General features: G+C 40.0%; 2 protein-coding genes and 1 pseudogene across 2 annotated transcripts; 1 reads left to right on the forward strand and 2 right to left on the reverse strand.

Annotated features, from left to right (window-relative positions):
- The first annotated feature begins 21,128 nt into the window (after window positions 1-21,128).
- LOC116247497 (DEAD-box ATP-dependent RNA helicase 41-like) lies at window positions 21,129-22,439 on the forward strand (annotated as a pseudogene).
- Window positions 22,440-24,189: 1,750 nt separating this feature from the next.
- Window positions 24,190-86,667, reverse strand: LOC116249262 (uncharacterized). The gene is made up of 12 exons (XM_031622483.2): window positions 86,435-86,667; window positions 85,705-85,833; window positions 85,370-85,597; window positions 85,196-85,278; window positions 84,910-85,010; window positions 48,680-48,803; window positions 48,448-48,602; window positions 27,127-27,263; window positions 26,851-27,021; window positions 25,321-25,545; window positions 24,962-25,195; window positions 24,190-24,602 (listed from the first exon to the last, which is right to left on the reverse strand). The coding sequence occupies exons 1-12, from the start codon at window positions 86,579-86,581 to the stop codon at window positions 24,498-24,500; spliced, it is 1,839 nt and encodes a 612-aa protein (XP_031478343.1). The 5' UTR covers window positions 86,582-86,667; the 3' UTR covers window positions 24,190-24,497.
- A 30,896-nt stretch (window positions 86,668-117,563) lies between these two features.
- LOC116247094 (uncharacterized) lies at window positions 117,564-120,180 on the reverse strand. Its single transcript, XM_031619054.2, is given in 3 exon segments — window positions 117,564-118,167; window positions 119,598-119,691; window positions 119,694-120,180. Coding segments are annotated over 3 exon segments (810 nt in total). The 5' UTR covers window positions 119,917-120,180; the 3' UTR covers window positions 117,564-117,674.
- Window positions 120,181-144,179: the final 23,999 nt, after the last annotated feature.

A 144,179-nucleotide genomic window follows, 5' to 3' on the forward strand; every position in this document is an offset into this window, starting at 1 on the left:
TTTCATTACAACATGTAAGTACAAGGATCTCCCTATTCTATCAATGGACTGTCTAGAAAATCAAAGTTTAACATTAAGACAATGATTGCCTACCAGGATGTGTTCCACAGATGCATTTGCTGAAGCAACCAAGAAGAAACCTGCCACTGAAGCAAGATAATAGAGAAAGCTAAGCCTCAAATGATTCAAATGCTTCTCAAGGATTTATGATGAACAATAAAACAAACTAAGAACTATTGAAGCATAGAGAATTCGCCAACAATCACCAATAGAAAACTGTTCTTTGTTAAAAATGAAGAACCTGCCAGAACAGTTGGATCATGATTACTTTACAAAGCTACACGAGACAACCAATATAGCCATTTTAGTTCTATATTTGTAAAAGAGTATGGTTCTATTTGTTTTGAAAAATGAGTTTTGTATTTGAAAAAGAGTATGGTTTTGTTTGTCAGTGTGACTCAAATATAAAAATGGATTATTTGGATCTAGAGTTCACACCTTGTGTCATAATATAGAACAAGAGCATCAAAAGGTTGTGCTGAAACAGTTTCTCCTCTACATTCATCAACGTAATCCTTAAGGTCTAAACAATTATATATCAACCACCAAATATAATGCCCTTACCTTTTTACCAAAACCAACTTTTGAGTAGTTTCGGCTAGTTGCTAATCTATATTTCCTTTCGGCTGCTACTCTATCCCTTACCCTTGTAACTCCTTTTTTTGCTGTCAGTATGATATCTCCACTGGTTTTCGTTGTGGGTTTGACTATGTTAAAGGAAGCATTGGAAGACTGGCAACGGTTTATGCAGGACATGAAGGTTAACAACAGGAAGGTAAGTGTTCATACAGGGGAAGGGAGGTTTAGTGACAAGAACTGGCAAAACCTTCTAGTTGGAGATGTTGTGAAGGTGGAGAAGGATTAATTTTTCCAACTGATCTTGTCACACCCCAACACTTTGACCCCCAAATGACTTTTTTTTTGTTAAAAAGTATAACATTGAGGTGTGACGACACAATGATCCAAAAGGAGCTACGCACATCAAAAGACAATGGGCGAACATTTCATTATGTAGTAATTTCATTTCATACAAAATCACTTCATATTTCCCAATGATACACATGACAAAATGCTCCAAAACTACAACATTTATGTCTAACAAAAACAAGACACCATGGAGACCCAAACATGATGCACTAGCACTACAATAGACCTAAAATCTCTCCAATAGGATGTGAGTTGAGCCACTGATCAATCTGTTGCCCCTGGGTCTACCAAAACCTGAAAAAGTAAACAACAGAAGGCTTAGCCTTCACAGTATGGCAACAAATCAGACAAATCCCTAACCCTCTAAGGTAAGGGCTCAAATCTGAGATGTAACATATACGAAAAACATACACTGTATCACATCATGATAGTAGCCTCAAGTCACATAACTTGTCATGCGGCCCCACACATATTCCACAAAATGTAGGCACCACTCAATGACCACAATTAATGCACTCAATTGTCACATTCACTTCATGCATATTTACATCATTCACATTCTTTTCATTTATAATCATTTCATTTACATTAGCTTTAGTGAATTAACAGTTCCTCTTGGTGCAAACATAAACACATGCACATCACGGATGACCTACAGTCGGGAAACAATCCCCGTGGTGGCCTGAAACGATATGGATCCATTCACGCTGAAGTGGTAGAGCACTTGTCCATGGATGTGTGAATTCCAAGGAGAGTTGCTCAGCCTTCCCTAGGACACCCAGGTTGGGAAGGCGGGAGCTCAACACTCCAAGCACATCACACAACAATATCCTGGGTCTTGCACTGCCTGCGCTCCGAGCAGGCGAGACCAGTGGCGAGAGTTAATGCAAACAAGATTAAGATTGAATGAATCTTAATCCATTGCATTCACTACTAAACTAAAACTATACTTAACACTAATTATAACTTAAGAAAATAAAGAACATGAGAGAAAAACAACAAACTACTTCTTTAAGCAAATGACTAAAGTTGTTGGAAGAACAGAGAAGACCAAGAAAACAACTTGCATTTCATTTCTTTCAACTGATTGATCCCCCACAAAATAAACCAACTCCCTTTATATAGAGAAAGGGATGGATTATGGATCCGGATCCGTTTACATGTGCTAAAAATCTAACTAGATCCAGTTACAAGATTTGGTTATGCTTTCATCTTGCATCAAACTCCTCTAGTTGGAAAAGAGTCATCCTCGACGAGTTCAAATCTTTCATTCTGTCAAAATGATTCTTCACCTTAGAAAGTTTGGACAAGGTTCGGATCTGCTGAACAAAAGGTTCCACCGCTCGCCTGCATATGTTAAAGTGGTGGTCTGCTCACTATCTTCTGATAATGATCAAGGTGGCGGCTTCGGTGGCAACTTTAGAGAAGGAACCTGAGCTTGGATATGATCTATGGGCATCCCCAAATCAGATCCAGTCTTAAATGATGGAACGAACCCGTTTGGATCCAGATTCAAACCCTTATACTAGTGAATTGGGTGATATGGGCCCGAATCAGATCCAAAACCTGGTTCAGCTTGACCCGGTCCCAAAAGGAACCAGCCCAAACCCTTGAAACACCGCTCAAGATTAATGAGTGTCTCGAGCGGTAGCTCGAGGCGCCACTCAAGGGGGAAACTTGAGGGCGGGAGTGGGGCACCACCGCCTCCCACCCATCTATTCTAACGGGGGAAGGAGGCAAACAACGGCTGCCTGTTGTATCCAGTCCGCCGGCGGGCAGCAAATATATGTGCAGAGCCCATTCATGAGGCGACAACTTCAGATGTTGCCCACATGTAGCTGATAGAGCAGGGCGACCCTTCCACCACAGTTGATTACAAGTCTGGCAACTCCTACAATCGGAAATGGGGGTTGCCGATGAGCGCGTGACCTCCGACACCTACCCATGGTGCTGGGAGAAGAAAATCTAGCAGGTGGATGCTGGTCGGACGGTGGAATTGTGGGTTCCTTCCCACGAACAATGGGCGGGACTCCAGTGGTTCTACTGCAAGTGGTTGTGCACCCGGTGGCTCCGCCGGTCAGAAACGGTGATGTCAGGGAGCGTCATGCCTCCGGCCACCTACCTAGGGAGACAGGAAGGTCAGACATAGGCGGTGTCATCCCTTGAGTTGAAAAAGACGTCATTACCTGGACACTAGCGGGTGGTACTCCCAGACACAAATCTGGCAGCTTTCGACCCCACTCAACCCCACCCTTGCAGTGGTTCACCGCCTCTCCCATTTGCTATTTCGATGACTCGTCATCCCATTGGTCAGAAGAATGGTGGCTGGAATCCTTCCCTCCTCCAATCTGCCCACAACCACGGCGTTTGTCAGTTCACAAGAAGAAAGAGAAGAAACGGCCGGTTCCCAATCCTGTCCAGACAACGGTAGCAGAGCCACCTGCTCATGAGTTGAAAAAGAGGATGATCAAACCACCGTCAAAGGAAGGAAGTCCATGAAGATTTTGTGTGCTTTACAAATCAGAGCAAAACATTTCTCTGAATTTGGGGAGCCCTTGTGCGATGAGATCTAACTTCTTGTTCATAGCAGCAATATCTTGTCTCACACAAGTCAAAACAGGCACATGCCTTGCTAAGATCTATTGTACTCGTTTCTCCATTAACGATAGAATTTTGCTTCTCTTCAAACCTCGCTCTGATACCAATTAATGAAAACAAGATTAATATTGAACGAATCTTCATCCACTGCATTCACTTCTAAACTAAAACTATACTTAACACTAATTATAACTTAGGGAAAGGAAGAACAGGAGAGAAAAATAGCAAACTACTTCTTTAAGCAAATGACTAAACTAATTGGAAGAACAGAGAAGACCAAGAAAACTACTTGCATTTCATTTCTTTCAACTGATTGATCCCCCACAAAATAAACCAGCGTCCCTTTATATAGAGAAAGGGATGGATTATGGATCTGGATCCGTTTACAAGTACTAAAAATCTAACTAGATCAAATTACAAGATTTGGTTATGCTTTCATCTTGCATCAGTGGGACATATCCCAAACACATTGTCAAAACCCACTAGCCTCTCATCTATTATTCTTTCTTAACTTATCATTCTAAAAATATATTCACAAAATGACCGGCTATAATACGAGGTTGGTTCACTTAATGAGTGCACCCACACCTCAAGTCACCTCCCTGCGAGGGCTACACAGACAGTCAATACTCTTAGCTAGCTCTCATAACTTTACAGGTACATCTACCCTTTAAATTCATTCGATTGCAATACGCCCATGGCAATGCACACGAAAGATATTGTAATATTTTACACCAATCAAATATATCAATCACATCTTACAAAACTTAGTCAAACCACAGAGAGTAGTTTCCATCTATGATTGGCTCGTAGTTGTCCTCTGCAAATATCATTTTATAATTGCTAGCATGCATATGCCATCAAGTAATAATTTAAGGATAGTACACCAATCACATAATTATTCAAACACATACATACATTCATGCAGCAATAAGCACTTATAACACACACATCCATCACAAACACAACATAGGATCCTACGATCTTGAAAAGCTTGCGCTCTAAATTTGGCCCCCAAGCAGGAATTTGCCTAGAATGCTGTCATATCTGTCGTGCATCGCCAAAATACCCAAAATGCCTCCAGCTTCGAATCTTGTTGTTCAAGGTCTGCTCAACGTGCCCAGTGTACCTGAAAAAATAATAATGTGATAAGATTTCTACTTGTTTCACTTTACAATCTATACAAATAAGAAATAAGATCATTGAGACATGGGTGATCGCCTCAAGAGGATGCCAACAGGCAGTTTTAGCCCATAATGCTCTCCAATAGGCCTCTTCCCAACTCTTTGAGGTCGAGACTAAACAATTAAAATTCAAAACTTTGATTCAACCTATCACCTGAATATTTCTCGCTTCCATTCTTAGTTGAGGCATTTTCCCAACATACATACTCTTTCTCAATAAGCAACGCTATACGCACATCAACGATAGCATACATCACACGTTTGCTAAAATGATTCTAAGTCTTTTCAACAACATCAAAATCTCTACCATGCTTTCTAACCGCTTCAATTATTAGTTTCACCATGCTAAAAAGATAATCATATGCATAGATCCTCGTCCTTCCATAACAGTCCTAGACCTTCCCCCAAAATAGCGAAGTCTCTAATGTGCATTCTAAATCATCCAATCTTGAGTCTAGCTTGCTCAAATAATAATTATACATGCACTAACAGAAAATATTAGACAATTTAGGCTCGATTAGGCCTTGCTCACCCCACTCTTAAAGTCCTAACTATTGTAGTGCTCCCAACAGCCACACCAACCGCTCGACTAAGCACCAATGCCAATGATTGCTTGCTGCCACCTCCTCCAACGCTTTCAATTCACTGACATGAGGGGAAAGATGCAACCCCAAGCTGCAATTCCAACCCAGCAGTCACAAAAAGAGTGAGAATGAGCAAAAGAGAATTAAAGAGAAGGGTCTGTTGTTAGAAGAGAGCCTACAATATAGTTGTGAGGGAGGTGGTTCGGTTGAGGGAGACTGAAGATGAGAGAGAGAGAGGACACGAGAGGTGTGAGTGAGAGAGGCAGCACACGGGAGGGGGAGACGACAATGGATAGACGAAGAGAGAGATAGAGGGTGACAATGCAAAAGTAAGGAAGAAAAAAAAATGATAGGGAAGGCATGCATGAGGGAGTGAGAAACGGTGAGGGTGAGAGACACTGCGAGTGAGAGGAGGTAGGCGGTAGGGAGAGAGAGAACGAATAGAGAGAAGTCGAAACAGAGGGGGAGACAAACAGAAAATGGCGAGAGGGAGACAGACTGAATAGTGAACACTCGAGATAGAGGGGGAGGACGATAGAGAACATCGAGGGAGAGAAGGACATCGATAGAGGGTGAGAAAGAAGAGGAAAACAAAAGAGAGAAATCGGGAGAGCTTACCTCAACATTGCCGCACCTCCGCCGCTGCTCCTTCTTGCACCTCCTTCTTGTCTCACGAACGCACTAGCAAGAAGCAAAGACGTAGAGGAAGAGCCAGCGTCGAGTACTTCATGCGGGTGGGGTTCAGGTCCGGGTCTAGCCCCACACCAACCTGACCTGCCAAGATGAAAAACGTTACAGATCTGCTGTTACTCTCATCCAGTTACCATTTGCATCTTTCAAAGAGTGAGTCTGAGGTCTGATAATATTACCTTAAGGCGCAACTTGGAACAAGTTGCAACAGGTGAATCAGACCATAGTTATGCTTAAACAAGAAAAAAACAAGAAAAGTGCTCACATAGAAAAATAGAATACAAAACAATGTGCACATTGATTTGGATGTAAAACGAGAGAAAGGTGGATGTGGACAAACCTTAGCACCCACACCATCTATGAATCCCTGGAGATGCTTGGAAGTTTTTGGCTACCGTTCAGGTTTCAGCAGTTCTCTTTCTTCTCTTTGAGCAGGCCAGTCGCACAATTTTTCTCCAAAGAAACCTAAGCAACAGTTCGTGTTGGTTTGGGTGGTGTAGGAAAGACATGTTTGAGAGAGAGAGAGAGAGAGAGAGAGAGAGAGCCAATAATCTCCACTAACATACATGAAACCACCAATAGAAAGAACTTTTTTTTTAGAAGCAAAGGGGAACGGGCAAGAAGCTTCTTTATCTCCATTTGTTAATTTTTTTAATATATGCTTGATTTCTTAATACTTTTCAAATTTTATTTTTTATAATCAAAAATATATTTTTTTAGCATTCTGATCCACAGATGATTTCAATTAAGTGCGCTTGGGCCCATTTCAAATTTAGTGAAAAAAATTAAATATTTATATTATATATATATATATGCATTTTATTGGGTTGAGATTTTTTGTGATGGTTTCAACGAGTCAAGTTTTTTATGTTTCCTTCTGTTAGCTTAGGAAAATTTCAGTTCATGATGGTTTCTTTTACTCAAATTTGTGAATTATGTGTTATATATCAAATACCTAAGACTTTTAGATAAATTATATGATTATACAAAATAATTTATTTGATTGATTAAATAAGTAATTGATAATTTGATAAATAAAACTTTTTTTATGAATTCAATAGTTTTTTCATATTAAATATATTTATTTAAGATTATGCATAGTGAAGATGCTTTCAACTTAAAACGAATATCATAATGCGTTCAATAGTTTTTTCATATTAAATATATTTATTTAAGATTATGCATAGTGAAGATGCTTTCAACTTAAAATGAATATCATAATGCGTTTAAGATTTTCTATTTACTATCAAACATATTTTTTTTTTAAGTTGGTTTAAAAAAAATATATTTTTTGCTGTCAATTTTTTTTTTTAATTTTCATAAGAAACATTAATTAACAGATTACAGTTACAAGGTCAAATTGCACAAACATAATTATACTAATTTAAGTACATTGTTTGGTGGTTTTGTCTAAGAAGTAACTTGTTTGGTTTCTATCAAATTCTGACTTTACGAGTCTTGAAAATTTGAAATTAGCTTGCTTTTGGATAACTACAAAGAACACCATAAGCCTTTGCTAGAGTCATGATAAACCATGGCTATGTGATCATTGTTGCTAATGCTTGGTTGCAAGGTGCTTTTAGGGTTGATTTTTAAACAAATTTGTCATCCGACAATATTTGGCTGAAAGTGGCATTTTCATATTTTTAAAAATGTCCATTTTGTTGAATTTCTTGATTGAAGTTTTCTTTATTATTTTCAATTAAATAAATATATTATTTAAGATATCCAGCTTAGTTGATGCCATAACCATAATAATTTGTTTGATTACACAAAAACATATAATTAAACACAATATTAATGAATTAATTAGTTTCATATGATATGGTTTTAAATATTTTATGTTAAATGGTGTATATGGTAACAATAGGGCTATTATTATATGCAACTCCATTGAAGTCATTAGCTCTTAGTCAGATTATACCTTCATATAAAATTTATATACTTCTTGTACCATGATGTTAAGTTAGTGCATTTGGCTAGATCTTCTGCCCAAACATCTTACCATTGTCCTAGGTTGCAACTTCAAAACCTATTGCCACCAACCCAAGCTCTCACGGTTCAAATTCAGATATTAGGCTACAGGATTCGGATATCAGCTCTCGCAGTTCAGGTTCGGATTCGGATATCAGATATACTTGTTAAGATAGTATAAAATCAGATATTTATTTAAAACTGAATCCGATCTGATTTTCTTATTTGGATGCTAAATTGCTTACAATACCCAATTTTTTAAAAGCAATTCAGATGGATATCCAATCTGAATCTGATCCGTTGACATACCTAAATGGGACCGACAACATCTGCCACTCCTCCCGTCGCTTACCCAATGCAATGGCGGGGCTCCATGCTGCCCATTCGTGAAAAGGTAGATCTGCCTTCTCATTTCCAAGCAAACCCTCAGTCAGAGTCCGTTCAGGTGGCAACACTGCTTGTTGCAAACCACCACCAATGGCCGAAGGGCCACCACAGCAACCGGCTTGGTGGGAGCTCCTTCGTGTGCAGCAACTGGCTCACAAACCAGTCGCTCATCTCCTGGTTCACATCGGCCTCTGGCATACCTTCGACATTCCAGGCTCAGGACTCTAGCACTTCGAGCAATGGATCCCATGAAAATCTTTGTGTGCTCTGCAAAACGGAGTGAAACATCTTTCTAAATTCCTCCATATAGGGCTGAACACAAGTCGAGTTGAGCCTGAGTTTGACCACCTTGAGCTTGGCTCGACTCTTGTTTTGGTCAGCTTGAGCTTGGCTCGAACTCGAGTCAAGCTTTACAATGGTAGCTCGAGCTTGACTCGATCAGTTGTGTTCGAGCTCAAGCTTGACTCGACCGACTCGTTTAACTCGATTAATTGCTTGTTCGAGATGCTTCCGCTATTGAAGGCGACATTGCTTTATGTATGGAATAAGGAAGAAGATGGCAGTAGCAGAAGGTAGTTCTGCACAAGAGAAAGAACAATCATATGTTACAAAATCTAAAAGAAAAAAAAAACAATGATCTTCAGATCAAGCTGAAAGCCTGAAAACCTAGAATGAGTTTCAGTTTCCAAAACACTTGCTCTAGCCAGGTTTGAGGAAGAACAAACCCTCAGTCGAGCAAGGGTTTGAGACAGAACAGACCTTTGCTCGAGCGAGGGTTTAAGAGAGAACAGATCTCACTCGAACTAGGTCAGAGAGAAAGCAGGCATTCGCTCAAGCAAGGGTCTATGCTCAAACAAAACCCTCACTCGAGTGAAACCCCTGCTCAAGCAGAAGTCATTAGGTTTGTGAGACCCTCTCTCGTTTGAGGGAGAGGGTTTTCAGAAATCTTGTTTTCCTTGATTTAGAGAGAGAGGGAGAGAGAGAGAGAAGTAGAGTTGTTGCAGGATGGTTGCAATCAGTAGTTCCACCGATCGTGGGATGTCGATGCTGATCAAAAGAGTTTGTTGGCATCAGAGGATGAAAGAGGAAGAGAGTGAAGAGAGAGAGAAAAGATAAAAAATGAAGAAAACAATAAATAGGTTCAATGTTTATTAGTGTTACTATTCACCCATAGTTTTTTCCCGAGTGAGAGAAGGGGAGAGTAGAGGGATAGGAGAGGCCGAGAGCAAGAGGGTGTACATTGGCCTGCAGTTTGGAGGAGTTGGTGGGGGTTCACGAGAACGAAGGAGAAAGCAAGTGAGGAAAGAGAAAAAGAATGGGAAAATGAAGCATCGATGGAAAAAGAATATCCGTTACTCCAGCTAATGAGCCCAGTTGGTTTAAGCGAGCTTCATTAAACGAATTCAAACTTGACTCGATAAAATAAATGAGCTAAACAATCAACTCAAGCTCGGCTCATTGAGTGGAAAAGCTGGCTCAAACTCGAGTTTGAGCGGAGCTTTAATGAGCTGAGTTCGAGTTGCTTGGCTCGTTGTTCACCCTACTCCATTCTCTGTGCCGATGGATGCTTCAATCTCATCCAACTTTCTTCGCAGAATAAGGGCTTTAATCTCATCCAATTTTCTTCCTATAACAGTAAATCCTTGTTTGATATGAGATAAATCAGATTCATGCCTTGCTAAGGTCAACAGAGTTTGCTGCACTTGGTCTTTCATTAATGATGAAACTTCCATGCCCTAAAAGCATTGCTCTAGACGGATTAAGATTAACAACTCTTAATCGGTCTGCACTCACAACTAAGCTGAAACTATGCTTAAAGCTAACTAAAGTTAAGCAAACGGCAAGAGAACAAAAGGAAACTAAGAAAGAGCTTGCATTTCCTTTCTTCAACTGTTTTACAAACTGAACACATGCCCCCTATGCTGCTCCAGGGCGGCTAACAAAGCTGGTTACAAGAGGAAGGCACCCTGATAAAACCCCTAAACTCACCCACTCAAACCCTAATCCCCGACTAAGGTTCTCCCTCACCAGAGGGCCAGATGCTCAAAACTCGTGATGCCGCTCAACTAGGCCCACGACCTATTTATAAGCATTATTTGGGTCCATAGTTGGCAAACTTATTCGATTTGGGAATTGCCTTAGTTGTCAAGGCGACTAGGCACTGCGTAGGTGCGACTAGCCTAAAATGGTGTCCAAAAGTTGTTGCAATTTTGCTTAGTTAATTTTAATTCTAAAATGTTAGCTTTATGTTTTATGTGTTGAAGTTAGCATGTTACCAAGTTAGGATTAGTCAAAATCAACTTATAAAACAGCAAAGTAAAATGTTTAATGCATTGACAAATAGTGAAATGCTATAGTTGGTTCTGGTCAAATGCATTGACAAATAGCTTTAGGTTTTTCAAGTTGTGTTTGGCAAACAGTGAAATGCCAGGCTATAGTTGGCTCTGGTCAAATGCCCGATTTTTAACAATTTTCTATGTACGGAGAATAGTTCCTCATAACAATTAACAATAGAGATAGGATTGCGTTCAATGTATAAAATCAGTTGCCAAAATTGATAGGATTGCATTCAAAGTATGGAGTTAGAAGAAGCAACCAGCTATCATAAAAGGTTTCACTGATGTAACAATTTATCATGTATACACAAACAAAAATAGAACTCATAGATAAATACTGCAGAAAAACAATTTGAAATACATAATACACACAGGAAACACTTTGAAAACACACAACAAACACTTTGAACAGGAAACATTTTGAAGGTGAAAAGTCACCTTCCATGGACTAGTTGTGCTGGCTCCAAGTCCAGCCTAGGTGCACACCTAGGCCAACACCAAACCCCTCACCTAAGTCTGGGGACTCACGCCTAGTCCATGACTAAGCGTCGCCTAGGTGATGCCTTAACAACTAAGGGAATCGCCAAAGTTGGATCGGGATTTTTCTCTTACTAGGTCATGGGTTAGGACCCAAGCGATCCACACCAAGACTCGGCCAAGACATGGCTGACTCGGCCGCAAAACGGCTGACTCGGCCAAGACTCAGCTGGCTCGGCCGTGTCAAACACAATATGAGCTTTGGCAATGTAAAGCTAAACTAATCATAAAAATTGGTTTTGATTCAGTTTTTTTTTTTCTTGAATCGGTATGGAAAGGCCAAAAAAAAGGCAAGAGGAGGCTGAATTGGCTGGTTTATATATATATATATATATATATATATATATATATATATATACATTTATGATGGGGGTTGGACCATTCGTTGAGGGTTTTCGCCTTTCCAGCAATCCCCAAGCAAGCCCAAAACCCCAAACCTGCCTTGTCCTTGATCTCTCCCTCTTTTTGATGTCTTGCATGTGGTCGATCAGGCCATTGGTAACCTCCCAAAACCAGAGGGAACATACTTTTTTTTACATTTTAATGATTTTACCAAGTCTTTAAGCATTGAGTAGTTAATTAGATCATTTGGGGAAAAAATAGAAAGAAAGAGAGAGCTTAGTCCGATTTTTAGTACTTGAACCAGCTGGGTCACCGAGTCAACTCATTGACCCGTTGACCCGGTTGGCTGCCGATCCGAGTCTAATTCCTGAGCTTGCCAACTATGTTTGGGTCAGAGCTAATAAGATCCGAACCATATCGTAGATCCGATTACTAACACACTGCTTCACGCACATATGTCTAAGACACATTCTCAGGTTAAGTTTGTCCTCTTGTATACACGAAAGCAACATTATTAGTGGTTAGATTATTCCTCAAGTATATCTAGCTTCCTTTTGCTTGCTTTGTAGAAACTTAAAAGAAAGCAGCATTCAAGAACCCCAAGGAATTTTACTTTAAGATGATCAACACAGAGACCATTGATGAGATACACATGCCTGAGCAATAAGAAAAATATTATATTTTTGTTTGTGGTGATCCTTCTAGCGAGGTGTTTAGTTCAATTTTTCAGAACTATGTATCTCAGAAATCAAGCCATCAAATATAGTGCTGAAGAATTCTTGATTATCAAGGCTAGATCTTCTTTTGTAATGATTTTCCTTATTTTTACCTCACAATCTGTGGGTTTATTTTGGCAATGTTTTGATTTTCGAACCCTTACACTTTTGTCGATGAGGTTTTTTTTTTTCTCTTTCATTAAAACGTTTATTTCACATATTTTACTACATGTCCAATACGCAAATAAAAAATATCATGGTGGAAATTTTGTTTGTTGGATTGTTATATAAATCCATGGATTTTTGTTGTGGCCATCTAACGGGGGAGGAAGCCATCTATCCAATTGATTATCTGTTCACCTACGTGTGTATCTTTGTTTTTTATTGTTATTACCAAATATCCTTATTGAAAAAGACAAACAGAATTCCACGGTCACCCATGTCTTACTCTGCTTCATTATCCACAACTTTCTTTGGCACCATCATGATGCTCACCAGCATGGGGAAGCGCAAAGGGTTCATTAGAGGACACCAGTGGTCATAAGCACCATTGCAAGGTCTCTCTCTCTCTCTCTCTCTCTTAGTCGTGTTTAGAGGCGGCCGTGGCTCATTTCAGCTTGGTGGTGCATTTGGAAGGAGCGCAACAATAGGGTCTTCAGGGGCACCTTCTCTTCGCCAGATTCTGTGGCTCGTCTTGTGCAGGGGGATGTCCAGTTTGCCATTCGATTAAGGCGCCGCTGTCCATCTGTGGTTGGGTGACTATTCCGCTTCGTCTTTCCTCACCCTCCCCGCATCTCTTCTTTTACTGTGCATTGTATTGTATATTTCGTCCTCTTGTTTCTGTTTTTGTGGTTTGTTTTTGTATTTAGGGGACCTCTTATCCCCAAATTTTGTTATATATATTTCCATTTTATCGGCTCTCTCTCTCTCTCTCTAGGCTGTGTTGCAGGAGTTCTGGGTTTAGATTGAATGTTTTTCCATTGAGGGGTTTTGGCTATTTTAGTACCACCTCTCCTTTTATAATCATTATCTACACCCATGCATGCAAAGGAAATGAAGTATACCTAAAATTTCAAGTTTCCGCTGTGAAGGGCAGAATAAAGGATTCTGGGAGCCATATGGAATGTTAGGAAGGACTTTAGAACTAAACTTGCTTTGTACATCCTGTAACAAAGTTGGCTTTCCATTTTGTTTTTGGCTGAATTTGGAGGTTGTTTTGTATCTTTCAATCATCATCTTGCACACGATTTTCTAAAGCACAAATCACTTCTCTTTTCAGAAGGAAGTATATCTTCAGATTTTTTTCATTTTCTCTTTTTGTTTGGCTGATAATTTTGAGGAAGAGGGCCTTATGTGGTGCTAGATAGTTGCTGAATTCTGTTTTGCAATCTGATCTTCCCCAACCCATGTTGCTGTTTTTGTTAGGCTTTCAAGCTGTTCACTAGGCACTGGAATTCAAACCTTCGATGGGAGTGAGAAACGACAATGCACAGTCCTAACAAACTATCGAAGCTCTTTCAGGTGAGAATTTGCAATTCTTTGTCATTCTCCCTTGGGCGTTAATACAAGTAAAGATTCATTAGGTATCTTTTTTCGAACCACAAATTTTTTGTTTTTTTTGGTGCCTTGGTTGTCGTTAAGAAACACTTACATGGGGATGACAAATGTCTTAATGGTTGAAAACTGCATTTTGTTACTATATTTGGAGTAGTTTCTTTCAATTAGATGATCGTTCGTGGAAATAATTTAAAACTTTAAATACCAAACTTAAGCTGATCCATCTTGAAGTTAGGAGATGTAAACCTTTTTGTTGAAATGGTTTTATTATTGTACACCTAAGGAACTTTGGAAACATTGAGCAAATTGTATGTGCCTCTTAACAAATGGAGCAATTAAACACCAATTTGCGCCATTTATAATTTGTTCATGTGGCTGCAGCTTAGTAGATTTTGAAAGAAAACGTCAAAGGAACTTGTGGAGATTATTAATAATGTGATGGCTGGTTTTAGTTGGCATTAAATAGCAGGTCACTTGTCAAATTTGTGTGCATGATGCAGCAAGGTCTGTGAAAACAAGGTGCCAGGATCAGAGGGAAGCATTGCCAGAAGAGCCATGTTGTATTGTTTGTGGCCGTTATGGTGAATAATACATTTGTGATGCAACAGAAGATGATAGTTTCAGCCTCGAGCGTAAACAAGTTGTTCTTGCCAGGCATCATTCCAATTCTATCAAACCAATCAAACTTAGCGCTTTCCCTATAAAAGTTCCTGCACTTGATGAGTGCTTTTATATAAAAGATACTGGACCAAATAGTACATGTTTTAAGAGTATCCAGATTGAATCCCTGAGGTACAGGATTGACATGTTGGGATTTCCCCATCTGGATAGTCCTGCGTCGATACGGGTCCATATCCGTTTCGGACCCTTAAGTATAAATACTTGTGTCTTGTGATGGTGTGAGATACATCAAGTTTTTCCCGTCTGGGTAATCGGTCCCCTTAGCCATACGTGAATTTCTTGTCCCCATCACTGGCTGCTATGGCTCAGGAGAGAAACCCATTGCTGCCGTTGCCGCTGCCGCTACCTCCGCAGGCGAACGACTCTATGGGGACTGTAGCCGTTCTACCAACAGCCATCGACATTCAGTCGGCGGTCGCCTCTACAGGTTCTACTTTCGCCCTATGAAACACATGGATCTATGAATGGTTTTTGATTTCTGCATTTTATTTTGGTCGCTATCTTGATTCATCGCAAAGCTCCAACAATGGGTTATGGGCCCACAAACATGTTTCCGCTGCGTGTTTCTCTTTGCATATTGTTTTCACGCAAAGAGAAGAGGGCAGAAACGCTGGTTCAGACGTTTTGGGTTCAATCGGATTGAATGCCGTCGGGCATTTGTTTCTGGCTGTTATCGTCCGACGTAATCCAGCCCCACGGTCAAGCATGGCTATCTTCCCTTTCTCTTTTGTTTTTAGTTTCACATAAATGGGAAGAGGGACGGGCAACATGCTAACCGTAGGCGAGGTCGTTCCGATCCATGCCTTGGGTAGCTTTTGGCGACATCGCTCGGAACCCTGCGTCATCCGGCCGCCATTTACAGGCGGCGGGAGGCGCCAAGCAACGGCCGGAAACGTCCCACGGCCGGTGGGAGGGCCGACTGAAACGCATCCAGCCGCCCCATCGCCTCTGCCGTTTGGCTAGGGCAGCGGCGGTGGGAGGTGTTTTGGCCTTCCCCGAAACCGCTCATGCGGTCGAGCGGGTGGGTCAGACCCGGGTCGGGTCATGCTGACCTGACCCGGATCCATAAAGATTATAAAAAAAAAGGATTTCTCGTTCCCGCCCGTGTTTTGATTTTTTGGATCGGGTCGGGTCCTATCGGTCCCGACCCGTATCCATACGGACTTATTTTTAAAACAGAATCGATTCAGACCGATTTGGGACCGGTTCTGGCATTTTGGGGTTGATTTGAATCTTTTCTGGACCGGTTCAGTTGATTTTCAGACCAGTTCATTCAGTTTCAGAACCGATTCGGGCTTTTCAAACTGATTCAGAGTTGTTTGAGACCGGTTCTTTCCCTTTTCAGACCGGTTCATCTAGTTTTCCACCAGTTCGGTCCATTTAAGACTGATACGGGACCGGTTCTAAACTAGAGGATGCTGGTTTATGTAGTTGCATGTCCATTTACGGTGTTTAATGGATTGGTTCGATCATTTTAGATCGATACATGACCGATTCATTATGTTTTATGGACCTTTAATAAACAATCTAAATAGCATTAAGTTGATTATGTAGAAATGATCCGTGTGTTCTATTTTATATGTGTTATTATGACATATTATACTCTTGTATCATGTTTTATTTGGGATCATGCTAAAGTTAATTTTGTTGCATGATCATAAAGTTGTACGATAACGCTAATGTAAAGAGCCTATGATTAGTTAAATCATGTTATAACTCACCAAAGTGACTACGCATGTTTTAAAGGCACATTAGTGTTTCATGTTGTACTTACTCTCATTTGAAATAACATAATTACCCAAAGGTAGTGTGTTATCTTCAAGAGAATAAGTAGAGTAAAATAGGAAAATAGATTCTTACATAGTTTTGTCAAATTACACCCAAATGTGTTATGCTTAACTATAGTTTGGATTTTCATTTCCTAGTTTTACTAGATAAAGTTAAGACGGAATATATGTGCGTATTAGGTATATTACCAAAGTAGTATCCTAATGACCCTTGGTATTTGTCTTGAAAATAGTAAACATAAAGAGCCTTTTATTAAGTTTACTGTTTCATATGGTTTGTCTCATATAATGCATGTCAACTTATTGATATTTTTTGTCATCTGCAGTGCCTGGTTCTATTTATTTTAATGGCTCAAATTCTATCCCTTTACTTGATGACTCAAATTATGCTGAATGGAAAGAAAATGTTGTGTTTACATTGGGGTATGTGGATTTGGATATGGCTTTGACAAGTGAGAGCGTTCTAACCGACTAAGTTTGTTGCTTTTGCAATCAAGGGTCGCTAAGAACATACGTGGTGCTATCCCACCTTGTAGAACGGTGAGAGTTCTTGGATGCAGTTGAGGCTCAGTTTGTCAGCTCTCATAAAGCCAGAGCCAGTACCCTAATGTCAAAGTTAATATCTATGAAATATCAAGAAGGGGGTAACATTTGCCAGCATATGTTAGAAATGAGGAACATTGCTTCTCAATTGAATGACATGAAGTTGACTATTTCTGAATCTTTCTTGGTATTCTTTACTTTGATCTCTTTACCAGCTGAATATACTCCTTTTAAGATCAGTTACAACACACATAATACTGAATGGACATTCAATGAATTGATGTCTAAGTATGTTGAAGATGAGGAAAGAAAGAAGGGTGAGAAGTTGCAAAGCGCACATATGGTTTCTCACTCTGGGGCTGGTAAAGTTGGCGTAAAGAAAAGTTTAATGAAAAGGAGTGCCAAGAAGAAGTCAATAAGTCAAACTGCTTCTCAAACTGTGCAGACTAACTTGGCTCCTATAAAGTGTTTCTTTTGTAAGAAAAAGGGGTATAAGAAGTCAGACTGCATCAAGTATAAGAATTGGTTAGAGAAGAAAGGTAACATGTCATTTATTTCACTTGAAAGTAATATATTACATGTTCCTATTTATAGCTGGTGGATTGACTCAGGTGCTACTGTGCATATTGCCAATTCTTTACAGGACTTTATGAGCAAAAGGAAACCAACACTACATGAGAGAAGCATTTTCTCAGGAAACAAAATGCGCTCACATGTGAAGGCTGTAGGAGAATGTCAGATTAGGCTTCATACTGGCTTTGTTTTAGATCTTCATGATGTTTTCTTTGTTCCATCATATAGTAGAAACTTAATTTCTGCAAGATTTGACAAATTTGAGTTTCTGCTTAAAGTTTGAGAATTCAAAGATGTTCATTTATAAAGATCTTGTTGAAATTGGTTCTACTATTTTGTGTGATGGTTTATACAAATTGAATGTGAAGATCCAATCTCTTGAATTGTTGGTTTATAGTCATTGTATAAGTGGCAATAAGCGTAGTACCATAAAGGATGATTCGTACATGCTATGGCACTGCCGTTTGGGTCATATCTCTGAAAAGAGAATAAAGAGACTCTTAAATAAAGGGATCTTACGATCTCTTGATTTTACAAATAAAGGTATATGTGTAGATTGCATAAAGGCAAAGCAAACTAACATATATAAAGAAGGTGCCGAGCGATGTACTAAAAGATTAGGAATTGTTCACACAAATGTTTGTGGATCTTTCCCTCCTTGTTACACAGACGAAAAGTATTTTGTCACCTTTATAGATGACTATTCTCGGTATTTGTATCTCTACTTAATCTTTGAAAAATCCGATGTGTGTCAAGTTTTTAAAGACTGTAAGAAAGAAGTAGAGAAACAAACCGGTGAAGTTATCAAGATAGTTAGATCAGATAGAGGTGGTGAATATTATGGTAGGTTTACTGAGATGGGACAAAAGGAGGGACCATTAGCACGATTTCTAAAGGAAGAAGGCATTGTGCCTCAATACACTATGTCTGGCAGCGCCTACAAAAATGGTGTTGCTGAAAGAAGAAATCGTACGCTTAAAGAAATGGTTCGAACTATGTTAAATTATTCAACTCTCCCTCTAACCTTGTGGGGTGAAGCTCTTAGGACAGAAGTGCATATACAAAATAGGGTTCCTACTAATGTTGTTCCCACAACTCCTTATGAATTGTGGACAGGTAGGAAACCTTCTCTCTCATATATGCAAATATGGGGATGTCTTGCTGAAGCTAAGTTGTACAACCCTTACATAAAAGCCTTTGATCTTAGAACAACCAGTGGTTTCTTTATTGTTTATCCAAAAAGATCGAAAGACTATAGGTTTTATTGTCCATCTCATACACCACATATTGTGGAAACAGATAAGGCTAAATTCCTGGAAGATGGCTCATTTGGACTAGATGCATTACAAAACCTCATTTTTTAGGAAATACAGGATACTGAAAGTAGACCTGCTAAAGAAAATGCAAGTGTGTATGATTATGTTGTCTCTCATGATGGCATGAATGCAAATTATACAGGTAATGCATCAGATCCAGATGAATTAAATGTAGATCATACTAATGAACACGAACAGGATGTAGACATACAAATTGAAAATGATCAATTACCTGTTCGTAGATCTGCAAGAGCTAGGAGATCTGCCATATCATCAGACCATATGGTATACCTACAAGAGCCTAGTGATTTCATAGATGTTGATGATGACCCTTTCACATTTATTGAAGCTGTTGAAAAGCAAACAATACAGGCACTTGATTAATGCCATGAAAGAAGAGCTTAACTCTATGGCTAAAAACCAGACATGGAGCCTTGTGTCGTTACCTGAAGGAGTTAAACCCGTATAGTGTAAATGAGTCTATAAGACCAAGAGGGACTCTAAAGACAACATAGAGAGATACAAGGCAAGATTGGTTGCTAAAGGATTCACACAAATGGAGGGCATTAACTATAATGAGACATATTCACCTGTCTCTGCTAAAGAGTCAATGAGGATTGTCCTTGCACTTGTAGCTCATTTTGACTTAGAGCTACATCAGATGAATGTGAAAACGACTTTCTTAAATGGTGATTTGAAAGAAGTAGTATATATGGATCAACCTCAAGGGTTTTCTGAAAGTGGTAAAGATCATTTGCTTTGCAAGCTTAATAAAGCGATTTATGGACTTAAACAGGTCTCACGTCAATGTTACATTAAGTTTTCGAAGTCATTACGACTTTTGAGTTTACAGAAAACATCATTGATTGATGTGTGTATCTTAAGACATGTGGGAGTAAGTTCATAATTTTGACTTTATATGTGGATGACATTTTACTTGCTTCAAATGATCTTCAATTGCTAACAGAAACCAAACATTTTTTCACATCTCATTTGGAGATGAAGGACATGAGTGAGGCTTCATTTGTTCTTGGCATTGAGATTCGTCGAGACAAATCTAAAGGTGTTTTAAGTCTCCCAATCAGCATACATCAATAAAGTTCTTAAAAGATATGAGATGGAGAATTGTTCTCCTATTCCGGCACCCATAGCTAAAGGTGATAAATTGAGCCTAAATGATTGTCCAAATGACGAATTTGAAAAGACACAAATTATCAACATTTCATATGCATCAGCGGTTGGCAGCTTGCAGTATGCGCAGATTTGCACTAGGTTTGACATTTCCTTTGCTGTTGGCATGCTTGGTAGATTTCAGTTTAATCCAGGCATGGCACTTTGGAAGGCCATAAAGAGAGTCATGCGATACTTGCAAGGGACAAAAGATTACATGTTGACATATCGCAAGGTGGACCATTTAGAAGTGATTGGCTATTCTAACGCCGATCTTGGAGGATGTACCGATAATAGAAAGTCTACTACTGGTTTTGTTTTCCTACTATCAGGAGGTGTCATCTCATGGGGGAGCAAAAAGCAGATTGTGACTGTTGCTCATACCATGGAAACAGAATTCATTGCATTATATGAGACTATATCGCAGGCAATTTGGATAAAGAACTTCATTTCACAGCTCAAGATAGTGGAATCTATTGATAGACCACTTAAGGTTTACTGTGATAATAAAGCTGCAGTATCCTTTTCCAATAACAACAAAAGTATTACTTCTTGTAGGCATATGGAACTTAAGTATTTTGTTGTTAAGGAACGGACAGAGAATCAACTAGTGTGTATTCAACACATTGGGACTACAGATATGGTTGCAGATCCTCTTACTAAAGCACTAGCATCTGGTATGTTTTTTGAACATGTTAAGAGGATGGGTTTGTGTAGTTCAGTGTAAACACACTATTATATACATTTATGAATGTGATCACATACAGTTTGTTGATTCTCATTAAGTTTGTTGTCTATTTATTTTGCATTCTCATTTGTTTGTTGAGAAGTTTTGTAAGACAACAAAGGTGGGACCTTAGAATGGATTTTAAGGCTAATCCATTCATTTTGTTTACCCTTGATATCGACTTGGACTAGTAAGAGATTGTTGGGATTTCCCCATCTGGATAGTCTTGCGTCGATACGGGTCTATATCCGTTTCGGACCCTTAAGTATAAATACTTGTGTCTTGTGATGGTGAGAGATATATCAAGTTTTTCTCGTCTGGGTAATCGGTCCCCTTAGCCATACGTGAATTGTCTGTCCCCATCACTGGGCTGCTATGGCTGAGGAGAGAAACCCATTGCCGCCGCCGCCACCGCCGCTACCTGCAGGGGAACGAGTTTATGGGGATTGTAGCCGTTCTACCAACAGCCGCCGACATTCAGTCGGCGGCAATTTTGTCATTCTCCACTCATGAACTTCCACTGAAGCTGCAGAGCAACCTGGAAGCCGCAGGCTATTGCATACCAACACCAATTCAAATGCATGTTATCCCTGCTGCTTTCATGGGTAGAAATCTACTCGTTTCATCTGAAACTGGATCAGGGAAAACTGCCTCTTTTCTGGCACCTCTTATTTCCCGCTGTGTGAAATTTCTTCTTCAGCACCCTTCTCAAAAGAAGAAACCCCTAGCAATTGTTTTAGCGCCCACGAGGGAGTTATGTGCACAAGTTGAGGAACTAGCTAAGGTACTTGGAAAGGGTCTGCCATTCAAGACAGCACTGATTGTTGGTGGTGATCCCATTGCTGGACAAATCTATAGGATTCAGCAAGGTATAGAACTGATTATTGCTACTGCCGGTCGCCTGATAGATCTCCTAACCAAGCAGGATATTAAACTGGATGAACTAGGGATTCTGGTTTTGGATGAGGTGGACTGCATGCTTCACAGAGAGGGTTCCGTGATGAGGTAATGCAGGTGATTCATGCACTGTCGCAACCACAACTAATAATGTTCTCTTCTACAATACCACAAGATATAGAGAGGACATTAGTTACGACGCCTAAAGGTTTGCTCCGCATCTCTTCTGGGGAACCTGGAAAGCCAATGGAAACGGTGAAACAAATTGTGGTTTGGGTGGAAACCAAGCATAAGAAGCAAAAGTTATTCGATATATTAACAAGCAAGCAGCATTTTAACAAATTGTGGTTTGGGTGGAAACCAAGCATGAGAAGCAAAAGTTATTCGATATATTAACAAGCAAGCAGCATTTTAACCCACCAGCCGTGGTCTTTGTGGGCTCCAAAATGGGGGCTGACCTTCTATGTGAGGCCATCACTGTCATGAGTCATGAGTGGTTTGAGAGCCGTGGCAGTACATGGGGACAAGACAATGAGTGAGAGGAGAGAAAACCTAAAACTGTTTCTGACGGGGAAGGTGTCTGTACTTGTCGCAACAGGGGTATTAGGACGCGGCATTGATACGCTAAAGGTAAGGCAAGTCGTAATCTTTGACATGCCCAACTCAATGCAGGAGTATGTGCATCAGATTGGGCATTAATGGAGTGGCCATTGTTTTCATCAATGAGGAGGACAAAAATTTATTTAAGGAACTAATCAATGTTCTGAAATCTTCTGGGTCTGCCCTCCCTACGGCTCTCTTAAATTCACCGCATGCTGCGCGCCATCAAAGGAAGAGGCAGAAACCCGCTTAGTGAATTGTCAGTTACAATCGTCTGAGATCATGGTTGCTGCTGCTTTGCTTGAAATGGAAGGCTAGCAAATCGTGCAATATAGAGTGTAAAGACATGCCTCTGTGGACTTTCTGTTGGCATAGAGGGTCTTCTTACATGCCATTTCCTTTCTAGATGAGAATTGGGTTGTGCGAGAACGTCCCATTCATATGAAAGCAATAAGCATGAAGCTTGACTTCATTGAATTGAATTAGGAGTTGCAGTGTCGACATTTCCAGATGAAATAAAAGAACTAAAGAAGGATCCCCTTAATTGGTGGGCTAAGAGGGGAAAATGCTTATAAATCGAATGGGGGCTTGTCTGTGTTCTCCACATCTTGATACGCTGGTTTGGTCCTCTAACAGAAAAGGACCATAAAGTTTGGGGCACTACTGCAACGTTAATTAAGGATTCTAATTAGCTTCGGTTTCCACTTTCCACATACAAACCTTCTCTTATGAAGGGAAGGGAAATGCAGTCCATTTTGAATTCCAGTATCAAAGGAGAGATGGTGGCTAATAAACGTAAGGAGAACAGCCAGCAGAAAGATAGAACTGCAATGCCTTGCACATAAAAGGTCAGAAATAACTTTGCGGGTTAATAGCGAGTAGACATTGTGATTCTCTCTCATCGTACTTTCTACGAGAAAGAAACAAGGTTGCGTCAGTACACTGAATCAAATATGATTTGACGTAAGGCTATTCTTTACACTAGAAACCACATTCAGGCGTATGCTACCTACTTTTTTATTCTAGTGTTGCAAACGCAAGTTGTCAAACAAAGAATCCATGTTTTTCGGTGCGTCTTTATTTGAAAATTGATATCAGCCACTGGTTCTGAAGTATGGTTGTTATGCAGCAAGCTATGCAGAGCGCCTACGGTAGAATTAGCATAATCTGATCACGTTGATAACTGTTACTTGTGTTGGAATGTTGGATACTGTTGAACACATGATTGCATATGCGAAAAGAATCACTTTATCCTAAATCTCTATCATAGTTGCAGATGTTTGTGCTTCTCTTTTGTTTAATCCAGACGAGAATTCATTTTCTTGCTTGTTCTCTTTCAACCATCTTTGCACCAAATTAACTTGGGAAAGGTACTTTTTTGTTGAGATATAGATTAACCTGACAGGGATCTGCCTAATTCCATTTGGTACTAAGAAAAAGGGATTTAATGCACTCTCTGACACAGTTAAACAGGGAAATACCTATTTAAATTTTTTATCTTTAGAATCTATTAAATATATTTTCTTACCAAGCTATAGAAAATGCAAATTTGCGTTTATGTCGAGCACAGCCTCGCCACCATTAGCTGAATCAAGTGCTACAGTGGAGCATTTTGGGTTACTCAAGTCTTATATGACATTGTATTCACCAATTGATTTTTTGCCATTTCTTTTAACGACGACCTGTTATACTCACTTTAGAAAACATTTGGTAACATGCCGCCTTTTTACAAAGCATCTGATAAGGAAAATATTTTCTAAGACTGGGAACATGTGTTTTAAAATAAAATGATTTTATCATCAAAGCAGATTCCTAGCAGATTTATGCCAAGGGAGAACCAGGACGCTCTATGGATTTGGTATCCCAAAGGTCGTTTTGCAAGAATGCAAATGTTTGGAAAAAAACATTGCGAAAGGTTCATCTTGAAGTAACAACTGGCCTGCTTGGCCATGACAAAAGCTTTCCATCCCTTTTGAAGAGAATTAATTGATCCAAGGATGATATGCAGAAAAGTAAAAAATTTTATTGAAATTCTTTTTACATGCCATTATACATTTGTTTTAATCGGGATACGCTCTCCATTCTTCTTCAGCGGATGCTTCAACAAGATAAGCACCTTGAACGAATGTAGCCTCTAAATCTCCGACAAACAAAAGGCAAGCACAAAACGAATCCACTGCCGGAGGGGAGATGGACCATTCCGACGGAGTCGTCGTCCCTAATAAACTACCGCATTTGCCCGCCAGAACCCATCACAGGACAAATAAGTAGATGGTTGCCTTCACCAACAACTACGATGATATAAATTAACCTACTGGTGGACTTCAAGCTGATCTCCTGGTCCAAGATCATCAATAGGTGGGCGTTGTTTGTGGTGGTCCGTGACCGACTGATAAGCCATTGCCAATGCTAAGGCCTGCAAGCCACAAAATAAAAAAAAATTAAAAAAAAAAGCATATTAAGCACAAGCGTTCAGAGTCAACATCAAGATGAAAAAACGGAAACACGCGTACAATTAAACAGGGTCGGTAGGGGCATGAAAGGAGGAAACAAGGAGTTCTGAGACATGAAAACAAGCTAACAGAATACATGATAGTTTTTCTCCTTTTTATAAGACAAAAATCTAGACATAGATCCAAGATCCGCAGAAAAGATGGTTACGGCGATCAGCTGGTGCTCGTTTCATCTATAACCAACCTTGTTTAAGGAATATGCCTAGCAAATACTGCAGAATGTGCTTTCAAACACAACCTAGTTTTTGGGCCGGAAGAATACCACAGAATCATGATTAGGTGGTGCATATATGCCAGTTGTGATGGTAGTTCGACGCCTTGTGCCACTTTTTGGTGGATCCGTGATATTCTTGAATCCAGTTGGGACAACCACTACTGGCATTCCCACCAGGTTGCCGAGACAAACTTTCTCCCAGTCAGTAGCATTTCCTATAAATGCATCGACTGTAAAGCTCTCCTGGATCTCCTTAATCAACCTACCTCGTGCCCGCTGTGCCTGAAAATGTGTAAAATTATTTAATTATCTTAAAATATTATAAAGTTAATATATAAGATTAAAAGAAGTAGCAGTCACGCTTTATTAAGAGAGCGAGATTCTAAATTGTATAAACTAACATGTACCTGCAAGTAGTCCACAGCAGGAATGAGACGTGCACGGCGCAGTTCCACAGGCCATTCATCTGGAGCTTCATACTTCTTATCATCTCTTGCACGTTGCCACTCATCAAAATGACTTAACATATCAACGTCCATAGTAATGTTCAGTATGGACTGAACAGACTCCACCGAGTAGTTTAGCTTAAATGGAACTACATTCACCCCTTTTGAAGCAAGGACATGAACTACCTAGACATGCAAATATAAGAGGTCATAAATGCAATAAGTGTAAAGGTGTCTATGTGGCTGAAGAATATGGAGGAGAGCAAGTTCTCTGTCAGGAAAAGATAACATAACCTAAGAGAAACATAATACATTCAAAGCTTAGTATTCCACTATTCATAGAGCAGCCAAAGACAAGAGCCGGACCTCAATAAGTCTCAAGTTGGAGCACAGCTGGTATGAAGCTTACACTAGAACCCCTAAGCTTTGACAGGTGTAACATAGATTGTGTGCGATACTATACAGATACAAAAGCTGTTGTACTGGTCGGACATTGACTCAGTTCATGCCACCAAAAAATTGCTTTAATGCTCAAGCCCAGGGATAAAAAATTATGAAAATTTATGCACGTGAACTGGAAGATTCAGATAGTACCAGAGGAACATGGCACCTAGGAAGAAAACGTATGGTACTCAGCTACAACGACATGGTACTCAGCTACAACAATGAGTGCGATGAGGATAACCAGATTGATTGGGCACAGCAGTTCCTGCGGTTCATGCAACGAGACTAACCAGGGTGTAACAAATGCCATATCATTCAGATTTACTTCTAGAAAAAGGAAATAGCTCGGTCATAATACATTGTGGCCACATAAGAGATGAAATATTAGACATTTGCATAACCCGAACTTTAACGGGTCTAATCTTTGCCCAGGCTGACATGAAGGTATACTATACATCCGTACTTGATCACAACACTCATTCTTTTTACTTTTTAGCTCTTGCAAGTTGCAACCATAGCCATAAATATCGTTCTCGGGTTTTTATCGGTGAGGTTTTTCTCGGGTATTTACTGGCAAAGTTGTTTTTTTCGAAAAAATCTCAAGAAAATCTTGGAGTTTTTTAAAAAAATAAAAAATCAAAATGTTAGGTAAAATTACAAGAAATGAAAAACTCATAAGTATTGTATTGCATTTAGGAGGTTATGTTAAAGGAAATAAAACAATGAAACAAAAGTTGAAAAAAAATAAAAACAGAAAATGAAATAAAAAAATAAATGAAAAAATTGCGATAAATTCATTGCGATATTTTTTCCGTTTTTATCGTTTTCTTTATTTTGCTCGTTAATATCGAGATATTTTCAAAAACATCACGATAGTTGTGGCTATGTTGCAACTGGATAGTGCCAGGAACAAGCTAATACAGCAAATTTCATGAAGAGCATCCATGTTCACAGGTATCCATCCCTTTGTGAAAGTGTAAGAATATGCAAGTTACTACCATGAAAAAAAAAACACAAGGAAAATTTAGAAGAAGACCATTAGCTTACCTCCATTTCAGCATCCTCAAGATACCCAACCGTAAGTTTTGAGATATCAATCGAAAAAGGATCCTCAAGATGTATAATTCTTGAAGAAAGATCCTCTGGATCCTTCCCCCGGATTATATCCAGAAGCACCGCACAGTCCAAGGCACTTCTGCAGAATGGACCAAGTTTGTCCTGTCAAAAATGCAATAGGAAAGTTCAACAAGTGTTCTCAAAAACTAACAAGTGCTCCCTCTCTCCCTCTCTCTCTCTCTCTCTCTCTCCCTCTCTCTCTCTTACCAAGCTTTCAGAAATGCTCATGACTCCAGTGCGACCAATCATTCCAAAGGTTGGTCGTATTGCTGTAACTCCACAACGAGCAGCTGGATATGTTATGGAACCAGCTGTCTCTGAACCTATTGCAAATGGCACTAGGCCTGCAACAAGCAAATAATAATTTGAAAAAAAATATGTTCTTCAGTGCCTCAATCAAACCTTGCAGTTGAAATGATCCTCACCGTAACATAAAAAATTGTTAACCTGAACGGTATTAAATTAGGACCAACTACCCTAATAAATATCAAGATCCACTTAATAGATGAAAGGTCCCAGGGAACCATAAAATCCCCAGGAAAAAGGCCAGCTTGTCCACGATGCACTAAGGAAATACGGGCTTCGGATGGCTAATATGTATTATTCTTACAGAGGATACACACTGTTACTTGTATCAAAGTCTAAACATGTGTTCTCCAGAGGTGGGTTACAGCTGATTGTACATTACACACACACACACACACACACACATATATATATATGCAGTGATTAGAGTTCTTCACTCTAATCCCCACTAGAAAAAGCAGTAGAAAACAAAGAACGAAGGGAAAAGCATGAAAATAGAGAATACACTTAATAACAAAGGAAAATTAGGGTTTTACCATCAATTATTTCTAAACAAAAGAAAATAGTAGGCCTTTTTAAGAGGCCTAAGCCCTAGTCTGAATTGGATATCAGATCTACTAAACAAAAAGGTCCAAACCCTGAAGAACATCAATGCCAAGTAAAACCAAATACAAAGCTTAACTAAATCTGAATATGGGATCCAACCTACCACTAAACCACACTACATCATTCTCCCCAGGTTGAAACATTTGGCTCTTGATGAATGAGATAGTGCTGCCGTGATACAGGTGAGCCGCGATGTAGAGATTGTCCTTTGGGCTACCGTGCGTAGGTGCACAGGTGTCCCCAACTTGCTAAGGTAGGATTGAAACAGAATCTACTACTAGAAGTGCATCATCTGCGTGAGTATTCAACAGTAGAACCAATGTTGACAAGGTTCTACCAGGGTATGTGGACGGTATGAGCACATTGTAAGTCTCATTTTTCATTTAAATCACAATAAGGTAATAACTAATAAACCAGCAAATAAATCGTCAGTCTCTATAAGATATGATAGAAATCTGGCACCAATATCTGCAACTAGACATCTGTATTCACGCAGGAAGGTAGAGAGAAAGAATGAAACAAGAAGAAGCCGTGACCAGGATGGTCTTCATGGCCCATATTTATAAGAGAGAACAGTTACAATTGCAGAATCCTAAGAGACTCTTCATTGTAGAATCCTATGAGACTTTACATATTACAAGGACATTGAATACTTCAACACAGTTTACAAGAACGTAGAATCCTAAGAGACTTCACATATTACAAGGGCATTGAATAACGTGAGACATCATTCAACGTGCTGGATTTTGGATCCGGATGGAGGATCCGAAAATCTTGTTGTTTAACACCCTCCCTCAAGCTGTGCATGGTTTTGAATCATGAACAACTTGCTCTTCAAAAACCAAAACCGATACTTTGTCAATCCTTTAGTAAATATGTCAGCAGCTTGTTCATTGGTTCCAACGAAGACTGGTTCTATCTCTTTATTCTCCACCTTCTGCCTAACAAAATGGTGGTCAATCTCAATGTGTTTTGTTCGGCCATGTTGTATTGGATTGAAAGTAATGTTGATGGCACTTTGGTTGTCACACATTAGTACTGAGCTTTTAATTTTTTCTCCTATATCTTCTAGCAAGTGTCAAAGCCAACTCACTTCTGCCGTCCCTGCAGCCATACATCTGTATTCAGCTTTTGTACTTGATCTTGCAACTGCTCTTTGTTTTCTACTAGTCCAAGATATCAAATTTTTGCCTATAAAGTTGCAAAAACCAGAGATAGATATTCTTTCGTCTGGATCTCCGGTCCAATCAGTATATGTGATCAATTCATGACCAGCAGCTTCATTTTCACCTTTACAATACACTAATCCATCTCCAATAGTTCCTTTGAGATACCTTAGTATCCTTTTAACTGCATTCATATGTGTGTCCCTCGGTGCATGCATAAATTGACACTTGATTTACCGCATAGGTAATATCAAGTCTGGTAATTGTTAAATATTGCAAAGCACCAACAATGCTGCGATATTTGGTGGGGCCTTCATATGTTTTCCCATCATTTATACTCATCCTTTGGTTCAGAACAGTCGGTGTTTCAACAGGCTTACAATCCATCATGCATGTTCTATCCAATAGGTCAAGAGTATATTTCTGTTGCATCAAGGTAAGATGATCTCATTGCCTATCAATTTCAACCCCAAGGAAATATCGCAGGCTTCCAAGGTCTTTCATCTTAAAGTTTCTCATTAACAAACCCTTTATCTCATCAAAATGTTTTTCCAAGTTCCCTGTAATGCTGATGTCGTCAACATATATAAGGAGGAGGGTAATAACATTTTCTTTCTTGAAAATAAAAAGGGAATGGTCGAGAGGACTTTTTTGAAATCCGTATTCCTTTATTTTGTTTGAAAAACTATCAAACCATGACTGTGATGCTTGCTTAAGTCCATACAGGGATTTTTTCAGTTTGCAAACTCATTCGATAGAGTCTTTTTCAACAAAACCAAGAGGTTGCTCCATGAAAAATTCTTCCTTCAAGTCATCATGAAGGAAAGTATTTTTAACGTCTAATTGATTTAGCTTCCACCCATATTTAACAGCAAGGAATATAATCACGCGAATGGTTCCCATTTTGATTACGAGACTGAACGTCTCATCAAAATCATGCCCAAATTGTTGAATAAATCCTTTTGCTACCAACCTTGCTTTGTGTCTTTTTATGCTGCCGTCAGGTTTGCATTTAATTTTGTATACCCACTTAGAGCCCACTATGTTCTTTCCATGTGGCCTTGGAACGATCTCCCATGTTCCACATTCATGCAAGGCTTCCATTTCTTCTCTCATAGCTTTTCTCCAATGATGTGATTTTGATGCTTGATCAAATGAAGTAGGTTCTTTCTCCTTGCCAACTTTTGCCATGAATAACTGAAAATCAAGTGATAAAGAATTATAGCTAACCCACCTGTGAATAGGATGGCGAATGCGTCGGGATCTTCTAAGGTGGGGCATGTTGTCTTCTTCACTGTGAGCATTTATGTCCCTTAGTCGTCGATTGCAGATAAGACCCGAATACCGATGTGAATTGTTGCTCTGTTCTTCATTATTACTTTCGTGATCACTTGATGACTGTATTGGACCCTCTTGATTTTCACTTTGGGGCACATCAGACGACTGTATTGATCTCTCTCGATCTTCACCCTGAGGCACATCATTTTCTGAAATAGGATCTACATTGAATAACTCTGTACTGGTCCAGAGATCATAAGATTCAATGGTCATAGGCATTTCATTAGTATCATCAAAATTATGCTCATCAAAAGTAACATTTCTTGAAGTCTTGATACGTTTAGTTGTTGGATCATAGCATCGAAAACCTTTATATTCATCAGCATATCCAACGAACCTACACTGAATAGCTTTGTGTTGAAACTTGTTCCTCAAGGCAGCATCAACATGAACAATGCATACACAGCCAAAAACCTTCAATTTCTTATAATCAAGTTGTTTGCCTAAGAGTGTGAAATATGGCTATTTAGACACCAAGAGTGTCATAGGCAAACAATTTATTATGTATACAGCTGTATGGAAGGCTTCAGTCCATAAGAAAATGGACACATTAGTATCATGCATTATGCTCATGGTGCTTTCAACTATATGTCGATGTTTGCACTCAACTACACCATTTTGTTGTGGTGTGTAAGGGCAAGAGATTTGTCTAGTTATCTCTTTTTCACGTAGAAATTCAATAAAATCAAGTGAGGAATATTCTCCCCCACCATCACATTGAAAACGCACCACATTGTATGAAAATTTGGTTTGAATCATGGCATAGAAGTTTCAAAATATGTGGAGTACTTCTGATTTGTGTTTCATGAAGTAAATCCAAGTGAATCGTGAGTAAGAGTCAATGAATAAGACATAATATCGTGAACCCGACATGGAATCAATAGCGGCTGGCCCCCAAACATCAGAAAAAATAATTTCAAAGGGTTTGGAAGCCCTTTGATTTATATTATGGAAAGGTAAAACATGACTCTTACAAAGTTCACAGCTTGCACATTTTTTGGCACTTGAAGTAAGAGGTAAGCTTGATCATGGGATGAGGCTATCTGTGACAAGTTTTTCAATAAAATGTCGACCACAGTGTCCCAACTGATTACGACACAGATCAGATTCCAAAAATTGGTTAGAGCACCTTACTTTTGATTGGAAATGGCAAGGACTTGGAACTGGTGACGCATTATGAGAAAGAGAAAATGTCTTCCATCCTATACCAAAGGTGGACGAATCTTTGGGTAGACATTCCTTGAGGACATACATATTTCCTTGACGCTCCCCTTTAGCGAACATTTTCTTCATTTGGAGGTCCTTGACATAGCCAGAAGAAGATGTGAATTCAACAGAAGAGTTTGTATCATCAATGAGGAGTTCAGTGACTCTTTTCATATTCATTTCGTGTTGGAGGAGTTTACCTTGTAATTTGTTGAAGGAGGGGAGAACAGGAAGGACCTCAAGAGCTGTAATAAAGGCATGATAATCATGCCCAAGTCCACTTAAAGTTTGCTGCACCTTCTTCTTATCAGAAATGTTATTCCCTGAGGCAGCAAGTTGGTCTCCGACAGCCTTAATACACCTCAAATAATCCATGATAGATGTTGAACCTTTGTTCAAATTCTGAAATTTTTTCTTTAAGTACATAATCTGAGCTTCTGATATTTGGGAAAAGGTATAAGCAAGAGTTCCCCATAATTCTTCCACAGTACAGTTATCAGAAACTGAGAGTAACACTTGTTGAGATAGAGTAGACAAAATATATGCAACCAAACTTTGGTCACGTCTCATCCACACAACATGTTCAAGGTTGCTATTTTCTTGAACAACAATGACCTCTCCTATCTCATTCTTCATCTCCTGCAGAATAGATATTGGTGGGGCATTTGTTGAACCATCGAGATGTCCAAAGAGGCCTTGACTTCTTCTAGAAGGCATGATCTGCCTTTTCCAGGTTAGATAATTCTCATGGTTGAGTTTTTCGGTAATAAGATGAGGAAGAAAATTTGAGGACATACCAAAATGCGAAAGGTTTTCCATGACAGCAGAAAGGAAGGGTATACAGGTAGAAGATGAAAGGGAAGGAAGATACAGATATAACAAGATGTGTCCAGATCAGACCTTTTTGGGCATTTCGTTAGGTAGAGATAACATAACCTTGCTCTGGTACCATGATAGAAATCTGGCACCAATATCTGCAACTAGAAGTCTGTATTCACGCAGGAAGGTAGAGAGAAAGAATGAAACAAGAAGAAGCTAAGAAAAAAAAGCCGTGACCAGGATGGTCTTCATGGCCCATATTTATAAGAGAGAACAGTTACAATTGCAGAATCCTAAGAGACTCTTCATCGTAGAATCTTAGAAGACTTCACATATTACAAGGACATTGAATACCTCAACACAGTTTACAAGAACGTAGAATCCTAAGAGACTTCACATATTACAAGGGCATTGAATAACATGAGACTTCGTTCAACGTGCTGGATTTTGGATCCAAATGGAGGACCCGAAAATTTTTTTGTTTAACAAGATAGACCGACAATGCTTGATAGCTTATCAGAATCCTTCCCTCTAATGGAACTAAACTCCCTACTAGGTAGCAGAACAATCTTTTTTCCCTTTAACTTTGAAAGTAGAAGTGTTTTCGTGACCATTGTGAATAGTTGTACAGTCATACTACCACAAATGCCCTAATAAAATATGACTAACAGTCATAGCGGCTATGTCACACCAAACCTTATCATTGTAGTATTCTCCCATGGAAACTTTAACTAAGCACAGATGGGTGATGGGTCTCGGGACCGGGTCTGGGTCCATACCCGATCCATTGTATAGCCCTTGTTGGGCCTTACTTAAATATTGTAACCCTAAGTTTGAGTGTTAATGAAATCTTAAGAGAGAGAGTCTGGCTGCTAGTGGGCACCAGTTCCTCCTCATCCGTGGTTTTTTCCCTCGTGTTTCTACAGTGACCATTATTTCTCTGCAAGAAGATTTACACTCCACAAAATTTTGGACAACCAGTTCCAAAAAGGTGGTCGAAAAAACCAGAAAAACGAACAAAACAACAACCTAAAAGAAAAAGCAAAAGGTATTTCCTAAGGAAATCAAAGAATAAAGCTCCTTATCTTAACAAAGAAAAACATGTAAGAAAATATGATAAAAAATGAAACTATTGTTAAATACTTAGAGCAGTCGGGTGGTTTTCTGAATTATTAGAAAGTTGGAATAGGTTCACTTAATTATTGTTGTAGAAACACGAACCACAAAGAGAGAGAGTGGAGAACGAACACACAATCTATGTGGAAAACCTCAGAAAGAGGTGAAAAACCACGGGGAGGCTCTGACCTAGGGGCACACCGCAACCCTAGGAGAGAGAAAATTATATTTCACTTAATTCAACACTAAACACAAGTGACAATATAAAGAGGGAGAGAGGAGAAGCCGCCTAGGGTACCGAGCCCGCCTCGGTACCCGCGCCCCATAGAACCGGGTCCAGGAATGGATCCGGTTCCCACAGCAACATATTCTAACACTCCCCCTCAAGCTTGGCATACATGTCAAACATGCCAAGCTTGCTAACATTCTTTTCGAATGAAGAAGTACAAAGCCCTTTAGTTAGGACGTCTGCAACTTGATCTTCAGACTTCATATATGGCAGAATCATCTCCTTTGAGTCAATGCGTTCCCGGATAAAATGACGGTCAATCTCCACATGTTTGGTCCTGTCATGTAGAACTGGATTATTGGCAAGATTAATCGCAGACTTGTTGTCACAGTACATCTTCATTTTATCTCCCAGTTCCACACCAATATCAGTCAAAAGAATCTTCAGCCACAGCATCTCTGTAACCCCCATTGCAACAACCCTGTACTCAGCCTCAGCACTAGACCTCGAACATACTTCTTGCCTCTTACTTCTCCAAACAACTAGGTTACCTCCAAGAAAGATACAATACCCTGTAGTAGACCTCCTTGTGTCAGTGCAACCTGCCCAATCTGCATCTGAGTAGCCCTCAATAGTAAGTTTGTCTTGTCGAGTATACAGCAGTCCTTTTCCTGGGTCATTCTTTAGATATCCCAACACTCTTTCTGCACTCTTCCAGTGACAATCCGTGGGAGCATGCATAAATTGACTTAGCACATTTACCGCATACGTGATATCAGGGCGAGTTAGAGTAAGATAGATAAGCTTACCTACTAGCCTCTGATATCGCCCTTTTCCTTCCTCATCCAGAATAGTGCCCGTCTTGATACTTATCTTAGTTCCCGACTCTATAGGAGTAAGATAGGGCCTACAACCAAGTTTGCCTGTCTCCTTTAGTAAGTCAAGAGTGTACTTCCTTTGATTCATAACCAGCCCTGTCTCTGATCGAGCAATCTCTATCCCCAGAAAGTATCTCAGCTTACCCAGATCCTTGAGGTCGAATTCTTTAGCTAATCTCTCCTTCATCTTTCTGTTTTCTTCTTCGTCACTGCCAGTGACAATCATATCATCAACGTAGACAAGGAGAAGACTCACCAGACCACCTCTCTGCTTTATGAATAGGGTATGATCTCCATTTCCTTGCTTGTACCCAGTAGACTTCATAACGATCCTTAGTCTCTCAAACCAAGCTCTAGGCGACTGCTTCAAGCCATACAAAGCTTTCTTGAGGTGACAACATTTTCCCTCTTGAACATACCCGGGAGGCATGCTCATATAGACTTCTTCCTCCAGATGGCCGTTCAAGAACGCATTTTTAACATCAAGCTGGTCCATGCGCCACTTCCTGTGCACAGCAAGAGCAAGAATAACCCTCACGGTCTTCAACTTTGCAACAGGGGCAAAGGTCTCAAGATAGTCGATCCCATACTTCTGGCTGAACCCCTTTGCAACCAAACGAGCTTTATATCGATCTACAGTGCCATCAGGTTTGTACTTCACGTTGTAAACCCACTTAGAGCCAACTAAGTGTGTCCCTTTAGGGATATCAACAACTTCCCATGTTTTGTTCTTAGCTAACGCACCCATCTCCTCTGTCATAGCATGTAACCACTTGGGATCATCCTTAGCATCATCCACCGACCTGGGAATAACAACTTTGGATAAGGTTGTGATAAAACATTTGTAATTTGTACTGAGCTTAGCATAAGAAACAAATCTCTGAATAGGGTGAGAAGTACATGACCTGGTGCCTTTGCGCACAGCAATGGGGAGCTCTTCATTCGATGGACTTGGGTCATCCGGGGAGATCACAGGATTGGGATTGGTTCTATCCTCATCACCAACATCTTCCACTGTAGCTTTCTCCTTTCTGACATAAACCTGGCCAAACAAGCGATCCCGGGCAACAATGGGCTGAGCATCCACCGTGACCCCTTCCATATGGCTGCCCTTCTCATTACTGACCGTGACCGTGTCAATCACACTGGGACTAACCTTGTAATCCAAAAACTCCATAAACTGAATTAGCTGATTAGAGGAATACTCTTCCCCTTTGTTCCCAAGACACTCCCCCTGAAGAGGATTCACCGAAAAATACGACTCATGTTCATGAAATGTGACATCCCTCGAAACATACACTTTGGAAGTAGTGGGATCCACACATTTATACCCCTTCTGAGTGGAAGAGTACCCCAAGAAAACTCCTTTAATAGACCGGGGATCAAGTTTTTTGAGAGTAAGACTATGATTATGCACAAAACAACTGCACCCAAAGACACGAGGAGTAAGAGGCCACGGATTCTGAGTGGGCCACAGGGTAGAATAAGGAGACTGACCATCCAACACCCTAGTAGGCAGACGGTTAATGAGATGTGCACTAGTGAGAAGTGCATCACCCCAATACCGCTTCGGGACATGACGTTGGAACATAATGGCCCGGGTAACATTCAATAGATGACGATTTTTACGTTCAGCTATACCATTTTGAGGAGGGGTATAACTACAAGAGGTTTCATGAACAATACCCTTGCCTTTCAAGAATTCATCAAGGGATTGGGAGACATATTCCCTTGCATTATCCGTACGGAAAGCTTGAACAGTAGTATGGAATTGAGTCTCAACAAAGGCAACAAAGTTTTTCACAACTGCTGGAACCTCACTACGTTCTCGCAACAAGTACACGAACGTACATCTAGAGTAATCATCAATAAGCGTCAAAAAATAGTGACAACCACCACACGTGGGTACTCCAGAAGGACCCCAAACATCGGAATGAACTAAGGCAAACGGATGAGTGGTTTTATTCAAAGAAATAGGGTACGAAGCCCTGACATGTTTAGCCAATTGACACACTTCACAAGCGAAGGAGTCAATGGAGACAGAAGCAAACAAATGAGGAAACAACTTCTTTATTAACTGGAAGGGTAGATGTCCAAGACGCTCGTGCCATCGTAGAACAGTAGATCTATCGTTCACACCAGACAAGTGACCACTCGTGGCAGAAATCAATGCTGAAGCAACTTGTACCGGCAGCCTGTAGAGCCCATCAGTAACCGAATCAATCCCAATCTTCTTCCCCGTCACCAAGTCCTGCAGGGAACAATGATCAGCAGAGAAAATCAGATTACAGTTTAATTCTTTAGTAATACTGCTGACAGAGAGTAAGTTCACAGGAATATTTGGAACATGCAGGGCATTGTGGAGACGGTATTTGTTCAACAGGGACAAGCTCCCTTTCCCAGCCACAGAGATAGAAGACCCATCTGCCATAGACACGCGTTGCTTGCCAGAGGAAAGTTGATATTCTTGAAAAAGTTTAGAGTCCCCTGTCATGTGGTGAGTGGCTCCACTATCAACAATCCAATCACCAAGAGAAGGGTTACCTTGATCAGTCGAGGCAACGAGAGCTTGGGCTAGCTGAGCCCCTTCAGACGTGGAGGACTCCTCAGGGGTAGTAGATAGACGGCTGATGTACGCCTGTAGCTCCTTGAGTTGAGCAGGGGACAACTTGGACTTTGCACCACTAGAAGAATTGCTCTGACTGGAATCAGACACAGAAGGGCTACGCTTGCCAGAGGGAGGACGACCTCTGACCAGTCTCTTCTCGGGATGAAGATCCCAACAGAAATCCACCGAATGCCCCAACTTGTGGCAATGAGTGCAATGTCGGGCAGGACGCTGCCCAGTCCCTGAGGCACGGCTGACAAAGGCAGAAGGGCCATGACCGGTGTCAAGATGCATCACCTGGCGACGTTGTTCTTCAGACTCAACACGAGCATATACTTCCTCTATCCCCGGAATCTCATCACCATTAAGAATCTGGCTACGAATAGACTCAAATTCATCCCGCAGGCCTCCCAGAAACAGAAACGTACGGTCCATCCATTCCTTTTCCCAGTAGAGGGAATGATCTGAACCGCACGTCCACTCATCAGTCACATGATAATCTAGCTCCTCCCACTTGGTCTTCAGGGCAGCATAGAAGGCAGCAACAGACAAATCACCCTGTGTCAGAGAGTAAATACTGCGTTTAATCTGATAAGTGCGCAAATGTCTCTTCTTGCGACCATACATCTTTGCAAGCACAGTCCACATATCAAAAGAGGTCGGCTTCCGCAGAATGAGGGGCTGGATATCGGATGACACGGAGCTGATAATCCACACCTTCACTTGGCTGTCCTCCAACGCCCACGTCGCCCATTGAGGATCAGATTTGATGGGCGCAGGTTTGTCGCCAGTGATGTAAGAGAGACGCCCACGGCTAGTAATCCCAATCTCGAGAGCGGCAGACCAAGATAGGTAATTGTCCTTGGTCAGACGGATGGAGGTGACCTGGATCGGCACGTTCTCAGTCTTGGAGGCGCTGCCCGTGTCAAGAACGGCATCTTTTTGAGTCCCCATCGCTTCTGCCATCACAAACAAGCACACAACAACAAGAGGCACAGCAGCGGGAATGAGGCAACGGCGACGGGAAGGAGGCAGCGGCGACGGGAATGAGCCAGCGGCAACGGAAAGCAGGCGACGGCGCAACACAGAGGCCACCCACGGTGGCAGAAACAAAGAACGGGGCGAACGGAGGACCGCGGAGGCGCAACAGAGGACGGCGGAACAGAGGACGGCAGCGGCGGAACAAAGGACGGCGGCGGCAGAGCAGGGCGACGTCACAAGGGCAGCAGCGACGCCGGAACAGTGGACGGCGGCGGCGGAACAAAGGACAGCGGCGGCAGAGCAGGGCGACGTCACACGGGCAGCAGCGGCGCCGGAACTTCAACGGCGTCGGGCGACGAAAAAACTTGACGATCCTCGAAAAAAACGCTGCTCCAACTCCGCTGGCTCTGATACCATGTAGAAACACGAACCACAAAGAGAGAGAGTGGAGAACGAACACACAATCTATGTGGAAAACCTCAGAAAGAGGTGAAAAACCACGGGGAGGCTCTGACCTAGGGGCACACCGCAACCCTAGGAGAGAGAAAATTATATTTCACTTAATTCAACACTAAACACAAGTGACAATATAAAGAGGGAGAGAGGAGAAGCCGCCTAGGGTACTGTAAGAATCTTCACAAAGTACTCGTCTCTCCGTATGCAAAACAGATATGTTGAGAAGAGAGGATGAAAGAAGACGATGGAGGAAAGGGAGCAGCCGGCTTAACTTAGCCCTGCGTTCCTTAATCTTTAATTAAAGAATAACCCTAATAGGGTACAACAGATTTGTACATAAAAGGATAAAAAATTACAAGAGAGCCACCGCCTAGTAGCTTTAGGCGTGTGGATATAAGGAGAATGGATCGGGTCTGTTCAGACCCGATCCCCATACGCTAACAGCTCCCCTCAAGTTGTGCATGAGATTTGATCATGCACAACTTGTTCTTCAAATCCCAAAAATGCTGCCCTGTGAGACCTTTGGTAAAAAGATCAGCTATCTGTTCATTGGTAGATATATAAGTAGGCAAGATCTCGGCTTCTTCAACCTTCTGTCGAATGAAATGTTGATCAATCTCTATATGTTTGGTGCGATTATGCAAAATGGGATTGAAAGCAATTTTTATCGCACTTTGATTGTCACATAGTAATGATGACCGAACAATAGGAAGATTGAGCTCTCCAAGTAAATGACGTAACCATGACGCTTCAGCCGTCCCTGCAGCCATTGCTCTATATTCTGCCTCAGTGCTAGATCGTGCAACAGCACGCTGCTTCTTACTGCTCCAACAAATGAGATTAGAATCAAGAAAGAGACAGAAACCTGAAACTGATCGTCGGTCATCGGGATCGCCTGCCCAGTCGGCATCAGTATATGTATATATGCTATGTCCAAGAGAAACATTGGAACATTTGGTGTAGACTAGTCCATCTCCAAGAGTAGCTTTGAGATACCGTAGGATCCGCTTAGCAGCATCCATATGTCCTTCAGTGGGTGCATGCATGAACTGAGAAATCTGATTTACAGCATATACTATGTCTGGGCGAGTAAAGGTAAGGTATTGTAACATACCAACAATGCTGCGATAGAATGTGGGATTGGAATATGCAGCAGTTCCATCAGATGCAGTCAATTTAGTATTCAGAACACTGGGGGTAGTGATGGGTTTGCAATTAGTCATACCTGCCCTATCCAAAACATCAAGGGTATACTTGTGCTGTGTAAGAGTCAAACTATCATTTGTCCTGTCAAGTTCGACACCCAAAAAATATCGTAATTCTCCCAGATCCTTCATCTTGAACTCTTGCTTCAACATACCTTTAACATAAGATATATGTGAAGAAGAATTCCCAGTTATAACAATATCATCAACATAGATAAGTAACCAGGTGGTAGCTTCTCCAGTGCGATAGATAAACAAAGAGTGATCGAGAGAGCTTCGGAGAAAACCAATTTGTTGTATGTGATGAGAAAAACGATCAAACCATGACCTAGAAGCTTGCTTCAACCCATATAGAGACTTGTGTAATTTGCAAACCCATTTTTGAGAATCATGAGTAGTGTAGCCGGGAGGTTGCTCCATGTATACCTCTTCCTTAAGAATTCCATGAAGAAAAGCATTTTTGACATCTAACTGATAGAGAGGCCATCCATACGAGACTGCAAGAGAAATAATGACACGGATTGTTCCCATCTTGATGACTGGACTGAATGTCTCATCATAATCTTCCCCATATTGCTGAGTGAAACCGCGCGCCACAAGTCGTGCTTTATACCGATCAATGCTACCATCTGGTTTATATTTCAGTTTATAAACCCATTTGGATCCCACAACATTCTTATCAGCTGGACGAGGGACAATCTGCCAAGTCTGACATTCATGCAAGGCTGCCATTTCCTCATTCATAGCTTCAACCCAACATTTTTCCTTACTCGCATTGTGATAAGATGTTGGTTCCACCTTTTTGCTGACTGCTGTCATAAACAGCTGAAAATCCAAAGAAAAACTGTTATAGCTCACCCATCTATCAATAGGATGTCGCACGCGTTGTGATTGGCGTGGAACTGCAGTAGGAACTGATCGCCTAGAATACACCAGGCCTGAGAACCGATTATGCATAGGTGGCTCACTGGGCTGAGAAGATGAAGGCATGCTGTCCAAGGAAGTAGTGCTGCTCAAGGAACTACTTACAGATGTCTCGGGCTCATTAACAACTTGCTCATTGTGCTCAGTCAACATTGCTGCCCCTTGTCTTAAGATTTCAGCATGAAGCCAAGTATCATAAACTTCATTTTTGTCCTTGAGTGTCACAGAAGTAGCCTTGGGATCCTGTAACCTGTTCTCATCAAATACAACATGCCGTGAAATATGTACACGTCCAGTTTTAGGATTGTAACACCTATAACCCTTGTAATTTTCTGCATACCCTATAAATCTACATAAAACAGCACGATCTTGAAATTTGTTTCGCAAGGAAACATCAACATGCACATAGCACACACATCCAAAAACGCGCAACTCCTCATAACGTGGCTGCTCTTGGTGTAAAAGAAAAAATGGTGATTTTCCATCAAGCAAAGCCAATGGCAATCGATTTATAACATGTACAGCCGTATGGAAAGCCTCGGTCCACAATGTCATAGGTAAGTCTGTTTCATGCATCATGCTAAGTGCACTTTCAACAATATGCCTATGTTTCCTTTCAGCAATTCCGTTTTGCTGAGGTGTATGCGGACATGAAATTTGTCTAGTGATCTCATTATCTAGTAAGTACTCAGTAAATTCATTAGAAATAAATTCACCACCACCATCACATTGAAAATGCACAATATTACTGGAATATTTATTTTGAACTAAGGCATGAAATTGAGTGAATAGGCGAAAAACTTCTGATTTGTGTTTCATGAAATGGATCCAAGTATATCGGGAATATGAGTCAACAAAAATGACATAGTATCTACTCCCAGAAGAAGAAGGAACTGGAGCAGGCCCCCAAACATCAGAATATATGGTGTCAAAAACCTTTGGAGCTCTTTTATTTATTAATTGAAAAGGAAGGGCATGGCTCTTACAGATATGACAACTCGAGCACATGCTGGACTCACTGACAGAACTCAGACTGGACTTATCTAAGAGCCCGTCTGCAACAAGACTTCGAACAAAAGATTGACTACAATGAGCTAACCGACCATGCCAAATGGATGGTTTATTATACTCTGTGACATTGACTTCACTATGACTTGGAGAACATGAATCGGAAGGGTGAGATTTTGACATCTGTGGAGCTCCTTCAAGGACATACATATCTCCTTTGCGAGTGCCCTCAGCGAATGTCTTCTTGGTTCGAGCATCCTTGACATAAACAGAAGAGGGTGTGAATTCAACAGAGGATTGAGTATCATCAATAAGCTTGGACACTGAAATAATATTTTTCTGGACACTTGGAACAACAAGAACATTCTTTAATGGAATCGAAGAAGAGCCCATAGAAATTTGTACATTTCCAATGTGTGATATTGTGTGATGGGAACCATCTCCCGTGACAACTGAGCCTTTATCTAAATAAGGGAGAGCACTAGAGAGATTACCTGCGTCACCAGTAACATGGGCTGCTGCTCCAGAGTCCACATACCATTCTCCTTGCTCGTTTTGTTTCAAATGAAGCTTAGACAGGGCTGTCATGAGGAGTTGTTGTACGTCTGCTGAAACATTAGATCCAGATGATGATGAAGCTGACCCTGCTGCTGCCTTGTTCTCACGTCTAATCTGATTATTTTTGTTCTGTGGGTTGTGCCAACATTCTGACTTTACATGCCCCCTCTTGTTGCAATAGAAACAAGTCGGAACCCTTCTAGATGTGGCAGATGTAGTATTCATGCCCTGTGGTGTTGGGAGAATCCCTCTTCCCATTCCTGCCTGAGGAATCCAAGTACGAGTGCGATTCCCTTGCAATGCATGTGTCCCTGTGATCAGTACATTGTGACTGTTGGAAGGAATCAAATTCTGTCGCTGAACACGACTAGCTTCGTGTTGGAATAACTTAGCCTTGAGATCTTCGAAAGATGGAAGAATAGGTAGGACTTCCAAGGCTGTGCAAAAAATATCAAAATCTGTTCCCAGTCCACTCAAGGCTTGTTGCACTTTGTCCTTGTCGCTGACGGGATGTCCAATGGCAGCAAGTTGATCACTTACACTTTTAATTTCATTCAAATATTCCAAAACAGTACGCATCCCACGCTTGATGTCCTGAAATTGCCTTCTTAACTGCAGAAAACGTGCTTCGGATACTTGAGAATACGTGGTGGCAAGGGTAGACCACAACTCTAGGGCTGTTAAATCATCATCAATACCTCCTAATACTTCCTCTGACAAAGTAGAAGTAATATAGGCAACAAGAGACTGGTCGTGAGCCAGCCAAGCTTCATACTCAGGATTATTTTCAGTAATGGTTTCATATTCAAATCTGATTTCACTCATAGCCGCAGCCCCAGCAGCTTGATCTCCCACTACGGTTTTCTTCACTTCACGGTCAATATACATAGGAGGTGCTGGAGTGGTCCCATCGATATGCCCGTAGAGTCTATGACTTTTAATAAAAGGGACTATTTGACGTTTCCAAGTCAAATAGTTACTATGATTCAGCTTTTGTGAAATAAGTTGGGAGAGAAAGCTGGAAGATAGAAGAGAGGGGGTCGGCTGATCCATAATTGATTTAGGGCAACGACAGAAATTAGGGCAAAACGATGAGAAGATTAGGGCACAACGATTAGGGCAAATCAATTAGGGCAAATCACGCAAGATTTAGGGCAGAAACTGAAAAGAGGGATGATCACGCCAGAAAAGAAAGAATTTAGGGCAGATTAGGGCTAATCACATCAAACTGAAATCACTCACCGGAGGACGATGCAACCTGTCTCTGATACCATGTAAGAATCTTCACAAAGTACTCGTCTCTCCGTATGCAAAACAGATATGTTGAGAAGAGAGGATGAAAGAAGACGATGGAGGAAAGGGAGCAGCCGGCTTAACTTAGCCCTGCGTTCCTTAATCTTTAATTAAAGAATAACCCTAATAGGGTACAACAGATTTGTACATAAAAGGATAAAAAATTACAAGAGAGCCACCGCCTAGTAGCTTTAGGCGTGTGGATATAAGGAGAATGGATCGGGTCTGTTCAGACCCGATCCCCATACGCTAACAGGTACCGAGCCCGCCTCGGTACCCGCGCCCCATAGAACCGGGTCCAGGAATGGATCCGGTTCCCACAGCAACATATTCTAACAATTGTCTTATGTTTAGTGGACTATTTTTGTAAAATTGGTAACACTCCCTAGTCTCATATTAATAGGAGATTAGGGTTACGTGCTGGAATAAGAAATCTCTCACTTTCTCCCTCTATCTCTCTCGCCCCTTCTTCTTCCAATAATCAACATGGTATCAGAGCCGTGAACCTAGGGCTGTACAATCTAGGGTTTCACGTCCAGGGTTCCTCCCTCCTCTCACCTCTCTTCTCTTCCTCCCAACTAGGGTTTCACGCCTAGGGTTTCTGCTGATTACAAAGTAAGCAAGTTAATTTGTTGGTGGAAAGGGGCTAATCATGTTTAACATGTAGAAACGTGATTAGCTTCCTTGTTTTGTCGTTGGAGTCGTTAAAAAAAAAAAATGAAGATAAAGCAGATCTGAAATCGTCGTTCAGATCCAAATAATGATGGTGTTTGGCCAGATGATGTGGCTGCATGGTGAATCAGATCAGAATGGTTCAGATCTGACCTATTGCTGTCGTGGAAGAAGATGAGATGTTTCAGACCTGAACTCTCTGATGCCGTGAAAAAAGGTCAGACCAGTGATTGTCTGATCAGTTAGGATAATCAGATCTGCTTGGTACCTAGTGGATCATAACAGGCAAAGGTATGACACATCCCAACAAAATGGTGTTGCTGAACGCAAACATCGACAACTTCTAAACGTGGCCCGCACCCTCATGTTGCATACTCATATGCCTGCATATTTTTCGGGTGATGCTATTCACACTGCCTGCTACCTCATCAACCGATTACCTTCGTCTGCCATCCAAGAACGCATTCTCATTCAAATACTATATCCAGATCGACCATTATTTCATATCCCTCCCAAAGTGTTTGGATGCACTTGTTTTGTACACATCTTGGGCCCAAACAAAAACAAACTTGCTGCCCAAGCTGTTAAATGTGTGTTCATTGGATATCCTGCCAATCAAAAAGGCTACTGATGTTTTGATCCCCAGAACATGAAAGAGATTATCAGTGCGGATGTTACATTCTTTGAGTCGCGTCCTTACTTCACATCACATACCACTTTGAATGAACTCCCCGTATTTGTCCCTCTTCCTATTCCCCCAGTTTCTCTTGAGTCTATCCCTTCCTCTCAACCACGGTCCTGTGATCGTTTTCATAAACCTCCAATAGTCTATACTCGGCGTCAAGATCCCTCTCCCACCCGTCCACCAGAATCTTCTCAAGAGGTAAGTTCTAATGATAAGACTGACTCGGGAAGAAATGATGATTATTCTGCAGATGATCTACCCATTGCTATTCGCAAGGGCCAGCAACAGTGCACAAGACATCCTATCTCTAACTCGGTTTCTATGGACCATTTGAGCACGAGTTTAGTACAGTTTGACCGAGCTATGGATAGTCATACTATTCCGACCTCTCACCACCAAGCCTTGCTAGATTCACGATGGAAGCAAGCCATGCAGGAGGAAATGGATGCTCTTCTTTCTCGAGAAACTTGGGACTTAGTGGACCCACCGATGACTTGTGACGTTGTCGGCTCTAAATGGGTTTTCACAATCAAATATCATTCTGATGGGTCTGTAGAGCGTCTTGTTGCTAAAGGTTATACACAAACTTATGGTGTGGACTTCTTCGAGACGTTTTCGCCTGTGGCACGGTTAGGTACTATTCGCTTTGTTATATCTCTCGCAGTTCAGCAGGATTGGCCCCTTTTTCAGCTTGATGTGAAAAATGCATTTCTGTATGGTGATCTCTTTGAAACAGTCTATATGCAACAACCCCCTGGTTTTGAACGACAGGGGGAGTGTTCCAAGGTATGCAAACTCAAAAAGGCTATCTATGGGCTTAAACAAAGCCCTCGTGCATGGTTTCATAAGCTCAGTGAGGTTGTTTCTAAGTGTGGATTTCAAAGGTCCCAGTGTGATCACTCGTTGTTTATCAAAAAAGGGACTTCTGGTATAGTGATATTGATTGTATATGTTGATGATATTGTCCTCACTGGAGAAAGTATTCACGAGTTAGCTCAGGCAAAGGAGTTTCTACAGAAACACTTTGTCACAAAAGATCTTGGTCCACTTCGTTATTTTCTTGGCATTGAAGTGGCTCGCAGTAATAAAGGACTTGTGATGTTTCAGAGGAAATATGTTCTTGATCTTTTGCAGGAAACAGGATTATTGGGAGCCAAACCGGCTACACTTCCTATGAATCCTCGAATTCATATTCATGATGATGACTCAGAAACTTTTGACTCCCGTTCTTACAGATCGTTGATAGGGAAACTTTTATACTTGACTATCACTCGACCTGATATCAGCTTTGCTGTGAACAAGTTAAGTCAATTCATGGAAAAACCTCAGAAAATTCATTGGGAGGCTGCTCTAATGGTGGTAAAATACTTGAAATCAGCCCCGGGAAAGGGGTTATGGTTCAAAAAGGGATCATGTGTAGACATAGAAGCATATAGTGACGGCTGATTATGCAGGGTCAGTAGATGACAGGAAATCGACTACGGGTCTCTGTGTCTTTGTTGGTGGGAATCTTATTTCTTGGAGAAGCAAGAAACAGAATGTGGTTGCTAGATCTAGTGCTGAGTCTGAATATAGAGCTATGGCCCAAACTGCGGCTGAAATGTCTTGGATCTAGAATTGGGGATTTCTGTGACACTCCCAATGAAGATGTACTGTGACAATAGAGCAGCAACCTACATTGCAAGTAATCCTGTTTTCCATAAGAGGACTAAACACATTGAAGTAGATTGTCATTATGTTCGGGACTTGGTACAATAAGATGCTGCTGATATGTTCACTAATGCTCTTCCCATTGGCGATTTCTTGAAAGGATGTAACAAGCTGAGCATGATTGATATTTATGCTCCAGCTTGAGGGGGAGTGTTAAATACTTATAGCAGTCGGGTGGTTTTTGAATTATTAGAAAGTTGAAATAGGTTCACTTAATTATTGTCTTATGTTTAGTGGACTATTTTTGTAAAATTGGTAACACACCCTAGTCTCATATTAATAGGAGATTAGGGTTACGTGCTGGAATAAGAAAAATGTTCCTCTCTCTCTCGTTCTCTCACTTTCTCCCTCTATCTCTCTCGCCCCTTCTTCTTCCAATAATCAACAACTATAAAACTAAACTTTGTTGCACAGTCAGTAATGAAAATGACCACCTTGGAAGTAACTGTCCAAAATTACTAAATGCCTACACAAAAGAAGCCGTATTAATCAATACGATAAATCAAGAATTAATCAACATTGACGAATATGTCAATGAAACAGAATCCATTTACTCAATCGTATCAGCAGAAGATTACGATGAAAAACAACAAAGTTCTGAAGATGATTATCCATTGATAAATGAATTTATAAAATCCAATGAAACAATCTTAAACGAGTTTATCCGACTATATCAGTCAGAAGATAAATTTTGACTGTATACATGACTGGAAATTTAGGGACGGCAGTTTGAGTACATAATGCAACTACTGCTCTAAATGTCCCCAATTGGACAATAGATGGCGATGAAGCCCTTGTTTCCTAGAAATCCGTAGTTTCCTAGAAATCTGTAGGCTCTATGTACAAGTTCTAGAGCCACAACAAAAATTACCAGACAAAGAGGTCAAAAGATATGAAAAATTAGAAGAATCTAGTCCTGAAAGATGAACTCAAAGACTAGAAAATTATTATGATGAATTAGAAGACTTCAAAACAAAAATTCAAATACAAATCGAAGAATTACAAAGAAATCTAAAGGGGAAAACAATTCCCCCCTCAACAACTGTTTTGATGAATCAACAATCTAATATCGTAGAATTTCAAAATAGGGAACCAGATCTCAGTCATATATATATATATATATATATATATATATATATATGTGTGTGTGTGTGTGTGTGTGTGTGTGTATATATATATATATATATATACATATATATACACACATATATATATACATATATATATATATATATACATGGACACACGCATTTTCATACATTATAATGAGTTAAAACACTATTTTTATACATATATATGTACACCTTATGCAAGAAATGGAGTCGTCAAAACCAGGCTGAGTCACTGAATTGACCTAGCGAATCATCAGTCAATTCACTCTGTGACAGTCTTTGGTCAATGGGTTTTAAACCGTCACCAATGCACCTACAACTTAGGCATGTTACATACATTCAGATAGCTATGCATGAAATCAGATAACAAAAGTTTTGTGGTATTGAAAGGAAAGTTTAATCATATAAAAACACTCTCATGACGTGCATAGTGAATTTTGACACTTATGCATATCACATACATTGAGATAGCTATGCCTAAAATGAATGGCACAAGTTTGCATTATCAAAAGGAAATCCATCGAAACAAGTTGAGGCCTGATATTTTGGCATTTTAACCCATTTGTGCATGACAGAAGATCCACAAAATGAGAAAACAACAGTATTCAGGACAAAAAACATAAAAAAGATATGCCTGGAGGGAGGAGGATACCTGCTGAAGTACTTGCAGCAGGTCCAGCAGAAGAGCCAGTTGAAAATTCATCAATGTTCCATGGGTTCCTTGTCCTTCCGCCAAACCAGATATCATCGTATGCAAGTGATCCTGTAACAAGCTTTGCTACAAGAACAGCACCAGAAGATTTTAGTCTGCAAAACAGATGATACAGAAAAGAGAGTTGAATACAGAACTCCAACTAAAGTACAAGAAAGTAAACTGAATTTACCTCTTGTATACCCAAGCTTCCATGTCAAGAACTTGGTTCCTAAATGTTGTCGACCCCCATGTTGTCCTATAATGTGGAACTGCAATTATGTCCTTTAGGCCATAGGGTATACCGTGAAGAGGACCTACAAGCATACACACACAAAAACACAGACTAAAGTTTAATCCTAAATGAACCTGATTCAGGTGTTATAATGCATATGTTGACATAGGAATGTTGCTTCCATACCCCATGTAGCCTCTATATACGATACAAATTAGCCACACAGTTCAGTAGTCCCAAACAGAAATTCCAAGTTCTAGCAGAAAGTGAAAATTCATACCTACATAAGACCTATGGCACACCGACATGGAAAAACGGGTGAAGCACCCACATCGCAGGGCAATGCTTCGGTCAACAACAGTAGGGTGCTGCTCATTACATCCACTCTTCTTTACCACAAAAAAAAAAAACCTCCCCTGTATCATGTCTCTCTGATTTTGGTGGTGCTCTCTCTCTCTCTCTCTCTCTCTCTCTCTCTCTGTCTGTTTCCTCTCCCTTTTTCCTCCTCCCGCTCTTTCATTTTTCCCACTCTCTTTCTTCCCTTTTTTCCTTCTCATTTCCTCCTTTTCAGTCATGCAAGTCCTCCCCCCTCCTCTGGTTGAAGGGGTTTACTAGAAGGTTCCTAGGGTGCGTGACAGCTGTATTTCTGTTAAGATGTAACCATAGTTTATCTGGGTTGTTGATAGATTGTGGGTTTCGGGTCCGGATCCATACCCGACCCGCCTTGTAGCCCGTTTTGGGCTCTACTTAAGTCATGTAACCCTAATCCTTAAGTGTTAATGATAATCTTAAGAGAGAGAGAGAGTCTGGCTGCTAGTGGGCACCAACTCCTCCTCATTCGTGGTTTTTTCTCCCTCGTGTAGAGGGTTTTCCACGTTACATCGTGATCATTGTTTCTCTTCGTCTTCTTCTTGCTCGTATTTCTACATGGTATCAGAGCCGTGAAGTTCCGGCGTTTCTGGTTTGTCTTTTGCCCGTGTTGGAGGAGGACTCGCCCGGCACTGTTCATCGCCCGTGCCCGACGCTCGTGCCCGAGCTTCGCCCGACGCCCTTGCCCGACGCTTGTGCCCGACGCCCGACGCCCGTGCCTGACGTCCGTGCCCGACGCCTGAGCTTCGTCTGTCGCCCCGCCGCCGTCTCCGCCCAGCGCCGCCCTGATCAGCGCCGCTCAGGATTCCGCCGTCTCCGCCTAGCGACGACCGGCCCAGCGACGCCCTGATCAGCGTCGTTCCTGTTCAGTCGCTTCCGCCCAGCGTCGGCCTGCCCAGCGACGCTCTGTCCAACGGCGTTCCTCTCTGTCATCCGACGCATCGCCCACCGCTACCCTTGCTGCCTACTGGGCTTCACCCGTAGCTAGACTGGTCTGTGATTATGGCAGCCTCTTCCTCGTCAACCGTCAACACCAATCCCACTGAAATAGGGGCTTTTAGAACTGAGAATGTTCCCATGCAGGTCATCACTCTTCGCCTCACCAAGGATAATTATTTCTCGTGGTCGCCTGCTATGACCATGGGGATTGCTGGCCGTGGTCGCATGGCCTATATTGATGGGAGCAACCCCGAACCAGCAAGAACAAGTGATGTGTGGCATACTTGGTTTCTTGAGGATAATCAAGTGAAAACTTGGATTGTCAATTCCGTTTCCGTCGATATTCAGCCCCTTATCCTTCGGAAGAAGACTGCTAGAGACATGTGGGTGGTCCTCGAGCAAATGTATGGCCAAAAGAAGACCGCAATTCGTACTTACCAAGTAATGAAGACAGTCTATGGCATTCGACAAGGGACCTCGTCTGTTGCAGAGTACTATGGGGCTTTGAAAGCCAAGTGGGAAGAGCTTGACTATCATTCTGATATTCCTTGGCATTGTCCCCATGATCAGGCGCTCTATGTTGCTCATGAATGGGAAAACAGGGTGTTCCTATTTTTAGCAGGTTTAAATGATGAGTTTGAAGGTGTTCGAAGCCAGATTTTGAATTCAGGGGAGGTGTCCAGTATTGAAGATGTGTACTCCTGTGTTGAAGCGGAAGAACAGAGAAGGCTTGTTACAAAAGAAGGGAAGAGGGAACTTGTGCCCTATAACGAGAGATCTGCTCTCGTGAGTCGTGGTCCTGGTGGCCCATGCAGGTCTCTTCGCCGGTGCACTCACTGCAAGAAGACAGGTCACACTGTGGATTATTGCTGGGATCTTCATCCAGAAAAGAAGGGGAACAGAGGGAGATCTTTGACTGGGAGAACGCCCGTGTCTGAGGTGCAAGCCTCTAGTGGAGAAAAAGTCTCCATTTCTGCTGACCAGCTTCGTGAACTAAGGGCTTATTTGGGCAGGCTCGATGTCAACAAGACTGAGACCTCAGAGGGAACTACAGCTAATCATGCTCTTGCAGCTATTGGCAATCAAGGTAACTCTTCTGTGGGGGAATGGATTGTCGATAGTGGTGCTACTCATCACATGACAGGTAATCCAAAATTGTTTCATGAGTATAAGTTGTCCTCGGGAAGGGAACGTGTTTCTCTTGCAGATGGTGTAAGAATCTTCACAAAGTACTCGTCTCTCCGTATGCAAAACAGATATGTTGAGAAGAGAGGATGAAAGAAGACGATGGAGGAAAGGGAGCAGCCGGCTTAACTTAGCCCTGCGTTCCTTAATCTTTAATTAAAGAATAACCCTAATAGGGTACAACAGATTTGTACATAAAAGGATAAAAAATTACAAGAGAGCCACCGCCTAGTAGCTTTAGGCGTGTGGATATAAGGAGAATGGATCGGGTCTGTTCAGACCCGATCCCCATACGCTAACAGCTCCCCTCAAGTTGTGCATGAGATTTGATCATGCACAACTTGTTCTTCAAATCCCAAAAATGCTGCCCTGTGAGACCTTTGGTAAAAAGATCAGCTATCTGTTCATTGGTAGATATATAAGTAGGCAAGATCTCGGCTTCTTCAACCTTCTGTCGAATGAAATGTTGATCAATCTCTATATGTTTGGTGCGATTATGCAAAATGGGATTGAAAGCAATTTTTATCGCACTTTGATTGTCACATAGTAATGATGACCGAACAATAGGAAGATTGAGCTCTCCAAGTAAATGACGTAACCATGACGCTTCAGCCGTCCCTGCAGCCATTGCTCTATATTCTGCCTCAGTGCTAGATCGTGCAACAGCACGCTGCTTCTTACTGCTCCAACAAATGAGATTAGAATCAAGAAAGAGACAGAAACCTGAAACTGATCGTCGGTCATCGGGATCGCCTGCCCAGTCGGCATCAGTATATGTATATATGCTATGTCCAAGAGAAACATTGGAACATTTGGTGTAGACTAGTCCATCTCCAAGAGTAGCTTTGAGATACCGTAGGATCCGCTTAGCAGCATCCATATGTCCTTCAGTGGGTGCATGCATGAACTGAGAAATCTGATTTACAGCATATACTATGTCTGGGCGAGTAAAGGTAAGGTATTGTAACATACCAACAATGCTGCGATAGAATGTGGGATTGGAATATGCAGCAGTTCCATCAGATGCAGTCAATTTAGTATTCAGAACACTGGGGGTAGTGATGGGTTTGCAATTAGTCATACCTGCCCTATCCAAAACATCAAGGGTATACTTGTGCTGTGTAAGAGTCAAACTATCATTTGTCCTGTCAAGTTCGACACCCAAAAAATATCGTAATTCTCCCAGATCCTTCATCTTGAACTCTTGCTTCAACATACCTTTAACATAAGATATATGTGAAGAAGAATTCCCAGTTATAACAATATCATCAACATAGATAAGTAACCAGGTGGTAGCTTCTCCAGTGCGATAGATAAACAAAGAGTGATCGAGAGAGCTTCGGAGAAAACCAATTTGTTGTATGTGATGAGAAAAACGATCAAACCATGACCTAGAAGCTTGCTTCAACCCATATAGAGACTTGTGTAATTTGCAAACCCATTTTTGAGAATCATGAGTAGTGTAGCCGGGAGGTTGCTCCATGTATACCTCTTCCTTAAGAATTCCATGAAGAAAAGCATTTTTGACATCTAACTGATAGAGAGGCCATCCATACGAGACTGCAAGAGAAATAATGACACGGATTGTTCCCATCTTGATGACTGGACTGAATGTCTCATCATAATCTTCCCCATATTGCTGAGTGAAACCGCGCGCCACAAGTCGTGCTTTATACCGATCAATGCTACCATCTGGTTTATATTTCAGTTTATAAACCCATTTGGATCCCACAACATTCTTATCAGCTGGACGAGGGACAATCTGCCAAGTCTGACATTCATGCAAGGCTGCCATTTCCTCATTCATAGCTTCAACCCAACATTTTTCCTTACTCGCATTGTGATAAGATGTTGGTTCCACCTTTTTGCTGACTGCTGTCATAAACAGCTGAAAATCCAAAGAAAAACTGTTATAGCTCACCCATCTATCAATAGGATGTCGCACGCGTTGTGATTGGCGTGGAACTGCAGTAGGAACTGATCGCCTAGAATACACCAGGCCTGAGAACCGATTATGCATAGGTGGCTCACTGGGCTGAGAAGATGAAGGCATGCTGTCCAAGGAAGTAGTGCTGCTCAAGGAACTACTTACAGATGTCTCGGGCTCATTAACAACTTGCTCATTGTGCTCAGTCAACATTGCTGCCCCTTGTCTTAAGATTTCAGCATGAAGCCAAGTATCATAAACTTCATTTTTGTCCTTGAGTGTCACAGAAGTAGCCTTGGGATCCTGTAACCTGTTCTCATCAAATACAACATGCCGTGAAATATGTACACGTCCAGTTTTAGGATTGTAACACCTATAACCCTTGTAATTTTCTGCATACCCTATAAATCTACATAAAACAGCACGATCTTGAAATTTGTTTCGCAAGGAAACATCAACATGCACATAGCACACACATCCAAAAACGCGCAACTCCTCATAACGTGGCTGCTCTTGGTGTAAAAGAAAAAATGGTGATTTTCCATCAAGCAAAGCCAATGGCAATCGATTTATAACATGTACAGCCGTATGGAAAGCCTCGGTCCACAATGTCATAGGTAAGTCTGTTTCATGCATCATGCTAAGTGCACTTTCAACAATATGCCTATGTTTCCTTTCAGCAATTCCGTTTTGCTGAGGTGTATGCGGACATGAAATTTGTCTAGTGATCCCATTATCTAGTAAGTACTCAGTAAATTCATTAGAAATAAATTCACCACCACCATCACATTGAAAATGCACAATATTACTGGAATATTTATTTTGAACTAAGGCATGAAATTGAGTGAATAGGCGAAAAACTTCTGATTTGTGTTTCATGAAATGGATCCAAGTATATCGGGAATATGAGTCAACAAAAATGACATAGTATCTACTCCCAGAAGAAGAAGGAACTGGAGCAGGCCCCCAAACATCAGAATATATGGTGTCAAAAACCTTTGGAGCTCTTTTATTTATTAATTGAAAAGGAAGGGCATGGCTCTTACAGATATGACAACTCGAGCACATGCTGGACTCACTGACAGAACTCAGACTGGACTTATCTAAGAGCCCGTCTGCAACAAGACTTCGAACAAAAGATTGACTACAATGAGCTAACCGACCATGCCAAATGGATGGTTTATTATACTCTGTGACATTGACTTCACTATGACTTGGAGAACATGAATCGGAAGGGTGAGATTTTGACATCTGTGGAGCTCCTTCAAGGACATACATATCTCCTTTGCGAGTGCCCTCAGCGAATGTCTTCTTGGTTCGAGCATCCTTGACATAAACAGAAGAGGGTGTGAATTCAACAGAGGATTGAGTATCATCAATAAGCTTGGACACTGAAATAATATTTTTCTGGACACTTGGAACAACAAGAACATTCTTTAATGGAATCGAAGAAGAGCCCATAGAAATTTGTACATTTCCAATGTGTGATATTGTGTGATGGGAACCATCTCCCGTGACAACTGAGCCTTTATCTAAATAAGGGAGAGCACTAGAGAGATTACCTGCGTCACCAGTAACATGGGCTGCTGCTCCAGAGTCCACATACCATTCTCCTTGCTCGTTTTGTTTCAAATGAAGCTTAGACAGGGCTGTCATGAGGAGTTGTTGTACGTCTGCTGAAACATTAGATCCAGATGATGATGAAGCTGACCCTGCTGCTGCCTTGTTCTCACGTCTAATCTGATTATTTTTGTTCTGTGGGTTGTGCCAACATTCTGACTTTACATGCCCCCTCTTGTTGCAATAGAAACAAGTCGGAACCCTTCTAGATGTGGCAGATGTAGTATTCATGCCCTGTGGTGTTGGGAGAATCCCTCTTCCCATTCCTGCCTGAGGAATCCAAGTACGAGTGCGATTCCCTTGCAATGCATGTGTCCCTGTGATCAGTACATTGTGACTGTTGGAAGGAATCAAATTCTGTCGCTGAACACGACTAGCTTCGTGTTGGAATAACTTAGCCTTGAGATCTTCGAAAGATGGAAGAATAGGTAGGACTTCCAAGGCTGTGCAAAAAATATCAAAATCTGTTCCCAGTCCACTCAAGGCTTGTTGCACTTTGTCCTTGTCGCTGACGGGATGTCCAATGGCAGCAAGTTGATCACTTACACTTTTAATTTCATTCAAATATTCCAAAACAGTACGCATTCCACGCTTGATGTCCTGAAATTGCCTTCTTAACTGCAGAAAACGTGCTTCGGATACTTGAGAATACGTGGTGGCAAGGGTAGACCACAACTCTAGGGCTGTTAAATCATCATCAATACCTCCTAATACTTCCTCTGACAAAGTAGAAGTAATATAGGCAACAAGAGACTGGTCGTGAGCCAGCCAAGCTTCATACTCAGGATTATTTTCAGTAATGGTTTCATATTCAAATCTGATTTCACTCATAGCCGCAGCCCCAGCAGCTTGATCTCCCACTACGGTTTTCTTCACTTCACGGTCAATATACATAGGAGGTGCTGGAGTGGTCCCATCGATATGCCCGTAGAGTCTATGACTTTTAATAAAAGGGACTATTTGACGTTTCCAAGTCAAATAGTTACTATGATTCAGCTTTTGTGAAATAAGTTGGGAGAGAAAGCTGGAAGATAGAAGAGAGGGGGTCGGCTGATCCATAATTGATTTAGGGCAACGACAGAAATTAGGGCAAAACGATGAGAAGATTAGGGCACAACGATTAGGGCAAATCAATTAGGGCAAATCACGCAAGATTTAGGGCAGAAACTGAAAAGAGGGATGATCACGCCAGAAAAGAAAGAATTTAGGGCAGATTAGGGCTAATCACATCAAACTGAAATCACTCACCGGAGGACGATGCAACCTGGCTCTGATACCATGTAAGAATCTTCACAAAGTACTCGTCTCTCCGTATGCAAAACAGATATGTTGAGAAGAGAGGATGAAAGAAGACGATGGAGGAAAGGGAGCAGCCGGCTTAACTTAGCCCTGCGTTCCTTAATCTTTAATTAAAGAATAACCCTAATAGGGTACAACAGATTTGTACATAAAAGGATAAAAAATTACAAGAGAGCCACCGCCTAGTAGCTTTAGGCGTGTGGATATAAGGAGAATGGATCGGGTCTGTTCAGACCCGATCCCCATACGCTAACAGATGGTTCCTCTACCTGTGTGGCAGGCGAAGGCACTCTGTCCTTGTTGGACAAATTTCATGTGCAGGGCGCTTTACATGTTCCCCAGTTTCCTTTAAATCTCTTATCAGTCAGTAGACTTACTAAAGAATTGAATTGTGAACTTATATTCTCTGCCGATCGTTGTGTTTTGCAGGACTTGGTGACAGGGAAGAGGATTGGGATTGGTTTAGCTTCTGATGGATTATATCGTCTTCCCATACGTGTGGCTACTGCTCTGTTGACAGCGATCCGCAAGACAGATAAGAGAAGAGAAGATTGTCTTCAGTCTTTTATGTACTGGCATGAACGTTTTGGGCATTTACCTTTTGGGATTTTGAAACATTTGTTTCCAGACTTATGTTCCTCCTTTGATGTGTCTTCCATTTCTTGTGATGTTTGTCAGTTTGCCAAACATGTGAGGGCTTCGTACCCTCTTTCTTCTAGTTGTGCTAATGAAGCTTTTTCTCTGATTCACTCTGATGTATGGGGACCTTCGGGCATTCATACCCATCAAGGTTTCCAGTATTTTATCACTTTCATTGATGATTTCTCTCGTGCTACATTTATATACTTGTTAAAAGACCGCAGCGAGGTTCCTCGAATCATCGAGACATTTATTCTTCTTGTGCATACCCAGTATGGTGCGAATGTTAAAACTTTCAGGTCCGATAATGCCCGTGAGTACATGTGTCGGCCTGTTGAGGAGTTTCTTAGACAACGGGGGATTGTTCACGAGACATCCTGTAGTTACACCCCCCCTCAAAATGGGGTAGCTGAAAGGAAAAATCGTCAACTTCTTAATGTCACCAGGGCTCTTTTGTTTCAGAGAAATCTTCCTAAACACTATTGGGGTGATGCAGTTCTTACTAGTGCCTATCTTATTAACCGCATGCCCAGTCGTGTTTTGAATGGTAGGACTCCCCACTCGTTGCTTCCTGGCAGTCGTCCACCATTTCCTCTTCCTCCTCGTGTTTTTGGTTGTGTATGTTTTATCCATGATCACAGTCCAAATGTCAAGAAACTTGATCCTAGGTCTATCAAAGGTGTCTTTGTTGGATACTCCCCTACGCAAAAAGGATACAAATGTATTGATCCTATTACTGGTCGAGCTTATGTTACGAGGGATGTTACCTTCTTGGAACATGCCTCTTACTTTGGTGCGAATCCTCTTCAGGGGGAGCAGTCTGTGGGCAGGGAAGAGTATTCTCAGAGACAGGAACTTCAGTTTATAGATTTTTTGGACTACAAGAAAACAGAATCACTTAATACTGTTGATGTGCCTGAGAAGGAGGAAAGGGGTGACAATAGCATTGAGAAGGAAGGCCCTCAGTTGTTTGGACAGTTCTACTCTAGACGAGGTACTCGGACAGAGGTGATGACTTGTGATGCTAGATCTACTTCCAATCCCAATGCCACTCCTTCCCTGGATGAACCAAGTCCTACCGAGGAGACCGTGGAGACCCATGATGAGGTTGAAAAGAAGAATGACGATCTTCCCATTGCCCTGAGAAAGGGTGTCAGGTGATGTACTCAACACCCCATTGGTAATTTTGTTTCTTATTCCAGACTTGGGAAAGATTACAAGTGCTTTGTTTCTACTCTTTCTTTGGCTGTGATTCCCAGGACTGTCGCTGAAGCTCAAAGTGACTCCAAGTGGGCCGATGCAATGAAAGAAGAAATAGATGCCCTAAGAAGAAACTTGACATGGGAAGTGGTGAAGATTCCTGAAGCCGCTCACCTAGTTGGATCCAAATGGGTGTATACCATCAAGTACAAACCAGATGGGAGTGTTGAAAGATATAAAGCTCGACTTGTGGCCAAGGGGTTTAGCCAGAAATATGGAATTGATTACTTGGAAACCTTTGCTCCTCTTGCGAAAATGAAGACTGTGAGGGTGGTTATATCCCTAGCTGTGATGAAGGAGTGGAAGATGTATCAACTGGATGTTAAGAATGCATTCCTCAATGGTGACCTCGAAGAAGAAGTATATATGCATATGCCTCCAGGATATGAAGAACCAGAAATGTGTTGTAAGCTGAAAAAGGCATTGTATGGCCTTAAGCAATCGCCCAGAGCGTGGTTTGAACGACTGAGAAGAGTGATGATACGTCATGGATACAAACAAGGAAATGGAGATCACACTCTGTTTGTGAAGAAGAAGGAGAGCAAGGTTACTCTCCTGCTCGTCTACGTAGATGACATGATTGTTACTGGAGATGATGAGGAGGAGATTATCAAGCTAAAAGGGTTACTGGCTACAGAATTCGACCTCAAAGATCTTGGAAAACTAAGGTATTTTCTTGGTATGGAGGTTGCTAGGTCCAGTACTGGTCTTGTACTAAACCAAAGGAAATATACATTAGACCTGCTGGAAGAAACTGGTAAATTGGGATGTAGACCTACTCCTACCCCTTTTGACACTGGGCACAAGTTGAGTCTTAGAGATGGAGAGCCTCTCTGTGAAGAAGACAATGGAAGATATCAACGTTTGGTTGGGAAGCTAATTTATCTTACCCTCACGAGACCTGATATCACCTTTGCGGTGAATGTTTTGAGCCAATTCATGCATGCGCCAACCGATGCACATCTGAAGGCTGTGGGCAGAGTGCTATGCTACCTGAAGAAAAATCCTGGTAAGGGACTCCTGTATGTGAAACAAGAGACTGTGGAAATCGAGGGCTATTCTGATGCGGATTGGGCAGGTTGTGGTGATACCAGACGATCCACTACAGGGTACTGTGTCTACTTGGGAGGAAACCTTGTTGTATGGAGGAGCAAGAGACAGGATGTTTGCTCTAGATCCAGTGCAGAGGCAGAATATAGGGCAGTTGCTATGGGAGTGTCAGAGTTATTATGGTTGAAGATATTGTTGACTGACATTGGAATAGAGATTGAAGGACCTATGAAGATGTATTGTGATAACAAGTCTGCAATCAACTTAGCCAACAATCCTGTACTTCACGACAGAACAAAACATGTTCAAATTGATCGTCACTTCATTCGGGAAAGGATTGATACGAAAGAGTTGATCTTACCTTACATGAAGTCTGAAGACCAAACTGCTGATGTTCTGACGAAAGCTCTTCCTTCAGCTTCATTTGAGAGGAATGTATCCAAGTTGGGCATGTTTGATATGTACGCCCAACTTGAGGGGGAGTGTTGATAGATTGTGGGTTTCGGGTCCGGATCCATACCCGACCCGCCTTGTAGCCCGTTTTGGGCTCTACTTAAGTCATGTAACCCTAATCCTTAAGTGTTAATGATAATCTTAAGAGAGAGAGAGTCTGGCTGCTAGTGGGCACCAACTCCTCCTCATTCGTGGTTTTTTCTCCCTCGTGTAGAGGGTTTTCCACGTTACATCGTGATCATTGTTTCTCTTCGTCTTCTTCTTGCTCGTATTTCTACATGGGTGAAATGCTGAACAGTTTATATATATATATATATTGGAAAGAAAAAAAGATTACTTTACTTTTTGCCTCTCAAGTTCTCTTTCATTCTCAATGCTCTTGCTCAAAAATCTTCTCTTCAGCACACACAGTTCTGTTTGCAGAACAACCTCAGACCTATGTCACATGGACGCAGCAAAATGGGCCACGTACCGGTGTCGACACTCCGACACCTGGATACCGACACGTGGACACGGCAGGATACGTTTTGGATCGGGTCTGGGTCAGACCCGATCCGAACCACTTTACTAACCCGACATTCTTTGTTTTGTTTGAGACTTTCTTTCTTATAACTTATGAGATTGGTGATGAACAATGTTTTGTTTGAGAATCTGAGAATTTTTTTCTTATGACTTATGAGATTGTAAGAGTGAATTATTAATTTAATTTTTTTTTTTATTATCCTTTTTAATTTTTTAGAATATAAAATTCACCGTGTCTGCGTATCCTAAAATTTTGAAAATTGCCGTGTCCACATACCCGTGTGACATAGCCTCAGACACTCGGAAACTTAACATGATATCAGAGCCTTAGTTGATCATCGAAGAGAACACAGCCAAAGAAAGAGAAGATACAAAACACTCGTAATCCTTGCTAAGTCTAGAATAAGATACAAAATTATCAATCGGGTGTTGAGTACATGACCTGACACCCTTTCTCAGGGCAATGGCACTTCATTTTCTTTTTCAACCTCATCTTGAGTCTTCAAGGTAGGACTTGGTTCATCCAGGGAAGGAATGGCATTGGGATTGGAAGTAGATCTCGCACCACAAGTCACCTCCTCTGTCCGAACACCTCGTCTAGAGTAGACCTGTCCAAACAAACGATGACCTTCCTTCTCAGTTCCGGTGTCACACCCTTCCTCCTTCTCAGGCACATCAATAGCTGTGAGAGGTTCTTCTTTCTTGTAGTCCAAAAAATCTGTAAATTGAATCTTCTGACTTTGAGAATACTCTTCTCTAACCACAGACTTCTCCCCCTAAAGAGGATTCTCACAAAAGTAAGAGGCATGTTCCAAGAAGGTAACATCCCTTGTAACATAAACTCGGCCAGTGGTAGGATCAAGACACCTATACCCTTTCTGAGTAGGAGAATACCCAACAAACACACCCTTGATAGACCTGGGATCAAGTTTCTTAACATTGGGACTGTGATCATGAATAAAACACACACAACCAAAAACACGAGGGGGGAGGAGAAAAGGTTGATGACTTCCCGGAAGTAAAGAATGGGGAGTCCGACCATTCAGCACACGACTAGGCATGCGGTTGATGAGATACGCACTAGTAAGAACTGCATCACCTCAATCGTGCTTGGGAAGATTCCTCTGAAACAAAAGGGCTCTGGTGACATTAAGGAGCTGGCGATTCTTCCTCTCAGCCACCCCGTTTTGTGGGGGAGTATAACTACAGGTCGTCTCGTGAACAATCCCCTTTTTTCGAAGGAAATCCTCAACTGACTGACACATATACTCTTGGGCATTATCCGATCGAAAGGTTTTAACAGTTCCACCATATTGAGTTTGCACAAGTAGAATGAATGTCTCTATGATATAAGGTACCTCACTGCGATCCTTAACAAGTACACAAAGGTGGTCCGAGAGAAGTCATCAATAAAAGTTATAAAATATTGAAAACCTTGACGGGTATGAATTCCCGAAGGCCCCCACACATCCGAGTGAACCAAGAAAAAAACTTCATTAACACAACTAGTAGAAATAGGGTACGAAGCCCTCACATGTTTGGCAAACTGACATACATCACAAGAAATCAACGACAAATTCAGAGTTGAACACAAATCGGGAAACAACTGTTTCAAAATCCCAAAAGGTAAAAATGCCCAAGGCATTCATGCCAATACAAGAAGGACTGAAGACAATCTTCTCTTCGCTTTTCTGTCTTGCTGATCGTTGTCATAAGAGCCGTGGCCACGCGTATAGGAAGACGATATAAGCCATCAGACGCCAAACCAATCCCAATCCTCTTCCCTATCGCCAAGTCCTGCAAAATACAACGAGTTGCAGAAAAGATGAGTCACAATTCAGTTCTTTAGTAAGTTTATCCCCTACAATCGCAAGAGCATGATTAGCCTTTGTCTCATCTGATGCCTCGACCTGATTGACATCGATCCGACCCAAATAAGCCCTCAGTTCCCGAAGCTGTTTAGCAGAAATTGAGATCTTTCCTCCACTAGATTTTGTCTCCTCAGGCACAGTCGACTTTCCATTAGAAGACTTCCCTTTGTTACCCTTTTTCTCTAGATGAAGATCCCAACAGAAATCCACAATATGACCATTCTTCTTGCAATGAGCACATCTACGAAGAGATCTAGTAGTGCCTTCAAGACACCGACTAACAAGAGCAGATCTCTCATTATATGACATGAGATCTCTCTTTCCCCCAAATGTAACCAGCCTCCTCTGTTCTTCAGCTTCAACACAAGAATACACATCTTCAATACTCGACACTTCTCTTGAATTCAAAATCTGGCTTCTAACACCTTCAAACTCATCATTTAAACCAGCTAAAAAGAGGAACACCCTATTTTCCCACTCTTTCGCAACATAAAGTGCCTGATCTTGAGAACAGTGCCAATTAATATCAGAATAATAGTTAAGATCCTCCCACTTGGCTTTCAAAGCCCCATAATAATCTGCAACAGATAAGTTCCCTTGCCGAATTCCATAGACAGTCTTCATTAGTTGATAAGTCTGGATAGTTGTGTTCTTCTGGCCATACATTTTCTCCAAAATCACCCACATGTCTCTAACAGTCTTCTTCCGAAGAATAAGGGGTTGGATATCAGTGGAAACAGAGTTGACAATCCAAGTTTTTACTTGATTATCCTCAAGAAACCAAGTGTCCCACACACCACTTGTCTCTGCTGGTTCAGGTTTCCTTCCATTGATATAGGCAAATCCGACTGCAGCCTGCAATCCCCATAGTTATAGCGGCCGACCACGGGAGATAGTTCTCCTTGGTAAGGCGAATAGTAGTGACTTGAACGGGAACATTCTCAGTTCTATAAGCCTCAATTTCAGATTGATCGGTGTTGACGGTGGACGAGGAAGACGCTGCCATAATTATAGACCAGCCCTACAAAGAGAGCAAAAAAGAAACACAGCAGCGAGCAGTGGCAGAACACCAACGGCAGACAGGAACATACACTAGCGACAACTCTGGACAGCAATGGCAGAACGAGTGGTGACTAAGAGCAGGGCAGCAATCCAGCAGCGGAAGGACACCAGAACTCACGGCAGCAGGCAAGGCAGGGTCGGGCAGCCTAGGCAGAGCAGACGGAGAAGGGGGAAGATGACGGGAGACCAGCAAGGGCGACACGGGGGTCGATGTCGTTGGACGACGCACGGGAACAATCGGGCCAAAAAACAGGGACCCCACCACAGTGGAAACAGGGGCTGAACAGAAACAACCCGTCGGGAGATGGAGTAACGTCGGGCGATGCAGCTGGTGGTGGCGGCTGCAACAGCGTTCTTAGGCGATGCAGCCAGAAGATGCACCGTCGGGCACAGCAGCCTTCGTCGGGGTCCACCGGAACTTCACAGCGGCAAGCAGGGCAGAAACAGAGAGTCGCCGGAACTCCAGATGGCGTCGAGTGCATCGCTGGGACTCCTACGGTGTCGGGCGATGACCACGTCGGGCAGCAAACAGTAACGGCACGTGATTGTAATCGTCGGGCGATGGGCAATGAACAGTACCGGCATGAGTCCTCCTCTCACACGGCCACAACAGAAACAAGACGCGAATCAGTCACGCCGGAACTTCACGGCTCTGATACCATGTAGAAACATGAACATCAAGAACAAGGGAATACGATGAACACGATGTAACGTGAAAAAACCCTCAGCAAGAGGAAAAAAACCACGGACGAGGAGGAACTGGCGCCCACTAGCGACCAGACTCTCTCTCTCTTAAGATTTCATTAACTCACAAGATTAGGGTTTACAATTGTATAAGTATGCCCAAACCAGGACATAGTGGATCGGGTCCAGACCCGAACCCATACATCAAGATCCGTCAACAAACTCCAACAGGATATCTCCAAGCTCACAAAGGGCGACAGACCATTTCATCTCTACTTGAGCATATTGAAGGCGATGTGGTATGAGTTAGCCCAACATTGACTGCTAAATCCAGATTTGGAAGTCATCAAGCAGATTGCTGAAGAAGACAAGGTGTTTAAGTTGATTGCAGGTCTTGGTCAGGAATTGTACCCCTGCCTTCTTTCAACAATGTATGCACCATTATACATCGTGAGGAAACACGTAGGAAGGTGATGAAGGAATAAGTTGAAATCAAAGAAGAACTATTGGCAGCAAGTGAAAAAGTTGCATTTCAGATGAAAGTAGAGGCTTTCATCAACACCAAAAAACTCGTGTTTCTGGCCGAAAATAAAAGTTTCAATAGCAGAGGCAAACCTCAGATGACTTGCTCCTTCTGGAAAAAGTCAGGCCACACCAGGGACCGCTATTGGAATTTGGAACCTACATAGATGTCCCAGTAGAGGAAGAGGACAACACATTCCAAATCAACCACAGAAGGACAACATTGGAGAGCTTATGAAGCTTCTGAGACAGGTTACCAGATCAAATCTGGCAGTAAATAAAGAGCAAAAACAAGTTCGAGGTAACTCAGGTTCATCTCTGTTGATAGATTGTGTGTTTCGGGTCCGGATCCATACCCGACCCGCCTTGTAGCCCGTTTTGGGCACTACTTAAGTCATGTAACCCTAATCCTTATGAGTTAATGATAATCTTAGGAGAGAGAGAGTCTGGCTGCTAGTGGGCACCAACTCCTCCTCATTCATGGTTTTTTCTCCCTCGTGTTGAGGGTTTTCCACGTTACATCGTGATCGTTGTTTCTCTCCCTCTTCTTCTTGTTCGTATTTCTACATGGTATCAGAGCCGTGAAGTTCCGGCGTTACTGGTTTGTCTTTTGCCCGCGTTGGAGGAGGATTCGCCCAAGCACTGTTCATCGTCTCGCCCGGCACTATTCAGCGTCTCGCCCGGCACTGTTCATCGTCTCGCCCGGCACTGTTCATCGTCGGGCCCGGCACTGTTCATCGCCCGTGCCCGACGCTCGTGCCCGAGCTTCGTCTGTCGCACCTGCCGCCGCCTCCGCCCAGCGCCGCTCTGATCAGCGCCGCTCAGGATTCCGCCGTCTCCACCTAGCGATGATCGGCCCAGCGACGCCCTGATCAGCGCCGCTCAGGTTCCAGCCGCTTCCGCCTAGCGACGACCTGCCCAGCAGCGTTCCTCTCTTCCGCTCTCTGTCACCCGACGCATCGCCCAGCGCCGCATCATTTTCCGGCGGTCTAGCGCCGCGTCATTTTCCGGCGGTCTAGCGCCGCTCTGCCTGGTTCCGGCGGTCTGTCTCCGCCCAGCGCCGCGCCGCTCTGCCTGGTTCCGGCGGTCTGTCTCCGCCCAGCGCCGCTCTCTCGTGTTTTTCCGGCGCCGCCCTCTTGCTGTCTCTTCCGCCGGTGAGGTTTCGGCATTCTCCGTCGTTCTCCGTTTTGTCCGTTGCCTGCTCTCTGCCTTCTTTGTGTTGTATTGTGCTGTTGCTCCCTGCTGCCCTTGCTGCCTACTGGACTTCACCCGTTGCTAGACTGGTCTGTGATTATGGCAGCTTCTTCCTCGTCAACCATCAACACAAATCCAACTGAAATCGGGACTTTTAGAACTGAGAATGTTCCCATGCAGGTCATCACTCTTCGCCTGACCAAGGAGAACTACTCGTGGTCGCCTGCTATGACTATGGGGATTGCTGGCCGTGGTCGGATGGCCTATATCAATGGGAGCAACCCCGAACCAGCAAGAACAAGTGATGTGTGGCATACTTGGTTTCTTGAGGATAATCAAGTGAAAACTTGGATTGTCAATTCCGTTTCCGCCGATATTCAGCCCCTTATCCTTCGGAAGAAGACTGCTAGAGACATGTGGGTTGTCCTCGAGCAAATGTATGGCCAAAAGAAAACGGCAAGTCGTACTTACCAAGTAATGAAGACAGTCTATGGCATTCGACAAGGGAACTCTTCTGTTGCAGAGTACTATGGGGCTTTGAAAGCCAAGTGGGAAGAGCTTGACTATCATTCTGATATTCCTTGGCATTGTCCCCATGATCAGGCGCTTTATGTTGCTCATGAATGGGAAAACAGGGTGTTCCTCTTTTTAGCAGGTTTAAATGATGAGTTTGAAGGTGTTAGAAGCCAGATTCTGAATTCAGGGGAGGTGTCCAGTATTGAAGATGTGTACTCCTGTGTTGAAGCGGAAGAACAGAGAAGGCTTGTTACAAAAGAAGGGAAGAGGGAACTTGTGCCCTATCACGAGAGATCCGCTCTCGTGAGTCGTGGTCCTGGCGGCCCGTCTAGATCTATTCGCCGGTGCACTCACTGCAAGAAGACAGGTCACACCGTGGATTATTGCTGGGATCTTCATCCAGAGAAGAAGGGAAACAAGGGGAGATCTTCTATTGGGAGAACGCCTGTGTCTGAGGTGCAAGCATCCAGTGGAGAAAAAGTCTTCATCTCTGCTGACCAGCTTCGTGAACTAAGGGCTTATTTGGGCAGGATCGATGTCAACAAGATTGAGACCTCAGAGGAAACTACAGCTAATCATGCTCTTGCAGTTATTGGCAACCAAGGTAACTCTTCTGTGGGGGAATGGATTGTCGATAGTGGTGCTACTCATCACATGACAGGTAATCCAAAATTGTTTCATGAGTATAAGTTGTCCTCGGGAAAGGAACGTGTTTCTCTTGCAGATGGTTCCTCTACCTGTGTGGCAGGCGAAGGCACTCTGTCCTTGTTGGACAAATTTCATGTGCAGGGCGCTTTACATGTTCCCCAGTTTCCTTTAAATCTCTTGTCAGTCAGTAGACTTACTAAAGAATTGAATTGTGAACTTATATTCTCTGCCGATCGTTGTGTTTTGCAGGACTTGGTGACAGGGAAGAGGATTGGGATTGGTTTAGCTTCTGATGGCTTATATCGTCTTCCCATACGTGTGGCTACTGCTCTGTTGACAGCGATCTGCAAGACAGATAAGAGAAGAGAAGATTGTCTTCAGTCTTTTATGTACTGGCATGAACGTTTTGGGCATTTACCTTTTGGGATTTTGAAACATTTGTTTCCAGACTTGTGTTCCTCCTTTGATTTGTCTTCCATTTCTTGTGATGTTTGTCAGTTTGCCAAACATGTGAGGGCTTCGTACCCTCTTTCTTCTAGTTGTGCTAATGAAGCTTTTTCCCTTATTCACTCTGATGTATGGGGACCTTCGGGCATTCATACCCGTCAAGGTTTCCAGTATTTTATCACTTTCATTGATGATTTCTCTCGTGCTACATTTATATACTTGTTAAAAGACCGCAGTGAGGTTCCTCGTATCATCGAGACATTTATTCTTCTTGTGCATACTCAATATGGTGCGAATGTTAAAACTTTCAGGTCCGATAATGCCCGTGAATACATGTGTCAGCCTGTTGAGGAGTTTCTTAGACAACGGGGGATTGTTCATGAGACATCTTGTAGTTACACCCCCCTCAAAATGGGGTAGCTGAAAGGAAAAATCGTCAACTTCTTAATGTCACCAGGGCTCTTTTGTTTCAGAGAAATCTTCCTAAACACTATTGGGGTGATGCAGTTCTTACTAGTGCCTATCTTATTAACCGCATGCCCAGTCGTGTTTTGAATGGTAGGACTCCCCACTCGTTGCTTCCTGGCAGTCGTCCACCATTTCCTCTTCCTCCTCGTGTTTTTGGTTGTGTATGTTTTATCCATGATCACAGTCCAAATGTCAAGAAACTTGATCCTAGGTCTATCAAAGGTGTCTTTGTTGGATACTCCCCTACGCAAAAAGGATACAAATGTATTGATCCTATTACTGGTCGAGTTTATGTTACGAGAGATGTTACCTTCTTGGAACATGCCTCTTACTTTGGTGAGAATCCTCTTCAGGGGGAGCAGTCTGTGGGCAGGGAAGAGTATTCTCAGAGACAGGAACTTCAGTTTATAGATTTTTTGGACTACAAGAAAGCAGAATCACTTACTACTGTTGATGTGCCTGAGAAGGAGGAAAGGTGTGACAATAGCATTGAGAAGGAAGGCCCTCAGTTGTTTGGACAGTTCTACTCTAGACGAGGTACTCGGACGGAGATGATGACTTGTGATGCTAGATCTACTCCCAATCCCAATGCCACTCCTTCCCTGGATGAACGAAGTCCTACCGAGGAGACCGTGGAGACTCATGATGAGGTTGAAAAGAAGAATGAAGATCTTCCCATTGCCCTGAGAAAGGGTGTCAGGTCATGTACTCAACACCCCATTGGTAATTTTGTTTCTTATTCCAGACTTGGAAAAGATTACAAGTGTTTTGTTTCTACTTTTTCTTTGGCTGTGATTCCCAGGACTGTTGCTGAAGCTCAAAGTGACTCCAAGTGGGCTGATGCAATAAAAGAAGAAATAGATGCCCTAAGAAGAAACTTGACATGGGAAGTGGTGAAGATTCCTGAAGCCGCTCACTTAGTTGGATCCAAATGGGTGTATACCATCAAGTACAAACCAGATGGGAGTGTTGAAAGATATAAAGCTCGACTTGTGGCCAAGGGGTTTAGCCAGAAATATGGAATTGATTACTTGGAAACCTTTGCTCCTCTTGCGAAAATGAAGACTGTGAGGGTGGTTATATCCCTAGCTGTGATGAAGGAGTGGAAGATGTATCAACTGGATGTGAAGAATGCATTCCTTAATGGTGACCTCGAAGAAGAAGTATATATGCATATGCCTCCAGGATATGAAGAACCAGAAAAATGTTGTAAGCTGAAAAAGGCCTTGTATGGCCTTAAGCAATCGCCCAGAGCGTGGTTCGAACGACTGAGAAGAGTGATGATACGTCATGGATACAAACAAGGAAATGGAGATCACACTCTGTTTGTGAAGAAGAAGGAGAGCAGGGTTACTCTCCTGCTCGTCTACGTAGATGACATGATTGTTACTGGAGATGATGAGGAGGAGATTATCAAGCTAAAAGGGTTACTGGCTACAGAATTCGACCTCAAAGATCTTGGCAAGCTAAGGTATTTTCTTGGTATGAAGGTTGCTAGGTCTAGTACTGGTCTTGTACTAAACCAAAGGAAATACACATTAGATCTGCTGGAAGAAACTGGTAAATTGGGATGTAGACCTACTCCTACCCCATTTGACACTGGGCACAAGTTGAGTCTTAGAGATGGAGAGCCTCTCTGTGAAGAAGACAAGGGAAGATATCAACGTCTGGTTGGGAAGCTGATTTATCTTACCCTCACGAGACCTGATATCACCTTTGCGGTGAATGTTTTGAGCCAATTCATGCATGCACCAACCGATGCACATCTGAAGGCGGACAGAGTGCTATGCTACCTGAAGAAAAATCCTGGCAAGGGACTACTGTATGTGAAACAAGAGACTGTGGAAATCGAGGGCTATTCTGATGCGGATTGGGCAGGTTGTGGTGATACCAGACGATCTACTACAGGGTACTGTCTCTACTTGGGAGGAAACCTTGTTGTATGGAGGAGCAAGAGACAGGATGTTTGCTCTAGATCCAGTGCAGAGGCAGAATATAGGGCAGTTGCTATGGGAGTGTCAGAGTTACTATGGTTGAAGATATTGTTGATTGACATTGGAATAGAGATTGAAGGACCTATGAAGATGTACTGTGATAACAAGTCTGCAATCAACTTAGCCAACAATCATGTTCTTCACGACAGAACAAAACATGTTGAAATTGATCGTCACTTCATTCGGGAAAGAATTGATGCGAAAGAGTTGATCTTACCTTACATGATGAAGACCAAACTGCTGATGTTCTGACGAAAGCTCTTCCTTCAGCTTCATTTGAGAGGAATGTATCCAAGTTGGGCATGTTTGATATGTATGCCCAACTTGAGGGGCAGTGTTGATAGATTGTGTGTTTCGGGTCTGGATCCATACCCGACCCGCCTTGTAGCCCGTTTTGGGCACTACTTAAGTCATGTAACCCTAATCCTTATGAGTTAATGATAATCTTAGGAGAGAGAGAGTCTGGCTGCTAGTGGGCACCAACTCCTCCTCATTCGTGGTTTTTTCTCCCTCGTGTTGAGGGTTTTTCACGTTACATCGTGATCGTTGTTTCTCTCCCTCTTCTTCTTGTTCGTATTTCTACAATCTCAATAGTTTATTGCATGCTCTAGTCAATTAAAATGGGTGTTAGAAAGTGGTGCTACAGATCACATGACAATCAATAGAGATCTACTAATTGATTTTCAATCTAGTATAAGGCTTCCTGTATGTACAAATAGCTGATGGCTCTTTTGCACCTATTTTGGGGTGTGATCTTGTCTATCTTATTAAGGATTATATGCTTAGAAATGTCTATGTCCCTAGATGCTGCTAACCTTTTATCAATAAGTAGATTGGCAAAAGATTTCAACTGTCATGTCATATTCTGTGAAAAGACGGCGATTCCTCTAAACTTTAACCATCAGACGATGATTGGTGAAGGAAGAGAGACTAACGGACTGTACACATTAAGCTTCTCTTGACAATCAGTCCAGTTAGCAGCAGATGGGAGTGAAGAAGCCAAACTATGGGCATCAACATGTGGGACATCCCTCTAATAAGGTTTTGAAAACCATGTTTCAATTTTTGAAAGCTGCAGTTGAAAGTTGTGATGCCTGCATTACTACAAAGATGACACAACTGCCTTTCTCTGATTCTGAACATGTACCTGATTTTTGTTTTGATCAAATCCACACTGATGTATGGGGGCCTGCGCCTATAGATGGATACTATGGGCACAGATATTTTGTAATCTTTGTGGATTACAAATGTAGAATGACTTGGATCTACTTCTTGAATAAGAAAAGTGATACACTTGCCTGCTTTAAAGACTTACTGTTTAGTCAATACACAATAAGCTAAGAAAATCAAGACTTTAAGGTCTGATAATGGAGGTTACCTGATACATATTTTAAAAACTTTCTGGAGGAGAAAGTTTTTAGACATTGAACACCAAAACGCATGCCCAAGTTCACCTCAACAGAATGGGGTTTGTGAGAGAAAGAACAGACAATTATTAAACATAGACCTTTCATATTTCAAATGAATGTTCCAGCTATATTTTAGCAAGAAGTTGTTGCTTGTGCACATCATTTGATGAATAGAACTGTGGGTAAGAGGTTGAAAGATAAAAGTCCTCTAGATATTGTAAAGAATAAACCTGCAGATGTAAGTTACCTAAAAGTATTCACATGCTATGTGCGTTTTCAAGAACATGACAGAAACAAGTTGGAGACCTGAATAGTCGAATGTAGATTCCTAGGGTACCCACATGGAAAGTGTTGAATTAGAAGACTTTAAGTTTCTAGGTGGTTCTTTGCAATATTTAATAGTTAGGAGTTCTCCTTAAACATTCCTCTATTTTTGGTTGATGTTATTTGTAAGTCCCTACTTTTGCCCTAATCTCTTTATTATTGACATTAGGGTTAGTAAATGTCTAAATGATAAGTTATTCTCTCTCTAAGACTGCCGGCTGTAACATGGTATCAGAGCCGGCGATCTCCACCCTTCTCCACCAGCGACCGACGGGACTTTCCGACGACCTCTTCTCTCTCCCATCTCTTCCCACTTCTTTTCTTCCTCTATCCTTCCTTTCTCTCTTCTCTCTGTCGATCGGAAGATAGTGGAGCAGCATGGAAGGGGAACCTAATCACACGTGAGAGGTATGTGTGATTAGGTCCCCAACGTGGATGTAGTGGAGCGTGAGCAACTGCGTGGGAGTTGCATTGGAAAGTTCTAAGTCAGATCTAGGCTCGTGGAAGAGTAGCTGCACGTCGACCATATTATTATTCAGATCTGGGCTCGTGGAAGAGTAGCTGCACGTCGACCATATTATTATTCAGATCTGGGCTCGTGGAAGAGTAGCTGCACGTCGACCATATTATTATTCAGATCTGGGCTCATGGAAGAGTAGCTGCACGTCGACCATACTCTTATCAGATTTTTTGGCTGCTGCAAGTTGGGTATACTCTTATCAGATTGAATGTCTTTCTTACGTGCATATGTGGATCCTAAAAAGCAATGATATTGATATGAAGCCTACTACATGGAAGTCTAGTGGACTGATTTGAACAGCAAGGTTTTTCTTATAAGCATATGTGGATTCTAGAAAGCAATGACATTGATATGAAGCCTACTATGTAGAAGTCTGGTGGACTGATTTGAACAGCAAGTTCATATATTTTTTTTGTTCATTTATTGATTGCTGTGATTGGTAGACTGATTTACTGAACAGCAAGTTCAAAGATATTTTTTTTAAGGATTGTTATTGATGCTGAAAAAAATTCTGCCGCCTAAGTTTTCTCAAGTTGATTGTTGTGCGCTATACTCTTGATTTTATCAAAGTGCAACCAGATTAAGATCATATTGTCCAGTCTCACACTATGGCTGATGAAGGCAAGACAGAGATGCAGTATGAGCATAAGAACACAGACAATCTCTTTTCTTATGGCTCTACTGTAAAGTTAGATGGATCTAACTATGAGATTTGGTCTCATGTGTTCATGATGTCTGTGATTGGACATCGGAATGAGCATGTTACAGAAGAAAATGAGCGTGTGATGAATAGTGGAAAATATAGTTCATGAAAGGAAGATAATAATATTGTCATGTCATAGATCATGAATAGTGTGCAACCACAGATTACCTATATTATCGCATACTATACCTCTGTCAAACAAATGTGGGATTTTTTGAAAGAAACGTACTCTAATGACAAGAATGTTAGCAAGATCTTGTAGGTGGAGGAGGAATTACTTAATTTGCGAAAGGGTGGCCAAAGTCTTATTCAGTACTTCACTTCCATCAAGTCAATCCATGAAAGACTTAAAGTTTTGCGTCCTCCATGTCCCACATGCCACAAGACTCATGGTGAACAGTCTATTGTGGCAATGTTTTTACAGGGCTTCTCTCCCGAATATGCAGTAGCAAAGGCGCAGATGTTGACTGGAGCAGAAATTCCAGACCTACCTAAAGCTTACAACAGACTCAGCCGCCTTGCTGTGGCCCTTTTTTTGTCTTCCAATGATGCTCCTGCCTTTGCCTTGGTGGCTTCACAAGGCCATGGACGTAGTTTCTCCAGGGGGAGGGGCATAGGTCGAGGGTCAGGAGGAGGTCGGGGGAGATTTAAATGCACCTACTATGGGGAAATAGGGCATTGGAAAGACGGATGTTGGGATAAACAAGGTCGTCTTTCCGCTACATCCCTAGGAAGAGGTGTAGCATCGAAGCAGGACAAGAATTTATAAAAGTCTCCTATTGGATTTGTCCAGGAAGCTCCATCAGTAGTAGAGGGGTCATTATCTTCTTCCCATCCTGAGACTGTGACTTTGAATATCAACAAGTCAAAGTATGAGTAGTTCCTAACACATAGATCTATTTAGCCGTCGGCCTCCATAGCTATGATAGACAATGTTATGTCTGTCAAAACTGCTCCACATGATGCAAGTACTACTTGGATTATTGATTCAGGAGCGTCGAGACACTTTTGTAGTAGACCATTTATGTTTACCGTGCTACACACATTACTTCAGACACGTCATGCGAGACTTGCAGATGGCTGATGGTCTCCTATTATGGGTTATGGAGAAATTAAGATTTCTCAGTCTATGACAATTCCTAATGTGTTATATGCCCCTAAGTTTCCCACTAATTTTTTATCAGTTGGATAATTGACTAATGATTTACATTGTCATGTTACGTTTGACTATGGTTTATGTTCATTCAGGACTTGCAAACTGGGAAGACAATTGGTGGAGACTATGAGAAAGGGGGCATTTACATCCTGTCTGATTCTATGGGGATTGCAGCCTCCTCAACTTCTTCATTGTCCTCCTCCTTCCAATGGCATCTCAGACTTGGTCATCCATCTGTCTCCAAGCTCCATCACCTACTTCCTCATCTATCAGTACCAAAGTCGTTCCAGTGTGAAGCCTGTCAACTTGGCAAGCACACTCATAGCAGTTGTTCATCAAGTGTTTGTCCATCCAGTTGTGGACTATTTGATCTTTCTTCATGTTGATGTGTGGAATCCTAGCAGAGTTGCTAGTAGGTTAAGATTTCGTTATTTCCTTCATTGTTGTACGTATCGTACGATACGGGGCAGTATCGTACGATACGTATCGTATCGTTTACAAAATACGATACGATACACCCCCTTTATCGTAAATGGAGGTGTATCGTACCTGTATCGTACGATACGTGCGATATAAGGTCCCGTATCGTACGATACGGTGCGATACGGCCCGTATCATACGATACGATGCGATTTCTAAAAAGGGGGCTTGAACCCCATTTTTTTGAGTTTTTTTTATAAAAACTCACCCCTTCTTCATTTCTAATCTATAGATTGTACCGCCTTAGAGGGAAATCATCGACTTCCATTGTGAAATCAGCGATTTTCATCGTGAAATCATCTATTAAACCATGGATTTGTGCAGGGGTGGCTGATTCCCATTGGGAGGAAAGGGATTTTTTTAAACCATGAAGATGAAAATGAAAAAGAATGATATTGTTATGAATTTTGATGTCTATGAAGTATGAATGATGAACCATCCGCGTGAACGCGCAAGTTTATAGCATTTAGAAAAATAATAAGTCTATCATTATCTAAAAGACTAAAACATGTTTTCTATGAAGAATTTATTATTTTTAATTTTTTCTGATTTTTTTATGAATTTTCTGATTTTTTTATTTTTTCTGATTTATTTTTTTTTTTAAAAAAAAATTACGATACGGTTACGATACGTTACGATACGGCGTATCTTAAAGCCCGACCGATACGGCTTACGATACGCGTTTTGCAACATTGATTTCCTTGTCATTGTTGATAATTATTCTCGAGTCACATGCATTTTCCTTTCGAAAGAAAGGTCTAAAATCATATGTACTCTCAAGAACCTTATTGTTGAAATAAAGACGCAGTTTGGTATTCTTGTTAAAAGCATTTGCATTGTTGAAATAAAGACGCAGTTTGGTATTCTTATTAAAAGCATTCGCATTGATAACGCTCTTGAGTTCAAGGCATCTACCTTAATGATTAGGGTTATGTTTAACCCTTTACATAAAGAGTCCAACAAAACTTTAAAATTTAGAAAGCTACCTAATACTAAAATTCCAAAATACAAAGAACCTCAAATTCCAAACCAGTACGTTTCCTCAACACTATGAATTTTGCACTGTTGAAATAAAGACACAGTTTGGTATTCTTATTAAAAGCATTCGCATTGATAACGCTCTTGAGTTCAAGGCATCTACCTTAATGAAATTTTACTCTAATAATGCCATTTCTCCTTGGTTTACTTGTCCTCGTGCCTCCCAGCAAAATGGAGTAGCTGAGCGAAAACATTGCCAACTTTTCAATATGGCGCGTTCCCTAATACTTCATACTCATTTACCTGCATATTTTTTGGGAGATGCCATCCTCACTGCCTGTTATATGACCAACCGTTTACCTTCACCAGTTTCCCATTAAACTTGTGCACCCACAAACGACTCTTGTTTCCAATAGCTCTCAAAATATTTGGTTGCACATGTTTTGTTCACAGTGAAATATAATTCTGATTGTGACATTGTTGGCTCCAAATGGATATTCACAGTGAAATATAATTCTGATGGTTCTATGGAAAGATACAAAGCTCAGTTGGTTGCTAAGGGCTACACGCAGACTTATGGTGTCGATTTCTTTGAGACTTTTTCTCATGTTGCCCGGTTGGGAACCATTCGTCTTATCATCTCCGTGGTTGTAATGTATCAGCTTGATGTCAAGAATGTCTTTTTGTATGGTAATATCGATCAGACTGTCTATATGCAACAACCACCAGGGTTTGAACGACAGGGGAAGTGTGGAAAAGTGTGCAAATTGAAGAAGACTATTTGTGGACTCAAGGAGAGTCCTCGTGCGTGGTTTCATAAGTTCTCTAAGGTAGTCTCAAAATGTGGCTTTGCGAGATCCCCTCTTGATCATTCTCTATTTATCAAGAAGAATTCTAGGGGTATGACCATTCTAGTAGTTTATGTTGATGATATTATCCTGACAAGTGACTCCGATCAAGAAATTTTTGATACAAAGTTGTTTCTTCAAAAACACTTCGTGACGAAATATCTTGGTCAACTATGATATTTCTTGGGAATAGAGGTTGCTCGCAAAAAGGAAGGCATAGTTCTATCGCAATGGAAGTATGCTCTTGATTTATTGCAGGACACTGAGATGCTATGAGCTAAACCAGCCATCTACCTATGAAGCCATGCATACATCTTCATGATAACCAATCAGCATTAGTGGATTCTCGATCATACAGATCTCTTATTACCAAACCAGACATTAACTTTGCAGTGGGGAAGCTAAGTCAATTCATGGAAAGACCAAGGAAAGTTCATTGGGATGCAGCTTTAATGGTGGTCAAATATTTGAAATTGTCTCCAGGTAAAGGATTTTTGTTCACAAAAGGCATTGGAAGTGGAGGCCTATAGTGATGCTGACTATGTTGGCTCAGTCGAAGACATGAAGTCTACCATAGGATTCTGTGTATTTGTGGGAGGCAACCGTATATCCTGGAGAAGCAAAAAGCAAGGTGTGGTGTCAAGATCTAGTGCTGAAACTGAATACAAAGCTATGACTCAAACTGCCGCTGAAGAGACTTGGCTAAATCCATGCTATCCAGCCAAAGTGTGTTGATTCCTCTTCTAATGAAGATGTATTGTGACAATCGAGCAGCCACATACATTGCAAACAATCCAGTTTTTCATGAGAGAACTAAATATATTGAAGTGGACTGCCATTACATTCCAGATCTTGTTCAATGAGGAACCATAGCCACTATTAAATTATTAATGTATCATCTGAAGATCAAACTGCAGATGCCTTCACCAAAGCTCTTCCTATCGGTGATTTCTCTAGATGTTGTGACAAACTGAGCATGATTAATATGTATGCTCTAGCTTGAAGGGGAGTGTTGAATTAGAAGACTTTAAGTTTCTAGGTGATTCTTTGCAATATTTAATAGTTAGAAGTTCTCTTTAAACATTCCTATATTTTTTGTTGCTTTTATTTGTAAGTATCTACCTCTATCCTAATCTCTTTATTATTGAGATTAGGGTTAGTAAATGATAAGTTATTCTCTCTCTAAGACTGCCGACTATAACAAAAAAATTCATATAAATGTTTTGACCCAAAGAGAAAGAAAATCTACTTTTCTAGAGATGCAAAATTCATAGTGTTGAGGAAACGTACTGGTTTGGGATTTGAGGTTCTTTGTATTTTGGAATTTTAGTATTAGGTAGCTTTCTGAATTTTAAAGTTTTGTTGGACTCTTTATGTAAAGGGTTAAACATAACCCTAATCATTATTTAGTCTAAAGGAAGGCACAGCTGACAGATTCAAGACTGCTACTTACTCTCTCCTTCTTCCTCACATTCTCTTCTTCTCCTTCCTATCTACCTCTCTAAGTAACATGGTATCAGAGCAACAGACCTAGGACTGTGCCATCTAGGGTTTCACGCTGCTTCCCTCATTCCTCATCTCTTCATTCGAGCTCAGGTTACACGTCTAAAGTTTTTGTTGCTTACAAAAGAAACAATCAGATTGTTTGGTGGAAAGGGGCTAATCACGTTCAACATGTAGAGACATGATTTGCACCCCTATGTTGTTGTGGAAGTCGTGATGTTGCTGAAGAACCAAATCTGATGTCGTTGACAAGTTGTTGTCGTTCTGATCTGAATGTCACAGTGTATCAGATCTGATTCAGTTGATGCCCGTTGACAAGTTGTTGTTGTCGTTCAGATCTGAATGTCGCAGTGTATCAGATCTGACTCAATTGATGCTGTTGAAAAAATTCAGACCAAAGAAATTCTGATCTGCTTGGTCGTGTGGTGCCTGGTTGATTATCATAGTTAAAGCATCATCGAAAGTTGAGTGGAGCAGGCAAGTTTGTGTTGAACTCTGGCTGCAATAAATCTGTGCATGTTTGTCTATATTCAGTCTGCCGTAGGTTTGTGTTGAAATCTGGCTGCAGTAAATCTGTGCATGTTAGTTTATATTCAGTCTGTCGTGGGCTTTTATATTCTCCTATTTTCGAGGTTCTAGCATGGCTACCAATAAATCTATACAACATGATAGAATTGAATCTAGAAATCAGCAAACAGAGGCTGGTGTCGATTACAAAGCTTTCTCAAATCCATTTTCTTTTGGATCTACTATCAAACTTGATGGAGCCAACTATGATGTCAGATCCTTCATGTTGCCAGTCGTTGGACATGTGAAGAAATATATATTAGAAGAAGATAAACCAGTTGAAAAGATTGGTAAATACGCACGGTGGGAAGAAGAAAACAACATAATTAGCGCTTGGCTTATGAATAGCACTCAGCCTCACATTGCAACAGGGTTTTGTTATTATAAGACAGCCAAAGATATGTGGAACTCTCTCCGGCAGACGTACTCTAAAGACAAGAGCATCAGCAAAATTTTACAGGTTCAGCAAGAATTGTTACAAATGCAGATGCAGCAAAGTGACATGGATTTAACTGAATACTTTACAAAGTTGAAGTTCACTTATGAAAAGATGAACTCCTTAAAACCGCCCTGTAAGCATTGTCTCAAATCTCACATGGAGCAAATGATTGTTGTTAAATTCCTTGCTGGATTATCTTCTGATTATTCTGCAGCCAAGGCTCAAATGCTTACACGTTCAGATTTTCCTGATTTTGATGAGGCCTTCAATAGGCTAAACAGATTGGTTGTTACTCTTCCTCCATCCTCAAACAACTCACAGTTATCTGCCCTTGCCTCATTTGGAGGAGGAAGAAATGGACTATACTCTTTCCATGGTAGAGGAAGAGGTCGGGGTCCCAGAGGACGTGGAAGACTTCAATGCACATATTGTGGTCGTCTTGGCCACTTAAAGGATAGGTATTGGAACAAAGTGGGTAAACATAACTCATCTACATCTCTCAAAAAATTTGTTATCTGTAAGCAAACTAACTAATGAATTGTCGAGTTATTTTTGACCCGGGTACTTGTGTTGGGAGGAAGATTGGTGGAGGTCATGAGAGAGATGGAATCTAGTTCTTGGATACATCAGATAAGGAGGCGTCATTCTTAGTTGATTCATCTTCAAGTGCTTTCCAATGGCATCTCAGATTGGGTCATCCATCCTTCCCTAAACTTCGGCTGCTATGTCCTCAGATTTCTTCCACAACTTCTATCGAGTGTGAAGCTTGTCAACTGGGAAAGCATAGTTGTACTTCCTTTTCATCGAGTCAAAGTCAGTCTAGCCGAAATCTATTTGATTTAGTTCATGTTGATGTTTGGGGGCCTAGTCAGGTTCCAAGTCGGTTGTCGTTTCGGTTACTATCTGTCCATTGTTGACAATTTCTCTCGTGTCACTTGAGTTTTTTTAATGAAAGACAGAACTGAAGTTCCTTGTATGTTGAAATCCTTCATATTGGCAATAAAAACTCTATTTAATTCTTGTGTCAAGGTTGTTTGCACTGACAATACTTTCGAATTCAAATCTACTTCTCTACTTGAATTTTATAAATCCAATGGTATTGTGCCACATTTTACCTACCCTCACACATCTCAACAAAATGGTGTAGTTGAAAAAAAACATCGGCATTTGTTGGATGTAGCCCGCACGATCATGATTCATTCACATATGCCTTCCAAATTTTGGGGAGATGCAATTTTGACTGCATGTTACCTAATAAATAGAATGTCATCTTCTTCCATAGACAACAAAATTCCAATTCAAATTCTCTACCTAAACAGAGCTTTGTTCTCTTTACCTCCACGTGTATTTGGATGCACATGCTTTGTACATAAACTTGGACCTAATCGAGATAAACTAGCTGCGCAAGCAAGTAAATGTATATTTTTGGGATACTCTAGAAATCAAAAAATGGTATCGATGCCTAGATCCTATATCTAATCGAGAGTTTGTCAGTGCCGATGTAACCTTTCTCGAGTCTTCTCCATTCTTTCCTACAAGTCCTTCATTTCCAAAGTCTGAGATGCCTCCTTCTGTTCCACTTCCAATTCCTTCTATTCCACTTGAGTCCCTTCCTTTGTCATCATCACCCACCTGTTCCAATCCCTTCATTCCACAATTTAAAGATCCTCCTCTCACATATTCAAGAAGGAATCCATCATCTAATGACCCTGCACCATCTTGCTCTCGAGAGGTAAGTAGTTCTGAATTACATGACATGTCTGAATGTTCCATTAATGCTTCTCTTCCTGATGAACTACTTATTGCACTACGTGAAGGGATCAGACAATGCACAATTCATCCTCTTTCTAAATTTGTTATTACAGCTCATTTGGGAGATCATATGTGCATATTTATTGATGCCTTGTCAGCTACATCCGTTCCTATTTCACATGAACAAGCTATTTTGGACTCTAAGTGGTACCAAGCAATGAAGGAGTAAATGGATTCTCTAATATTGTTGTCACACTTGGGATCTTGTTGAACCTCCTTCCGGGACAAATAATGTCGGCTCGAAATAGGTATTCACTATTAAGTATAACTCAAATTGTACAGTTGAGCGCTACAAGGCACGCTTGGTAGCAAAAGGGTATACACAGACATATGGTATTGACTTTTTTAGAACTTTCTCTCCTGTGGCACGCCTGGGTACTATACGACTCATTATATCTATTACAGTTTATTATGGATGGAACATGTACCAACTCGATGTTAAAAATGTCTTTCTCTGTGGGGATTTATCTAAAGTAGTTTATATGCAACAACCACCGGGCTTTGAGAAACAGGGAGAGTGTACCAAGGTATGTTTGTTAAAGAAGGCTATATATGGTTTGAAAGAGAGTCCCAGAGCATGGTTTCAAAAGTTGTGTGATGTTGTGTCCAAATTTGAGTTTCAGAGATCGCCTTTAGAATATTCATTGTTCATAAAAAGGATCTCAAAAGGCATGGTTGTTATGGTGATATATGTGGATGACAATATTTTAACTGGTGACAGTGAACAAAAAATACAAGACACAAAGAAATATCTCCACAGCATTTTGTTACTAAAGATCTTGGCTCTCTACGTTATTTCTTGGGGATAGAAGTAGCAAGAAGTAAAGAAGGTCTAGTCCTTTCCCAAAGAAAATATGTTCTTGATTTGTTGGAAAGTGACATGTATGACTAGTACTAAACCGGCATCTATTCCTATGAATTCTCGCATTCACTTATATGATGATAAATTTAAACCTGTTGATAGCAAATTATATTAGTCTATGATTGGAAAGCTACTATAGTCTATATGTAACCATTACTAGACCTCATATATCTTTTGTTGTGGAAAAACTAAGCCAGTTTATGAATAAGCCAAGAAAAGCCCATTGAGATGCAGCTATGCTATTATTGAAATTTCTAAAAGGTTCCCCTGAAATGGGTTTATTATTTAGAAGTATTTTGATGCAGATTATACAGGCTCAATTGATGACAAAAAGTCCACTATGGGATTCTGTATCTTTGTTGGTGGTAACTTAGTTTCTTGGAGAAGTAAAAAGAAAGTTGTTGTTGCTCGGTCTATTGCAGAGTCAAAATATCGAGCCATGGCCCAAACTGCCACTAAAATTACCTGGGTGAGAGCCATGCTAGAAGGTCTTGGAATTCAGATAGAATTGCCTATAAAAATGCAATGTGATAATAAAGTAGCTACCTATATAGCAAATAATCCGGTCTTTCATGAACGGACCAAGCATATTGAAGTTGATTGTCATTACATTAGAGACCTGGTTCAAGCAGGAATTATTTCTACTGAATATGTTGCTTCAGAAGAACAACCTACAGATATATTTACCAAAGCTCTTCCTATATCCGCTTTCATGAAGTATTGTAGCACGTTGAGCATGATAGACATCTATGCTCCAGCTTGAGGAGGAGTGTTGAGGAAATGTACTGGTTTGGGATTTGAGGTTTTTTATATTTTGGAATTTTAGTATTAGGTAGCTTTCTGAATTTTAAAGTTTTGTTGGACTCTTTATGTAAAGGGTTAAACATAACCCTAATCATTATTTAGTCTAGAGCAGCCGACAGATTCAAGACTGCTACCTACTCTCTCCTTCCTCGCGTTCTCTTCTTCTCCCTCCTATCTATCTCTCTTAAGTAACAGATAGAAAACCAACCCTATTATTTACATGCTGATATAGATTTCTTCAGCAAGGTGGAGCAGTCCAGCATACCTCCTCCCGTTAATACACCTCTACCAGCTATAAGTGATAGAGATACATGGGACAATATTAACTCCAACCATGATGATCGACCTACAGAATTTGATAACAGATCAGAGCACACAGCTGATCAAATATTCGGAGAAGAAGTTTAGCAGAGAAGATCAACCAGGATAACCCCCCTGCACGACTAAATGACTGCTGTACTTGCCATACATGAATGCAACAGAAAGGTCAATGGATTGCATGCAACTACAGGGAATATCAGAGAGGTACAGGGCCTGCCTATCCAAGCCATATACTGAAACAGAACCACAAAGCTATGAGGAGGCCAGACATAAAAGTGAACAGTGCAGTGCAATGAGAGAAGAACTATCTGCATTAGAAAAGAACAAAACATGGGAACTAGTCAGACTGCCTGAAGGAAAAAAGCCTGTAGGATGCAGGTGGACTTACAGAATAAAATACAATAATAGAGACGAAACAGAGTGCTACAAAGCTAGGCAAGTAGCAAAGAGATACTCGAATTCAAAGGGTAGACTGTAGCAAAAATGAACTCTATACAAGTTCTACTATCTGTAGCAGTAGCTAAGAGGTGGAAGCTGCAATGAATGGTCATAAAAAATGTGTTTCTTCATGGAAACTTAGAGAAAGAAATATAGATAGAACTTCCTACAGGTCTTAAAGTACAATCCAAGTATCCACTAGTGTGCAAACTGAAAAAGTCATTATATGGGCTGAAACAATCACCTAGGACTTGGCATTCAAAGCTGAGCACAAAACTAGAGGAAGAGGGAATCAAAAGAAGTGATGCAGATAATTCAATATTTGTGTCAAAAATAGGTGAGGCATAACTATTGTTGCAGTCTGCATGGATGATTTGATAATAACAGGGGACAGTCTACACTTTATTGAAAAAACAAAGAGTGTACTTAAAAAACACTTTGAGGTAAAAGATTTGGGAGCATTACACTCTGAATCGAAATGTGCAAATACTCCTATGGAACTAAATCTAAAGTCAAACAATGATGAAGATGATGCAATGACAGACAAAGGCAATCATATATCTCACGGCAACAAGGCCTGATATTACCAACTCAGTAATCCTACTAAGTCAGTTCATGCACGACCCAAAGAAATCACATTTGGAGGCCGCAAACAAGGTACTGAGAATCTGAGATACTTAAGGAAAATCCCAGGTAAGTGAATATTGTTCAGAAGAAGTGATAGTCTGAAGGTATATGGATACGCTGATGCAGTCTAGGTAGGCAATCAAAATCACATGCGTTCAACCTCGAGGTACTGTTGCTTTGTTGGTGATAACCTGGTGTCATGGAAAAGTAAGAAGCAGGCGGTATTTGCACACTTAAGCACAGAGTCGGAATATAAGTCGATGGCTCTAACTGTATGTGAGCTTATGTGGATTAAATACTCATTAAACGATATAGGAGTTCAGGTGCAGCTGCCAATGAAGTTATTCTGATACAGCCAAGCTACAATATACATTATTAACAACCCTATATTCCACAAGAGAACAAAACACATCGAGGCAGACTGTCATTTTATTAGAGAGAAAATACAAAGCTGGAATCATCCGTACAGAACGTGTTACTTGTAGACTGCAGTTGGCAGACGTATTAACAAAAACTGTGAGGAAAGAAGTATTCTACAAGTTAATACACAAGTTAGGTCTCCACGAAATCAGAGAACCAACATGAGGGGGAGCGTTGAAGGGGCTTACTAGAAGGTTCGTAGAGTGTGTGACAGCTATATTACAGCTGTATTTCTGTTATACAGCTGTTAAGATATAACCGTAGTGTATTCGGGTGAACTGCCAAACATATCAATATATTGGAAAGAAATAAAGACATTTTACTTTTTCGCCTCTCAATTTCTCTTTCATTCTCAATGCTCTTGCCTGAAACCTTCTTCTCTTCAGTGCAGACACTTCTCTCTGCAGAACGATCTCAGACACTCTAAAACAGTACACCTCTCCCTTTTTGTTCACGCATGACACTCCCTTCTCTCTCTCTCTCTCTCTCTCTCTGCGTGTGTGTGTTTGGGGTGTCCCCTTGTAATCCTCACTATAAGTCGACCAAAGTTGTCCTTCACCCCTGTTGTCCTTTATAAAGGACGAGTACGTTATCCTTAATGACGACACCATCTCATCATTTGTCATTTAAAAAACAAAAGCTTTATTTTAATTAATATAAAATTTTACTCAAGTCAAAGTTTTTTTATAAATGTGGATGAAAAGCTAATTAACAGCTAATTGATCGTATAATAGATTTTAAATAACATAAATACATACATATACATACACACATACACACATACCCAAGCCATCCAACACATACTGCAAGACATGCCCCACCTTTGAGATCAGAACACTGAAATAGAAACATATATGCAACATTTGCAGATGATATAAGAAAAAAGACAAAAACTCAGTTTTACATTACACATGCTTTACAACTTTTAAGCCCACAGTGCCAAGTTGTCAACTATCAGTTCCATAAAGTACCTAAACGCTCTGTTTATGAGCACTTCTAGTGCCGATAAAGTGAAAATAACAAACAAAAATTCTTCACCTCAGTTTCTCACTGAAGATAATCAGAGTAATTAAAATCTGAATATGCTTAAGAATGTGATTTTCTTTCAATGGAAACGAAGATGGCAGCTTAAACAAGTTTGCTTGAAACTACAGGTACTATACTATTTTCAGTTCAACAGGAGCCTTGGAGAACTTGACATTAATGACTTAAACTTCATTTTGAGGACATTCAGAAAGCGTCAAATTTAGATGTGGATATTCACATGGCAGACAATAATCCCATGGTTCAGATTTATAGCAAGCTTACTTAAATAAACACCCTGGCCAAGTAATTCATCAGCTTTCTTTGCCTGACTATAGGCTAGCTCTTCAGTATATGAGACCACAGCTTCCAGAACAGGACCATACCTAGCAAAAATGTAGACCAAGATAGGGAAAGAGATAGTTGAGTTGGTGATTTAGTAGAACCAAATTGTCAAAGTCCATGGAGGATGGAAAAAAAATGAATGTTTCCTCAGAAAGTTAGGAGACATATGAAGTTAAAAAATAACTGGCTACAGGTGAAAGAACAAACAGCACATATTAACGTTTACCGCTTTAATCTCTGGAGAAAGATGTCGGTAAGCTCCTGGGACGTAATTTGCTTTGTTCTTATCAGTTCTCCTAACTCTAGAACCTGAGAGACCAATAAAATGGGTGCTTGAAATTGAATCTAGTACTGGGCAGTCGACAAGAAAGCCACCAGGTTCATATGTAAAGCAGCCTACACTCATGTACGCAATGTCATCTTCCTTCTTAGGTCTTCTTACACCAAAAGAGTTAGGATAATCAAATCCTCCCATCTTGGTTGGCAATTCATTAGTTCTACGTGACTCTGGGTTGAAGACTAAAACGGATGGATCACGCAGACCACCATTAACTGAAGCAACCAGCTTCCTGTTGAATTGAAAAGCAGGGATGTTGTGCTCCTCCGCACCCTTCGCCATTTCTTTCACCTGTAATTGACAATAAGAAAACTTCTTTAACACCAGACACTCGTGAGTGGATAGAAAAAGAAGGACAAACAAGTTGAAGATGGTTGACCTAACCAACGAAAAATTACCTCCGAATCATCAAAAAAGTCTATATCGAAGAATTGCAGTGCACTTTTGAGACAGGAAACATTTCTCATAGCTTCTTTCGAAAATAATGCCCTGTTTTCAGAGATAAACCTCTCCTGATTTCGCAATACCTGGAAAGAACGTGCAACATAAATCAAAAGAAAATACATTTATCAAGTTTCAACTTCACCCCACCTCATAGCCATCCATTTTAGTCCTTCAATCAAGTTGCTATGGCGCATTTGGTCTTCAGTAGAAGTTTCATACCGATGCATACAGTATTTTAGCAATGGAAAGGAACGGGAAACTATTTTGGAAGAATTACGCAAACAGGCAGCTTCGGTCAGACCAAAAATTGAAAACGGTTGTTTGGATAAAACAAATGCATGGCTAGAGCTCCGATCGGGAAGTTGACTAAACGCAAGCAACGCCCAGTAAGTGGGACAATTGGAAAAAAAAAAGGGGATATGAGAACGTAGTGTTCAGTCCATTAACGAAACTTCCCAACAAACAGAGAGGCTTAACCAGACGCGGCTTTTGGAGATGTACAACATTATCCAGAAAGCAGCACAAGTTGTTGATCACCTTATTGCAATTTCCCAGTTTATCCCACATTTCGAGACAATGCATGCAAGCGGTGCACTATCTCAGAGTAAACCGCGCAAATACCAAGATAACTGCCCAAAGCCGCAAAATACGAAAGTTGCAAGCGAACTTCATAGCTGCCCTTACCATGTCGTTGCAGAGATTCTCGAAGATACCGGTGCCCACCGTCCCTGTTCCAGCAGAGACATCAAGACGCTGCAAAGCGCTTAAGACGGCGAGCAGGAGGCTCGCGAAGGTCACCACGCGTGCCCAGCGAGAGAACATGTCCGCCATTTGAAGTCCGACGATGCTTCTTCTTCGGAGGATGAACCTGCTGTTTGATAACAAGAAAATAATTCAACATTAAAATGTTAACATGAGCATGAGAGAGAGCGCACTTTTAAGACCACTGTTTGGCAAACACGCAGAAAGTCATCTAAGACGGCTAAATCATCCGCTACGAATCAAGTCCATCGAGTCATATTGTCGACTCAACTAATTATGTGTTTCCTTTATCGTGCATTGTTGAACACTGATGTTATTTTTTGAATTGTAAAATATCACAAATTTTATCAATCATACATAAATACTCTAATATGTTATTCAATTTTAATTGATAAAAAATTAAACATAAAGTCCTAACAAGCTTAACTTTTTCATCTATTTATTAAAAAAAAATGCATTGTAAAAATTTATATCTTGACCCAACCGAGTCAACTCTCTAACCCAATGACTCAGTTTGAATTGTAAAATATCACAAATTTTATCAATCATACATAAATACTCTAATATGTTATTCAATTTTAATTGATAAAAAATTAAACATAAAGTCCTAACAAGGTTAACTTCTTCATCTATTTATTAAAAAAAATGCATTGTAAAAATTTATATCTTGACCCAACCGAGTCAACTCTCTAACCCAATGACTCAGTTTTCAACTGAGTCGAGTTGGAGTCAGGGGTTTACCAACTACGATAAGAGAAGCCATAGCATAAAGCTAATCAGTTGCTAACTCTTAAATGCATGTTTCCAATAATGTATATCTCACCTAGCAAAGGGTACAAACAGGTTAAAATCCAAGTCTATAGAACTAAATTTCACCTAAGTAGATGACTCTAGGACTTAGATGCTCCTACATGATACCGAACCTGATCAGTGCTGCTTAAGTGGTATAATTGTCTTTGGAACATAGAAGTTAGACACCATGCAAGATGTGCTGCATATGAGCCAAGTCATGTTCGAGTTGGGCCAGCTTGAGCTCGACTCAACTAAAAAAACTCGAGTCCAGTTCAACAAAACAAGCTCGAGCTTGACTCGTTTATGTTAAGCATGTCTCATTTTTTAACTCATTTAACTTGATTATGTTAAACATGTCGCATTTTTTAATTCATTTAACTCAATTAACTTATTTAATTCGATTATAATTCAATTATTCATTGTGTAGTCAAGCTGAGTCGAGTTTAAATGAGTCAAGCTCTTAAACTTGAACTCGACTTGTTTAACATTTCAAACATACAATTGAACTCGAATTCGACTCGTTCATAAATGAGTCGAGTTCAAGTTGTGTTTTAACGAGCAAGAATAGAGCTCGAGCTGTCTCAACTCGTTCTGTAGCCCTAAAACCAAGAGCCTGGCAGTCGACTGTATAACAAAACGTTTCTTCATGATACGAAAGATATCTATACTAATGCAAGGCACATAACACCACCAAGCATGCATTTGATTAATGACAATCGATAATTACCTGAAAAGCAATAGCAGCTAAAGGCAGAGCCACATATGGGCTGATTCATGTTTCCTTTATTTTAAATTAATATTTTTTAATATTTGGTTTATTATATGAATAACCCTTTAGAAATTTTTTCTAGATCTGTCACTTATGGCAGCCCTATTTTGCACAACAAATGAATTGCTAAAAAATGAAAGGTCATAACGCACATGACCAAAATAAACAGCTAGTTTATCCTAAATTGAGATGGACGTTGTAGTACATCAATAAATACTCATATGACCTTTTTGCAAGTAATGCAGAAGAATGTTATAAGATGATGGAAATTATTTCTTAATATTGAAAAAAAAGGAATAAACTCTTGTAGGAAATATCTAATTCATGAATCCTGGAGCCCATCAAATGGATCATATTCGGGTTAGACATTCGAATGACTTCTAAAATAGAAAAAAAAATAACATCCTACTAAGAGATTAGCATATTTAAGAAATGACAACTGATTGGATTTGGATATAAATTTAGTGTCAAATAATTATCTAATAAATTCATATTCATAAAAATTGCTAACTATATATCTATTTTTTTCTTAAAAGTGTTTGAATTTTTCAAAACTCGATGAATATGCTGAAAATAAATGCTATCCTCACATGTACCAAGACCATTTATCAAATAAAAATGTATATTTTTATTCAGTACTTTTCTGAAGGGGTTAATTAAGAACTATTGGAATGTAGTTGGATTTTCTATTTCAATTTAGTAGCATACCAATGAGACTATCAGCTATTTAATCAAAATGCAAGAATCAGTGATTTTTTTCTACAGATTCTAGTATTAATATAATAAACAATAACATATCAGGTAATAAACTAACCCAAAGTTGATTTCATTATAATAATAAAAAACATGGAATAAGCATTCCATGATAAAAATGGAATAAGGATAACTAACATTTTGTGTGCATAGCATGTACGGTCAATATTTGGTTGTGTATTTAAATGTCATATTTAAATTCAAATGTGAAAACAAAAGTCATATTCAGATTGCCAATTAAAATTGTATTTGGATATGGCATAGATTTTCTTTGTTCACATTTAAATCCGACTTTCAATCCAAATGTGTGAGCATCTAATAAATCAGATATTGTAAAGAGTACGTTTGATTTGAATCCTATTATTTGACATCCCTAATTGTATGTGAGAACTTTCTTTTGAAGTTAGGAGTCTTTCAGAGATTTTAGCTACAAAAATATTTGATTACTAGACGTGGAGCCTTTGTGTGCTTGTATTATAAATCCAAGTGATGTGCAATATGATGAAAAGTTTTGATGCTCTTGATCTTCAAATTCTTCGCTTGGAAGGTTACAATTACCGTACCTTAGTTCTCTAATCATGCTTGTATGTTCTGAGATGTTGACTCACAGTGTGAGGAAAATTTTTTACATCAATAAAGTTTAATGATTAACTTTTAATTGTTGACATGTCTCCTAACTTGTCTTTAGAAACTGTTCACTTGTTTTGAATAGTTTCAACAGTTTTATGTTGTTCAGATTGGCAATGGGATGGTATTCATTTGCAAAACATCGTTTACTCATGCAACATTATTCATTTTCTTTCCTACTTCAGAAGTATCCATATCTTTACAGTTTTAAACTGTTACAAGGCTGGGTTCCTTTAAATCATGATAAGCCTTTTGCATAAGATGTCCAAGTTATTACTGTTGGGATTTTCCCATCTGGATAGTCTTGCGTCGATACGGGTCCATATCCGTTTCGGACCCTTAAGTATAAATACTTGTGTCTTGTGATGGTGTGAGACACATTCAATTTTTACCGTTTGGGTAATCGGTCCCCTTAGCCATACGTGAATTGTCTGTCCTCATCACTGGGCTGCTATGGCTGAGGAGAGAAACCCATTGCCACCGCCAATGCCGCAGGGGAACGACTCTATGGGGACTGTAGCCGTTCTTCCCACAGCCGTCGACATTCAGTCGGCGGTAGCCTCTACAGGTTCTTCTTCCGCCCTTTATGAAACACATGAATCATGAATGTCTCTTTCGATTTCTGCATTTTCGTTTTGTGCGCTATCTTTGATTCTAGCAAAGTTCCAACAATGGGTTATGGGCCCACACCACGCACCACTGCGCGTTTCCCTTTGCATACTGTTTTTTCACGCAAAGGGAATAGGGCAGAAACGTGGTCACCGACGTGCCTGTTCATTCCTCTGTTTGCACAATAGGCGATGGAAGCGTTGGGCTTCTGTTGCAGTCGCAGGGATAGGAATCAGGGAGAGGCAACAGACGTGGCTCTTGCCGGCGCCCACCCACTGCGTTGGGAATGATCAGGGAAAAGAGGGAAAGGGGAAGGCGACGGAAGGCTTCAGTTGAAGGGCGACTGAAGGAAGGGAGGCCACTGGCGGGATCACCGTCGCCAGACGGCACCCGCCGGCGTCCACCCAATCACCCGTCGTCCTCCCGCTGCCACTGGTCATGCCCAAATCTGAAAGATGGAGGGCATAGGGACAGACGATGGCTGAGGAGGGCGATGGCCGGTCAGAGGCCCACCGGCGGCTTCCCTGTAGCCGGGCGGTGCCGTGATACTCGCCGGCGCCGACCCAAGGCTTCCCTCAGCCCGTCGGAGAAGAACCCGCCGTTCCCTGCGTTCGGCGTTTTGCAGAGGAGTGGCGGTTTCTCGCTGCCTGAAACCGCTCGCTCAGTCAAGCGGGAGACGATCGAGCGGGAGGCGGTTGGACCCGGGTCGGGTCATGTTGATCTGACCCGGATCCATAATATTTAAAAAGAAAAAAAAAACTCGTTGCGCCCGCTCTTCCGCCCGCTTTGATTTCAAATTTATGGATCAGGTCGGGTCTGGTTGGACCCGAACCGTATCCATACGGTCTGATTTAAAACAGAACCGATTCGGTCCGTTTTAGAACTGATTCGGTCCGTTTCAGAACCGATTCGGTCCGTTTTAGAACCGATTCAGATCTTTTCTGGACCGGTTCAATTGATTTTCAGACCGGTTCATTCAGTTTTAAAACCGATTCGGGCTTTTTCAAACCGATTCAGAGTTGTTTGAGACCGGTTCTTTCCCTTTTCGGACCGGTTCATCTAGTTTTCCACCGGTTCGGTCCATTTAGGACTGATACGGGCCGGTTCTAAGCTAGAGGGAGCCGGTATATGTGGTTGTATGCCCATTTAAGGTGATTAATAGATTGGTTCGATCATTTTAGATCGATACGGGACCAATTCATTATGTTTTATGGAGCTTTAATGAATAATTTAGATAGCATTAAGTTGATTATGCAGAAATGATTCATGTGATTCGTGTATTTCATTTTAAATGTGTTATTATGACATATTATATTCTTGTATCCTGTTTTGTTTAGGATTATGCTAAAGTTAATTTTTATTGCATGATCATAAAGTTGTACGATAACGCTAATGTAAGGAGCCTATGATTAGTTAAATCATGTTATACCTCACCAAAGTTACTACGCATGATTTAAAGGCACATTAGTGTTTCATGTTGTATTTATTCTCATTTGAAGTAACATAATTACCCAAAGGTAGTGTGTTATGTTCAAGAGAATAAGTACAGTAAAATAGGAAAATAGATCCTTACATAGTTCTGTCATTTTACACCCAAAGGTGTTATGCTTAACTATAGTTTTGATTTACATTTCCTAGTTTTACTAGATAAAGTTAAGACGGAATACATGTGCGTATTAGGTATATTACCAAAGTAGCATCCTAATAACCCCATGTATTTGTCTTGGAAATAGTAGACATAAAGAGCCTTTTATTCGGTTTATTGTTCCATATGGTTTGTCTCATATAATGCATGTCAACTTATAGATGTCTTTTGTCGTCTGCAGTGCCTGAATCTATTTATTTTAATGCTTCAAATTCTATCCCTTTACTTGATGATTCAAATTATGCTGAATGGAAAGAAAATGTTGTGTTTATATTGAGGTATATGGATCTGGATATGGCTTTGAGGCGACTTGAACCACTACCTCTTACACCAGAAAGTAGACATAATGAAATAATGTATTTTGACAAGTGGGAGCGTTCTAACCGACTAAGTTTGTTGCTTTTGCAATCAAGGGTCGCTAAGAACATACGTGGTGCTATCCCACCTTGTAGATCGGTGAGAGAGTTCTTGGATGCAGTTGAAGCTCAGTTTGTCAGCTCTCATAAAGCCAGAGCTAGTACCCTAATGTCAAAGTTAATATCTATGAAATATCAAGGAGGGGGTAACATTCGCCAGCATATGTTAGAAATGAGGAACATTGCTTCTCAATTGAATGACATGAAGTTGACTATTTCTGAATCTTTCTTGGTATTCTTTACTTTGACCTCTTTACCAGCTGAATATACTCCTTTTAAGATCAGTTACAACACACATAATACTGAATGGACATTCAATGAATTGATGTCTAAGTGTGTTGAAGAGGAGGAAAGGATGAAGGGTGAGAAGTTGCAAAGTGCACATATGGTTTCTCACTCTGGGGCTGGTAAAGTTGACATAAAGAAAAGTTTAATGAAAAGGAGTGCCAAGAAGAAGTCATCAAGTCAACCTGCTTCTCAAACTGCGCAGACTAACTTAGCTCCTATAAAGTGTTTCTTTTGCAAGAAAAAGGGGCATAAGAAGTCAGACTGCATCAAGTACAAGAATTGGTTAGAGAAGAAAGGTAACATGTCATTTGTTTCACTTGAAAGTAATATGTTATAATGTTCCTATTAATAGCTGGTGGATTGACTCTGGTGCTACTGTGCATATTGCCAATAATTTACATGACTTTATGAGTAAAAGGGAACCAACACTACATGAGAGGAGCATTTTCTCAGGAAATAAAATGCGCTCACATGTGAAGGCTGTAGGAGAATGCCAGATTAGGCTTGATACTGGCTTTGTTTTGGATCTTCATGATGTTTTCTTTGTTCCATCATATAGTAGAAACTTAATTTCTGTATCAAGACTGGACAAATTTGATTTCTGTTTAAAGTTTGAGAATTCAAAGATGTTTATTTATAAAGATCTTGTTGAAATTGGTTCTGTTATTTTGTGTGATGGTTTATACAAGTTGAATGTGAAGATCCAATCTCCTGAATTGTTGGTTTCTAGTCATTGTATAAGTGGCAACAAGCGTAGTACCATAAAGGATGATTCATACATGCTATGGCACCGCCGTTTGGGTCATATCTCTGAAAAGAGAATAAGGAGACTCATAAATGAAGGGATCTTACGATCTATGGCACCGCCGTTTGGGTCATATCTCTGAAAAGAGAATAAGGAGACTCATAAATGAAGGGATCTTACGATCTCTTGATTTTACAGATAACGACATATGTGTAGATTGCATAAAGGCAAAGCAAACTAACATATATAAAGAAGGTACCGAGCGATGTACTGAAAGATTAGGAATTGTTCACACAGATGTTTGTGGACCTTTCCCTCCTTGTTACACAGGCGAAAAGTATTTTGTCACCTTTATAGATGACTATTCTCGGTATTTGTATCTCTACTTAATCTTTGAAAAATCTGATGTGTGTCAAGTTTTCAAAGAATATAAGAAAGAAGTAGAAAAACAAATCGGTGAAGTTATCAAGATAGTCAGATCAGATAGAGGTGGTGAATATTATGGTAGGTTTACTGAGATGGGACAAAGGGATGGACCATTAGCACGATTTTTAAAGGAAGAAGGCATTGTGCCTCAATACACTATGCCAGGCAACGCCTACCAAAATGGTGTTGCTGAAAAAAGAAATTGTACACTTAAAGAAATGGTTCGAGCTATGTTAAATTACTCTACTCTCCCTCTAACCTTGTGGGGTGAAACTCTCAGGACAGCAGTGCATATCCAAAATAGGGTTCCTACTAAGGCTATTCCCATAACTCCTTACGAGTTATGGATAGGTAGGAAACCTTCTCTTTCTTATATGCACATATGGGGATGTCCTGCTGAAGCTAAATTGTATAACCCCTACATAAAAGCCTTTGATCCTAGAACAACCAGTGGTTTCTTTATTGGTTATCCAGAAAGATCGAAAGGTTATAGGTTTTATTGTCCATCTCATACACCACATATTATGGAAACAGATAAGGCTAAGTTCCTGGAAGATGGCTCATTTGGGTTAGATGCATTAGAAAACCTCAATTTTGAGGAAATACAGGATACTGAAAGTAGACCTGATAAAGAGAATATAAATGTGTATGATTATGTTGTCTCCCAGGATGACATGAATGCAAATCATACAGGCAATGCATCAGATCCAGATGAATTAAGTGTAGATCATACTGATGAACACGAACAAGATGTGGTCATACAAATTGAAAATGATCAATTACATGTTCGTAGATCTACAATGGCCAGGAGATCTGCCATATCATCAGACTATGTGGTATACCTACAAGAGCATAGTGATTTGATAGATGTTGATGATGATCCTTTCACATTCATTGAAGCCGTTGAAAGCAAACAATATAGGCACTGGATTAATGCAATGAAAGAACAGCTTGACTCTATGGCTAAAAACCAGACATGGAGCCTTGTGTCGTTGCCTGAAGAAGTAAAACCCGTAGGGTGTAAATGAGTCTATAAGACCAAGAGAGACTCTAAAGGCAACATAGAGAAATACAAAGCAATATTAGTTGCTAAAGAATTCACACAAATGGAGGACATTGACTATAATGAGACATATTCACCTGTCTCTGCTAAAGAGTCAATGAGGATTGTCCTTGCACTTGTAGCTCATTTTGACTTAGAGCTACATCAGATGGATGTAAAAACAGCTTTCTTGAATGATGATTTGGATGAAGAGGTATATATGGATCAACCTCAAGGGTTTTCTGAGAGTGGTAAAGATCATTTGGTTTGCAAGCTTAATAAAGCAATTTATGGACTTAAACAGACCTCACGTCAATGGTACATTAAGTTTTTCGAAGTCATTACGACTTTTGGGTTTACAAAAAATATCATTGATCGATGTGTGTATCTTAAGACATGTGGGAGTAAGTTCATAATTTTGACTTTATATGTGGATGACATTTTGCTTGCTTCAAATGATCTTCGATTGCTAACAGAAACCAAACATTTTCTCGCATCTCATTTTGAGATGAAGGACATGGGTGAGGCTTCATTTGTTCTTGGCATTGAGATTCGTCGAGACAGATCTAAATGTGTTTTAAGTTTCTCCCAATCAACATACATCAATAAAGTTCTGAGAATTGTTCTCCTATTTCGACACCTAGCTAAAGGGGATAAATTGAGCCTAAATGATTGTCCAAAGGACGAATTTGAAAAGGCACAAATGATCAACATTCCATATACATCAGCAGTTGGCAGCTTGCAGTATGCACAGAGTTGCACTAGGCCTGACATTTCCTTTGCTGTTGGGATGCTTGGTAGATTTCAATCTAATCCAGGCATTGCACATTGGAAGGCCGTAAAGAGAGTCATGCGATACTTGCAAGGGACAAAAGATTACATGTTGACATATCGCAAGGTGGACCATTTAGAAGTGATTGGCTATTCTGATGCCAATCTTGGAGGATGTACCGATAGTAGAAAGTCTGCTACTGGTTTTGTTTTCCTTCTATCAGGAGGTGCCATCTCATGGGGGAGCAAAAAGCAGACTGTGACTGCTGCTCACACCATGGAAGCAGAATTCATTGCATTATATGAGACTACATCACAGGCAATTTGGATAAAGAATTTCGTTTCACAGCTCAAGATAGTGGATTCTATTGATAGACCACTTAAGGTTCACTGTGATAATGAAGCTGCAGTGTCCTTTTCCAACAACAACAAAAGTACTACTTCTTGTAAGCATATGGAACTTAAGTATTTTGTTGTTAAAGAAAGGACAAAGAATCAACTAGTGTGTATTCAATACATTGGAACTACAGATATGGTTGTAGATCCTCTTACTAAAGCGATAGCATCTGGTATGTTCTTTGAACATGTTAAGAGGATGGGTTTGTATAGTTCAATGTAAACACACTATTATGCAAACATTTATGAATGTGATCACATACAGTTTGTTGATTCTCATTAAGTTTGTTGTCTATTTATTTTGTATTCTCATTTGTTTGTTGAGAAGTTTTGTAAGACAACAAGGTGGGACCTTGGAATGGATTTTAAGGCTAATCCATTCATTTTGTTTACCATTGATATCGACTTGGACTAGTGGGAGATTGTTGGGATTTCCCCATCTGGATAGTCCTGCGTCGATACAGGTCCATATCCGTTTCGGACCCTTAAGTATAAATACTTGTGTCTTGTGATGGTGTGAGACACATTCAGTTTTTACCGTCTGGGTAATCGGTCCCCTTAGCCATACGTGAATTGCCTGTCCCCATCACTGGGCTGCTATGGGTGAGGAGAGAAACCCATTGCCGCCGCCACCGCCGCCGCCAATGTCGCAGGGGAACGACTCTATGGGGACTGTAGCCGTTCTTCCCACAGCCGCCGACATTCAGTCGGCGGTCGCCTCTACAGGTTCTTCTTCCGCCCTTTATGAAACACATGAATCATGAATGCTTCTTTCGAATTTCTGCATATTTTGTTTGTGCGCTATCTAGATTTCTAGCAAAGCTCCAACAATTACTACTTAACTTTCCAATTTGTGCTAGATCAAGTACACATGCAGTCAATCCAACCAGTTCTTAGTGATACATATACAATATTATAATATCCTTGCATGTTTCATACATTTATCTGCACAATATATAATGACATTACAACTATGTAGATTGTAGTTTTTCGCATGCTTTAAGTTTTTAATCATCTTACCATTCATGTATTAAAAAACAAAGTAGCTAGTTCACCACCGCAACTTATATCTACTTAAACAAATTATGCGAATTTTGCGGCAAAGTACTCTTGAAGGATATTCTCAATTAAGTACAAGTAAAAATCACACCAATTTCAAATTGTAAATTTCCGCAAAATAGTGAGATCGTGCCCAATCGGCATGGAACAAGATTTTGGATATTGATCCAAATTCAATAATAGATAAAATATTCCCTTCACCACTAAAAAAAAATCAATTACACAGTTATAAGAGTTCAAACAATGAAATCATCCACTGTATTTTGACTTGACTGCCGGTGGTTCAGTCTCCATAAATCATTGAGCAAGAGAAATCATTGGTTCTTGCATGGGGAGCAGAGGCGTGAGAACTGGCTTGGCTTCTCCCTCTTTGTCACCATCATACTTGTCGATTGAGGGATTTCATCTCTTAGGCCCCGTTTGATGCTCATGGAAAATACTGTGCAATGCAAATTTTTTTTCTAAGTTTGTATGGTTCTTCCCTGCAGCATGAAACACAGAGAATTTTACCATGTTTTTTTCATTGGATTCAAAAAACTTCCCATGCAAAAAAGTCGGACATAGATCGGTTTGACTTTTTTTCGCAAAAATTTTTTTTGCCCGTTGCTTCATCACCTAAGTCTCTCTCACTCTCTCTCTCGTTGGGCCTTCTTCCTCTTGTTGTGGTTGTTTCTCTTGCCATTGCAGCAGCGGGTTCTTCTTCAGCAACGGCTCCTCAATAGTGGCTTCTTCCTCAACAAATCAAGTTCGCTTGCTTCCTAGATCACATCCGGTAGAGCCTTCTCCTCGCCCCCTCCTGTCTTTGTTTCCTATTGGAAGCATCGACATTTCACTAGTGCTCCAACCATCGTTTCCTGATGATCAATTACTTGAGCAAGAGACAATTAGAGACCAATAGCTTTCTATCTTTCTCTTTCTACACCTCCCTCTCTCTGCCGTAGATTCACAGTGGAAATGTTCTAGTTATTGTGGTGTGCATTCAGTATGGGATTGATTTTAGGGATTCAATTTTATGTTTCATTCATTTGGGTTTCTTGATCGATTGGAGTTTCTAGGTTCTTGATTTCTAGGAAGACTGTTGCTACCGTTAGTTGGATTTCTTTATACTAAGAAATTGTTCTTAGACTCTTTTATGTTGTTACAGTATTATTTTTTTGAGACTCAAGATGTTGGTATACTGTTTTACAATGTTTCATTGACATTATATGATGTTGGGATATATATGCAATGGGTTCAAAAATTTATTCACCGTACGTTTTTTCTGTTCATTAAACAGTAAAGTTTTTTTTCTTGGAAAAAAATTCAGGCCATCAAGCATGACTTGGAAAAAATTTAATTTCTTCTCACTGTACATTTTTCTTGAAAATTTTACCATGCAAAAAACTTCATGTGCAACAAACGGGGCCTAAATCTGGTATGGCTATGTTTGCTCGACTACATCTACCAATTGGTTAGCTATGAAGTTGTTGCAGTTCATGAATAAACAAATCATGGGTCTCTTAGGGTCGTAGAGGGACGATTAGTTCAAGATATTGAAGGCATCAGATGAATAATGGTGTGAAGAAGGTCGGGACTATGCCCAGCTACAACTTTCAGCCGGTTCGACCGCTTTGCAATGGGTTCAGTGGATGCTGATGGTAAAACTAGGGTTTAGTCCTCGGTGGATTCAAAGTCCTTGTCCTCTACTAATTGACTTCCCCTTATTGGATAGTGGCCCTGAGCCCTATCCCTTCATCTCGTAACTGCGAGGCAGCCCACTCGCAGTTACGAGATCAACTTGCAAGTTGTTTTTCAAATAAAGTTTTTATTAAATAAAATCTAAAGATTTACTTTACCTGTTTCTTCTCCGCTAATCTCTCACTGGCCCTAACCACTAGCTGGGCTTCAAGAAATCCTGTGAGGCGGCTTATATATATGCCCAACACTTCATGATTTAGGGTTTCGTCGAAGGATTACCCTGGTTGGTGCTTCACAGAAGCAAACCTGGCTATCTTTAATCCATTGGTTTTTTGTCTTCTTCTTCTTTTTCTCTTTCAGTCGATGTTGCCTCTGCCTTTTGCCACTCGTCTACTCATCCTAGAGATTCCAGTGGTAAACTTGCTGAGGAAACATAGTTCTGAACTAAGGCGCGATTCTGCTGTTGTAACTCCCACATTGGTATCAGAGCATATGAGATCACTATCATCTGAAACAAGTAAGTAACTTTTAGATGATGAAACTTACTGGCGTGCTAGAATGATATAAATCGATGCATAGATAGAAAACTATCGGGGATGCCTAAGGCATGCTAGATTAAGTAACTTGCAGTATGCTAGAAAGTATTGCTTACACGAGCAATTCTAGTGTTTTTGTGAGAAGAGAGAGAAGATCGAGCGAAAAATGAGAAAAGTATAACTCACATAAAATGAAGGAGTCAGATAGAGTGGAAAGGAGATGTTTGAAGCTATCCAACAGCTAAGGAGATGTTTAAAGCTATCTCCTCAAAGTATAAAACCACTACTACGATGCACGTTCAGTTACTCCTAGAATAGTATAACTCATATAAAATGAAGGAGCCAGATAGAGTTGTTGACCATGTTAACAAGATGTTGTCATAGTAGAAAATGTGATATCTGATAACATGCAGATCTGTACGATCATGAATAGCCTACCTCTAACTTTAGAGAAGCTTCCCATTCAGTTAGCTATTCAGCAAGAACACTTGGCCAAGAGAAAGAATGCAGAACTAATGATAGTCTAAGATAAACCTGCTATTAATCATGTGCATATAAGACCCAAACAATTTAAAAAGAGAACGATGACAAGTTTAAGAGTAATTTTGTAGGTACTCAGAAACCTCAAGGTGATGTAGTGAAATGCTCCAGGTTCGAAAAGCCTGAACACATCAAGAAGAACTGCATGACCAAGTTTCTAAATAAGAAGAACAACAACAATAGAAAGAAAAATCACTGAGACTTCAACAAAGAAGTCATTTGTGTTGCATTAGAATGTTTATTCACAGATGGAAAACTAACTGGTTAGTAGGTAGATTCAGGGGCTACCCATCACATTGCAAAAATGAAGGAAGGTGTGGTTTGTATGGAAGACCTGAGTCCAAGAGTACAAAAGGTCTATATGAGAAATGATTCGTATTGTGATGTCATGGAGTCGGGTCATCTCGACTCAATGTTGGGGGCACCATTTTGACAGGTTCTATATGTTCTTTTTATGAACAGGAACTTAGTGTATATCCCTGCTCTGATTGAAAAAGGTTTTAAAGTATGTTTTGTTTCAGAGAAAGCCATAGTGAGAAAACATGGGAGGACCATGTATGAAGGGAAATATGTAAAAGAACATGACATGTTTAAGCTTAACAAAATCAATATGGCTTCAGGTTCTGCTTACATTGATTGTCCATTGAGTGTGAGTGCGAAATTATGGTATGAAATATTAAGCCATGTAAACATTAACAAGATAAAAGACTCTATCATAACAAGGTATAATACCTGATATAAATATAAGTGATTTCGTGAATGCCAGTCTTGTTTATATAAAAAAATGGCAAGAAAATGCTTTCCTTCTGAAGTAATCTGGGCCACTGATCTATTAGAGATGATTCATTAGATATTTGTGGACATTTCAGGGTCCAAACACATAGTGACATGTTATATTTTATAACATTCATTGATGACTTTTCAAAATTTGGTTATCTTTATCTGATCAAAGATAAATATGAAGCATTTGAAAATTCAAAAAATACAAAAATGAAGTTGAAAGACAACTTGGAAAATACATCAAGATTGTAAGGTCTGACAAAGGTGGTGAGTACACATCAAATGAATTTATCAAATACTATAAAGACCTTGGAATTAATAGGCAAAGAACAATGTCTAGAACACCACAACAAAATGGTCTTGCTGAGAGGTATAACAAAACCCGCTTGAACATGATAAGATCCATGTTGGCATGTGCACAATTACCCAAAATATTTTGGGATGAAGCTATGATAACAACTATGTATACAGTAAATCGAGTGCTCTGCAAAACATTCTCAACAACTCCTCCTTATGAGAGATGAATTGGTGTAAAACCAGACCTGAGACATCTCAGGAGATGGAGATCTATATCCCATATAAAATTTTTTAGATAAAAAAATGGATAAACTAGATAATAGATCTGTAAAATTTTTGTTTATTGGATATCCAAAAGGATCCAAAGGCTACATATTATATCACTAGGCTATGGAGCTTATCAAAAGTAGGGATGTAGAGTTCCTAGAATAAGTAAATAATAATGACAATGATCTAGTGGGAGATCAAACCGATCTACTTGATGATCTAATTTATTCAAAAGAATAGTCTGACAATCAACTGATTGAGGAACGGTTTAGTAATGAACCAACCGATTCAAGTACCTCATCTTTTCAGACTTTGTCAGGTCATAAAAGACTTGGAGCTCCTCTTTCATATTTGAATGATTACTTTGTATATCTAGCAGAAGAGTTATGCTATTTGACAGATATTGAAGAAATGTTAGACAATCTGACATATGATAAAACAATAAATTTGCATGAATCGTCAGATTGGGTAAATGCTATGAATAAAGAAATCAAATCCATAGAAAATAATAAAGTCTGAGAATTAGTAGATTCTTAAGGATAGAAGATCCATTGGGTGTAAATGGGTGCTAAAAGAAAAAATATAAAGCTGACAGATTAGTCGAGAAATTTAAAGCAAGACTGGTGGCGAAAGGTTTCTCCCAAAAAGAAGAATTGGTTATTTAAAAACATATTTACCAATTACAAAATTTGCATCAATCAGAATAATTCTAGCTATCGCAGCCTTATATGACTTGGATGTTTGTAAGATTGATGTAAACACTGTTTTTCTGAATGGTGAGTTAACAGAAACTATATATATGACTCAACCACAAGGATATGACATTGAAGAAAATAAAGACAAAGTATACAAGTTGGATAAATCACTGTACGATTTGAAGCGGTCACCTAAACAAGGGAGCTCAATGTAATTCTGATTGATGGGCCCATTAAGCTCCAGAGGCTCTAAAGCCGGCCAACACAATGAGGTAGAAGTTGTGGGTTAGAGAAATAAAAAAAGGGCTAGGAAGCCCCTGGATAATCTTACAAACTTTTCACCGATTCTCTGGTCGCAAGGCCATGAAGGGTTAAAGTTGTGTCTCAACAATACTCACACAACCTCCTCTTCAGGTGTGGTTGTGAGATGTGAAGGATTGTTTGAAGATATCAATCGGCGAGTGGCTTGCTCACCTAACCAAAGCATCAATGCATCTCCTCCTTCTATGGATACGATTGACAATGCCGAGAGGATTGGGATCAGCTGGATCAAAGTGTGAGGCTAGATGAAGGGGATGGCTTAGTGTTGAAAACCAGTGGGGGCGCCTTAGACCTCAACCTATGTAAATCACTAGAGTTCGCATGATCAAGGCTCTCCAGAGTCTGCCACCATGCAGTAGGCTATTGAGGTTAGACACCCGCCTCCTCCCGTTTGAGTAGATGTGAATTATTGCGTGGAATGTTCAAAAATTGGTTGGACAACTACCAAGTGGGTCTCAACCTGATTTTCCAAGACCATTCTCCTAATCTTTGTTTCTTCATTGACTCGTTACTGTCTATCACTCATTTTGAACTGTGGAAACACAGTTATCCACATCTTGCATTTTTCTCTAATGCTACTCTATGTGATGATGTAGCGTAGATCATCCTTTGCTGGAACCTGCTGTGAGTGTCAGTTTGCTCAATTGTGATAGGGCATGGATTGCAGTAGATTGCAAGTGTCGTCGATCAGGTGTCAACTTTATTTTGTACGGAGTTTATCTTCATTCTAATCATGTCATATGTCGATTGGATATTCATCGCCTCAGTTGCAGCATCTTTCATTTTTTTGGTCCCATATATGCTTCATGAGCGATTTTAATGTCATGAGAAACGCATGCGACAAAATGGGCAGGGCACCGTCAAAGCTATGAGCTTTTCCGTTCTTTCATTTGTCAGTTTGGGCTTCACGTGGTGGATAATGTACAAACGGTCTATACCTGGAGCAATAACTATGTGAATGATAGCTTAGTCTTGTGTAATCTTGATTGGGCATTGTTAAATCCGAATTGGGATCTCATTCCCTATCGACTAGCAAGACTTAAAATTCTTCTGAGGTCCACTTCAGATCACATCCCTCTGCTTCTATCGATTCTTGAACCCCAAAGGGGGGCTTTTAGGCACGAGGCATGAGAAAGAAAAAGAAAGGGACGGTGAAGTTGAAGTGGACCTCAACCGACATATGAAAAACTTCCAAAGCATGAACTCAAACGAGGCATCACACAAGGCCAATCCAAATCGCTCGAAAGTCGAAACTAAACTAGCGCTTTCTTTCCCCGTGGTAAAGCTTTGTTCAAATTCTTCAATTTTTGATCCTCTTGGGAAGGGTGTCGCATAAATTATTCAGAGAGCATGAAACACTAACTGCAGAGACTGCCGCATGATTCGACTAATTCTCAAGTTGGAATCCACTCGTAGGGCATTGGCTCAATGGAATTCCATGGTGTTTGGGAGAGTAGAGCTCCATTTTCCAACCTAAAGAGTTGACCGCATTCAGTCTCAGACTGAAGGATCTTGGGCGGCTGATGGGAACTGTGAGATCCTCCTTTGCAAAGAGCTGAACTAGGCTCTTGAAGAGGATTACGTCTTTTGGAAACAAAAGGCTAGAAATTATTGGCTTATTGATGATGATAAAAACACCCGGTTCTTCCATGCCCAGGCAAAAGGAAGATTCAAGAAGAATTCTATTTCTTCTATCAAAGTTGGGCAGGTCATAGCCAGAGATTCAGAACATATCCATAGTTTATGTATTGATTATTTTGCAGCTTTTTTTGCCCTTGATTCTTCTAGCGGCTTGATGATGGACGGGTGCTCTGAGGGCCCTGTTGCTAGCCAAGACGAAGCAGCTTGGTTGGAGAGACCTTTGGAGGATTCAGAAGTTGGAAAGGTAGAGTTTGAATCATGCAGTGACAAGGTGCTTGGCTCTGATGGCTTCCCAAATGGTTTCTTCAAAGCTTATTGGGAAATGGAGGGTCTTGATGTGGTAGAGGAGGTCAAGGATTTCTTTCATATAGGTAGGATGGTGAAAAAGATTAATAGATCTCACTTGGCCTTGATCCCCAAATTTTCAGGGGCCGAGAATATCAAAGACTTCCACCCCATTGCTTTTTGCAATTCCGTATATAAGTTCATTACCAAGATCATGGTTGATAGAGAGGGGGATTTTGGGCCGGATTCTGGGTAATGAACAAGGAGCCTTCCTTCCTAGCTGGAACATTTATGACCAGATTTTGCTTGCCCATGAGTTGGTCATCAGCCTAGATTGACATAATGGTGCATCTATTCTTCTAAAACTTGATCTCTCCAAGGCGTATGATCATGTTAATTTTGTCTTCCTTTACCATGCTTTGGGCTTTGGAATGACTTCGCATCCCGCCTGGTTGGATCAAGAAAATTATTACTTGTGTGAGTAGTGCTTTTAAATGGTAGAGAAGGCACATATTTTGAGGGGAAAAGGAGGCTACATAAAAAAGATCCTCTCTCCCCACATCTTTTCCTTATTGTTATGGAGATGTTATGGGCTGCCTAGAAATTCAGAATTCCCATGGATCTTACTCAATTCCCACAGTCCTCGCCTATGTAGATGATATCCTGTTGTTTTGTAGAACTAACACCCTATTCGGATAGAGGGAGGGAAAGGGAGGGAAAGAGAAGGATTGAACAATCAATTCTTTTTGGTTGACTAATTAAAAAAAAATGAAAGGAAAGGAAAGTAAAAAATTTGTTTGGTTGCAAAGGAAGGGAATGGAAATGATGCTCTAATGTAAATTGAATCCCTCCAAAATTGGAGGGATTGGGAAGGAAAGGAAAAGTCTATCCTTTTCTACCATGTATGTCATTGATCTTGCATGACTCTTTCTCTCCCCCCCACTGCTGGTCAAGACTCTGACGGGTGCCGGGTCTGTCTCTCTCCCCCTTCCCACAACTGCTCGAGACTTGGAGGGTCATCTTCCCCGTTCAGACCATACTGACCATCGCTGCCATTGGACAGTGGGTTGCCGCTGTTCATTGTGTTCCCTGTATACCTCTAGAATTGAATGTTAAGGGTATTATTGTAAAGTATTATAAATTCTATCATCTTTTCCTTTCTATCCAAACAAGCTTTACTAGAATTGAATGTTAAGGGTATTATTGTAAAGTATTATAAATTCTATCATCTTTTCCTTTCTATCCAAACAAGCTTTATAATGATCTTTTTCTTTTCATTTCCCTTCCTTTCCCATTCTCTTTCCCTCCCTTTCTTTTCCTTTCCCTTTCACCCATCCCTTTTCTTTCCTTTCCCTCCCGCAGGTTGTTAATTGAGTGAAGGCATGTGTACCCCCTGCTAGAAAAGGTAGAAAATAAACTAAGTGACTGGAAAAGGAATATGCTTTTTTATGCGGGACGTGTCTGTTTAATGAAGAATATCCTCTCACAAATCATTCGCTATTGGAGCAGTGCTTTCAGACTCTCTATGGGCACCATTCAAAGGCTAGAAAGACTTATGGCAGGTTTTGTTTGGGTGATTCGGTGGATCAACACCGTTCCCATCTCATTAGAGTTTATGCTTCCTGGTGGACGAAGGAGGTATTGACATCCCTGATATCAATACTCTCAACAAAGCTATGTTGATTAAATGGGGAGTGAAAACGTTATGGGAAGATTCTACGTGCGCTGCACATGTTAGGAAGAAATATTTGCACCGTAGCAGCCTATGGTTACCTAAAAGAGTTTCCCATCAGTCTGCTGCATGGAAGGGCATCGTCTGGGCATGGAAGTAGATTGCCTACTTAATTCATTGGAATCTGAGAGATGGGAATCACATAAAGCTCTGGTTTGACTCATGGAGCTGGGGTATCCTTTATTTTTTTACTCAGTGCAGATGACTTTGGGAGTATTGAGGATCTTCTTGACATCTCTGTGGCTGACGCGTTTCGAAGGGAGGCTCAGGTCAGTGGTGCTATTAGACTCCCGTGGATGTATCAAGCTCTAGATGTTATGCAGCTCAATGACAATCCTGACCAGCTTTGGTGGGGTGACGCTTATGCTTCAGCACTATCATGTAACGATATTTGTGTTCATATAAGAGTGCATAGACCTGTCACGGACTGGAACTCTTTCCTGTGGGCTTCAAAAGCTCCCCTAGTGCTGTTTGGTTCAGTTTCCTTACAGCCAAGGGAAGACTTTTAACGCTTGATCGGTGCAAGAAGCAAGGTCTTGCTTTGCCTAATCAAGGTTTTGTTTGCAATTTTCCATAAGGCTCACCAAGTTTTGGCAGTTGGTCTGTCTGCCCGGTGGTCCCATTCCCATTGGAGCTGTGTTTCGTTATCTAACTTATCTTAGATGATATCATTTTGTCGATTCCTTCATTGGATAATTGTAGTGCTTTCGTGGTGGGACCTAAAAGATGGAGGAGTCATATCAGATCTATTCGGAATTATCCGTGCAATGCTTCCATGGTGTTCTCTACTGCTCACTGTCGTAGGAAGTGTGTTTATTTCTTACCAACTCTAATCCTTCTATTGATGTCATTTCCCTGCTTTCGAAGCCATGCTCCTTGGAGTCAAGGTTGTGTTGGAATGTGTTTCCCCGTAAACATTTTCCCAAAAACCATGTATATAACCATTTTTTTTGTTAATAAAAAAAGGATCCTCGAAAGGCTTTGCAGCGGAAATTTTTGCCAAATACTTGATGGACTTAATGATATTGCAAAATAAGCCAATAATTTTACTAAAACTGCATCCCTATTCTGGACACTCCAAAGAGAGGTATTTCTGCAATTTTCGACAGATCTCTATATTGGATCATGGATTTTCATGCTTAAATCACCATTTAAATATGCTTCCAGGCACGAAATTGATTAGAGAGTGGATCTATCTCTAGATATCCCTCAGATATATGAGAATGCCTATAAAATCCTCATTTTAACTATGAATTTGATGAAACTTCGACTGTAGCTCATTGACACACGAGACAACATAAACACAATTTAAACTGTAAAAACATGAATAAAATGCATGCAAATAACATAAAAAATATAATGCATTTTTTCATTCATTATCAATAAATGCAAATAACTTTTTTTTGGTACCCAGTATTCAGTTTCTAATGAAAAATCAAGAACCATGAACATCAGAACATGCCATTCGAGGGTGAAGCCATGGGGCCTTGCTGGCCCCATGGCCTTCCCTCAGGGTTTCAGAAAAAAAAATCGTACTTATAATTTTAAAAAATAATTTAGCCTATATGAAAATTTTGAAAAACACAATTTGGCTCCCCATTGAAAAATTCCTACCTCCGCCACTAATGTCATTAAGCCAAAAGCGTCGAAAATAAAGAGACCGCATTAGTTCTGTCTATTAAGCAAATGATTATCTAACTATAACTTTGAAATAAAAACAAAGTATTTATCTGATCATAGGAACTAACCAAAAAATGAAAACAAAATTGTTCACGTTGTTTGGTTAGTTACAACGTTATGAAATAGAGATTACAAATCCTAATTAACAAATATGCAGCCTATCCTTATGTGCATTGTTGGAGCCTCCCAAGCAGCTTTCATACTGGCCAATGACATCATCCATAGCCTTAACAAGAGCAAAAATGATTCTATTTGCGTGAAGATCGACTTATCTAAAGCCTATGACAGAGTGTCATGGACTTTGTTGGGTTGGGTCCAGCCTCAAGTGAGGACTTGACCCGTCCGCTCACTCAAGTGAGTGGGCGAAGAAAAAGGGATGGGCACCAGACGGTGCCCTATCCTCTCTCTCGTTCGACTCTCTTTTTTCAAAAAAAAAAACCAAGAGAAGGCTTCCCTCTTGCTCTCACACAACAAATCGAGAAGGAAAGGAGGAAGCAATAAGAGAAGATGAGAAAAAAAGCAAAAGGCTGCATGGGTTGATCAACAGGTCAAGAAGAGAGAGAAAAGACAAAGAAAAAAGAAGGAATGAAGGCAATTTTCATTGGGTGATCACTTTCTTGTTTCTTTTGGAGTTCTTTCTTCCATTCATATAAGAAAGTGTTATTATTCTCTTGTGTTCTCTGTTTTTGTTTTTAAACAGTAGAGATATTGCTGCTGGTGTATTTGGTCCTCTTTGGTAGATATATATAAAGTCTCATTGCCTGTGGTTTTTTACCCCATTATTGGAGGTTTTTCCACACATACTTGTGTGCATCTCTTCTACTATTTTATTCCTACAATATATCCATTTATAATTGGAATTTCAGAATTGTATTTATTACAGCAGTCATGAACTTGGTGTGGGCAGTTTTGTGCACTTCCTGCAACCGAACTAGTTGGTTTGGCTTGTTATATTGATGCTAAAGCAGCTGTTAATTGTATAATTAGTGGATATATGCAATCTTGAATTTGAGAGCATTTGTGGCAACATTAAGTGTTGAAATTGGCTGGTTGTTGTCTTCTTAAGTATTTGTTTGCTGGAGTAATTTGTTCTTATAAGAATATATTCATTTTTCTGAGTTCTTTTAGACGTTTGAAACAAGGTTGTTGGTGAGAACAACCATTAACAAAGTAGTATCAGAGCGCTAGGTGTGTAGTGTTTATTCTTATTAAAAGATGGAGTCGACCTCCACCAAGATGATCTCTTTAAATGAAAACAATTGGACTATATGAAAAGTGAAAATGGAGGATTTGCTCTATTATAAAGATTTATATGCACCCATTGAGAACAAGAGACCAACAAATATGACATGATAAATGAAAGCTATTAGATAGAAAAACCATTGGCACCATCAGACAATAGTTATATGATAGTGTCTTTCATTTGGCAGAGACGAGCGTGAAGTCATTATGGCAGAAGTTGCATGATCTTTACGAGAGGAAAACAACTGGAAACAATGCTTTCTTGATCAAACAATTGGTAAATCTCAAACTTAGATAGGGAATCTTAAATGAAGTGCAGAGCATAATTAATTAGTTTTCAGTCATAAAATGATGTTAGATGTTGAGTTACATGCACTTTTTTTTACTCAGTTCTCTTTTTGATAGTTGGGAGACTCTAGTTGTTTCTTTGAGCAACTCCACTCCAAATGGTGTGCTAATGATAAGACATGTAACCAGCAGTATTTTAAATAAAGAGACAAAGAGAAAGCCACTTGGTACTATTAGCTTACAAGTACTAGTGATGTGAGACAGGGGTAGACAGAAGAACCATAATAAATGGTACGTCAGATCAAAATATAAGTCAAAATCAAGGCCCAATAATGGTTGAGAGCATTTGTGGCAACATTAAGTGTTGAAATTGGCTGGTTGTTGTCTTCTTAAGTATTTGTTTGCTGGAGTAATTTGTTCTTATAAGAATATATTCATTTTTCTGAGTTCTTTTAGACGTTTGAAACAAGGTTGTTGGTGAGAACAACCATTAACAAAGTAGTATCAGAGCGTTAGGTGTGTAGTGTTTATTCTTATTAAAAGATGGAGTCGACCTCCACCAAGATGATCTCTTTAAATGAAAACAATTGGACTATATGAAAAGTGAAAATGGAGGATTTGCTCTATTATAAAGATTTATATGCACCCATTGAGAACAAGCGACCAACAAATATGACATGATAAATGAAAGCCATTAGATAGAAAAACCATTGGCACCATCAGACAATAGTTATATGATAGTGTCTTTCATTTGGCAGAGACGAGCGTGAAGTCATTATGGCAGAAGTTGCATGATTTTTACGAGAGGAAAACAACTGGAAACAATGCTTTCTTGATCAAACAATTGGTAAATCTCAAACTTAGATAGGGAATCTTAAATGAAGTGCAGAGCATAATTAATTAGTTTTCAGTCATAAAAATGATGTTAGATGTTGAGTTACATGCACTTTTTTTTACTCAGTTCTCTTTTTGATAGTTGGGAGACTCTAGTTGTTTCTTTGAGCAACTCCACTCCAAATGGTGTGCTAATGATAAGACATGTAACCAGCAGTATTTTAAATAAAGAGACAAAGAGAAAGCCACTTGGTACTATTAGCTTACAAGTACTAGTGATGTGAGACAGGGGTAGACAGAAGAACCATAATAAATGGTACGTCAGATCAAAATATAAGTCAAAATCAAGGCCCAAAATGACAACTAAATGCTTTCACTGTTGTATTTCAGGTCACAAAAAGATTGATTGCAGGAAATGAAAAGAAGAAAAATAACAAAAAAAGAAGAGTCAAGAGAGTGTGAAACTAAAAGAATACACTGCAATTGCTTTAGATGATGAGGTAGTATTACTTTTATCTGAGGAAAATGATTGTCTTATAGTTGAGAATGGTGATTCTATACAAATATTAGATACTGGGGCATCTTATCATGCCACACCATGTAGAGATTTGTTCTCATCCTACACAGCAGGTGATCTTAGAGTAGTTCACATGGGCAACAGTGGTACTTCGAAGATTATTGGGATAGAAAATGTTTGCATTGAAACGAGCTCAAGATGCAAATTGATTTTGAGAGATATGAGACATGTTCCAGATCTTAGAATGAAACTGATTTCTACAGGAAAACTAAATAAAGATAGATGTTGTATTTTTTTTAGTCAGACGAGTCAGAAATTAACAAAATGGGCATTAGTGTTGGCTCAAAGTAGCAGATTTGGCTCTTTGTATGGTATGAAGTTTCAAATTAGTAATGTAATTGCTGATAGTACTTTGTCAGAATTATGACATAAGAGGCTATGTCACATAGTTATCTCCTAGTGATCATTGCTTGGTTGAAAAGTTGCATAGAATCTCTTTTAAGAAAAAGCACTTTTTAAAAACAAAAGATGTATTAGATTTAGTTTATTCAGTCTGTAGACCTATAAATGTGACATCTAAAGGTAGATCATCCTATTTTGTCACATTTATTGATGATGCATCAAGGAAGGTGTGGGCCTATACAATAAAAAATAAATGTCAAGTAAGTAATATTTTCATGAATTTTTATATAATGGTTGAGCATGAGACTAATAAGAAGATGAAGAGACCACTTACAGATAATGGTGGTGAATACATAATTTCTTCTCTACAAGAATATTGTCTTAAGCATTGTATTAGACATGAAAAGACAATTTCCTGTACTCCACAACATAATAGAATTGTAGAAAGGATGAACAGAACTATAGTTGAGAGAATCAGAAGTTTGCTATCTAGCTCTAAGTTGCCTAAATACTTTTGAGGAGAGGCAATGTACACTGTAGTTTATTTAATAAATAGATCTCCTTCAATGCCTCTAGATGGAGATATTCCACAAAGAGTTTGGTCAGATAAGAGGTAAAATATGATCACCTCAGAGTCTTTGGTTGCAAAGTTTTCATGCATGCACCTAAAAAACATCGAACCAATGATAAAGTTATTCTTCTAATATTTTTTGGTTATGTAGATGATGAATTTGGTTATAGGTTATAGGATGTAAAGAATGACAAAATTTACATGAGTCGTGATGTTGTTTTTAGAGAGGATCAAACGATTAAAGATGTCATGGGAGACAAACAGTTAGGTTTGAATGCTAGTGTTTTCATGGGCCAACTTGTGTAGAACCTGAAGAATTTTCATTTGAGTATGGTGAGACTAATGAAAATATAGAGAAAGAGAAAATAGAGATAGATGAGTAGTATATAGATGATAGTCCTATGGAGACTCAAACTAACTATGAGCATGAGTTAGAGGAGGAACTTCCTTCTCATTTAGAACCAATTGAATGTTCCGTCTACTATATATTCTACTAATGAATATATTATGTTTACAAATAGTGGAGAGTCAGAATCTCATGCAAAGATGCTAGAAGATACGCATAAAATGAATGGATTCAAGCTATGTAGAAAGAGATGAATTCTCTATATAAGAATCACACTTTTGATTTGGTAAAACTATCAAAAGGTAAGAAAGTGTTGGAAAACAAGTTGATCTCCAAGCTTAAAAATGAAGGCCAAAGCAAGTTGAGATACAAAGCCCGGTTAGTGGTGAAAGGTTTTAAGTAGGAAAGCGGTATTGATTTTGATGAAATTTTCTCTCATGTGGTTAAAATGTCATCTATCAGGGTAATACTTGGTTTGGTGACACATCTAAACTTGAAGTTTGAGCAGTTAGATGCAAAAACTGCTTTTCTTCATGAAGATCTAAAGAAATAAATCTACATGACACAACTAGAACGATTTGTAGTTGTTAGGAAGAAGCACATGGTTTGCAAGCTAAGGAAGACTTTGTATAAATATAAACAAACACTGAAACAGTGGTATAAGACATTTGATGCATTTATGATAAATCAAAAATATCGCAGGTCAGCCGTAAATCAATGTGCTTACATAAGAGGGTTCTCATCAGGTAACTTCATTATCTTGTTATTATATGTAGATGACATGCTCATTGTTGGACAAGACTGCCAATTGATTAACCAATTAAAGAATGACATGAGAAAGTTCTTTGATATAAAAGACTTAGTACAACAATTGTTAGACATGAGGATTGTTCGTGATAGGAAGGCTAAGAAGCTGTGATTGTCATAAGAGAAATGCTTTGAGAAGATACTTAGCTAATTCAGTATGAAAGATGCGAAAACAGTAAATATTCCTTTAGCAGCACATTTTAGATTGAGAAATGAACAATGTCCATCATCAGCAAATGAGAAAGAAAGAATGAAGAATGTACTATATGCCTCCGTAGTAGGAAGTCTCATGTATGATATGGTTTGCACATGCATAGACTTGGCTTATGCAGTTGGTGAAGTGTGTAGGTTTTTGTCAAATCCATGCAAAGAACATTGGGCAGCAGTGAAGTGGATCATAAGGTATCTTAAAAATACTTTCAATTATTGTTATGTTTTTGGTAATCTAACCCAAAGATACAAGTTTGTTGATGCAGACCTGTCAGTTGACTTGAACTTTAGAAAGTCTCTTTCTAGTTATGTCTTTACTTTTGCAGGGAGAGTTGTATTATGATCAAGTTGCAGAAATGTGTTGTTCTTTCCACTACAGATGCATAATATGTTGCAGCTACTGAAGCTTGTAAAGAGTTGTTATGGATGAAGAGTTCTTTTCATGTAGGTTTTAGCGAAAAGACCCATGTATTGCATTGTGATAGCCAAAGTGCTATACACTTGATGAAAAATTCAGTTTTCCACTCAAGAACCAAACACATTGATATTAGATATCATTGGATTCGGGATGTGTTTGAGTAAAATCTAATGCAGTTAGGAAAGATACATATAGAGAAGAATCCTATGGATGTGATGGCGAAGTCTCTACCTAAAGAGAAACATGACAAGTGTAGAGACCTAGTTGGGGTGACTGCCTTTAAGGCATTGCATTAAGTTTGTCCATTTTTCAAGTATGATCATTCTCATGAGGGTGGATGGGAGTTTGTTGGGTCGGGTCTAGCCTCAAGTGAGGACCTGACTTGCATGGCAAGAAGAGAAGGAGGAGAAAAACGCAGCAAGGCTGCGTGGATTGATCAGTAGGTCAAGAAGAGAGAAGAGACAAAGAAGAGGGAATGAAGACAGTCTTCATTGGGTGATCTCTTTCTCCTTTCTTCTGGGGTTCTTTCTTCCATTCGTACAAGAGAGTACTATTCTTCTCGTGTTCTCTGTTTTTCTTAAAACAGTAGAGATATTGTTGTTGGTTATTTGGTCTCCTTTGATATATATAAAGTCTCCTTGCCCGCGGTTTTTTATCCTATTATTAAGGGTTTTTTCACGTATATTTGGTGTGCATCTTTTCTGCTATTTTATTCCTACAATATATTATTTATAATTGAAATTTCAGCATTGTATCTATTATAATAATCATGAACTTGGTATGAGTAGTTTTGTGCACTTCCTATTATTGAACTAGTTAGTTTGGGCTGTTATATTGATACTAAAGGTTTTGTTAGTTGTGTAATTATTGGATATATGTATTTTTGAAGTTTGAGAGCGTTGGTGACAACATTAGTGTTGAAATTGGCTGGTTGTTGTCTTCCTAAGTATTCATTTGCAAGGGTAATTTGTTCTTACAAGAATATACCCATTTTTGTGAGTTCTTTTATAAGTTTGAAACAAAGTTGTTGGTGAAAACAAACATTAACAAATTGGTATCAGAGCGCTAGGTTTGTAGTGTTCATTCTTATTGAAAGAGGGAGTCGACCCCTACCAGGATGATCTCTAAAATTGCATGATCAAACTAGGTTTCCACCTCCACTAGGCTGGTTTGGTCTCTAGATGTGTTTCGTCTTCCTCTTACTTTGTTCTCATAAATGGTGTTGCATGAGAAAGCTTCAGTAGCAGGAGGGGTTTGAGGCAAGGGGCCCCTTGTCCCCCTATTTTTTCATTCTAACCATGGACATCTTTGCGAGTAACCTCTCTGGGAATGAACGGCTAGACATTATATCGCCTCCAAGGCACTCAATCAAGGTCCCTATTCTGGATTGCCTCCATTTCGCGGATGATGTGTTACTATTCAGTAAAGCTACTTTGAAGTAGTTCAGTGGCATCCTTCACCTCCTTAAAGAGCTGGAGTTGAATGCGGGCCTGCTGACCAATACCGACAAAACAGCTCGTCTTTTTCAATACTGCCGATCGCAAGAGAGAACGAATCGCAAGCATCTCTAATTGGAGTGTGGCTCACTTGCCCATTACTTATCTGGGTGTTTCTTTATTTTTCAAGTAATATCAAAGAGAGCTAATTCCTTCCCCTCCTAAACAAATTTGAAGCAAGGGTTTGAAGGTGGAACTGTAACCTCCTTTCTTACGCAGGAAAATTATGCCTGCTTAATCAGGCATAATCTTAGCACCATTGCCAATCATTGGATGATGGCACTCCATCTCCCATGCAGCACTGTATCCAAGTTGGAGCAATGCATGGCCAGATTCCTACGGGGGGGGGGGGGGGGGTGGATCTCCTGGAAATATCTTTGCTGCCTGAGGGATGAAGGTGGAGTCGGCCTAAAACCCCACGTGGACTTCTATAAAGCACTCCTCCTCGCTGCTCGTCTGGTGATAATGATCACCAGGGACTCTGTCAGCCCAGTGGATGTGTGACAAGTATATTGGCATCTTCTGTAGCCTCTGGACTCTTAAATCTCCTTGGAAAGGGTCCTGGTGTTGGAAGAGTCTGGGCTGGGCTTTGGGGTGGATCGAGAGCAAGGTGAGTTGGAAGATTGGAGACGGCCGTCGTGCGAAGTTTTGGGTGGATAAGTGGCAGCAATGTCTCCTGTATACCTGCGCCCCAGACTTGAATCAGGTGAACTGGTGTAAGCACAGCAACTTATCGGTTAGAGAAGCTATGGCTTCCTATCAGGGTCCGCCACCTCAGCTGTCCACCTTGGTACCCCACGGCCAAATTCAATGGGATGATAGCAGGGACCAGCTTGTGTGGTTAGCAGGGGAAGTCAAAAGATTCAGTGGAGGAGAAGTTTGGGACTCTATGAGAGTCAAGGGAGTAAAGCAGCCTTGGAGAAGAAACATCTGGAGTAGTCGTGCCCCTCAGAGAGCCAGTTGGTTTTTGTTTGTGGCATGCTACGGCAGACTCCTGTCTCTTGATAGACTGAAGAGCTATGGGCTCTACCTTGCAAATCGATGTACGCTATGTCAAGCTAAAGCGGAATCCAACCACCTTGTGTTGCTGGGTTGTAAAGTGGCTAGAAATGTTTGGCACTATATGGTGAACAAGTTTGGTAGATCTAGAGCCCCTTGGTCTAACATTATCTGCGAGTTTCAGGTCTGGTGTAAGACACAGCTAAAACCCAAGTCGTTTCAAAGCTGCTGGAGGGTTTGCTTCCAAATTGTCCGTTGGAAGCTTTGGTGGTGTAGGAACAAATTTTTGCATGAGCCTCCTGAAAACTACACCATTGGCATGATTCATGCCACTGTGTGGCAAGCATGCGCTGGGCACTATATAAATGCAGATTGCTCAGTATCTGGCTCACGACAGGAGTTATTTGCGTGAAGAATGAGCTTGTGGAAAAGACCATGGGGAAGACTCCCTCACGTGGTGCCTTTCTTCGGTACAGGACGAGCAAATCAGTGCTGGTTGTGACTTCTGAACAGCTGGCTTTTAGACCACCATCCCACTAGAGGGAGGAGCAAAATCATCACTGATGGCGTAAATACCTGTCCCACCTGATTACAGGTAAAAGGAAGATCCCAGCAAAATGGGAGGCAACCGAAAAGAGCCTCCACAGTATCAGCCTCCTGTCTGTTTGGCCTTCTGCTGCAGCTGGTGCTACCTATAGCAGGTATGGGGCTCACGATGGAAGGAGTGACACAGGTTGAGAAGCTGTAGCAGTTCTTTTGTGTTCCTCTATTGCTCATTAGATGGTCCTGCTTATCTGGTTTTTTCTCTCGGGTATCGGTTGGCCCTCTGGCTTGTCTTTTGTGCTGGTAAGTCTAGCAGTTTTTGATTTTTTGGTCTGGCTCTAAATAGCCTGGTTTTGATGCTCTGCATCCCCCATTTCGTATCCTCTTGTATATATCATATTTTGTTAATAAATCAGGAAGCATTACTCCCAGCATACTTTCCCATTGGAAATATAGTATACATGAGGTTGTGCTATTCTCGTAGTCATATACTGCTGCTTTAAGGTCTAATAATATTTGCCTTCCTCCGATGCAAGCGAACTGCTTAACCACTAGGAAAACTGGTGTGAAGAGAAGAATATACGAACGCCTGATTTTTCAGTACTTTTCCTTTATTTATACCTAAATAGAAACTCGAGCAAAATGCACTCAAGGTCATGCTCAGTGACACCTACTTGAGGCCCTAATCTTTATCAGAATAATGTGAAAAAAGATTTTGGCCTCTCCGCATCCTCTAGAGAAAATGTCTTATCCTCAACATCTTTCGAACTGTCATTAGTAATCTTCGTGTTAATGCCACAGATCCTGATTAGTCTGGTCACATGGTGATAGTGCCGAAAAGTAAGTTCATGTTCAGAAATGAGATCAGTTGCCTCTTCATCAAAAATAGAGAGGAGGTTTTCAAATAAATCATCCTTGAAGCAAAACAAGAATAAGCATGACAACTAACATATAAGCAAAAAGAGATCCATCTATGGAAATATAAAACCAATCCGGTGCTTATACTTCTTGCTCATGATCATGGTTGTGTTTCTTGTTCCTCATGCATACACGTTGTGGTTTCAGGAGCGCGGTGTGCTTCATTTTGCCCTTTCTTGATTTTTCGAATAAAGCAGTTACCATTAAAAAAAGGGACACGTCTAAGCTGAGTAGAGACGGATCTAGTACTCAAACGAGTATCAAGTGCCTTTACTCATCCATGGAAACATTGTGCTTTGGGCAGGACCCGCAGGATCGACCCACAAATTAATCTGCCGCTATTTGAAGAAGGCACACGGAATGAAACAAGTTTTACTAGAAAATACGTACTTATTGCTGATTTCTGTGAACGTGCCTTTCCCAAAGCTTTCTTGCTGGCACAATCTGACAATTAGATACGTGAGCATTTGTAGAAAATCCCATCATTCACCAATTTCCGAAGGTTTTGCTCCAAAAGGGATGTATGATTGTATTAAAGTCTAAGAACACCCAAGTACAGTTTTTTGATCATCAATTCCAGGACCTTAAGAAGCATGTCCCGCGTCCACCTTTCTCCAAACTATACTAGAAAAGAAAAGGCATACTATCAAAAAGAGATCAGGCACCAGAAAGATCAAATAATGAACCTTTTGGTATATATAACTTGCAGTTCACTGTTTCTAGATGTAACACATGAATGCTTTCCCTCCAATAAACCGCACAAAGGAAAAACTCAAGTCCAGTTACTGCCTCTTCTCCAAACCAGCTTTGCCAGATAAAGTTTGACAAGCTGCAGAATTGTTGGCATTAGTTGGAGAGAAATTTTCCTTTGAAGATTTATCATCTTCAACTACAGTGATCAGCGATGAATATTTTTTAACTCTCCATGAGATCACAATGCTGGACACAATCCCCAGAACAGGTAAGCTATAGGATAGAATCCCAGATTTCTGAGGTCTGGAAGTTGAACTAATGGCTGCACCAGCGAGGCTGCCAACAGAAGTATTCTGTAAGATCATTGGTATGCAGCCAATTACTGTTGGGAGAAGGAAATCAATGAAGAAATGAACATCTGTTGCAGCCAAACCATAGTTGATAATATAAGATGGTATTGGGGAGAAGCGAGCTAGAAGGACAAATTTCCATCCGTCTCTTCCAACTCCTCTAGCCAGCAAGTGAAAATATTTGTTTCTTTGTACCCATTCCACTGCAGAACTTGAACTCCTGAAAACTATCCTGTAGTATCAAACAGCAGAATAAAATAAGCTGGATACCAGATGACTAGGGCGAAAAAAGAGGACCTTTCTTTAAAGAGGACGAAAAAGTAAAAGCACAGCAGCACCTCTCTAGTAAAAGATATGTGTCTTGCTTTGGTCGACCAAATAGAGAAAGTAAGCAGCACAAACACAATTTGACAGTCGCCCCTGTTCAAGAGGGCCCTCATAAGCAAAATATATATATAGCTGAGGAAGGAAATAGGACAAGGACTTAAGCAGCAGGTCGGGTCCGAAACACAATTTGACAGTCGCCCCTCTTCAAGAGGGCCCTCGTAAGGAAAATATATATAGTTGAGGAAGGAAACATGACAAGGACTTAAGCTGCAGGTCGGGTCGTTAAGCAGACCCTGCATTGCTTTATAAATAGGGTTAGGCATAGAATTTCGGGATCATTATGGCAATGCAATTTGTGCACTCTGGTGAGCATAGCTCTACTTGGAGTCGCGTGCGTCAGTTTTTTGAGTATTACTTGTTACAGGAGAAGCCAGGGTAGCAATGACCACTGCAGTTGCGTGATACTTTTGCAATCAACGGCAAGCCTTGAAAGATTCCAAGAGGACCATGTGTATTTTTGCATTCATCTAAAAGATTCCCATTTTGATCGGTAATCTTCAAGGACACAGTAAATAGCAGGAGTTTACCACTTTGGGGGCCAACTCTTTCGTTGTTTTCAAGGTTGCTAAATATTTGGTTATCGTGCATCATAACGAGTTTCATCGTAAACCGAGAGGACATCACTAGGTAGAAACAAAACGCATGTGAACTTGCTTAGATGAAAACATTTGTTTCCTTATCACATGATCAGCAAGAAAAGAGAAATCTAATAAAAATAAAGGGGAAAACGCATGACAGACTGGTGAAAAATATCCATTTATTTCTTCCTTCAAAATAAAGCAAATGAAAACTACACAACGGGCTGCGGGGACAAACACGAGGCTTGTAGAACTTTAAGATCAAAAGGGGTTCCAAGAAGTAGAAAAATATTCAGAATTCAGGCCACATATCGCTTGAGATTCAATAACATCGGGCACCTTTGAAAGTAATCAAAATTCGGAAGCAATTAAAAACAAAATTGTCGTAGACATGTGAATATTTACAAATCAACAGCACGATATAGTTCAAATCTTTTACATTTCTGACATTTCCATCAGGTGTCATCCTTGGAACCAGACAAAACAAGGGATCGCCCAAATAAATTATACGGGCAAGAAAGCTAGGAAGGAGACGACCAGAAGAGACCGCTCCTGCCAGGATACGGGTGACTGTCTTCCCCAATCCCATGAAAGCATGAGAAAAAATTAAGCAAGTACCGTAATGCAATGAAGCATAGGCGATGGAAAAAAAGAGAAAAGAGAAAAGGAAACAATAAGAATAGAGTTGTAATCTGACCTTCCGACCGAGAAAGAGAGCGAGGCACCGAGGATCTTTGCGAAGAAGACACAAAGGATGCCAGGGAAGAAGCCGAATAGGAGAGAGGCCCCGCTTCGAAGAAGATGGCGTATGGTAAGCACAAAGAGATGGTGAGAGTGTGGACTCCCACGTACAAAGGGATCGCCCAGAGACCCAACCTGTCAGAAAGGCCCCTGAACGCCGTGAGAACCTCTTCCTTGCTCCACCTGCTGGGGTTTCTGCTGATCGCGGAAGCGTACAGCACAGCCACAGCCGCCGCCACGACGGCGAAGCCGCCTAATCGCACCGATAACGCCATTCTCTTTCTCTGTCTCTGTTGGTCTCCTTCTCTTGTGTGTGCGTTGTGCCCCACTTTCCTTGCGGGGGAGTGGGAAAACTCGTTGGCCGTTTTCGTGGGCAGGGAAAGTCACGTGATCATCTGCTGTTCACGAAATCGCCCTCCATCGCGCATTCGGGGATTAGGCATATCGGCGGCTTCCCCCACCAGAAGTACAAACATAAAATCTGCCCTTTGAGAAAAATTAAGATCAGGCGGTGTTTCACTTTGACCATTTTCCGCTTCCCCTTTCTGTTTTGTTTTTGTGCTTCCGATGTTTGTAAAAGAGGCGACTTCCTGTCGCCAAATTTTTTGTCTTAATGCATCCTTCTACTTGTTCGGCACGTTGACCTGTCTTCCTTTAAAAGGTGGTCGGTATACGTGCGTTTAAAAGGTGGTCGGTATACGTGCAGCCCCTGCATCGGAGATGAGCCCATCTCCCACAACCCTTTATTAAGTAGCTTGAAGCAAACTCATAATGCTGCTTTCTTTTCCATTACAGAACATCTCTACTAATAAAGAATTTCCATTAGTGGTTCTGGTTTTAGAGAGTAGAACACTTGATTCTAGGGTCTGAATGCAACGCACATTAATTTGGGGCAAAGGCTATGCTTTACTTCGGGGCCTCGTGGAAGCTGCGGATGTCTTCATCCTCAAGTTCACTTCGCAAAAAGGTTTCGCATTCCTTCCATTGGAAGCGGAAAATAGATTCCCCTAAGCGGCATATTCTGGTCATTGTTCCAATGAATCTCTGCTCGGAGGAGGCTCCCGACTTTATTTCAACAAATTATGTATTCACAGCAAGAATTACAAAAAAAAAAAAAAGTCATACATTACCTGCACATATGTAAATTATTCTAGATGATGGATTCTTGTAATTCCTGCAGAGAGTGGCTTGCTTCTGTGGCTTTTGTAGCGGCTTTTGTAGCATCTCATGGGCCGTGTACATGCACATTATTCTTAGTCGAGCCGCAACTCTGAGGATTTGAAAAAAAAAAATTAATATTTCATTAAGAAATCAGATTGGATTTGGATTTAGGACATAATATCGAATCGGATTTGAATTCAGATTCAGCTATATGTAAATATCTAATCCAGTTCAGATGTGAATCCAGATATATCTAATGCTATTACATTTTTCAACAATTCAGATTTGGATCGATCGGATTTTGGATTTAGATTTAGATTTGACTTTTTCTTTGTTCATATTCGAATCCGAATCTGAAAAAGCACGTTTTGAGCTGTGCGAAGGAGAAAAGTTTCGCGAACTTGGGAGAAGGGCTCTGCTAGGGTTAGGCCAGAGGGCGCTTCGATTTTTGCGTCTCAGCTGTGACCGACCGCCGGGACCCTTCTCTCGGCTGCGTCGCCGATGGAGGAGCAAGACGTGATGATGGGTCCGATGGAGGTGGAATGTGCAGCCAATCAGTAGAATGGGTGCCTGTTGCGAACTCCTCCTTCAAAGACATTCGTGGAGGAGAGGGAGTCAATTATGTCGGTGAGTGGCCATTGACCTCCCCATTCCACCGCCCAGACATTCATGCAGGGATACTCTGGTCTGGAAGGATAATCCTGAAATGGAGATCTCAAGGAGGTGCGTTTGGCACAGCATTCGCAAATCTGCATCTAAAAAATATCCATTTGGTCTATGTTGACGATGCTTCATTTTTCTAATTGGACCCGTAGTTCACCTACGAGGATGGGTTGTTGACGCAAGGCAAAAATGAGACACGACTGGGTTCCATTGGTTCCTCTTTATGTCCACTTTTTAGATTTCTCGTTTGGATATATGAAATGTAATGGACTAATGAATTAAAATATAAAGCTCGTGTTCTGTGGGATGTTATCTTATTGGGAACTTTACAAAAGGAAGAAGGGAACGTGCAGGTCGGTCCGTTCCATATGGTAACGAGCTTAGGTCAAATTAGCATAGAAGTGTGCAAGGTAAGCAGGTCTGCACATAACCTGCTCGAAAAAATTTCGGTGAAAACTTTTCATTATGGAAAAGGGTATGACCACTCAACTTTTTTCCAATGGCTCATACCTATATTTAATGGAGACAGTTATGAGTTTTGGAGTGTAAAAATGAAAACTTGCTTTTACAACAAGATCTTTTGAGATCTAGTTGAGAATTGTTATATAGAAAGTGCAAAGAACTCTAATCAAGGAGAACATGCATCATAACCAAAAGAGAAATGGAAAAATGATTCAAAGGCCAAACTCATTCTTCAACAAGCAGCAGTAAGTGAGACCATCTTTCCTCGGATTGATAGTGCCACTAATTCAAATGAAGCATGGACTATTTTCAAGCTAGAATATAACAATGATAAAATGGTAACGACAATGAAACTCTAAACCCATCATATAGAGTTTGAAACATTGTCTATGAAAAGAATGAATCTGTCCAAGAATTTTTATCAAGAGCTTTTACTACACATCAAATGGAAACTTTTGGAGAGATTATTAGTAGTCAGAAAATCATAGAGAAGATATCAATGAATTTATCTCCTAAATTAAGTCATATGGTTATGGATATAGAGGAGTCTAAGGACTTGACTTCATATTCTACTAATGAATTATGGGTTATCTTTTAGCCCACGAACAAAGAATGAACATGACAATTGTGAAACGTATGGAACAAGCATTCCAAGCCCAAGTCAAGTTGGATGATTCTAGCAAAGAAAAAGAAGGTAATAAAGAATGAAAGCATGCAAGTTGCGGATGCAATAGGGGTGTCTATCATAGACATAGATGGGGATGATTTGAGGTAGGTAGGAAGAAGTCAAAAGGTAGTGACAAAAACAATCAAAAGCATAACCACAAAGCAGATAATGTGATTTTTGCAAAAGAAATAGTCATACTAAAGCATATTGTTGGATAAAGCAAAACAAGAAGCCAATGTAGTAAAATAGAAAACAAAAGACAGTAATTTTTTTTTTTACTCATATAGAATCAAAAGAAAATATTGATCATATGTAGTTCTTGGATAGTGGTTGCAGTAATCACACTGTAGGAAAAAAATATTTGTTTCATCATGAATATGTGATACAACGAGTTTGAATTGGAGACAACAAGCAAGTGCAAATTGAATGTAAGAGACAATTGAGTAAAAACATTCAAGGGACATTATATGTGATATTTTTGCGCTTCGAAGCACACATGCAAACAACTACTTCAATGCATAGGTTCTACAAGAATTTTCAAGTATTTTCACAAGCATCACACCAGTATTCGCTTTGGGTCATTTTTTTTATATATATTTCAAAATAACATTTTCTTTTCGAAAGTTCAATTTCAAAAATGTTATCACTTTTAGGATGAGTGTTTGGTCTTTGCTACTAAGCATGGACCCAACTGTAACGCTTGTTTTCATTGCAGGTCAGGTTGGAGCGGGTTCAGACCCAGACCCGCAACTTACCCGCGTGAGAGCCTGACACGAGGGCTCTTCTCCCTCAGTCTCCTTAGTGCCTCCCTCTTCTTCCTCTTCGTCTCTTCCTCTGCGATGACCGCAACACAGAGAAGAAGGAGGCAGAAGAGATAGCAGAAGCAGCGAAGGTGTAGGGCGACGGCGGTGGTGGCGTGTAGGTAAGCCCGTCGGTCTCCCTCTCTTCTTTCTTCTCCTCCTCCCTCTCTCGTTGTTTTCCTCTTCTGATGCCTCTCCCTCAATCCCCACTATTCTCTGTCGAGTTCCCCTCTTTCTCTCACGCTCCACACTCGCATCTCTCTCTTTGCGATCTCTCTTACTCTTTCTTTGCCCATGCTCTCTGCTCGAGCCCTCTCCCTCAACCAAACACTCTCTGCGCTCTCTCTTTCTCTCTTGCGCCAGACCTTTCTCCCTCACCCCAACCCTTTGTTTCCCCTCTCTCACTCGTCTTCAGCCTCCCACACAACTACTGTGGGCCTCTTCTAACAACAAACCCCTCTCCTAAACTTCTTTTTCATTGTTTCTCATCATATTGATTGCCGTTTGGTTGGATTTCAGCTAGGGAAGTCCGTCTTCCCCCTCTTACTAGCAATCAGGCCAATGGTTGGCGATGGCAGCGAGCAATCATTGGCATCGGCACTTGATTGAACTCTTGAGGTGGCCGCCGAGAGCACTACAACAGTTTATACTTTTAATTTGGGGTGAGCGAGGCCTAATTGAGCATAAATTGTTGAATATTTGTTGTTGGAGCATGTATAATTATTAATTGAGCATGCCAGACTTAAGATTTGAATTAGAATGCATTTTGGCGATGTTACTATTTTGGGGAAAGCGTAGGGCTATTTTGAGAAGTATGAGAATCCACATGTATATCTATCTCTTTAACATGATGGGTTGATTTTTGAAACGATTAGGAAACATGGTAGAGATTTGATGTGGTTGAGAAGATTTAAAACCATTTTCGGGAACATGTGGCACATACTATTGTGAACATGTGAATTGTGGCATTAGTTGGGATAGAATGCGTGAGTTGAGTGTAACTATTGGGAAGTCGCCTCAACTATGAAAGCATGCAAAAAATGTATTAGTAATTGGTTGGATCGAAAGCTCGGAACATAGATCATTGGGTGACAACCTCAATGTTTTGGGTAGAGGCCTATTGGAGGGTTTTGTGAATCGATACTACTCGTCGACACCCTCTTGAGGCGATGATATGCTTCAATGATTATAATTTACACTTGTTTAGATTGTAAAGCGAAATAAGTAGAAATCTTATCACTTGCTTATGTTTCCAGGTACACCAGGCACGTCCAGTAGACTTGAGCAACAAGATGTGAAGCTCGAGGCGTTTTGGGGACATGCAACAGGTATGGCGGCATCCCAGGTAAATTCCTGCCTCGGGTCAACTGTTGAATGTGTGTTTTGAGGATCGTTGGATCCCATGATTGTGATGTAATTGAATGATTATGTGCATGAGATTAAATGGTCATGTGATTAGTTTTGTTTTTAAAAGTACTACACAATTGCATTGGCATGCTAGAATTGATAATTGCTTTGGACAGATGAGGTGGAGGATCGAGTCGAGTATCTCCTCGACCCTGATTATGCATTAGAAAGCATCCTAGAATGATAACTGCATAGGACAAGTACGAGCCAATCATGGATCGAGACTACTCTCCGTGCTTTGACTAAGTTTTGAAAGATGTGATTGATGTGTTTGATCAAAATGAATATTGTGATGTGTAGCATATGCATTGCCATGGGCAATAATACAATTGAATGAGATTGAAGGGTAGTTGTACCCGTATTGTTATGACGGCTAGCTAAGAATATAAATGATATGTGTAGCTCTCGTGTGGAGGCAATTGGAGGTGTGGGTGCACTCGTGAAGTGAACCAACCTCATGAGCTAGCTAGTCATTTTGTGAATGTGCAATTATAATGTTAAGAATGAAAGAATAAGAGATGAGAGGCCAATGAGTTGTGGCATTGTGTTTGAGAGCTGTCCCGCCTTCGCCACTGGTCTCGCTTATTCGAAGTTCAGGTGGTGCAAGGCTCCAGGGTATTGTTGTGTGATGTGCTTCGAGCGTTGGGCTCCCTCTTTCCCAAACTGGGTGTCTTAGGGAATGTTGAGTATCTTTCCCTGGAATTGACACATCCATGGACGAGTGCTCTACCGTTTGTTCGGGAATGGATCCATATTGTTTCGGATCATCACGAGGGTTGTCTCTCGGCTGTAGGCCACCTGCGGTCGGCACGTGCCTGTGTTTGCACCCACAAGAACTGTCAATTCACTGAAGCTAATGAGAATGAAAAGAACATGAATGAGATGTATGTGAATGATGTGCATGTGAGTGAAATGAATGAGAATGATAAGTTTGTGCATGGCTTGCATGTAAATTGGAATTGCGTTATCGTGAACATTGAGTGACCATTATAGGTCGTGGTCTATGTGAGGGGCCTTCTTGTCAAGTCATGTGACTATGCCCTGTCACGACATGATGATGATTTGCTTTGATAATCGTGATTATCTCATATTTGAGCTCATACCTAAAAGGTTTGGGGATTTACTTGGCTTGTGGCCATACTACGAAGGCTAAGCCTTCTGTTGTTTTATTTTTCAAGTTTTGGCGGACCTGGGGCAACAGGTTGATCAGATGGTTGAACTCACATCTTACTGGGGAGGCTTTTGGTCTTTTGTAGTGTCGGCACGTCATGTCTTGGTCTCTTTGATGTCTTATTTTTGTTAGGCATCAAAGTTGTGGATTGAGACATTTTTGTCATATGTACAGACGTGATTTTTGTATGAATGAAATTGATCATATAATGAGAAGCTGCCCCGTTATTTCGAATGGCATAGCTCCCTCCTTTTTGAATTGTTGTGTAGTCGCACCTCAATGCTTTATGTTAAAAAAAAAAATTTGTTTGAGGGTCAAAAGGTTGGGGTGTGACAACTTTGGTGTCAGAGCTATGGGAAGACCCCATAGTATGTCAGGGCAACAGTACGCCCAGACTAGTATGGGTGCCCAAACCCGACCGAGGCATACTCCACCTGTTAATAAGCAAACTATACTACTGACAACTTTGCAGACACTGGCCTCTCTAGTTCAGTCGATGGTTAGTGAACAGACACTGGCCTCTCTAGTTCAGTCGATGGTTAGTGAACACAGAAGCCATGCATCTCCTACAAGCGACATCACCACACTACCTAAGGAGAAAGCAACAGTAGTGTCATTCAAGTAGTTCATGTCAATGCAGTCGCCTGTCTTTACTGGAGATGGCAGTTCAGACAAGACAAAGGAATGGATTGGAGAGGTTGAACGCATCTTTGAGCTTCTGAAGATGCCAGAAGGAGACAAAATGAATTATGGCTCTTATTTGTTGAAAGGTGATGCCAAGAGATGATGGCAATTGACCCGTGAGATCTGGTTTGCAGGCCAACAGTCGATCTCATGGAAGCAATTCAGAGATTCCTTCTTCAGCACTTACTTTCCAGTGCATGCCAGAAACAAGAAGATGCAAGAGTATTGTTTGATGTAGGGGCGACTCATTCTTTTATATCTAGTCGATTTGCAACATCAATAGAAATGTCGGCTAGGATGATGCCATATGTCATAAAAGTGGTCAACCCTATGCATGTACAAGATTCGTGTAGCCAGTATCGACCTGATGTAGAAGTGAAGATTCATCAATATCACTTACCTGCACAGTTGGTGATTATAAGACTTAGTGAGTTTAATGTCATTTTGGGCATGGATTGACTATACACACATTATGCCAACATAGATTACAGAAAGAAACATATACAATTGTTGACTAATGAGATGAAACCAGTGAAATTCCAAGCACGAAGAGCCAGTTGAACTGATAAGATATTGGTGTCTACACTAAAGGCTAAACGATTGTTGTATTCCTGGTCACTGTGTTGACCAATGAGACCGAGTCGGTGCGGTTGCAGGATGTTGCCATTGTGAGTGAATACTCCGATGTGTTCCCTGACGAGCTATCGAGTTTGCTTCCAACACGAGAAATTGAATTCAAGATAGAGTTGTTACCAGAGACAACTTCTATTTCTAAGGCACTATACCGTATGACACTAGCAGATTTAAAAGAATTGAAGAAGCAATTGCAGGAGCTATTGGATAAGGGCTTCATTCGACCTAGTGTGTCACCTTGGGGAGCACCCGTATTGTTTGTTAAGCAGAAGGATGGAATAATACACTTGTGTATAGATTATCACATGTTGAACCAAGTCACCATCAATAATAAGTATCCACTTCCTAGAATTGAAGACTTGTTTGATCAACTCAAGAATGCAAAAGTGTTCTCCAAGATTGATCTGAGGACAGGTTATCATCAATTTTTGAACGAGAGGAAGATGTTTCTAAGACTGATTTTCGAACTAGATATAGACAATATGAATTCAGGGTCATGCCTTTTGGGTTGATCAATGCCCCCGTAGCGTTTATGGACCTCATGAATCGGGTTTTTCAAGACTACTTGAATCGATTTGTTATTTTTTTGTTGATGACATTTTGGTGTGAGGCAGAACATAGAGATCACTTAAGGAGTGTGTTGGGTCTTTTGCGCAAGCATAAGTTATATGCCAAATACTCAAAATATGAATTTTGGTTAGAGAAGGTAAACTTTCTTGGTCATGTGATATCAAAGGATGGAATTTCCGTTGATCTGGCTAAGGTCTCATCAGTACAGAACTGGAAGACGCCATGTAACTGAGGTTAAAAGCTTTTTAGGATTGGTAGGACATTATCACAGGTTTATACAGGACTTTTCGAAAATAGCTATGCCCATGATTAAACTATTGAGAAAAGGAGTGAGTTTTGTTTGGAATGAAGAGTGTGAAAAGAATTTTCAAACTCTGAAGGACAAGCTTACTACTGCCCCTATTTTGACGCTTCCATCGGGTCATTTCAGATTTGTGGTGTACACCGAAACATTAGGAATTGTCTATGGTTGTGTATTGATGCAACATGATCGCGTAGTGGCTTATGCATAAAGGTAGTTGAAGGCACATGAGAAACATTATCCCACTCATGATTTGGAGTTGGGAGTGGTTGTGTTTGTACTAAAGATCAACACTATCTCTATGGGGTAATATTTGAGTTGTTTACTGATCACAAGTCATTGAAGTACATATTCTCCCAAAAGGATCTCAATCTGAGACAAAGAAGATGAGTTGAATACTTAAAGATTATGATTTCAAGATATCATATCATCCAGGAAAAGTGAATGTGGTGGTTGATGCTTTGAGCAGACATACTAAGGCAACACTGTACAGTATGTTGACTCGTTCTTAGACATTATTGCAAGATGTGATCGCTTGGTAGCCTCCCCTTTATGTCGAGAACAAAACAACGATGACTGCCTTGATATGATATCCTTTGAAGGAAGAGCTTATATTGAAGCAAAAGGAAGATCCTGATTTTGCTAAAATTATGGGAGAAAGTAAGAAGAAAGATTCTCTTTGGGATAAATATGAGGATGATTCATTGTGGTTTTAACGAAGATTGTGGGTTCCTAGAGATGAAGAGGTGAAGCGTCATGTGTTTGATGAAGCTCACAAATCTAAGTTTTCCATTCACCCTAGTAGTACAAAGATGTTTCAAGATATGAGAAGAAATTTTTGGTGGCCTGAAATGAAGTGCAAAATTACAGAATTTGTGGCAGAATGCTTGGTTTGCCAACGGGTCAAGACAGAACATCAACGACCAGGAGGGTTGTTGCAGATAATCGATATTCCAGTATGGAAATGACAGGACATTACGATGGATTTCATAGTTGGTTTGCCTCATACCAGGAGACAGCATGACGCCATATGGGTGATTGTTGATCGACTTACGAAGTCCGCTCATTTTCTACAAATCTGAATCAGTCAGTCATTAGAAAGTCTTGTAGAGTTATACATTGGCAAGATAGTGAGATTACATGTAGTACCAAAATCTATCATTGCGGATCAAGACCCACGTTTTTCCTCTAGGTTTTGGGAGAAATTGCAAAAGGCATTGGGTACCAAGCTTAAGCTAAGCACAACGTTCCACCCTCAAACTGATGGACAATCTGAGAGGACATGTTATGTGCTTGTGTTTTGGACTGGAAAAGAGAATGGGATAAACATATGAAATTGGTAAAATTTGCTTATAATAACAGTTACCACTATAGTATTGGAATGATGCCTTTTGAGGCCTGGTATGGAAGACCATGCAGATTGCCAACTTATTGGACCGAAATGGGTGATGGTAAGATCGAAAACTCTTTAGTATTGCAACATTAAACCGACCAAGTACAATTGATAAGGAAGAAGTTGTTGATTGCTCAGAGTAGACAAAAAAGTTATGCCGACAATCGATACATAGAATTGGTTTTTGGGGTTGGTGATCATGTGCTCTTGAAGATTTCACCTACTAAAGGCATTTTTTGATTTGGTATTAAAGGAAAATTGAGCCTGAGGTTCATCAGACCATTTGAGATATTAGAAAAGATTGGAGAGGTGGCGTACAGATTGACACTACCACCTAACTTGAGTCATGTTCACAATGTTTTTCATGTTTTCATACTTCGAAAGTATGTACTAGATCCTACGCATGTGATTGATTTTTAAGGTATTCTGGTGCAATATGATTTAACAATGAAAGAAAAACCTATTAGAATTATGGATCAAAGAGAGCAAGTGCTTAGCACGAAGAGAATCCCCTTAGTGAAAGTGGAATAACAACACCATGGGTTGAAGGAGAGCACATAGGAACTTGAGGAGGATATGCGAGAGAAGTATCCACACTTGTTCTTGTAATGAGGTATGATCTAAATTTCGAAGACGAAATTTTATTTAAGGAGGGTAGGATGTAATGCTTGTTTTCATTGTAGGTCGGGTTGGAGCGGGTCCAGACCCGGACTCACAACTTACCCGCGTGAGAGCCTTTGTGCTCTCTCTTTGTTTCTTGGGCCAGACCTTTCTCCCTCACCCAAACCCTTCGTTCCCCCTCTCTCACTCGTCGTCAGCCTCCCACATGACTACTATGGGCCTCTTCTAACGACAAACCCCTCTCTTAAACCACTTTTTCGTTGTTTCTCATCATATTGATTGCCGTTTGGTTGGATTTCAGCTAAGGAAGTCCGTCATCCCCCTCTTACCAGCAATCAGGCCATGTGGTTGGCGATAACAACGAGCAATCATTGGCATTGGCACTTGATTGAACTCTTGAGGTGGCCATCGAGAGTACTACAACAGTTTAGACTTTTAATTTGGGGTGAGCGAGGCCTAATCGAGCATAAATTGTCGAATATTTGTTTTTGGAGCATATATAATTATTAATTGAGCATGCTAGACTTAATACTTGATGAATTAGAAAGCATTTTGGCGATGTTACTATTTTGGAAAAAGTGTAGGGCTATTTTGAGAAGGACGAGAATCCACGTGTATATCTATCTCTTTAGCAAGATGGGTTGATTTTCCAAGCGATTGGGAAACATGGTAGAGATTTGATGTGGTTGAGAAGATTAAGAACCATTTTCGAGAACATGTGACATATACTATTGTGAATATGTGAATTGTGGCGTTAGTTGGGATAGAATACGTGAGTTGGGTGAAACTATTGGGAAGTTGCCTCAACTATGAAAGCAAGAAAAAAGTGTATTAGTGATTGGTTGAATCGAAAGCTTGAAACATAGATCATTGGGTGACAACCTTAATGTTTTTGGGTAGAGACCTATTGGTGGGAATTGTGAGTCGATATTATTCGTCGGCACCCTCTTGAGGTGATGACATGCTTCAATGATTACATTTTACACTTGTATAGATTGTAAAGCGAAATAAGTAGAAATCTTATCACTTGCTTATGTTTGAGAGTACACCGGGCACGTCCAGTAGACCTTGAGCAACAAAATATGAAGATCGATGTGTTTTGGGTGTTTTGTGGATGTGCGATAGGTATGGAGGCATCCCAGGCAAATCCCTGCCTGGGGCCAACTGTTGAATGCGTGTTTTGAGGATCGTTGGATCCCATGATTGTGATGTCATTGAATTAGTGTCATGTGATTGAATGAATGTGTGCATGAGATTAAATGGTCATGTGATTAGTTTTGTTTTTAAAGGTACTACACAATTGCATTGGCATGCTAGAATTGATAACTGCTTAGGACAGATGAGGTAGGGGATCGAGTCGAGTATCTCATCGACCCCGATTATGCATTGGAAAGCATCGTAGAATGATAACTGCATAGGACAGCTACGAGCCAATCACGGATCGAGACTACTCTCCGTGCTTTGGCTGAGTTTTGAAAGATGTGATTAATATGTTTGATCAAAATGAATATCGTGATGTGTAGCATATGCATTGCCATGGGTAAAAATAGAATTGAATGAGATTGAAGGATAGTTGTACCCGTATTGTTATGACGGCTAGCTAAGAATATTAATGATATGTGTAGCCCTTGTGTGGAGGCAATTGGAGGTGTGAGTGCACTCATGAAGTGAACCAACCTCATGAGCTAACTAGTCATTTTGTGAATGTGCAATTATAATGTTAAGAATGAAAGAATAAGAGATGAGAGGCCAATGAGTTGTGGCATTATGTTTGAGAGCTGTCCCGCCTTCGCCACTGGTCTCGCTTATTCGAAGTTCAGGTGGCGCAAGGCTCCAGGGTATTGTTGTGTGATGTGCTTTGAGCGTTGGGCTCCCGCCTTCCCAAACTGGGTGTCTTAGGGAAGGTTGAGTATCTTTCCCTGGAATTGACACATCCATGGACGAGTGCTCTACCGCTTGTTCGGGAATGGATCCATATTGTTTCGGGTCACCACGAGGGTTGTCTCTCGGTTGTAGGCCACCTGCGGTCGGCACGTGCCTGTGTTTGCACCCACAAGAACTGTCAATTCACTGAAGCTAATGAAAATGAAAAGAATATGAATGAGATGTATGTGAATGATGTGCATGTGAGTGAAATGAATGAAAATGATAAGTTTGTGCATGGCTTGCATGTAAATTGGAATTGCGTTATCGTGGCCATTGAGTGACCATTATATGTCGTGGTCTATGTGAGGGGCCTTCTTGTCAAGTCATGTGACTATGCCCTGTCACGACATGATGATGATTTGCTTTGATAATCGTGATTATCTCATATTTGAGCTCATACCTAAAAGGTTTGGGGATTTACTTGGCTTGTGGCCATACTACGAAGGCTAAGCCTTCTGTTGTTTTATTTTTCAAGTTTTGGCGGACCCGGGGCAACAGGTTGATCAGATGGTTGAACTCACATCCTACTGGGGAGGTTTTGGGTCTTTTGTAATGCCGATGCATCATGTCTTGGTGTCTTTAATGTCTTGTTTTTGTTAGGCATCAAAGTTTTAGATTGAGGCAGTTTTGTCCTATGTACTGACGTGATTTTTGTATGAATGAAATTGATTATATAATGGGAAGTTGCCCCGTTTTTTCGAATGGCATAACTCCCTCCTTTTTGAATTGTTGTGTAGTCGTACCTCAATGTTTTATGTTGAAAAAAAGAAAAAAATTGTTTGAGGGTCAAAAGTTTGGGGTGTGACACCAACTCAGTAGCAAAGAGGGGCATATGTGAGAACCTAAAATTTTTTACAAGCACATGACCATTTTACTTTTCATTGTGAGATTTCTAAATAGATTTTTTAAGAAACATATTTCAAGAACAAGGGGCCATTTATGAGCCAAAGCAGCACTTTCTACACCAACATTGAACACCTAGACTCAAACCACCTAAGTCGTAGATGCTAAAAATTATCATTTTGCCCCTATATACTAGCATCTCGACCTAAATGTTAAGAATTTTTTACCAAACTTTATGAGAATTGCCTAACATTTGAGCAATTAGGCTATTTCTCAATTTTGCATGACCCCTAGAGTTGCTAGGGTCTGCTCACTAGTGTCACCCAGTTTAAAGCTAGTTCCTCTATAGCTTAGATAAACTCCTAGAACTTAAAATCGTGATCTTTAGCTCAACTAAGTCAAAACAAGTATACTTAATAGAGAGAGAGAGTTTTTGTTTCATTGATTTTGAGTTACCCAGCTCAAGTTTCAATCATATTCTAATTTGCAGATTGCTACTGGGTCTTTTTCTCTCTTGTTTTTAAGGGTTTGAGCTAAATTTGAGCTCAAATCAAAATAGTTAGCTAAAATTGAGCTAGGATCATGTTTATCATGTATAAATCGAGCTTCTATTAGTTTAGTTTGATTCAGTAGTGTAGCTACATATAAGCTGGCATAGGCAGTTGCCCACACCAACAACAAAATTTTCTATTTATTTTTACATATTTATACATAGATTTCTTATAATTATTTACTTACTTATATATGTTGTGTCCCTTCAGAAATGAGAATTTCTATAATAGTGCCCCATAGCCAAAAATTTCTGGCTCTGCCACTGGTTTGATTCATTCATCTCGGTTTGAATTCAATTCATTTTCGAGCACTTTTTTTCTCCTATTTTTAGGAGTTTGAGCATAATTCGAGCTCAACATGAAGAATGAGCTAAACCAAGGTAGAACCATGTTTATCATGTATAAATCAGTGTTCATTTAGTTCAGTTTGAGTTCAATTCAGTTCTTTGTGCTTTCTCTCTTATTTTCAAGGGTTTGACTTGAATTTGAGCTTAACATGATAGAGTGAGCTGAAACAAAGTTGGAATTATGTTTATCATGAGTAAGTCAATACTCCCTTACTTTCGTTTGAGTTCATTTCCTGTGGTTTCAGTTTAGTTTCGAAGTATGTGGATCACATTCCTATTACTTGCTACACTATATAAGGTCGAGCTCAATCTTACAAAATCAAAGTGGATTTTTTTATCTTTCTGCTTATCATTAGAGGTAAGTAGCATTTTCAAGTACCCCCAACTCCAGATCCACGATCTAAAATTCTAAGAAAAATATGAATTTTATGGCCTTCCTTGATTTTTCTTTATAAGTGTGCCACATACGGCTTGGTAAATATTTGTTTTTGATTTTTAAAGCAATTCGAGATGAATTTTTCATCAAAATTTTAACTAGGGACTATTTAGGAGCTTGACCACAAGTTGGTTTAGTCAGATTGAGAAAATTCATTTGAAACTCTGAGAATTCACATATGGACAAAATGGTCATTTTCTTTTGAGCTATGTTCTTATGTGTAGGTCACATATGTCTTGGTTTATTTTTTTTTATCTAAAACCATAGTTCAAGCCCAAACCTTTATTTGAGCCCATTTCAACCCAAATTCACACACAAATGTATTTTGATTATTTGAAACTATGCACATATTTTTCATAAAACATGACTTAAGAGCCACATGAAGCTAAGTTAGCTTTTCGTATAAATTTCATAGATCTAGTAATCCTAAACCCACAATTAGCCTACTATAATCTCTCATTAATACAGAATTTTTCAAAAACAACAACAAAGCTGAGCCTACCTAGCCTAGGTTTGAACTCACCTAGCCTAGGTTAAAACTAAACCTAACCCAAGTCCAGTCCATGCCATATAGCTTGAACCCAACTAGCCCAGCTTGAGCCAAGTTCAAGTCCATGCTATTTTCATATCTCCATTTCATATTTCAGAACCATATTATGTATCCAAGTCTCATTTCCATGTTTGGATCTCGTATTCAAGTCTCAGAACTGATTTGTCTTTATAGATCCAAATCCATTATTCCCAATTTAGATCATGGATATCAAATCATAATCTAAATTCCAAAACCTTATCTGGACCAATTCACATAAGTATGTCAACATCAAACCTAGATCGAGGATCCACATGTGATCTATATGCACATTATATCTCAAAAATGTATCTTGATTTTCTCACTCCATGCTTGATGTCAATTCGCAGAAGTACTTGAAGCATGCATAATTCTTTGTTGAGTGCTCTAGTGTAGACGAAATCAAAATCAGTATCCGTAATGCCCAGGACGAACATTTTTCTCATTTATATAAAGTTTTAGAATAACATTTAAAAGTCTGTTTTCTCCTCTTCGTTTCTCATGCTGTTTGTCCTCCATGCTCAATGTCAATCCATGCGTGCATGGATTTTTACAAATCAAATTCAGAGTTTGGATGACATCGCATGGAGCAAAATTCGATTAAAAATATACTTTTAACATATGGTTTTGAGTTGAGAGATGAGAAAGAAGGGGAGAGAAATTTAGTCATGTATCAATGGATTCAAGGGAGAGCTCCCCTCTCTTTCCTATATATAAGGGTTCACCCCTCCCTCACTATACACAGTTGACCTTTCCTTGAGATGCCTAATAAAGTTAGTGAAATTTCAACTGGGTTCTCAAAAAAGGATTACAAACAAGTTAAAATTTTAAGAGTGTTGGTCTAAGTCTTGGTTCGGGCTGCATTGACACCCTAGCATGCATATAAAATATAGTTTTCTTTTGTGTTTTCTTTAAGCATGCATTGCACCTATGTTTTACCACCTTACATCCACAGGACCACATGCACCTGTTGTTGAAACTAATTGGTTTAAATTTGGATCCAAACCCTATGTGCATCAGCCCACGTATATGAAGACCTAAATCTAGATTAGTCATCATACAAGAATCATTGGAAATCATAGTTTTCCCTAAAATTTTTCGAAAATCAATCTCTTTCAAATGATTTCAGAAACCCTACACCATGTAGGCATGGTCTCCCATCCTAGTTCAAATGTATAATACCTATCTCAAACTGGTTTTAGAGCCTACTGCGTGTGAACTGAATCCATAGACTCAGTCTAATCAAACTTTTTTAAGTACTCATTCACATGGAACGAATGAAATTTATACACACATGGTTTGATTAAGACCAAACCTAATTATTACAGTTGAATCCGTCCCAAGTAGATTGATCCCAGTTTAGGTAAAACTAAACTCACTCACTTTGACCAACTAACCCTTCACTCATTTGGATCTTGGATCTCAATTCGAAATATTGGATGCAGATCATAAACGACTTGCTGATCTAAACCTAGATCTTAAGCCCAATTAGATTCGAAACCTAAATATTGAATTACGAATTTTGGATTTTGGATCTACGGTTATGGATCTCGGATCTCAAATTTTGGAACTCAAGTCTTAGATTTTGGATCTTGGATTTTAGACTTTGGATTTTGAATTAGATTTCACGTATGACTACTGAAATCACAAAACTCAGACTATGGGTATCAGATTGTGGATTTGGATAAGATTTCAGACTCTATATTTTGGATCTAGGATTTCAGATTTTGGATATGGGATATCAAGTTTTGGAATTTGGATCAGATTTTACACCATGAACTTTGGATGCTAAATCTTAGGTCGATAGTCACATAATCTGACCCTAATGCAAGATTTTAAACCTTGTAATCAAATTTGAATCTATCATTTTAGAACTTGGATCTTAAAAGATCCAATCATGAATACAAAATCAAATTTACTGGATCTTTTAACTTATATTTTGGATCATGAGTATAAATCATATGAAATGATATTTTGGCTTTTACAACATCTCCTTTTTCAAATTTAGAGTAAGAATTACATAAATTTTCTTAGATCATGATTCTAACTCTTGGATTTAGATCTAGTTCTTCCCTAATAATTCCATGTCTTACACTCCAGTTCTAGTAGCGACTGGAGTTTTAGTCTACATGACTTACTTTTGCATGCACTATTTTAGATCTTAGATTTCAATTTGCATTGATCTATGATGATCTGAACATGAACAGACTTTTGGTTACTTTCTTCTATTCATTAGTCCATTTTTGAGATCTACTTAGATTTTAAGACATACATGATTTCAAATTTAGGGTACATTTACTTTCTTTGGTTTTGGATGACATTTAGATTTAGAGAATGGAACATTTTAGTTTAGTCCTTGATCTGGTTACTCCTGGTAAAGGCACTAGGAATGGTTAGACCTAGTACCAATAGGTCAGTCCTACAGCCATGGCACTGCTGCTCTGCCAAAGTTCTTCCTCTCCAAGTTGTCCTGTCTATGTACACTTGTTCATTCTTATTTAAATTCAATAATGTAGTTCACGCTAGACTTGCTTTTTTTTTTATCTCTCTCTAGTTATAATTCATCATGCTCATGCAACATATCAGGTAGTTAGATAGTCAGAGATTAATAGAATTATAGATTTGCTTTGGCTAGACTATGTTCCCTATAGACAAACCACCTCCTTTCATAAACCATGTTTAGCTTAAGAGTTTAGCTTGATCAAATTTGAGATTTAAAACCTAGATTCAATTTATACTAAGACTCAAACAATGCTAAACTAGTCGCATACTGTATAGCTTACTTGATCCAATAAAAGAATCCATGTGAACTTACTTGAGGTAACCTAAGTAAAATTCAGTCTAAGCTCTGCATTGAATCAAGCTGAACCGTGTTGACGTAAATCCAGCAAGATCCATTTGATGTCTTGAACATGAGTGGGTTCAAGCTCCGGTGAATGTCCAACTAGAACCCCACAGAACCCGCAGCACACTAGTCTTTTCACAAGATCAAATTTTCGAATGCTCCAAGTTATCAACTTGATCGTGAGAAGTCTCGAGTGCTCCAAGTTAAAATCCCAGGTCCAAGCTTGATGAGATTAAAACTAACTTACCTTGCTCGAGGCGTCTAACCTGAGCTAGGTCAAAGGTTAGACTAAATCAAGTTAAGGTCAACCTAGCCCACTTGTCTCAGTTATGACCAAGACTAACATGGTTCGAGGTCTTTAACCTACACGGTGTCAAGCCTAGGCCCTATGTCTGAATCAAGGTAAGTCTTAGTAAAACCCAATCATGACTTGATCGATCCTAGCTCAGATTATCCAAGTTCATTAATTGGGGTAAGTCTTGAGCATAGGTGAGATTAGCCCAAGTTAAACCAAAACTTATATACCACTTCTACACAACTTAGGGCATTTAGTTATAAATCAACCTTGTTCCAAGTAATCAACCTGATCAAGGCGTGAATTAAGTGACACAACATTGGACCAAAGCTAATCCCATAGATTCAATGTCATTCCCTTCTACCTTAAACAAGCCTTAAATCCATCCATGTCTATAGGTGATCCTAGTTTAAACCCACCTAAAAATATTAGAACACCCTAAAACTGTAGCACCTTCACGTTCATGTAGTGTAGGATTTGCATTCATATAATATGCTCATGCATCCACAAGGCTGATGATGAGCTGGGTAGAGATGAAGTCCCTCTTATCCTATTAAACCACCAATCTCAGGTCACCTATATTTTCAAAACCTGCATTTTGCAAAACTAGATCACATTTGCATTAATCATGCATCATATAGATTAGGGTCATAATTGCATGACCTTTGATGAACAAGGACATATAATTCCCCTTCCTATTATTCAAGATCCATAAATTATGATGTCAAACTAGGTTTTCCTTAAAAAAAAATTATTTCCAAAATTAGGGCATATTTACTTTAATCTGCATTGCATTTATGATGACATTTAGTTTCCTGAATAGGTAGATAGGTAGAGACTAGTCCTTCATTTGGTTATCCCTGATAAAGGCACTAAGAACAACCAAACCTTGTACCGACAGACCAGGCCCACAACCAATCTTCCATTTCAGAAAAGGCGATCATCCTCATGGTGATCAAATTTTCTGTGTAAACAATAATTCCTTGAGGACTTTGAAGTTGAAAGCATCTTAAAGATTTCATTTTGAATGGTTAATGAATACGGTATCAAATGACTACAAGTTACAATAAAAAACAAAGTTGGATTTTCCAATCAACAAATTCTTCAAGTCTAAAAGCTTCAAAAAGGGAGAAAGCCCAGATTACATGAAAGAAAAAGCTTCCCAAACTGAGATGGCTATTCTCACCATTCTCTCCTTAAGCTCGGAAAGTCAAGAATCAAACTGAAAAGCTTGCATAGTGTTGCAGTGCTTCAAGGTGTCTAAAGATTCTAAGCGGTTGTTAGATAGTGTTGCAAGGCACTCCTATTCTAGAACAATTTATTTTTGTTGTTGCCAACGGGAGATGGTGCACAATAGAGCTGTTGAGAAACCAAAACCAATCATTGGTGAGTCCAACACATTTTATATCTTCAATAGTATTATTAGGTATCCTGTTACTTTTTACTTAATCCCAATATTTCAATATCTTTAGGGCTGTTATAGGGTCATAAATGTGACATAATTACTCATTTAAGCTCCCATTCTTTGCCATTATGTAACGTTCTTGTCAAAACCAATAAAAGTAGCTATATTTCATGTTTTATATTTGTGCACATACCTTCATGACTTCATATTAAAAACTCGTTAGTTTTTGCCTCATGAGTTTGTAGACATGCAAACAAAACTCACATGCAATAGAACATTCTAAATATTGGATAGAAGCAACAAGTATATATAATTTTTTCTTTAAAATTTGTTTCTCTGTGAGATTGTACTGTATTGTATGTAAATGTAAAAATCTGACTTTAGCTATGAGTTTATTTAATGGAGAATGAATAACACAAACTTTGTGTTATTATTGGTTTTGACCATCAGTCCTGCATTTTTGCTTAAGTAAAAGTTTGTAATGCATTGTCTTTTTATTCCAAAAACATTTACTGATGCAATAAACACATGAGTAACTAGAAACATGAAAGTTGTGTAATTAAAAATTTGTGTGATTAAAAGTAATATCTCTTCACTCTTCTCCCACTAAACCTATTACATTCTACAACATCTAGATGGAAGTAATTGTTATGGAAGAATTGTTTAGTGATTTAATCGTAAAAGATATTGTCACAAAGTGTTGTAAATCACTATAATTGCATTTTCATATATATAAAAGTATTGTCTATAAATTATGAGGTTGTAAGTGTTATATGTATAATGAATTTTGTGTATGACACCACAAGTTAAATGAATCACAATTTATTTACAAAGTAATGAGCACCAATAATGATTTACACCATGAATATCAATATACACCAACAAAATAACGACTTCCAATGCACATATCGATAATGATCACAATAAGGATAGAGATTCATGCAACAATAATAATGATCTATAGGGAAAATATCAATGGCAGTGTATAGAAATTTATACTTCATAAAAAAGCAATTTTCAGCCCCCCCCCTCCCCCCCCCCCCCAAAACACACACACACACACACACACATTAATTGTTTGTATGTCTAGAGATGATTTATGAATATAGTGGTGAATTTGTCCCTCCCCCCCCCCCCCAAAACACACACACACACACACACACATTAATTGTTTGTATGTCTAGAGATGATTTATGAATATAGTGGTGAATTTGTCTAAATGCAAAAAAGACAAAAGTGAGAAGAATGAAGCAAATAAAAAGCCTTTGATAGAAACATATGTAGGTTTATAATTCAGTGATATGAAGATGAGACATACAAGTTTTATAATGATGGTGCATTCAACCATGTGTTGAAGATTATAAAAATCTTGTGGAATAAAAATGTAGAAGGTGTTATATGAGAAAGACAAATATTTTTTCCAAATGTGATTAGCTAAAGACTAGCAATTATTCAACCAAAAGGAGAACCTCAACCTCTAGATGTGGATCTGGTGCAAGAATAATTTTAAGATACAAGGTTTCTTAACAGTGTATGTATTTGCTTTCTCTTCAATGAATACAACTATTAATAGGCAGATACATGTACTTTACTTTCTTAAGGTTATATCAAGAAGTAACAAAGGTGCATGTAGCCATTTAGTGAATTGGTTGATAGTTATGGCATTGCTTTAAATCCAATGTAAGTGGTGGTTGTAATAATGTGTGATTTACAATTTCATATAATAATAATCAATTATGGTGAAAGAGAAAATGCACCACGAAAGTGGTGAAATATGTATCTTTTCCTAAGGCCTATTGTCTTTATCAAGTCTCTTTTTTCTCAATTATAGCACTTGTATCTCCATACGTGTTAAAGTTCATTTTTTGCTTGTTCATTCTTCTTGTTCCACCTTAAATATTTAGCTGCTCCTTTGGATTAAAGCTGGGTCTAGGGTGTTGGTAGTCTGAAGAACTTAAAGAATGAAAGGAATGCTTTTTTATGATGATCATTAAGTTTTTTTTTATATGATAAAGTATAGTTTTTAATAGAAAGTGTGTTTCTATTACATGTTCACTAATTTAGTTGTAGGCAGATAATATTAACATTTCTTGTTTTTTAATTTGATTTTGGTTTTCTTTTGATCTCTTTGTATTGATATTGTTTTGTAGGTAGGTGAGGTATTACCCATAGGTTGATTTTAATTAAAAGTTTTGGTTTTGGCTTTTGTTCTAGTAAGGAATTCATAGAAATTTTTTAAAACTAGTTTTTCAATTTTTCTTATTTGTGGGTCACTTTCTTCTAGTTTGATTTTCATTGGTGTTGAATTAGTTTTAGTATAATTTCTAGAATTTTATATTAAGTTATTTGCTACCAGCCAGCCTCATTATATTTATTTGGGGTACCTACCTTAGGCTAGTGTTTTCATTTTTTTGAGATTGATACTTTGCGTTCTGGTTATGTGTCAAGTTATTTAGGTTTTTCTTTCGGGTCAAATTAATTCTGGTATAGATTTTCTTATCGCTACAAAAAAGAGCAGATTCACTAATGTGTGGAATGGCAGATGTAGATGAAAGTACTTTTTAACCGATGTTCAGGTGGCTGTGTTGATGAAGATCGCGTTTCATCGAGTCTAGAGGTGAACATCGATGCAAATCAGCATTCACTAATGCATGTCGGGAAAATGTTGTTGAAATTCAGCTTTTACCGACGGCCAAAGTGAGGACATTGGTAAACATTTACTTTTCACTGGCACGCATTCATCCTCGTGTCGGTGTAAGTGTTTTCCAATGAAGAATTACTGATGTCCTACCCTCGTATTGGCATAAATTTCCACTTCATCGATGTGTTTTCTATGGAGGTTGCCAATAAGGCTTTTATTGATGTCCAACATGCATCAGTGAAAGTTATCGCAATATTTTCATTGACATTTTTAAGTAGTACCTTTATCAACATTTCTCATGCGTTGGTAAAGGCTTCACTGACTTCTTAACTCTAGCCGAGCGCCTCTTCTTCTTCTCTCTTTTCCTTTCTCCTCCCTCTTCTTCTGACCGGTGGTTACCATCGTTTTTTGATGATTCCATGTGTTCTTTATCAATGACATGCAAATGGTACAAAAGTAAGTTCCCCCATCTTAATGTTAAGTTTTGTTATTTGTGAATAGTTTTAGGTTATGACAATGTTTTAAGGTATATCCTAGTTTTTTTGGTGAGATACTCAGTAGATGTTGCAGCATGGAAGAACTTGGATGAGATGCACCCGTCATTTGCATTAAAAGCACAAAATGTATGCTTGGGTTTAGGTAGTAATGGTTTCAACCCATTTAAAAATTTAGGTTCAAGCTAAAAGATATGGCCTATTTTGTTGGTGATATATAATTTGTTATGTTGAATGTGCATGAAGCAACTCTATATATTGTTATCATTAATCATCTTCAGACCGATAACTAGAAACACAACTGGCATGGATGTCTGCCTACAACCGTTTGGTTGATGAATTGAATATGTTATGGACTGAAGGTTTACATATAGTTGGCTTTCATACATGACAACAATTTCAATGTGTGCAGATTTATTGCACCCTATACATGATTTTCGAACATGTGCATACATATCATCTTGGAGAAAGAATGGTAAACTAGCTTGTCTTGTCTGTTATGAAGAAACATACCGTTGTAGATTAAAGCATAATAAGAAGATATATTACATGGGTCATCATCGTTAGCCTCTTTTATCTCATAGATATAAGAAAAATTAATACATGTTTGATGGTAAAGTGGAATTAAGACTAGCTCATCGACACATGATTGCAGGTTAGAATTATTGCATGATATGGCATTGAACAAAGATATAGAGAAAGAGCTCAACGGTAATCGAATGAAAAGAGTATTTTGTTCACTTTGTCGTATTGGTAGCATAACATATTATGTCACAATTTAGATGTTACGCACATAAAAAGAATGTTTGTAACAACATCATTGGTACATTATTAAATATACGCAGCAAATCAAAATATCATTTGAATGTTAGAATGAACTTTGTCAAAGAATTTAATAGTTCTAGATGGTTATTCAAGTAACATATCGTGCAAAGTAGTTATAATAGGAAACAAGATCTCCAATTTGAAGAGCCATGATTGTGATATACTCCTACAACAATTTCTTCATTTGATAAAATATTGTGAGTTTTTCATAAAATTGTGTGCGAAGGTCATAACGGATGCTAAGTTACAAGAATTAAAACAACAAATTACACTAATACTTTATCAATTAGAGATGATATTTCCACCAACTTTTTTCAATGTAATGGTGTATTTGACAATTCATTTAACAAATGAGGTTCAATTGGTGGACCTGTGCAATATCGATGGATGTCCAATTGAGAGACACGTTTTTTGTTTGAAAAAGTTGTAAACATAGTACTTGTCTTCACACTATTACTTTTTTCTTGTACTAGGCACTTGTTTAAGTTAAAGAAGTATATATGTAATAAAAGTCAACTTGAAGAGTTAATTGCAATGAACTACTTGGCATATGAATGTATGACCTTTTGTTCAACATATTATCGGGGTATTAAATCAAGAATGAATAGACCTGAAAGGAATCTCCAAGACATTATTGTTATTCCATAAGATGAATCAAGTGTGGAGAGAGTGGGGAATCTACTAGGTGCATCAAAGTTAGTGACCATGGACAACTTAACTTGCCATTAAGTGCATATGTACATGTGATTTAATCATGAGGTTGTTCTAACATATATTATGTAAGAATATCATGAACTTCACTTATGTATAATACATTGTTCATGCAATA

This window comes from Nymphaea colorata, chromosome 2 (genome assembly GCF_008831285.2).
Source record: "Nymphaea colorata isolate Beijing-Zhang1983 chromosome 2, ASM883128v2, whole genome shotgun sequence".
Lineage (NCBI taxonomy): Eukaryota > Viridiplantae > Streptophyta > Magnoliopsida > Nymphaeales > Nymphaeaceae > Nymphaea > Nymphaea colorata.

Excerpts from the sequence above, each read along its gene's own strand:
- LOC116249262 (XM_031622483.2), bottom strand. The coding sequence starts at position 86,581 with ATGGCGGACATGTTCTCTCGCTGGGCACGCGTGGTGACCTTCGCGAGC. Across the intron at positions 85,834-86,434 it reads AGAATCTCTGCAACGACATG|GTATTGCGAAATCAGGAGAG; the intron begins GTAAGGGCAGCT and ends CGTTCTTTCCAG. Across the intron at positions 85,279-85,369 it reads ATGACATTGCGTACATGAGT|GTTCTAGAGTTAGGAGAACT; the intron begins GTAGGCTGCTTT and ends TTGGTCTCTCAG.